General features: G+C 41.7%; 1 protein-coding gene across 2 annotated transcripts; it reads left to right on the top strand.

Moving 5' to 3' along the window:
* The first annotated feature begins 54485 nt into the window (after positions 1-54485).
* rnf214 (ring finger protein 214) lies at positions 54486-123254 on the top strand. Of its 2 annotated transcripts, XM_035432392.1 has the most exons (15): positions 54486-54760; positions 64419-64617; positions 77830-77889; positions 78165-78305; positions 78490-78623; positions 78773-78841; positions 100821-100917; positions 101791-101879; positions 109731-109818; positions 109890-109985; positions 111738-112069; positions 121629-121749; positions 121933-122061; positions 122164-122262; positions 122894-123254. In XM_035432392.1, exons 2-15 carry the CDS (start codon positions 64432-64434, stop codon positions 122954-122956), a joined length of 1704 nt encoding a protein of 567 aa, XP_035288283.1. In that variant the 5' UTR covers positions 54486-54760; positions 64419-64431; the 3' UTR covers positions 122957-123254. The 2 variants fall into 2 exon arrangements, with proteins under 2 accessions (XP_035288283.1, XP_035288284.1); XM_035432393.1 differs by lacking the exon at positions 64419-64617 and having other exon boundaries at positions 54496-54760.
* The last annotated feature ends 11181 nt before the right edge of the window (positions 123255-134435 follow it).

Below are 134435 nucleotides of genomic sequence, written 5' to 3'. Positions count from 1 at the left end.
CGAATATTCTACATGCTAGATATACTACATATTTTTGTATAGAAGAGGGTTTCGTTTTACAAAACAAAGCGCTAAATATGTACTAAACAGTGTATGAAAACAATATTTTTCATAGTAAAGTATATTTAATGGTAAATATTTTTCATGGTAACAAATTAATCAACTGTTGTATAACACTATTGTGAAGTACATACTGGCGTAAATATTGAATAGACTAGTACATTCCATAATTTTAGGGGCATGCATTTCATGCTGTGGAAGAGAAGGGTGAATCAATCTTGTTTGACCAGTTTTCATTGTTGTTATGGTAACGATGGAAGTGAATCGGCATTTTCCTTGAAAGGCAACTTGCAACACGCACTCTCCACAGCCATGAGAAATCTATACATGCAACTTGCTTTTATCAGTATATTTATTGGATTACCTTGATTGACAGCTCCCAGATCTCTGCTCAGAACACAACAGGACATATCTTTAAAACTAAATGAAATCCTTTTCAGATAATTGTTGAAATATAACATAATTGTGTATGAATAATATTATATCAAAATTGGCAGTCAACCAATATGGGGTTTTCAATGGGCGATTGTGATACTGACAGGGTGGCCAATGTCTGATATAATGCCAATATAATGATTTCTTACATGCCACTTAATTGTTCCTCTTATTTTGTTTCATAGAAACATGTTACAGTTCAGCATTTCAAGGCCAGTGGCCATCCACAGAAGAGCTGTGCATTGGCGATATGCTTCACTGCTGCCCATTTTGCTCAGTAACTGTGTACCAACCAAGCCAGAGGCACAAATTGGTGGCACACCTAGAGTCACACAGACCGCATGGAAGTAGTGTAGGAAATCACGTTTTCTTCCCCATTATGGTGAAGTTTGTTGTGACGCTAATTGCTGTACACGTTTCATCACAAGTAGGTCAGATATCAATATTGGCTATTTTTTATGGACACATGATGAGTGGTCCGTAAACTTATTTTGCACAGAGCAGGTAGCACCACAACATAAGTCCAACAGCCCCATCTAGGAGTCATTATCTCCGCCAGGCGAGAGCCTGGAGGGGATTATGCGTTTGGTCACGCGTGGGTGTGTGTTTGAGTATCTGTCCGCAGCTAATCTCGCATACTACTGGGCCGATCAGCCTAATAATTGTTGTGCATGCTGACAGCAGACCAAGGATCTGAATTCTCAGATATTTTGCAAATTGGTCAACGACAAGTATTTTATTTGAATTAAGTTCCTTCATTGCCCACTGAAATACATTGAGTGCTCACTCCTCACTCCTCCTAACTGGCCGGTAGGGGCCGCAAGTGATCAACAACTGCTTCCGTTTGTAATGAAAGACAAGTAATTTAAAATGTCGATTTCAACGTTAAAATCGCAACAAAATAATCCGCCAACTAACGGGGTACGTTAATGTTTGAATCTGTGGCAATTATTTTGTTGTTATTTTCACATTGAAATTGATATTTTACATCGCTGGTCTTTTGTAATTGTTCCTGTCAAAAGTGCCAGACTATAACGTCAACGTTAGCACTATCTAACACATCGTGGCTGATATGAATGAAATTAACTAACATTTCACCACCGCATTACTTCACTGAATTGGCGTTTTTGGGATTTTCAGTGGCACATGGTAAAAACTTGTAATATTGTATTTGTCTGGTTGCATTGATTGTGTAGCCTCTATTGTTGCATCAGCAAAGCTAACACACCTGGTGGAGATCTGCACTCTACTGAGTGCACTCTTCTAGTTTGTAATTAGTTGGATGTCAGCAAAAGGACACAACTTGTATCTAATAACACACAAACCAACTGTAAACCTGAAGTATATGTCAGTATGTTTACCCACTGTTTATTTTAGAAAGATAGATTGTCCAGTCAATAGTAAATACAAATTTACCCAGCTGGAAGATTAAGCAGATAGAAAGTGGTTAACAGTATTGTTGGACTAGAGTTTTGTATTAGTTTTATTGTGGCCAGTCAACAGGGTGTTGAGGTCTCTTTCCTGTTGGTGATTGTTATCTCAGGTTCCTAGTATACATTAGTGTTTTGGGGATCAGGACTATGATTCACTGTCTTTGTCTGAACTACCAATGTACTAATGTGCTGTAACATAGTTAAACGAATATGCAGTAAAGTCACGTTTGGTGTTGTTGGATAGCTAATATCATGAGCAGTAAGATGGTCTCACTTGTAATGCGGTTCTGTGAGTGCTTCATAAAGTTTTCAGAAAACTGTCCAAAAGTAAATGCATATGAGTATTCCACACCTTATAGCCCACAGAGCCACTATGTGAAGCTGACTTGGTTCCAGGTTCTTTATTCTATATTTGGTTAATGTACGTCCTTTTTTCTTCTTATGATTTGTACAGGGTGTTCCAGAACAAAGTGGAGGACTGGAATGTCGGGTTTTCATTGTGATGGCGACAGGGTTCTACTTCATTTCTTATTTATTTAAAAGAATATATTTTCCTAGTTAGTTACACTGTTTTTGTTTTAGAGGTATGAATTCTACCTGGTCCAAGAGTCAGACTTTGATTTAATAATGGCAAATACATACTGAAGCATTAAGATACAACATATAGAATGTGGAAAGAAAATGTCTTTTTTTAATCCCCCTACAGAGGGACATGCCTGCAATCAGGAGATGGTGGTTCTAAAAACATCTTGTGTAAAGATTGTACTTTGCATGAACTCATTTTCATTAAAAAAGCCAAGATGGAAATATCATACAGACAACTGCAGAGGGTGACTGACATCAACAGCAAAACAAAAGGCTTGCCCAGTCTTCCACAATTGTCGTTACTTCTAAACTCAGACAACAGCCACATACATTGGAAAAGAAGGGAAATGTAGTCCACCTCCAAATAGACTATATAAATTAATAACAGATGGAGTAGTAGCCTACTTCAATGATTGTTCTATTAGACACACTTAAATAGTGTATGTCCTTAACACTACACAGTTATGTTAATGTTGTTTTTCTTTTATTCTTTTAATGTGTTGCATTATCAACCGGATCCATCACATTTTTACACTTTTAAGTTTTTTTCCCCCCAAATATATCAGACTAATACATGCACGACCAAGTCACAGCTTGGACCTTTTCTTACTCAATTCTGGTGCTCTTTTTTTATCTCATAGTTGTCCAAAAAACTGTTACAGAAAATTCTGTCAGATGTAGTCTACAAAGCTGGAGACAGCGCTTTCCTCAAAGTATCTCTGTTGTACGAACAGTTGCAGAATATTGTCACCATGCCACAGTTTAGAAGAAAGGCTCACAGCCTGACTGGACAGTAAGTTATGTCCTTTACTTATCCTTTACTTAGCAATATATTTATTTACCTTTTAATGATGTTAAGCTTATTTATTATGCAAGCTGCATTTTAGACTATAATGGAATTTGTTTTCTTTATAGCATTACACTTTGGGTACTGTAAATTAACATTACTTGTATGCTATGCACTATTTATGTATACCATTAATTTAAACATTGTCTTACACTCTTAAATCCAGATCCTTCACCTGGCTCCTCTAAACTGCACTATTCTGAACTATACCATTTCATCTTCTGTTATTCCTGTTAGCTTTCACCTCAGCTATAACCTGTTTAGCCCATTTTATTTGCTGTGTTAGATCCCTTGTAGAATTTATACTACATTCCATTCTACTGCTACTTTACACCAGGCTGGCGAGTGGAGGATGGGCTCCCGACCTATAGCCGGGTTCCTCTCGAGATTTCTTCCCATTGGGGAGTTTTTTTTAATCCCCACCTTTTGAGGGTTTTTTTTACCTTATGTACTTGCTATTTGGGGGTTCAGGCTTGGTATTTTCTCTGTTTTCCCTTTTTGTTGTACTTCTTGCCTTGCTACTCTGTAAAGCGTCTTTGTGACAGTTCTCTGTAAAAAGCACTATAAAAATGAAAATGTAATTTTAAATGTGATTTCTGATTCAGTTTTCATGAAAGTGGCTGTAATTTATGGGTTTCATGAGACAACCTTGGGCCCTGGAAGTGCCCTGTTAGTTCCTCAGTAGCATCATTATATGATGACTAGTGGGCTCCAACAAGGCATGTAATAAATGGTATAGCTAAAGTGAATCATATTTGATTAATGCTTAAGTTTCAGACATAAATTTTATTTTATCAGCATCATCAAATAAAGAAAATAAATATTGAACATAACAGGAAAGAGAAGTTAATCAACATTATAAATAAAAAACATTTGTCACTCTACTTTGTAAGAAAGCTCCAGTAATTTCATGTTTGCAATATAATGCTGAACCAAACAAAATACAATGTGTTAACTTTTTATGCTGCTGGAGTAATGTGATATATCGGTGATATGAATGAGGTAATCAAAAAGTCAGATTCATTGGTTATATGGTTAAAAATCAAAAGAAATATGTAAAGGAAATCCCACATACAGTTACTCAAAAAAAGATAATTAGGCAGATTTGGAGTGCAATCATCGTTTGATGCTTTTCCTAGGTTTTACAACAACACTAACAACAATAATTTTGCCTAGCTAATTAGCTAATTGAGATGGATTGTTTCAGGGAATGGTTATTAATATTATTTCCTACTAAAACATGAATAGGAGGAGGATTCAGTTATGATACAACAATAATACATTTTATTATAGAATGTATCATACTACACTAGCATCACAAGGTATAAATCTAACATAACCAATGCTTGAAGTGCACCAGAGTGGAACTGTATGCCATACTGGGACTTCTGTGTTTTTCTCATTTCCAAGCACGTTCCTCCACAAACTAAAGTTATTGGTAGCTGAAGATTTGTATGTCTAAACAACACTTTGATATGAATTTAACGGTTCTCTGTTCTGAGACGTATAAGCTCAGAAAAAAATGCTTTTGATATGCCTACTTCTCTGGAGGGTGCTTTGGATTGGACAGATAGGTTGTAACTGACCCTAATTATTGAAACATGGTTTTGAAACTTCCTTTGCTTTCGACACACCCCTTGCTTTTGACATCCCATAGGAAAGCAAAATCCAAGAAGAGATCTCATAGTTGTTTCTTTCATTTCTCCTAGACACAAATGAGCTATTTTTAATACTAAGGTGAGACCAAAGGCTTTTCTCCTACTTCTCAAATTCAACTCAGGAGAAACAACCACATATAATCTAATTTATGTCTTACTCTGATCAAAACAAGAGATCTCTAAATGATCTTAAGTAAGTCTAATACAAGTCTCCTGAACATGGTCCCATGAGATCAGAGAAAGAGCTCAAAGAAAAACTCAGCTATGACTCCTAGGATCTCATGATTCTTCTCAAATATGTCTCAGTTTTCTCATAGTGACCTCATGAGAAACAACCGCATCTCAATTTAATATCCATTTGTTTTACTGAAGTCTCAAATTCATTCTCTCATTATCTCTTTTCTCCTAAGGGGGTTTTAGGAGCAACAATTCAGATTGAAGTGATCTCAAAAAGATGTTCAATTGAGATCTTATTACTTTCTTAAGAGTTAAAGAAAAGACTATCCTGAGCAAAAGATTTTTCCTCTGGGATGCCCTGTACTCTGGTCTCCAAAATACTGATCCTTGAGAAAACACGCCCTCGGCCTGTCATGGTTTTGGGTGGATGTATCACCACACTCGGTTCCTTTCCACTCCTGCTTCACTATTTCGAGTGTGCCACGTCAGTTTCGCTAAATGGGTCTTACGCGTGCAGATTTTGCTATGCCTGCAAGTCCTCCTGCGCTCATTGGTTAGAGGTCTGCAGGCGTGTTTAGTGCATTCGCGGTTGCACCTGTCGAACCTCACTTAAAGTCTGTGTTCACAGAGAAACAACACTTTAGTGTCACCTATACATGAGAGCCGGTACTTGTACTGAACGAACTCCGAATATCCGGGTTAGTCTCAGGAGGTATTCATTGTAGAGAGAGAGAGAGAGAGAGAGAATTGCGGGTGTAGTTTCGCCCAAGCTTGTTAGCTGACTCTAGGTCTCTTAGTTCCAGCTCCTTTGAGGGGAACTGTCACTTAATTCATCTTCGGGTACATTTGTTTTCTCTGTTTGTTCTCTATAGGTTTTCGTATACTCCTTCTCCTCAGTTCGGCATTTTCCGGTTTAGCGGATTGCCTTATTTATTTGGGATAGTCTCCCGTGGAGTGAAGCCTTTTCTTTTCTATTTTTCTCCCATATCCCTGTGTCTCTCTTCGAGACTTGGTGGTTATTCTCTTATTGGGGAATAGCTTTTTGAAACCTTGTTCTGTTGTGTCTGGTCTTCCTAATTCCCTACTCCGTCACAAGCCAACCTGAGCTGCGAAGCCCCAGAGGTAAGTATGTACTGCATACACTTGCACTGTGAGCTCACCATGTAAGTGAATGGGGAATATCAGAGTTTTGAAGGTAAAATAATACTTGCCCGATCGTCTTTGAAAAGCAGATTGTGAAAATATGTTTTTTTTTTTTTTAGGTAAATACACAATAAATAATTTGTATATCTTTTTCCCAGTATAAAGCATATGCAGTGTGCCAGAGTATCTCCTAGTATTTCCTAGATGGCCAAATTGGTTTAGTAAACATTGCATTGCCCCAAATCAGTTGAACTGGTGAATCTTAGCAAAAAATGAAATATTCCAACTTGCACTGTATTTCAAGGCATTCCAGATATTTGTGTAACAGAGAAGGGAGAAAGAACTATAGCCAGCTAATAAAAATGTTTGTGTATGGCATACGACTGCACAAATCAGTCTTTATATAATGGATAAAACAGCCGACTTTCCATAAGAAAGATCTGTAAGAAAATTAGCTGAAAATGCTGTTATTTCACAATGTTATTTCAAAGTGGCAGCTGAGGCTACCTAGTTGTTGCTGTTTTCGCTAACAAGCTAAATGATATGCAGTGAACTTCCAAAGATGGCTATGTAAGAAGGTTAACTGAAATTGTATACTATTGTAAATTATTTACTATTGTAGCCTAAATTATATTGCTAATTAGCTAATAATCTTCATGGTGTTTGATTTCCCATTTTAACTGCTGCAATATCCCATGACCGAGGTATCTACAAAATATACCCATTATTTATTTCCATGTTTCATTGTGACATTACTACCATAATGTCATATCTACCATACACACTGTAGCGGGATCCGGGGTGTTGAGTTTCAACTCCGTCCAATGAGTAATAATAAAATCAACAAGCACAAGCCAAATATAATCAACAGGGTTTTTTATTTAGGGAAATGTTCACAGGGGGGAGGGTGTTCATTCGTTGTTAACCACACTCAAGCTGTGAACCTCCCACGGTGTGATGGCTTCGGACTGCGCCAGCTCGGCGCCTAGATAATACTCCTATAATATTCCGCTCCATGTTCTTATAGAGCACCACCGACGACTAGCGGGAACTCTAGGTATTTCAAGGCTGCTCCGTTCATGCCAACGAATGGAGAAGGGTTAAATCGTATTAAGCACAATTAGCAAATGCTATTCCGATATGCAACTGGTCTGAAAAACTGAAAGTGAGTGCAGGCTATTAGAATCTTACAGTATCGTGTTTCTGATTTCCCTAGCCTGTACGACTACAAAATAATTCTTCATCTTCCTGTAACCTGAAATGAAAGTAATCATGTAGGTATGGTTATCTTTTAATACTCACAACGAAGGTCGGGGGACAAAGTATATTCACCTTTCTTGAACTGCTAAATAATTATCCAGCTAGATCAAAATTGAATAAATATTTTACAAAGGTTATTGAAACACGCCCCCCAATGGGAAAGGTGGATGTGATATGAAGGTGCACCCTCCAAACAGCCTATGACAGCTCAGACCGCTCTCTCACCCGGCCAGGTATTTTAAATCGATGACAAGGTATTTTAAATCGATGACCACTCTTCTTCTTTCTCCTTTTTCAAATTTTTCCTTTTTCATTCGTACCCAAGCCTTGGCTCATGTATATTTTTGAAGAAGTATTCAACAGTGTGAGGAGAACACCCTGCACTTCTGGCCCAGGCTGAGGCCTGTTTTTCCCACACATGCAAAATGGACACGTATATCTGTGGTAAGGGGGGCGTGGTTTGTGCGTCACAGCTGTTAGGGATTGCTAATCAGCACCGCTCTTTAAATGTAATTGTTTAACGATGTGCTGATTACCTTGACAGTGAGCCTGGGTGCTTAAAAGGCGTTCTCGGAGACAGATGGGGGCTGGTGACGGAGGACGTGCTGCACGGAGGAAGTGCGGCATAAGAAAAAAACGCTTGTTAAATATATTATCGGAAAAGCCGGGTGTTCGGCTAAAAATAAAAAGACGTGCACCATACGAACTCGTCTCTCTCTCTTTATATCCCGAGCGGTGGCACTCACCTTGCCACAATATCTTTTGCCAAAAAGATTTGCAGCAGCTACTAAGCTGGTGATTCTGTGATAATGCGCTTGCCTATGGGACCATTGAATCTTTGGATCAAATCCCACCTAAGGCTCAGGCAAATCTCAAATTCGTTATGCAAGTTAATTTGTTTACTAATAGTTACCTATTACTTTAAAACTATTGCTTTTGCAACTGTATAATCCTTGTGGGAACTTTATATTCCTGAAATCCATTATCTATTGTTTCACGTGAACTCCATATCGTATTGTTTCCTGACTACGGATGAATATCGTTCATCTCCCAGTGAGTGCATGACCGAATACAAAAAGTAGGCTATCTAAGCATCTGAAGGGATGTATGATAAATAGGTTAACCGCTGTTTTCACTTAAAGCCTCTAGGTCAGCTCTATTTACCACTTTAATTTGCTCATGTTTTTACCATGATATGGCATGCCTATGTCCTAGCCGGTTAGAAAACTCATTTCAACCAAATGTAGCTGGTCTTTCACTGAAAATATAGACTGTATTATGCCATACCATCTAAACGTTCAGTTAACCGACTAGATTTGGTTCAGTGTGAAAGTTTTCTAGCCGCCTAGGATATACAGTCAAGTCCATAAGTATTTGGACAGTGACACAATTTTCAGAATTTTGGCTCTGTACTCCACCACAATGGATTTGAAATGAAACAATCAAGACCTGATTTAAGTGTAGACTTTCAACTTTAATTTCAGGGTTTTGTCAAGTATGAACAATGTAGGAATTACGACCACTTTTATACAACCCCCCCCCCCCCCACCAATTTCAGGGGCTCAAAAGTAATTGGACAAACTAACATAATCATGAATTAAATTGTCATTTTTAATACGTGGTTGCAAATCCTTTGCAGTCAATGACTGCCTGAAGTGTTGAACCCATACTCCTCACCAGACGCTGGGTTTCTTCCTTGGTGATGCTCTGCCAGGCCTCTACTGCAGCTGTCTTCAGTTGCTGCTTGTTCTTGGGGCGTTTTGCCTTCAGCAAGTGAAATGCATTCTCAATTGGATTCAGGTCAGGTGATTGACTTGGCCATTGCAGAACATTCCACTTATTTGCCTTAAAAAAAAGTCTTGGGTTGCTTTCGCGGTATGCTTCAGGTCATTGTCCATCTGCACTGTGAAGTGCCGTCCAATGAGTTTCGAAGCTTTTGGCTGAATCTGAGCAGATAATATAGCCCTATACACATCAGAATTCATCCTGCTGCTTTTTTTTAGCAGTCACATCGTCAATAAATACAAGGGAACCAGTTCCAGTGGCAGCCATACATGCCCACACCATAACACTACCTCCACCATGCTTCACAGATGAGGTGGTATGCTTTGGATAATGAGCAGTTCCTTCCCTTCTCCATACTCTTCTCTTCCCATCATTCTGGTGCAAGTTGACCTTTGTCTCATCTGTTCATAGGATTTTGTTCCAGAACTGTACAGGCTTTTTTAGATGTTTTTTGGCAAACTCTAACCTGGTCTTCCTGTTTTTGAGGCTTACCAATGGTTTACATCTTGTGGTAAACCCTCTGTATTTACTCTGGTGAAGTCTTCTCTTGATTGTTGACTGACACAGATATGTCTACCTCCTGGAGGGTGTTCTTGATCTGGCCAACTGATGTGAATGGGTTTTTCTTCACCAGGGAAAGTATTCTTCTGTCATCCACCACAGTTTTCCATGGTCTTCCAGGCCTTTTGGTGTTCCTGAGCTCACCAGTGCGTTCTTTCTTTTTAAGAATGTACCAAATAGTTGATTTGGCCACACCTAATGTTTTTGCTATCTCTCTGATGGGTTTTTTAAAATTTTTATTTCAGCCTAATGACGGCTTGCTTCACCGACAGTGACAGCTCTTTGGACTTCATATTGAGAGTTAACAGCAACAGATTCCAAATGCAAATGCCACACTTGAAATAAATTCTAGACCTTTTATCTGCTTACTTGTAAATGAAATAATGAGGGAATAACACACACCTGGCCATGGAACAGCTGAGCAGCTAATTGTCCAATTACATTTGGTCCCTTAAAAAGGGGGGGGACCATATATAAAATTCTGTAATTCCTATACCATTCACCCATTTTGGATGTAAATACTGTAGCAGGACCAAGGGTGCTGGGTCTCAACGCCGCCAAGGATCAGTAACAAAAGTGCAGTACACAAGGGAAATGGTACTCCAAGTTTATTAGGGATTTTAACAAACTCGGGGAAAAGGGGGGGGGGGGGGGGGGGGGGGGAGTCCACAAAGCCGTTCTCATAAACTAAAGTCCGTAATCCAAAGTCCGTATTCCAAAGTCAGTTCCTCGTCCAAAAAGTGGTCGTTCCACGCGCAGGGTTGTCCGTTCGTTCCAATCAAATCCGTGTATCAAAGCCAATTTTTTTTCTCCGCTCATTCTCTCCAATGTTTTTCCCTCTCGGTGCTTCACAGCGAATTCCAGGGTTGTTCTCCTTTTAACGCTGGTGTTGCCGCTGGTTGAATGTGATGCAGGTGCGCCTGGTTAGCCCCGGAACTTCCAAGTAAGGCTCTGGGGTGGAGCCAGCGCGCCACCACGTACCTCCCCTCAATCACCACTCCCCTGTCCGTCTCCGTGCATCTGCCACAATACTTTAAAATTAAAGCTGAAGGTCTGCACTTTGAGCTCATATTCATTATTTAATTTCAACTCCAATATGCTGTGGTAGACAGCTAAAATAACAATAACTTTGTCAATGTCCAAATATTTATGGACCTGACTGTAGAAGTCTTCTAACCGGCCATATGGAAATAAAACCTGAGCTGAATTATGGTTGAATTGAGCTAACCTAGTCCTTGATATCAAAACATGTCAGCTTAGATTTCCACCCCTTTAGATGTCCACATTCCATCTTTATTCGGGCTTGTGCTTACTGGACTACCTTCTTTAAAAGCACGAGCAAATGACGGCATTAAAGAATGTCTTCATATTGCAAAGCCATTCATTGACATTTAACTAAGTAGGTGTTTATCAATATTACATAAGCAAATGAAGTTATATTCAAATTATATCAGAATTGTTAAATATATGCATTGAACATATTGAACAAAGTCACAAACGGGAAGCCATATCCATTTGATGAAGGCAGATTTATTGATTTTCTTAAAGTGATAACAGCTCACTGCTCTGGCATTTCTACTGTTTGACTACTTTTTTTCACTAGGCTACTGTAGCTAACGTTGCCTGCAAATGCTGTTTATAATTTAATGTTAGTGTCACATGCTGTGACCACCCTGGTAGGGACAGAAGAGCTGGACACAGGGAGATTTGAAATTCCGGATAAATCTGGCCTTCTATTTGGAGTAGCGAGAGAGCGTATTCAGCCACAAACAAACAGAAAAACCATCACCTGTCACCCTTGTGGGATCTGGGCAAAAACAATAAACTGAAACAACAAAAAAAATTAAACCGTGGTCGCTTTTAAACCTTTCCCGGTCAGTATGTGCTCTCTCTCGCCGTTGTGGGGGATCCCTGGTCTCAGACGCCTACTGTGGAAAGAAGCACACTTTTAAATCCTGGACTGATTCATAACATAATCCAGGTATGTGCCCACTTAACCAGTAGGTGTGGTCCTCTAATTGCCCTGAATTCCTCCTGCAAATCGAGCCCTATCACAGTTAAATAGCCTCTATTCTCTACTGAGATACAAACAATTAGAACGTTTATCTTGTCTACAACACCCCATTTAAAAACTCTTCCATTTAAAAATATGATAAACACGATCATACCTAACAGTAGTCCACGTGGAAACAGTACATTTACGCATGACATCTTAAGTGCATTAGAAACCCTTGTTCATTATCAGATGATATGATAAAATTATGAGTGCCATCTATTTTATATATTGTTCAATAAGCAAACTCATCTCAGTCATGGTTATTATGCTTTCTTAGTACAATAGTCTGTGGTTATGTCAAACTTAATTTACATGCCCATTCTGCAGAAAACATTGTTTAATTTGTGGTCATTTCTTACTACTGTTATTTTCTGATATGCAGATATTGCTGGGGAATATGCCTGTGTATGCTATTGTCCAATGTCAAGTGTCTATTTGCCACAACTGTTAGCTATACTTTTGCCAGTCAAACTGTAAGGTCAGCTAGCTAGCTGAGGAAGACAGCAAAGAGGAGTCCTAGCCTCTCATAACCTACATTTATATACATTATTGTTATCAGTTACTCATAATAAACACATTAAAAAAAGAAATATCTGAAAAAACACGTTTACAATGTACAAAAATTCTCACAAATTACTCACACATACAAAGCAATGTCTATATGTCATTAAGACTTGCAAAAGCTAGGCCTGCCCCTAAAACTACTGATATCAAAATTAGGCCAAGTTAAAAGAAACAATATTGGTTCTTAGCTGACACACGTTTAAAATGCCCAATTCCAAAGCAATGCTGCTACCCAATTTTTCCTAAATTTCCTCTGTTTTTTAATCTTACCATCTGAACACATTGTGCGGAAGGAAAATTGAGCAAAAACAAGGTCTGAATCCCTAAAAAGCAAGCAAAGTAAAAAAAAATAAAATAAAATAAAAAACACTCAAGCAGTGACAAGGACAAATGCCCTAATGGGAAGAAATCTTGGGAGGAACCTGGCTAAGGGGAAGCCGACCATCCTCCATTGCCTGGCTGGGTGTAAAATAGAGGTAGAATGGATCGTAACACATATGTTGTCAGGAATGGCGAGGGCATGGACCCAAACGCAAGTGAACTCAAAGAACAATCAAACCAGAAAAAGAGGGGATAACAAGACACAGGTGGGAACAATGATAGAATAATTAAAACCAATAATACAATTAACACAGGGAGGGAGAACAAACTGAAACACAAAACTGAAGCGCCGCCATCTGGCGGCCCAACAAGGAAAAACAAAGACAGAAACACAGAACCATGACATATGAAAGGGATCTATCACAGCAAATAGGGTTTAGCAGGTTACAGATAAGGTGTTAAACTAGCTGGTAAATTATAAAGTCCAAATGAAGGGATTTATAATATGCAGTTTAGAGGGGTGGGGTGATGCATTTGGGGCTCTAGGTTGCATCAAGGCGTGGGCTTAAACCAAGGGAGGAACAGGGCTGGAGCAGTCTATGAACTCGGGGCAAGGGACAGGGTTAGAGCAGTTTGCAAACTGTGGGTGAGGGAAGGTTAGGCACTATAGAAATTAGGAGAGTAACAATTGCAATTTTGGAGGCCATTTTTTTCGGAGTGCAATATGTAAAGCCCCATGGTGATCTGCTATGGCAGCATCTAAATCTAAAATATTTGCAGAGAGAAGTGCACATAACCATAAGAGTGATCCTGAACAGACATATGGCAGCATATCTAAAAGATTTGCAGAGAGAAGTGCACATAACCATAAGAGTGATCCTGGATGGACAATACCTCAACACCACACAGAACAGCAAACCGGTGTGTTCACATGCAGTGGCAGGGCAAAAACACAGTCTGCTCAGCTCACATAACTGCTCTATGGTCCTAATTTACCCTTACCAGATGTTATGCCTGTGTTATTTCCCTTATTTGTTTGCTATTTTCATTAGTAGTTAGGATAACACTTATTCTAGTGGTGTGGTTAAGTGAAATGGAACTGGGAACATGCCCTTGAGTTTGATTGGGTAACGACCACTGGATAGAGAGATTAAAAGAGCACAGAAGGAGATGGCGGGGTCTGTAAAACAATTTTTGGGGTTCACTGCTGCGTTGCACCTCTCTTGGGCCTACTCTGCATGCTCTCATCGCGTCCAACCGTTTTCCATTGCTTTCCCCGTTTATTAATTTTGCACAAAACCGTACTTCCAGATACAAATTTAAACAAAACTGAACTATAGTGACACAACTGGGCTGTTTGCTACTGAGCCAGTGCTTGGATCGGTCGAAGCAAAACAGATAGTGAATGGTGGTGAGTGCCCTGGGATATTTGCTTGGGTGATTTCTATCTTGCAACTGATTTCAGAAGTGGAGTTTTGAGCACTGGACTGACATGTTGGAGTTAGAGATGTTTCAGGGCTGAATTGTATGGAAAGCGATTGGTCTCAAAATGTTATTGACAAATGTGTGTATTATAATCCATAAATAAGAGACACACAACAAATGTGTTTTACTATCCCCAAACAAATATCTCTTAATTTGTGTCTTGTAAATTGTCATTTGAATGAATGTGTGCTGATTTGTTCGCACATATACATTTTTTCCCTTTAGCACAAATACCTCATTCTTTGTATACAAAAAAGAAATATATGTTTCCAATATCTGCATGTTTTGTTTTTTCAATAAGACATTCCAAAATGTAAAAACTGGCTTGTGAAGTTTGTTTGCATTTGCAAGTGACATTAAGTGACGTAGGTTTTAGGGTTCCTGTGCAATACACATGCAAGTAGCTGCAGATCCAAACAAAAACTAATGGCTGTCTTCTCCTTTTGTGGTGGTGTTTCTGCTCTACCAGTCTTTCTGGGTCATGTTCTTTCCATGCCAGGATGGAAGAGCATTAAAGGATCAGGCTGGTGGTTTTAGTTTTTAGATTATCACCTTTGAGAAACAGACAATGTAATTTGTGTGACCATAGGAATGTATCTGTTTATTCTCTACCCCCCTCCCTGTTCGGGCAGGTACGGTCACCCTGGAGGTCTTTTAAAAGGAAAGTTTTTTTTCTCCTTTGAAAGTTTATGGTTTTATTGCCTTATGGAGGAAACTCAAGCACTCAGAGACCCTGTGTGGCTACATGCCACATAAAGAGAATGTTCCTTTTGATGAAGTCTGAATGCAATCTGTGATACTGAAATCACTGGGTGAAGATCTTAATGTCTATATAGATGATGGTTGTTGAGGCATGACAGTTGAAATCTACAAGTGGAAGTGGAAGTTTCAAGTGGAAACCATTTGGTTTTGTTACATGGAAAATATTTTACCTGAAGGTGGAGATCACAACTTCTGAGACTGAACAATTATTTGTCTATACAAAAATTCACCTCTTGTTGTCAGGAGCAGTAGTAAACTTCCATGTTTCTTTCTTTGATAGCTGAGCTGGAGTACCTCCCAACATAGTCATGTTTGATGTTTTTATAAAGGGCCAAAAACCAGGAATCTGTTAATAACAATATCATAGTGCTCAGTCCTGTTTCTAACAACATAAAGCAACTTTCATTTGAAAATTTGTCAGTTTTCAGATAAGACGGTCCCTGTCTGCAACCACACCCTCACACTTCACACCTCACCAAATCAGTGCAACTAGGTTGCCCTCCTCTCTCTGAAACATGCCCCCCCAACCCCCCATAGAACCCCTTAAAAGGCAGGCTTTTTAAAATCTATTTAGTCAGAATCAGGAGGAAGAAAGTAGTTACTGAGGGGGCTTAATATCAGCCAGTAACATCTGTTGTGGTGGACATTCTAGCGTGGATATCGGCTGTTGCCATCTAAGGAATCTGAACTGTGCATGTGGGCCTGGTGTTTGGGAGTATTTGGTGTGTGCAGGTTCTGACATTTCTGTCTTACAGCTCACCTGCCATTTTTACATTTTCATCACTGGCTTTTTGGAATATTCGGTCTTTTGGTTTTTGAGCTTTGATTTGGTTTCCTATGGGACTATTTTTGGAGAAAGCTGTGGTTTGGTATTTTCTTTCATTCATTTCTTGTGTGACTAACCTGTCCATGTCGACAACATTTGTTAAGGTAGTTAGACGATTATATTAGATGTGAATATTTGATGTCATTTAATAAATGTATTCATTTTAATATGGTTGTGAGTTGTACATTTGATAAAGGTTGATCCGACTGGTTGCTCTGCCTATCAACAAATTTGACGATTTAATTAATAATTGATATCTTTGCAAATAATTAACAAATTAAATTGACAAAATGTATTTTACTTGTTGGATACGTGAGGGATTTTAATTGTTGAAAACTTGTTCAGTATTCAGAGTGCTGAACGAGAAACGAGAGTCTTAGTGGTTAATACTACTGGGTTCAGAAAATGAAACATATTTCACTTAATCCTTACTTCGTCGAAAGATGCTTCTGCCTGACTCAATTTCTGATGATCAGGAAGCCATTTGTTCAAATTGTGTGCTAAAATCATGAAATACAGCTCAGAATGTGGGACTTAAAGGAGAGATGTGAATCAACAGTTATGTCAGGGTTTTTAATAAGTGCAGTGGCAGAGACAGAAGCCATATAAATTTTAAGAAAACTAATAATTTATCTCTAAGACCTACTACTAATATCTCAGTCTTATCTGAATTCAATAGGAGGACATTTTAGGTCATATATGCCTTTACATCTTTAATACAGGACTCTCTTGGTTAAATAGTCAACTTCAACTGGTTTATGCACTATATGAAATTGTTTATCATCTGCATAGCTGTGGTAGTTTACAGCATGTCAAGTCAACTTCATTTATGAAGCACATTTAAATACTGATGTTGACCAAAGTGCTGTATAACTTCCATAAACAAAAACGGGTACAAGGGTTAACAAAACATTGCACAAAGACAATACACCTGTGACAGTTCGGGTGCTGGGACCCAGGCGCAGAGTGGGAAAAAAACACGAAACTCAAAAAGGGGAAAATTAACAAGGACTTTACTAACGGGTAAACAAACAGGGAACAAACAAGGCCACAATGGGCAAAACCACAAACTCAAAAAATAACTAAACAAAGCAGAAAACAAGAGGGACTCACAAATACAGGCAGGGCAGAACACGGTCAGGGCAGAACGCAGGCAGGCAGAGCACAAGGGTAATTCAAACAAACAGGTAGGTCAAACAAATACAAGTCAGAAACAAAACACAAACAGGTAAAAAACACAGGCAGGTACAAGGGTCTGAAACATCGGAAACAAACACAGGAACAAGAAAATGAAAAAAATCCAAAAACACCAGAACACCAAGGGATAGGCACGAACACATGGATTACGAACAAACAATCAGAACGAACCACAAACAGGTAAAAAACGCAGGCAGGTACAATGGGTTTGCAAACAGAGAGTGGAAACAAACACAAACAGGTAAAAAACGCAGGCAGGTACAATGGGTCTGAGGAAACGCAAATCGGGAACAAACACAAGCAGGCAGGAACATGTAAGTCAGGTAACAAACACAGGAACAAAGGAAATGCAGAAACTCCAAAAAACACTAGAAAGCCAAGAACAGGAACACATGAACAGAAAACAAGTCGAACTCACAAACACGGGCAGGGCAGAACATGGACAGGGTAGAACACGGAAAGGCAGAGCACAACAATCTGACATAACCACAAGGAACCAGCACCTGAGTCAAGGGAGGGTGAAACTTAAATAGACAGGGGTAACAAGACACAGGTGAACTCAAAAAACAATCAAACCAGAAGGAGGGGATAAGACACAGGTGGGAACAATGATGGGATAACGAGACAATGAAACAATCATACAATTAACAGGGGGGGAGCAGGACACAAAACAGAAGTGCCGCCATCTGGCGGCCCAACAGGGGAAACACAGACAGGAAAACAGGACCATGACAGTACCCCCCCCCCAAGGGACGGCTCCTGACGTCCCAGGAGGCCGACCCGGGGAGGGAGTCAACAGAGGGTGGGGGCTAGAGACAGGACTCAGACAGGAACAGGGACTGGACACAGAACTGGGGCAGGAACAGGACTGGACTGGACAGGACAAGACTCAGGGCTGGACTGGACAGGACAGGAACAAGACAAGAACAAGACTCGGGGCTGGACTGGGCAGGACAGGAACAAAACAAGAACAAGACTCGGGGCTGGAGGGGAACTCGGGGCTGGACGGGAACTCGGGGCTGGAAACAGGACTCAGGGCAGAAACAGGACTGGACACCGGACTCAGGGCAGAAACAGGACTGGACAGGAACAGGACGGGACTCGGGACTGGAACGGGATGCAGGACTCGGGACTGGAACGGGACGCAGGACTCGGGACTGGACTCGGACGGGGGAACAGGACTCGGGACTGGACTCGGACGGGGGAACAGGAGGACGGGGGAAAACAGAACACAGGAAAACTTGGGACAAAACTCAGGAACTAGGAAAACAGGGCGACACGGGAAGACTCAGGGCTCGCACTCGGGCGACACGGGGGAAACTCAGGGCCCGCACATCGGGCGACACGGGGGAGACTCAGGGCCCGCACATCGGGCGACACGGGGAAATTCAGGGCCCGCACTCCGGGCGACACGGGGAAATTCAGGGCCCGCACTCCGGGCGACACGGGGAAATTCAGGGCCCGCACTCGGGCGACACGGGGACTCAGGAAACCAGGGGGGACATGGACAGGGGCAAGGCAGACATACAGGACAGGACTGAGACGGGGCACGACAACACTGGACTGGGTTGGACAAGACTGAGGGGGAAACAGACTGCCAGATACTGGCACAATCGGGAGACCTACAAGGACAGACACAGGGACAAGCAGGCGGGGAGGCACACGGCGACACCGACGGACACACAAAGGGACAGGCAGACAGGGAAGGCGAGGGGGGAGCCCAACAACTGACATAGGGACTGACACACAGGCAAACAAGACAAAACACACGCAGACTGGCACACTGACAGACAGGCAGACAGGCGGGCAAACACGTTGGCCGATGGGCTGACGGCTTGGGGGGCAGACAAACAGGCCAACAAACTGGCTGACACACATACGGGTAGACCAACAGACAAACAGGCGGGCAGACAATTAGACAGGGGGGCCGGGGAACACACGGACACACGGTTGGGAGGACGAACACCAAAGGGAGAATGGACACCAGGGGGAGTGACGAGACCGGGGGAGGGACGACCACTGGGGGGAGGACGGACTCCGGGGAAGAGACGATCACTGGGGGGAGCGACGAGACCAAGGGAGGGACGACCACTGGGGGGAGGACAGACTCCGGGGAAGAGGCGACCACTGGGGGAAGCGACGACACCGGGGGAGGGGCAACCACTGGGGGAAGCGACGACACCGGGGGAGAGACGATCACTGGGGGAAGGGCGAACACTAGGGGGAGCGAGAACACTAGGGGAAGCACGAACGCCAGGGGAAGCACGAACGCCAGGGGGCAAGGTGTGGACACTAGGGGGAGCGAGGACACTAGGGAAAGAACGGACACTGGGGGGCGTGAGAACACTAGGGGAAGCACAAACGCCAGGGGAAGCACGAACGCCAGGGGAAGCACGAACGCCAGGGGGCAAGGTGTGGACACTAGGGGGAGCGAGAACACTAGGGAAAGAACGGACACTGGGGGGCGCGAGAACACTAGGGGGAGCACGAACGCCAGGGGGCAAGGAGTGGACACTAGGGAGAGCAAGAACACTAGGGGAAGAACGGACACTGGGGGGCGCGAAAACACTAGGGGGAGCACGAACGCTAGGGGGAGAACAAACGCCAGGGGGAGCACGAACGCCAGGGGGAGCACGAACGCCAGGGGGAGCACGAACGCTAGGGGGCAAGGCAGGCGGCTTAGCCTGCGGGGCGGCCAGAGCAGTCTGCGGCGGCCCCTGCGGGACAACAGATGGGACCGTTGTCCTCTCCGGGGCTCTGGACGGCTCTGGAGGCCTCTCCGGAGCTCTGGACGGCTCCGGAGGCCCCCCCGGGACTCGAGGCGGCTGCGGAGGCTCCCCTGGGGCTTGAGGCGGCTCCGGAGGCCCCCCCGGGGCTCGAGGCACAAGTACAGCCCGAAACTTGGGTGTAGCAGGCGGCCTCCGCGGAAGGGTCAGAGCAGGCGAGGCCTCCGGGGCTCGAGGCGGCTCTGGGGGCCTCTCCGGGGCTCGAGGCGGCTCTGGGGGCCTCTCCGGGGCTCGAGGCGGTTCTGGGGGCCTCTCCGGGGCTCGAGGCGGATCTGGGAGCCTCTCCGGGGCTCGAGGCGGATCTGGGAGCCTCTCCGGGGCTCGAGGCGGATCTGGGAGCCTCTCCGGGGCTCCAGGTGGCTCTGGGGGCCCCTCCGGGACTTGAGGCAGAGCAGGCCGTGATGGCCGCTCCGGGACTTGAGGCAGAGCAGGCCGTGAAGGCCGCTCCGGGACTTGAGGCAGAGCAGGCCGTGAAGGCCGCTCCGGGACTTGAGGCAGAGCAGGCCGTGAAGGCCGCTCCGGGACTTGAGGCAGAGCAGGCCGTGAAGGCCGCTCCGGGACTTGAGGCAGAGCAGGCCGTGAAGGCCGCTCCGGGACTTGAGGCAGAGCAGGCCGTGAAGGCCGCTCCGGGACTTGAGGCAGAGCAGGCCGTGAAGGCCCCTCCGGCACTCGGGGCAGAGCAGGCCGTGAAGGTCCCTCCGGCACTCGGGGCAGAGCAGGCCGTGAAGGTCCCTCCGGCACTCGGGGCAGAGCAGGCCGTGAAGGTCCCTCCGGCACTCGGGGCAGAGCAGGCCGTGAAGGTCCCTCTGGGACTTGGGGTGGAGCAGGCCGAGGGCCCTGCCATCTGGGCTGGGCAGGGGACAGGAACACAGACCACAGCTGTAGGGAACCCGGCTGGGCAGCCGGACGGGACCGGCAGGACCCCCGCGGGCCGGACCCTGGGAAGATCGCAAGCCGAGACCCCTCAAAAGGGTCAGGATCCGCCGGCTGATCAGCTGGAGGTCTGGCCGACCGGGAGGCAGCCCGACCATGGCGCCTCCGCGACCGCCCGCCCCGGGCACTGGGAGGTTCAAGCTCCCACCACCCCGATGGCATTTTAAACAAAAAAAAAAAAAAAAAAAAAAAAAACCTCTGCTGGGTCCCAAACTGGCTGGTTCCTTCTGTGACAGTTCGGGTGCTGGGACCCAGGCGCAGAGTGGGAAAAAAACACGAAACTCAAAAAGGGGAAAATTAACAAGGACTTTACTAACGGGTAAACAAACAGGGAACAAACAAGGCCACAATGGGCAAAACCACAAACTCAAAAAATAAAATTCCTGTGCAATACACATGCAAGTAGCTGCAGATCCAAACAAAAACTAATGGCTGTCTTCTCCTTTTGTGGTGGTGTTTCTGCTCTACCAGTCTTTCTGGGTCATGTTCTTTCCATGCCAGGATGGAAGAGCATTAAAGGATCAGGCTGGTGGTTTTAGTTTTTAGATTATCACCTTTGAGAAACAGACAATGTAATTTGTGTGACCATAGGAATGTATCTGTTTATTCTCTACCCCCCTCCCTGTTCGGGCAGGTACGGTCACCCTGGAGGTCTTTTAAAAGGAAAGTTTTTTTTCTCCTTTGAAAGTTTATGGTTTTATTGCCTTATGGAGGAAACTCAAGCACTCAGAGACCCTGTGTGGCTACATGCCACATAAAGAGAATGTTCCTTTTGATGAAGTCTGAATGCAATCTGTGATACTGAAATCACTGGGTGAAGATCTTAATGTCTATATAGATGATGGTTGTTGAGGCATGACAGTTGAAATCTACAAGTGGAAGTGGAAGTTTCAAGTGGAAACCATTTGGTTTTGTTACATGGAAAATATTTTACCTGAAGGTGGAGATCACAACTTCTGAGACTGAACAATTATTTGTCTATACAAAAATTCACCTCTTGTTGTCAGGAGCAGTAGTAAACTTCCATGTTTCTTTCTTTGATAGCTGAGCTGGAGTACCTCCCAACATAGTCATGTTTGATGTTTTTATAAAGGGCCAAAAACCAGGAATCTGTTAATAACAATATCATAGTGCTCAGTTTTGTTTCTAACAACATAAAGCAACTTTCATTTGAAAATTTGTCAGTTTTCAGATAAGACGGTCCCTGTCTGCAACCACACCCTCACACTTCACACCTCACCAAATCAGTGCAACTAGGTTGCCCTCCTCTCTCTGAAACATGCCCCCCCAACCCCCCATAGAACCCCTTAAAAGGCAGGCTTTTTAAAATCTATTTAGTCAGAATCAGGAGGAAGAAAGTAGTTACTGAGGGGGCTTAATATCAGCCAGTAACATCTGTTGTGGTGGACATTCTAGCGTGGATATCGGCTGTTGCCATCTAAGGAATCTGAACTGTGCATGTGGGCCTGGTGTTTGGGAGTATTTGGTGTGTGCAGGTTCTGACATTTCTGTCTTACAGCTCACCTGCCATTTTTACATTTTCATCACTGGCTTTTTGGAATATTCGGTCTTTTGGTTTTTGAGCTTTGATTTGGTTTCCTATGGGACTATTTTTGGAGAAAGCTGTGGTTTGGTATTTTCTTTCATTCATTTCTTGTGTGACTAACCTGTCCATGTCGACAACATTTGTTAAGGTAGTTAGACGATTATATTAGATGTGAATATTTGATGTCATTTAATAAATGTATTCATTTTAATATGGTTGTGAGTTGTACATTTGATAAAGGTTGATCCGACTGGTTGCTCTGCCTATCAACAAATTTGACGATTTAATTAATAATTGATATCTTTGCAAATAATTAACAAATTAAATTGACAAAATGTATTTTACTTGTTGGATACGTGAGGGATTTTAATTGTTGAAAACTTGTTCAGTATTCAGAGTGCTGAACGAGAAACGAGAGTCTTAGTGGTTAATACTACTGGGTTCAGAAAATGAAACATATTTCACTTAATCCTTACTTCGTCGAAAGATGCTTCTGCCTGACTCAATTTCTGATGATCAGGAAGCCATTTGTTCAAATTGTGTGCTAAAATCATGAAATACAGCTCAGAATGTGGGACTTAAAGGAGAGATGTGAATCAACAGTTATGTCAGGGTTTTTAATAAGTGCAGTGGCAGAGACAGAAGCCATATAAATTTTAAGAAAACTAATAATTTATCTCTAAGACCTACTACTAATATCTCAGTCTTATCTGAATTCAATAGGAGGACATTTTAGGTCATATATGCCTTTACATCTTTAATACAGGACTCTCTTGGTTAAATAGTCAACTTCAACTGGTTTATGCACTATATGAAATTGTTTATCATCTGCATAGCTGTGGTAGTTTACAGCATGTCAAGTCAACTTCATTTATGAAGCACATTTAAATACTGATGTTGACCAAAGTGCTGTATAACTTCCATAAACAAAAACGGGTACAAGGGTTAACAAAACATTGCACAAAGACAATACACCTGTGACAGTTCGGGTGCTGGGACCCAGGCGCAGAGTGGGAAAAAAACACGAAACTCAAAAAGGGGAAAATTAACAAGGACTTTACTAACGGGTAAACAAACAGGGAACAAACAAGGCCACAATGGGCAAAACCACAAACTCAAAAAATAACTAAACAAAGCAGAAAACAAGAGGGACTCACAAATACAGGCAGGGCAGAACACGGTCAGGGCAGAACGCAGGCAGGCAGAGCACAAGGGTAATTCAAACAAACAGGTAGGTCAAACAAATACAAGTCAGAAACAAAACACAAACAGGTAAAAAACACAGGCAGGTACAAGGGTCTGAAACATCGGAAACAAACACAGGAACAAGAAAATGAAAAAAATCCAAAAACACCAGAACACCAAGGGATAGGCACGAACACATGGATTACGAACAAACAATCAGAACGAACCACAAACAGGTAAAAAACGCAGGCAGGTACAATGGGTTTGCAAACAGAGAGTGGAAACAAACACAAACAGGTAAAAAACGCAGGCAGGTACAATGGGTCTGAGGAAACGCAAATCGGGAACAAACACAAGCAGGCAGGAACATGTAAGTCAGGTAACAAACACAGGAACAAAGGAAATGCAGAAACTCCAAAAAACACTAGAAAGCCAAGAACAGGAACACATGAACAGAAAACAAGTCGAACTCACAAACACGGGCAGGGCAGAACATGGACAGGGTAGAACACGGAAAGGCAGAGCACAACAATCTGACATAACCACAAGGAACCAGCACCTGAGTCAAGGGAGGGTGAAACTTAAATAGACAGGGGTAACAAGACACAGGTGAACTCAAAAAACAATCAAACCAGAAGGAGGGGATAAGACACAGGTGGGAACAATGATGGGATAACGAGACAATGAAACAATCATACAATTAACAGGGGGGGAGCAGGACACAAAACAGAAGTGCCGCCATCTGGCGGCCCAACAGGGGAAACACAGACAGGAAAACAGGACCATGACAACACCCTGATGAAGAGAATACTGGGTTTAAGGGAATTGTGTAATAATACCTCAACTTCACATGCTGATCTTGATTTACCTGACATGGTATATCTCCAAATGCAAGCCTGAACAACTGGCACAGTTGTAAGCAACACAACTGTGATTTTGACAGAATAGCTTAGCCTACTTAATACAAATGCACCAACAATGAACAATGTGAATGGCATAACTCTGACTGAGGCTATCTGACATACTGCAGTATTCACAGCCAGGATATTGAACAATATTACATTTAAAAGAACAGGACAATAAACAGTGAAAAAGCAGTTGGTTTATTTGACATTAAAAACTACAAGCATTGTTTCTCCTGAATATTTTTTTTCCATTGAGTTCAGCAGGAAAATTAATCAGGAGAAACAATGCTTGTAGTATCTGTTGCATATCTGGCAGCAGCACGGTGGTTTGAGGCTCATTTGATACCTTGGACCCTTGATGACTTAAAGCCATTTAGCCAACAAATGTGTTCCATACTATATCAGCATAATTTACAGCTGAATCAAGTCCCACCCCCCAATTCCCATAGAGATCCATTCAAATGCAAAGAGTTTTGTATCGCTTGTAGGACAACCTGAAAATAAGATATCCAGACTCTGATGATGTTGATAGGTCACAGACATCAGGAAGTCATGGCATGTAAATGATATGCAACCAAATACAAAACATGACTCTTATTTGACACTATGACACTATTTGTCTAAAAACACTGAAATGGGGGACTACATATAAAAAGTGCTGTAATTATTATGTTCCTGCTGTCACTTCACTTTCTAGTTGGTTATCTGTTTCTCTCCTGCACGATCTTTGCTTCGGTTTGTAGTGTGGGCGTGGTTTCCTCTAACTTTCTCTCCCCTCAGCTGATCATTCTCACCTGTTCTGGTCGCATTCTCACGTACTGGTTAATCACTCGCATTACATTCACCTGTTCCCTGTTTGCATTCTCACGCTCTGTTCAATTATCTCTCAATTCATTAACCTGGTTCACATAGTATATATTCTCTGTTCCCCTGCTATTCAGTGCCAGATTGTGCCTCTGTTTACAGTGCCTTTCCAGTGTTTACTCCTGTCAGTTTGTCTTGTGCTTGATCTTGCCTGTTTCCCGACCACCGTTTTCTGCCTGCCGTCTTTGCTTTGTTGATTTCCAGTTTTTGACCTTCTCCTGTTTTTTGACTTTGATTTGGCCTACTGTTTTGTACTTTTGCCCACATGGATTTTTCTGGTTTTGATCTTTTGCACAAACTGACTACGAGACTGCCTGCTGTATTGTGTGCTGTTGCATTAAACATCTCCTACGGGAGTTTCGCCACTCCGCTGTCTGAGTCTGCATTTGAATTCACCAAACTTTGACTTGTGACAGTAATTACTACATGGTGAAACCAGAATTTATAAGAATACCCTTTAGTAAAAGCTCTGAGTCTGCACTTTGACGACATGTGAATTGTTTGATTACAAACAGAGAAAATAAAATATTAAATCAGAAAAAAGCAGAAAAATGCAGGTGTTTTAATTAGAGCCCGACCGATGCCAGATTTTTGGGTCCAATGCCGATCCCGATTTTGGAGAGTCCTAGCCCACCAATTACTGATGTTATGACCGATATTATGTCAAAAAGTGCAACATTTCCAAATCAATTTGAAAAACTTTTATTGTATTAAAGTGTCTATATTTAAGAACATTTAACTTATAAGCAAACAATTAAAAATAAAAATAAACACATAACTTTTTAGATAAAAAAAATGTAAAAGATGATATTAAATTAAATATATTAACACCATCTAAGTGTGCGAAATCAAAATAACTCCACACCTTGCTTTTACTCCTTTCTTTTCCAGCCATCTATAAAAAAATGAATAAAAAAATATCAGTTTTCCAGTTTCAAACATGTATTTTTATGAATATTATTATTGTTATTAATTTGTTATTATTTCTTAGTATCTATTCTCAGTAAACTAATTATATTTTCTTATTTTATCCCTACTACATGATCTCAAAGAGTAAGACTTAGCGAGCTTCCCTGTCCATAAGAATTCGGTGGTGAAAATAACTACAATGCGCTCTGGCGCGTGACTAGATGACACTTGCTCGCAATAACGCATTAGCTATTGATACAGCCTTATTATTTCTTATTATATATTCTCAGTAAGTTAAATGAATTATATTTTCTAATTTTATTTCTACTACATGATCTCAAAGAGTAAATAAAAGGCATTATCTAGCGGAGCTAATGAGTGAATCAAGTGTAACGTTATATGAAATTAAATTGACTGGATGAAATGCGTGAAAAAAACTACAATGCGCTTTCGTGCAGGTTACCCGCACTAACTGTTGGTTGATTCACTTCTCCAACAGCAATCCTTCTCTCATGTTATCACGACAAGGCTAGATAACATGGCTTAAAATGATCGGCGTTTTTACTGTCTGGTTAGCTTGCTACAATGACGCGTGACTAGATGACACACTCGCTTGCAATAACGCGTTGGCTATTGACACAGCATCATTAGTAGCTAATATCATTATCTCAGATAAAAGAACAAATGTGTGATGCATTCAATCACCATTTTATTTTGGCTGGTTATTTATTTGAGAATACAGCGATGTCCTCTGGAAATGTAGATCCTAGCTGCATATGTGCTCACTGGCACTTCATAAAGGCTTGCTAGCCAGCTAGCTTGCTAAAGTGAACGAAATATGTTAGCTAGCTCGCTCGCTTGATAGTGATGATTGATAAACATAGTGGTCGTATAAACGCATTTAATTAAAAACTTTCACTAAATATACATACATTTATTGCGGCAATCGAATATGTGCAGACAAGTCTTGCAGTGAAGAATATTGGATGAGGCACGAGTAACAAACGTCTTATTACAGAAGTAGCGCATCAGCTGCTGCAGTTCACACTTGTATTAGAGCTCCCTCTACTGGATAATTCTAGTAAATAGAAATTTCAACGTTCGAACAGACGAGTACAGATAAATAATGTTTTGTTTTGTTTATTATACTTATTTAAAAATCGGGACACATCGGCTGCATAACTGCCGATTCCAATGTCCTCAAAAAAGTCAAATAATGGCTCTAGTTTTAATGTTGTGGCTGATCGGTGTATATCCGCACCAATCCCAGGGGAGGGAGGACTATTTGAATCTGTTTTCAGCTTTGGTATGAGAACTGCTGGGTATTCTGGATCTTTTCCTTTGATGTGGCAAAGTCTATTGTTTCGATAGTCAGGCGTTAGAATAGTATAGAATAGCAGTTTCTTGCCTTTTTAGCCATTTTCATTTGCAGGGAAGTCAGTTAGAAAACTAACTCTTTAGAGGAGACTAGTTAGCCATTTTTTTGTTGTTGTTATTGTCTTGTTTTCATCTCCTGCTTATGGTCTACAGTGTTCTCATGCACTCTGGTATGATATACACTCACCGCTCACTTCATTAGGTACACCTGTTCAACTGCAAACTGCACCCATTAACGCAAATATCTAATCAGCCAATCACGTGGCAGCAACTCAATGCATTTAGGCATGTAGACATGGTCAAGACGATCTGCTGAAGTTCAAACCAAGAATCAGAATGGGGAAGAAAGGTGATTTAAGTGACTTTGAACATGGCATGGTTGTTGGTGCCGGACCGGCTGGTTTGAGTATTTCAGAAACTGCTCATGTACCGGGATTTTCACGCACAACCATCTCTAGGGTTTACAGAGAATGGTCCGAGAAAGAGAAAATATCCAGTGAGTGGAAGTTCAATAGGCGAAAATGCCTTGTTGATGGCAGAGGTCAGAGGAGAATGGCCAGTCTGGTTCGAGCTGATAGAAAGGCAACAGTAACTCAAATAAGCACTCGTTACAACCGAGGTGTGTAGAAGAGCATCTCTGAACGCACACCACGTCGAATCTTGAAGCAGATGGGCTACAGCAGCAGAAGATCACACCGGGTGCCACTCCTGTCACCTAATGAAGTGGCCGGTGAGTATATACAGTATATATATATATATATGTATATATATAATGGTTGCTGGTGTCATATGCCCATATAAACTTATATCATCCAAACTGAATCATTGTGTCCAGGTGCTGTTTATGGTAATTTCTCACTAACTTGCTAGTTAAAGTAATAATCTCGAAGATTTTCATTAAAATAAATGTCTGTTAAGTCACTATCTATCACCAAATTAGGTAACACAATGGTGATTGAGCCTATTATTATATGAATTTATATTATTATTATTATTATAATTTATGATTAAAGAACTGGGTGTCTGTGGCGACATTCCCGGGAAAAAATCACAAGTGGCGCATAGTTAGTGATGCGTTTTCCATCACCCATCAGTGGTTGGTCCGCCAGAGAGGGTAGGTGGAGCTAACGCAACAGGCTCGCTCTTCAACTTGTGTGTGAGCGGCGTACTGTTTTTTTCCAGTGTCTGCAATAACAGAGAAAGCGGGGAGGTTATGGAACCCTAAAGTTTTTGTGTAACATGAGAGGTCATATTATTTGTTGATGTAGATTACGTATTACATTTGATGACAATGTAATGTTACTAAATTACATAGCTATTTGCACAGATAGCGCTAGCTACCGGACCATGTCAAGAAAGGCAACATTAGTTTAGACAACGTTGTGCACAGTATCCATCTCTCATATCAGGTAACATTGCGTTAGCTAGCTAGCTAATGTAAATAACACAATCTAATGTCAGCTAACAATTACAAAAAACGTTAGCTAACGCTACCGACCGGTACCGACCTCGCAAAACGTTTCTCGAATGCAATGCTACCTTGTTGCAACGTTGCAGTGTAGCTAAATAAAGGCCAGTTCAGATCCATGATTCGCAACCAGACTGGATGCAACTTGCAAAATTCCAAGACGTCTGATTTTAAACGTTCTGAAATTGCACTTTGACAAGGTGAGACTTTTGAGACCCCAGGCAATGGCTTCAGATGCTCTGCAACTAACCAGTTCACACAGCTGCAATTTTCTCTGCAACATTCTAAAACAGTTTCATCTCGTTGCGAATCATTGATCTGAACTGGCCTTAAAGTTACCGTTATTTACATTGCCATCAAGTTCATAATGATCGGAATAAAGCCGGGGTATAGGTGAAGCAGAGTCTGATTTCTGTGTAAAGATGTCAAGCCGGAGAAAACTAAATAAAAGAATACAGCAGTATGGATTAGCGTTATTATTTTATTATGCTTCCTCATATGTTTTTCAGCCTTGATGCCCTTTTTTGATGAAATCTCCTTTGTTTTTGTTTTATTCTTCTTGTTCTGATTGCTAATTTAACACCAGCTCAGCTTTATCCTCGAACAGTTTAGCTAGCGAAACCAGAAACACCAGGGGTAATATTTTGCAAGGCAGTTGTTTCAAAAATATCACACAACAATCATTCACGAAAAAGACTGTTTATTGTGCACGAGATACATAATTGCACGAGCCACAGCAAATCCCGCAAATTCTTCTCTGCAGTGTAAAGATGTTCATACCAGGCAAAAGGTGGATAAAGAACGTTTGTGGAAATTGATCATCACAAATTCTACCCCAGGTCTGCTACAGCATTTTAACCCGGCTCAGCAGTGTAAAGACAGCTTAAGTTAGCCTACTGTTAGACAATGAATGAGTATGTACATAATGTTACTTTTATAACAACCATTTTTTATTCAGTAAATAGTAACTGTTATAGTTGGTATGGCCCAGGTGCCAACTGACTGACGTCACACAGGCAACACTGATTGGATCCGGTTGGATCTATGGGAAGTGAGGTCCAAAAACACACCTGCAATTACCGCTTCTCGCCATTGGTACCGCCAAAGAGAACGAAACGGAAATCTTTGAGATTGTAACTTTAACATGTTCATTCTAACTCCCAGTTAGTGTAATGCGAGTTTTCAGAGTGGTTACATCCAGCCACAAAAATGGTCAGCAAGAGAATTCCCTCCCTTCTTCAGCCGCAGAAGGCTTATGTAGAGCCACAGGCAGGTTAAGCCAATCAGGCAATCAGCAGCTCATTAAGGTGGAGCTCCAAGTCACAGGTGGAGGAGAGAAGCACAGATCACCTACGGGGTTAGTCTAAACACCATCCATAGGGAAACGTGAAAGGAACCTCCACGTTTCCACAAAACAAAAATTTACCTATTTGCTGAAAATGAGAATTTGTATCATCTCCCACCCCTTTATACAGGTATTACTTTTCTTGTGGCCGTGTCAAAATGTGCCGTGAAGCTGTTGGAACCCTATACTTTTTGTTGCGTTTTTTCTATTTTATTAGGGGTCTAAGCAGTGTAGCCACAGGAACCCTATTGTTTTTGTTGTTTTTTACAGGGTCCAAGCAGTGAAGCTGCTGGAACCTATTGTTTGTACTTTATTAATATTGCTATTGTTGTTGTTGTTCTTAGGGATCCAAGCAGCAAAGCTGTTGAAACCATATTGTTTTTGATCTGTTTTTAATTATTAGGGGTCCAAGCAGCGAAACTTCTGGAACCCAATTGTTTTTATGTTTTATTATTAGGGGTTCAAGCACTGCAGGTTCTTGTACACCATCAATTTCACATACTTTGTCTAACAGTGGCTTAAGTTCAGGGTCAGACCTTTCTGCAACATTGTTTCTTAGTTTCCCACCCCTGGTAGACAACTCATCAGCCATGTTTGGTAGTGGTTCAAGACCTTACTTTGCCTGAGATCTGGTCACCACGGCACATGTGGCTGGCACTGAGTAAACCAAATCATCCAGAACAGGAAGATCATCACCAAAGAACCAACTACTTCTACTCTCACATTAGAAATAGGGTAACTGGTATACTGACCATGTATGCAGAAAATGGAAATGGGTTTGGTGACATTTTGCTGACTAGCATCCACATAACACGCCTTTACTGTAGACCGAGTACAGTGTCAATGATGAGGTTGTCCATTCACCTTAACAGATGCCAATTATCAGTCTTGGGTCCAACACAAAGTTCAACTTCTAATTCAGGTCTTGGTTCATAAAGCATAGTCTTGGGGTTGTTCAGTGCCGAGTGAGGACATTTGGATTAAGCACATGGGGGAACATGAAAATGGCCTTACTATAGGCGTGTTTTACCGGCCGCCAGCTTCAGACAGTTGTGTGAACTCAATGTTCTTTGGAAACATAAAACAGACTTATCAGGAAGGTAAGACAGTTATTATGGGTGACTTCAATTACCCTGCTATTAATTGGGAATTGATAAGTTATTATGGGTGACTTCAATTACCCTGCTATTAATTGGGAATTGATAACAGGACATGGAAAAAGTGAGGAACAATTTTCTGATGTTATAAATGACCTTTTTTGGCACCGTAGGTCAGTCAGACTACAAAAGGTAAATCAATTCTGGATCTGGTGCTATCTAATGATCCTGACAGAATTGGCAGCATAGAGGTATTCGAACCACTTGGGACAAGTGATTATTCTGCAGTTAGTTTTGATTTCGTCAAACTACAGGTCTGTCCGTTTAACTTGCATCACATGTAAAATACTGGAATGTATCATTAGTGGCAAGTTATAATTGTTTCTTGAAAATGACAGCATCCTAAGGGATAGCCAACTGACAAAACTGTTTTGAATATAACAAGGCTTATGATATTATCTACTTAGATTTCCAAAAGGCATTTGATAAGGTGTTGCATGAGAGACTTGTTAGTAAAATGAAGACAGTAGGAATTACAGGGTGTATTTCAGAGTGGGTTCAGAACTGGCTACAGGGCTGAACACAAAAAGTCCCACAATGATTGCTGCTGTGACCACTGCTCTTCCTCATTTATGTCCATGACCTTGACAGGGACATTGAAAGTACATTAGTCAAATTTGCAGATGATGCCAAACTGGGAGGCCCAGCTAATAGTTTGGAATCTACTAAAGTAATCCAAAAATATTTAAACAATCCAGAAGTGGGTGGAAACATGGCAAATGAAATATAGTTCTACATGTGGGAAATAAAAACATTAGTCAGAATTACTTAATGGGAGGAACAAAACTGGAATGTGCTCAATTTGAAAGACTTGGGAGTAATTTTAGATCAAAATCTTTCAGGTTCTAGGCACTGTGCTGTAGCAGTAAAAAAGGACCAACAGGATGCTGGGATATATAGCTAAATGTATTGAGTATAAATCAAAGGAAGTTATACTTATTTTATAAAGTACAGTTGTCCAACCACACTTGGAGTATTGTATGCAGTTCTGGAGACTGTACTACAAGAAAGATATAGAGGCTCTGGAAAGGGTCAAAGAAGGGCAACCAAATTGATTCCTGATATGAAAGACAAAAGCTATGAGGAAAGACTTAAGATGCACAAGATCAGATTGGCCGTTCTTAAGGAGACATCGTCAGAGTGTTAGAGTAGAGGAAAGTTCCATAAATGTAACAGTTTTTGTATTTTTTTATTTATGCATGCAGTCCTATTTCACATTCAAACCACCTTGTCCGTATGATTACTTTAGAGCTGCAGAATAATTGAAAATGCCCCATAATGTGCATAAACAGGTTTTTTTTTGCACATGCTAATGTTAATCAAGGAAGCATGTTTTCATTGATAATGTGAGACCAGCCACATCCTCAGATTATGAAGCATGGGAGAGCAGTCAATGTGTGGAATAGCCTGCCAGGTCACGTGGTAGAGGCAGAAACTCAAGATTTTCAAGACTAGGCTTGATATGGTGTTAGACACTATCTAGCCTGTAGGTAATCAGTGCACTAATTTAGTCATATAAATGGCAAGCATTGTTGGGCTGAATGGCCCGTTCTCAACGTTATGTTATGCTATTTTATGTTATTCATGAAAAAAAGCTGTACATAAAAAACAGACGCACAAGCAACTTCGTAATTTACCGTGAAGCAACCAGAAGATGACAATACAGTATGTCAACACAGCAAGCAAATTAGCTGAACCCATTTAAAATTAAACACCTAACTAACTTAAAGAGTAATTGCACTCACTGTTTCAGCCTGGCTCTGCCTACTATACAATTCAGAAAAATGAGTCCCTGGGGTGGGTGGAGTAGGTGTGTCCATCTCATTTGCATAAAGTATTCTATATGCAAATTATTTGTAACCGTAGGCTCATGAAACACGGATCAAACTGTTAAAACAAGGCTTTGCCGATTAAACAGGAAACAAGATTCAGCTCTTTCTTGCCGGCAATGTTTTCAGAAACATATTTTAGTGGACCATTTAGATGGAATATGAGAAAGTATATGAACAGTCTGCCATGTTTTCTCCAGTTTGAAAATCGTTGGGCTTAAACCAATCTAACCAATTAGGTGCTGGCAGTGTTCCATTGTAATAAAGTAAACAGATTGGATGTCTTGATTGACATCTACGTGACGTAGTTGTATCTCCAAATGGGTACTCAGATATCATGATTGGGGCTGGGCCAGAGCTGAACGCAGAAAGCATTTTTCAAATGTTAGAGGGCAGCAACAAGATGTTTTCTACCAGTTTTCAGAAGTGTTGAAATAAAGGCATGGATGAAAATGTTTCATTATGGAGTACGGCATACAAACACCTTTACAGCTAAAAAAAAGTAATGTAGGGTGTAATTACTCTAAGTCAAACATGATGAGCAAAATGTAATTTAAAAAATTAAAGGACATTTTAAAATGCAAGCATTTTAAATGCCTAAGGTCTCCCCAAAAGGGCACTGTATGTAGATGGTTTTCAACACCATCTAGTGTCCCTAATCTCCACATCTCAAGCCCCCTCCATGAACTCTCTGGGTACCAACTCTTCTACTCAGTTCTTCGTTTTCGCTAGATGGCATTCTGTAAACATATAACAGCAAAAAAGCAGGTTGTTTGTTATAGCAACTCAGAGGTGAACTCTAACAGCTGCTACATTTAAACATTTATGTGGACATCATGTTTTTTGTCACCTAGCATTCATTTTTGTCACCGCTAGAATACACTTTGAAAACTACTCTAACTTTTCAAGGACAGCTGATTTAAAAAAATGTTTAACACAAATATAAATAGAGCTTTACACTTCCGAGAGTTTTTTTTTTTTTTTTTCTCAAAAGCTATTTTTTGGAAATATTTCCCGCAAAGGTTATCACATTGCTACATTTCTTTGGGAGGTGGTAGAGGACTGAATTGCATAAGTACAAGCCTGAAATGGCTATGGTTGTCAGGCGAGGGGGCGGGAATGGACCCAAGTGCAGAGTAAAATGCCCAAAGTCAAAAATGGGGAAAACCAAAAGACTTTAATAACTGAACAGGGAACACAGGGAGCCGAACGCCTCGCAGGGCGACTAAGAAAAACACAAAGAAAATCTAACAAAACAAGGGTAAACAAAAATACAAAACTTCCAAAAAACGTGGGGAACAGGGCAGGCAGGCAGGCAGGTAGCAAAAACACACAGGTAACAGGCAGGAACAGGAACAAAGGGTACAGAAACAAAAGGATCCAGCGCCTGAGTGAGGGAGAGGGAGACTTAAATAGGAGCGACGCAGACGAGACACAGGAGGGCACAATGAGCAATCAAGCCACAGAGAGGGAGGGGAACCCGAGACAAAACGCAACTAATAATTGGATAACGAGAAACAATAAAACAATCAACTGAACACAAAACAGAGGTACCGCCATCTGGCGGCCCAACAGAGAACAACAAGGGGGAAGACAACAGAAGACAACAGAACCCTGACAATGGTAGCCGCATTGTACGTTATGTAATTGATCGTGTTACCTATAACAAGCGTGACATTTCTGGCAACTCTTGCCTACGTTTGCAAAAGGAAAGAAACTTTAAAAATCAAACACATGGCTCCATCTTCAGGAACAGTTGTCTGTTAGAGAAGTTGAGAGACAGTGACAGTACCTGGAGGAAACCCACGCGAACACAGGGAGAACATGCGAACTCTGTACATAAAGGCTCAGGCTGGATGTATGAAACATTTTGCTAAATATATATGTACAAAAGTCAGATCAATGTATGAAATATTCAGGTATGTACAGTGCCTTCAGAAAGTATTCCGACCCCTTCACTTTTTCCACATTTTGTTACGTTACAGCCTTATTCTGAAATTGATTAAATGAATTTTTATTCTCATCAATCTACACACAATACCCCATAATGACAAAGTGAAAACGGGTTTTTAAATTTTTTTGCAAATTTATTAAAATAAAAAAACTGAAATATCACATTTACATAAGTATTCAGGCCCTTTGCTCTGACACTCAAAATTGACCTCAGGAACATCCTGTTTCCAGTGATCATACTGAGATGATTCTACAACTTGATTGGAGTCCACCTGTGGTCAATTCAATTGATTAGCCATGATTTAGAAAGGCACACACCTGTCTGTACCAGGTCCCACAGTTGACAAGTGCATGTCAGAGCAAAAACCAAGCAAATGAAGTCGAAGGAATTGTCCGTAGACCTCTGAGACAGGATTGTGTCGAGCTAAAGGGGAAGGGTACAAAAAATTTTCTTCAGCATTGAAGGTCCCGAAGAACATTGTAGCCTCCATCATCTTAAATGGAAGAAGTTTGGAACCACCAGGACTCTTCCTAGAGCTGGCGGCCTGACCAAGCAGCGAAGCTGGTGGAACCCTATTGTATCTGTTAGGATTATTAGGGGTTCAAGCAGCGAAGCTGGTGGAACCCTATTGTATCTGTTTGGATTATTATTATTATTATTATTATTTTTCTCCGCTAAAAGTGTCTGAGGCTCAGCAACCATAAGTCCTAGAGCAACCAAATTTGGCAGGTGGGTTCCTATGGCCCCCCCCCACTACTCAGGCACTAAAAATCACCTATGTCGGCCAGATGGTGGCGCTATAACAAAGGGTCATGCATAAAAATCACCTATGTCCGCCATATTGTTTGCCCGCCATTTGGACTTTTTTATTAGTTGGGGTGCGGAAGAGCTGTAGCTCCAAATCTAAAGTGTTACCACATCTAGTAAACTTCTTTACGGCAAGCGACATCCATGGCGACACAAGTAATCCGACACCGTAGGGTCTAGTTTTTATCAGTGAGGGGAGGGTCGGAACGTCGGGGAAGCAATGGAAGACAGTGCCAGCCAGAGTGCATGCTAGGCTATTAAAGGTTTGTTAGTAAAAGCTTTTTGAGAGGATGAATAATTACTTTTCTTTGGCATGGATCCATTTGAAGACAGTATCGGGTGAGTTCGTTCAGTCTTTAAATCTGTCATTATGGTGAGAAATAGCTAAACCATTTTATTGGTAGGTTTTGAGTTTCTGTGCAAACGCGCGAAAAAACGCTGGTATAATAAAACAATGATGGCAATACATGTATAGTCCGCTTCGTTCCGTTGCTACCATATCAGTGTAACCGAAAATTTGCCAATGTCTAAATAAATAATACGGTAGGCTACTCTGCGCGCAGCATGCAGGTCGCGAGTTGATATTTCGTCTTTTGTTTCGTTTTTTTCTCAATGTCGTATTTATTATTTGAAATGTGTATTTATGTGTTATTATTCTATCTGTTTCTGAGGCGCTCTGAAATGTGCATTCTCTGATAAGCTGAGCAATGGATTGGAATATGTGTCTGACGCCTATTTTAGTTGCGGCGTGGAAGCGCTGCAGCTCTACATACACGCCGGACCATCTAAATGCTGTTTTATAATTTTGCGTAGTCTGCATGGTTTCCGTTGTGTGCGGCACTCACTAAGGGCCAAATCATTTGTGCCGCATATTGCACAGGTTGAGCAGGCCACGTAATTAGATTTTGTTACTGACGGTTATAGTTCAAAAGACAACACCTTCATTCATATTTCCAAACCTACTAAATACTGCACTAGTGACCACAAAAATGCTCAGCTAGATGTAACTTGTTGCAACGAAGACATTCACCTGACAAAAGCGCTTTTAGTCGCATATTTAACGTTGCCTAACGGTTTTGTGAATCAACTGTTATAACCTGTTAGTCAGAGCCGTATGCCAGTGACTTCATGTCAGCAGTCAACCAATCATCTTCCTGCAGGCACTGGTTACTAACTACCCGCTTTTAATTTCTTGAGGAGGTCTGCATCTTCAACGCGCCCGTGGTCTGCAACTGTCGCAAATGCTGCACATTGCGCACACCCCCTACACAGACCCATTTTTACGTGTACTATGCAGAAGTATAAAACAGCCTTTAGTGTTACGACATAGTAAAGGCCTTTACGCCTAGCGGCTAGGAGACATCCATGGCGATGCAGTAGATATGTTGGGTGAAGGTATATGATCATGAGGACAAAACCATTTAAAAATCACTCCATAGGGGGCGCACTTGTGCCAATGCTTGGACCCCTCCCAACGCCGCTTGCGGCTTTAATTTTTAATAAATTTGCAAAAATTTCTAAAAATTTGTTTTCGCTTTGTCCTTATGGGGTATTGTGTGTGTATTGATGAGATTAAAAATGAATTTAATCAATTTTACAATTAGGCTGTAACATAACACAATGTCGAAAAAGTGAAGGGGTCTGAATAATTTAAATGAGCTGGTAGTGAACTGACAGTGCATAGCAATGCATTCCCTGGCTACGCTAAAACACTAACAACAATTCTGCTGTGCAACGGCAAAAGGCCTTAACTTCAATTTTGGTCAAAAATGAGTTATTGTCATTTCTGGAATATTAAAGATCTGCTTTATCGTGTGGTCAAATATCTTGAGTCAATTTTGTTGTTTGATGGAGAAAATAGTGGGTTGTCTTTGCCGTAATTTCCAAAGCCCTAGAGAAGCCAAGGCAGAATCCTGTAACATCAGTTACAGTTCTTTGTCTTCGTTTCGCTGCACTCCAGAACGCTCAAATTGACTTACGGTATGCGCATCAAAGTGAAGTTACTGTTTATCGCGCAGGAGTTAGTGTTATGCCTATGAATATCTGTCATCGAAGCATTTCTGACACACACAGTAGCTTGAATAAAGTGTAAATCAAATATAGTGTTGTAGTGGTTGTTTTTACTAATGTTACATCTAGCTTTTAAGAATGGCCCATTGCTCTCGAGGGAAAATGTTGGTGGAGATGGCTTTGAAACACAGACACCAAATCAAGGTAAGAAAGATTAGGCTACAAGATAGATAGATAGACAGGCAGGCAATCTACTAAAATTAGTAAGCATAAGCTAGCGTTAACTAGCTCAGGCTAACTACTTGACAAACAAAACCAAACTGCTTCCATATGCAATCAGAATGCAAACAAAGCATTGGAAAGAAGCAATAACTAGATGGCTTGCCAGCTATAAATAATCGTAAATCATACGCAATGAATGCTTTTTTCGCATCATGCAGGCTAGTCAGTGCCAGCCTGTGACAGCCCGACACTGACAGCCAAGGAAACAGCGCGAGTGGGTTAAAGTAGGCAGTATACTTCGTACGAAGTAGAACTTTTTGAGCAAAATGAAGCAATCAGAACAACTGACGAACAAAAAGACGCGGTGTTGTGTGTTCGTATGGTGCAGTGTGCACGGCCTCCAGGGAGAACTTTTCGAAAAGTTCTTTCTTGTTCTCCGACCTCTCCCTCTCAGCTATTGGCCCATATATCACATAGTTGGTTACGTCACGGCTGAGTTCAGAGGGCTGAATTCACATGCTAATGTACGGAGAGTCAAAGCCAATCTCTCTTCTGTAGAGATGGGAATTCTGTGAGTTCCTGCATGTTTGATGAATGGTGCTACTTGTTTCAGCAAGTCATCAAAACACCTAGCACACGTTCAGAAATAAGAGAAAGTGGACCTCCTCGTCTAAACTTGCATTTGCTGAATGTACAGACAAAACTCTACATTCTCCGTCCTACTCTGATTTAGAGGGTGAACGTACCATCTTCGCCTTTTTTCTTCTTTTGCATAGCTACATAAACTAAAGCCACTTTAAACTTTTTGTTTTGTGTTGTGATCTCGCGTAGCCCTTCTCTTTATACAACCATGGCGTAGCCGCAAGACGGAGGTCTGGTTGAGATTCCAGACCCGGTTAATAGCTGCCTCGTTATTATTCATAATTATTCACGCCGCAGCGGCGTGGAGTGACTTTAAATGGTGCGGTGTTCTCACTGAGTATACCGACAACAGTGTTCGTGGACATGTTCGCCGGTAGTTCTCAATCCTGAAGTTCTTTCTTCTGAGTATACTGCCAGCTTAAGAAGGCAGTATACTTTGTACGAAGTAGAACTTTTTGAGCAAAATGAAGCAATCAGAACAACTGACGAACAAAAAGACACGGTGTTGTGTGTTCGTACGATGCAGTGTGCGACGGCCTCCAGGGAGAACCTTTCGAAAAGTTTTTTCTTGTTCTCCAACCTCTCCCTCTCAGCTATTGGCCCAAATATCACATAGTTGGTTACGTCACGGTTGAGGTCAGAGGGATGAATTCACCTGCTAATGTACGGAGAGTCAACGCCAATCTCTCTTCTGTAGAGATGGGAATTCTATGAGTTCCCGCATGTTTGATGAATGGTGCTACTCGTTTCAGAAAGTCATCAAAACGCCTAGCACACATTCGGAAATAAGAGAAAGTGGACCCCTTCGTCTAAACTCGCATTTGCCGAATGTACAGACAAAACTCTACATTCTCTGTCCTACTCTGATTTAGAAGGCGAACGTACCATCTTGGGCTTGCATAGACACATGACACACCTCCTAAGTAGCCTAATCACACACACACACACACAAGCAGTAACAATTCACAATTAAACAGATAGCCTACCTTTTCTTGTAACCTGATAAAAAAAATCCATTGCAAACAACTCTGAGAAATTAAATCCACGACATGAGTTTTGAGCATTACTCACTTCAACATGTTAAATCCATAACATGAATCGTATCCTACTCCGGAATTCATCCAATTCAATCCAAAACACGAGTTTCGTATCCTTTACTATTCGTTGCGGTAGTAAACACTGCACTATAAATTGGTTGTAAAACATTATCCTACCACATGCAAAACTATTTTGTTTGATCAATGTCATCTGTGTCTACATTTGTCATGTCAGAAAAACAATAAATCCAATTATGTTACTCCATTTACAGTCATAAATTGTCAACATGTATCCAATTAGCCAATCCAATCCCTCAACTAGACTATATACAGCTCGGAGCAGTTTTGGTAGTGTCGGTTAGTAATTAAAATAGATTGCATGCAAGATATGTTCTGTACGTGACATATATTAAAACTAACGCAGAGCGATGGATGGCTTAGAGCCAGCTGAACAAACGGAACGTTTACATTAATAATTAAACACAATAACCTTCTTGAGTGTCCTTTGCTTTAAGTTGCTTGTTAGAAAATGTGTCCTGGGTTCCAGTGCAAAGTCTGTGGAGGTTGTGGTGGAAAGGGGAAACTGGCCATCACTTCTGTTCCAAAACACCGGATTTACCGCTTGTCGCTTGCTTCTTGGGACTCGCTCTGCAGGATGCGTCGGTCGTGCGTGGCTCTCCTGGTTCTTCAAATGCCTCTAAAAATAGCGCTTAAGAGTGCCTTGCTCCACCAGCAGCCTCCAAGGATATTCGGGCCTTGCAAACTCTTCCTGACGTGTGGACTCACGCGGGAGGGAGATGGGAGAAAGGTGGGAGTCCAGGAAGAGGACAATGGGAGCGAGAGCAGAATGGGAAAGAGAGATGAGAGAGCTAGTGTTGTGTTGTTTGCGAACGATTCGTTAAAAAGAACGAATCTTTTGGGTGAACGAAGTGTACTGAATTACTTCGTGAAACGATTTGTTCGCGAACGTGTACTGGTGGTTCACTGACTGACTATCATTTGCAGTTCAGTGATTCGTTCACTGAACTTACTACGCCCGCCCAGAATCGTTTGCGAACGACAGTACACTTGCCTGAATCGTTCGCGAACGACACAACACAGTACACTTGCCCGAATCATTCGCGAACGACACAACAATAGTGTGTTCCTCTTGCTGTAGCGAAAGAGGAGTCTCTGGTGAAGAAAGTGGGTACAGTATGGAAATAGGCTATGGATAATAAATGGATAATAATCAAACATCACTATCAAGTGTGCTGTTTATTTTCAATGAAATAACAAGCCTTTTTTTAAAAACATGTCTCAAAGTAGGCTAGCCAAGGATAGTACTTTATCGACTACATTTTATGAGAAAACAATAGCCTATATCTACTTAGCCAACGTATATTAGCACTTTCTCTTTCAAGCAGCCGTTAGAACAAGTCACGGTAAATAAATCAGCATCTAGGGCTAAAACAACACATTTTGGGAAATTTAGTAAAATAAAATGGCCATATCAAACACATTCTTTCAAACTAAATTGTTTAGAATAAAATTGAAAAAAAAGAATTTTTTAAATTAAAAATAGGGAAAGAAAGTGGTTGGTTCTTTGGCTATTAAATATTCTGTGGGAAAATGCTCTGTCTATAGCCTACTTTTTAAATTGGAAAACTACATTCAATTAAAATAATGTGCTAATATATGAACCGCGGTTTGCCTGTTTTCATTTTCGGTAGGCTACTAACCGTCAGCTGTTTTTGGTACGATTTTTCGGTAGGCTACACTGGATTTTTTCACACCCCTAATCTTTATCCAACTAAATTCTCAGCTCACTGGCTTATCTTTCACAATTGACCATTCTCAGCTGTGCTCACTAGTTAGCGGGCTGAACTGCGATTCGGTGCAGAGGCAAACTAAATGGCCATTTCAAACACATTGTTTAAAACAAAATAGTTTAGAATAAAATGGAAAGGAAAACATTATTAAAAAATCGCGAAAGAAAGTGTTTGGTTCTCTGTCGAACCCCCCCCCCCCCCCCCGGTTGCCCACATCCAAGTGCCGCCCCCCACACCCACCCCCCCCCCCCCCCCCCCCCCCCCCCCCCCCCCACGTCGGGGAATGAATCTTTTGAACGAATCTTTATAGTGAACTCATTCTACTGATTCAGTCCACTGAAAATAACTGTTTTGCCCATCACTAGAGAGAGCGAAACAACAGCAAACAAAACAACCTTTTTACTGAAGGCTGCGCATTTCAAATTTACAGTAAAGGCCAATTCATGGTCCAGACGTAGCATACACGGACTCCGCTGGGGTCCGCGCGGTCAAAATGAGGAAATAGCGGACCGCAGCGGATGTCCGCGCGAAGCTCGATTTTTGTGACCGTGCGTACCTAGCGTACGCGTACCTGTGTCACACAAATCATGGCTCGGTATGAAACTGTTTCACATCGACATGCATTTCATGTGGCACCGGAAACACACGGTGATGCGGAATACACAAAATGGACATGGAGTGGACATTTGAAGAGAGACTAGCTGAAGAGGTGAGAAGGTACAGGCACCTATGCAATTCATCCCAACGGGATTATAAAGATTTTCAGAAGATCAACAATTCATGGAGAGAAATAAGCACAACGCTGGGCAAGGACGAGGCCATGTTGTTTACAGTCTAACTTCCGGCAGAAAAGGAAAACAACGCGCAAACACTGTGGGAAATGTAGGGCTTGGGTATGCGGTGGTACGACTGGAGTATGAAAGGGCGAACTTATAGACTATGTAAAAGCCTTAAGCCAGTACTGTTACAGGAGAGCTGTAGTAGGGGTATGGTTACGTGAGGTAGACATGGGCTTTGTAGTTCACTGTCTTTTGTAGGCCATGGTTCCTACAGTAGCCTTGGTATAGAATAATCAGGGGTTAAATTGAGGGTGGACGCGGGTGGACGGCGTCCACCCACCTTTGGTAAATAAATAAATAATTTTGACTGGCAGTTTTACAAATAACCATGACAATCCAGTCCATTTTTCATATGCTCCAGTCCATGTGTTCCCTCTAGCCAGTTACTCGCTCAACCAATCAAAAATCTGAAGGGAAAAAAAAGGAGGAACAGTCGTTCATACAGACAGGCGCAGGAAGAAAAATATTGTTGATTGTCTTGATTGTTTGGAAGCAGACGCGGTAGGTAATTTCATTAACATGAAATTTCATCTATGCAACATTTTAAAGAGAGATTAATAAACAGCCCCCACGAATGCCGGCTATTATTAACGGCAACTTTGATTGCTTGAGCAAAATCAGCAGGTTGCTGGTCAGCAGCTAAGCTAGGATTGAATATTTCCCACATACATAACGTTTTATTCAGCGGCGACTGGTGAGCTGAAAATTAGTGGGGCGCAAAACTTTCCTTTAAACTAATCATTGATCTCAACCTGTTTTCATTAGTAATTTTTCCTTTATTATCAAGCGTGCCAACGATCGGTCTAATCAAATGGCAAGTAGCCTAAAACACAGCGTCTTCATACCGTGCTAGGGGGATTTAATCATAAATTCAATTTATCCATTAAAAATCTGTTTTAATCACGAAGTAGTCTACACTTAACAAACAAGATACACCAGTCTGTTATCTACCATGTTAGCTTTCAGAATAACCAGCAAAAACCAAATCTGCACTTCAAAAAGAATTCTCAGCATTAATGACACACAAAACTTGAAATATTTTATATAAAAGCTTGCATCAACAGTATACATTCTTTTTTAAACATTGTTTTCCTTAATTACAATTATGTGCACAATACATTAAAGATACTATTATTTTGAGCTGAGACATTCAATGGTTTGTACCTTTTTTCACCCACCTCCCACCGGATCTCAGGGTCCACCCACCTCCCAAATCCCAATTTAACCCCTGAGAATAATAACATACCTTGTACAATGATTAAACAGTGGTTTTAGGCCTATGCCCAATTTGTTAAGATTGACATTGATGAATCAAATATTGATCAAATGTTTGTGGAAAAAACACAATGTATATTAAACATACACTCACTGGTTAGAGTGTGGATACCCGACCTGGACCCGACGGGACCCGACAGGTTCGGGTCGAGTCGGACCGAATATTTACTGTTAAAGCTCGGACTCGGTCGGGTTCGGTGTTACGGCTAGCCACAGGCAAACCACAACATAAAATGGAGTCGAACAAGAGATTCAACAATAATGATTTAATCCAGAATTAATAGACAAGTTTCACAATGTACTTGAAGATAAATACAAGTATCCACGTATCACCACGTAGCAGTACAACAATGAATTAATTAGTACAATGGTAATAAAGACTAGGTAGCAATCAAATGGGGTGATCCTCCAGGCCCATCTGTGTTGAGGACTCCAGAAGGATCACAGGGCTGTAGTATATGTACTAGAGTCTATCAGGTGCAGTCTATTTGGAACAGGTGTAGCTCATCCCACTGCCAATCACCAATTAAGCAATCTAAGAGCAGAGAGAGCGACAGAGAGAGAGAGAGGGAGAAAGACACACACCCCACATGCACCAAGAAGTAGGGGCGCACATAACACATCCCCCCTTAAAAGGTTTCCTACAAAGAGGAAGCCAAATAAGCAAAATACATGCAACCATATACTCATATACTCAGCAGTAATAACAAACAATAATTACCAAGTGGCAACAGGTAATACCAGCACCAAAAGTAATATAAAAATAATGGTGATCATGATTAAGTATTCCTAAAAGACAAATACCTTACAGGTTAAGTATTTCACACTTAAGTATGGTAATAAATATCATAACACTACGTAGTAGTCTAGGGGTAATGCACTTTAGGGCATTTACTAAAAAAAAAAAAAATCCTTCCCCCCCTCGTTTACCAACCTACCCCCGACATCGCACCTACAATATGTTAAAACGTGGTCGTGCAGGTCCGAAGTAAGGAGAGGCAAGCTGATGGTAGTCATTTTACAGATCTTAAACTAATATATTCTCCTCGCCCCCACCCCCCCCCCCCCCCCCCCCCCCCCCCCCCCCCCCCCCCCGGTCCAAATACTCACAACTTCAGACTCAACCGCCATCGTCTGCAGCCCTGGCGCCTAGGGATACAATACGTGACAGAGAGCAGGTTGAAGACAGATAGAGAGAAAGAGAGAAAGAACACTCGAAAACAGCAACACGAGGGATATAGCAATATTCTAGACTCGAGACAGGGTGTCAGCCACGACGTTGTCTTTACCACGTATGTGATGAATTTCTAAGTCGAAGGCTTGCAATACCAAAACTTCAACGCATGAGACGTTGATTAGCATTTCTCATACGGTCCAAAAACACCAAAGGATTATGGTCTGTATAGATGATAACGGGAGAGGATGAGCTGACAAACCTCAAAGTGTTGTAGGGCGAGTACCAGGGCGAGCGCCTCCTTCTCAATGGTGGAATAATTGCGTTGATGACAATTAAACTTCCGTGAAAAATAGCATATCGAATGCTCAACATCATCATGATCAACCTGGAGAAGGACAGCACCCGCTCCAAAGTCACTCGCATCCACCGCAAGCCGAAAAGGCTTCGTGAAATCAGGGGCAGACAGCACTGGAGCTCTACTCATGAGGGCTTTTACACTCTCGAACGCTTGTTGGCAGGAATCAGACCATAAAAAAATCTAATTTTGGGCTAAGAATATTTGTCAAAGGGACAACAACTGATGAAAAATTCTTACAAAAGTTCCTACAGTAACCCGCCATACCAAGGAACCCACGCAACTCCCTGCGGTTTGTCGGAACAGGGAACTGACAAATGGCCTCACACTTCGCGAGATTAATGGTGAGGGAAGCAGCAGACAGGAGATCAAAGAGGTCCTGAATCTGACAAAGATGTTCTGACCATGATGAGCTGTACACAATTACATCATCGAGGTAGGCTTCACAACCATGAAGACCTGACAAAACATGATTGACCAAACGCTGAAATGTGGCAGGTGCGTTTCGCATCCCAAAAGGCATGACTTTATACTGCAGAAAATGATTAGGCGTCACAAATGCAGAGATCTCTTTAGCACGGGCCGACAGGGGGGACTTGCCAATATCCCTTTAGTAGATCGAATTTACTAACAAATATGGCAGAACCCACTCGGTCAACACAATCATCCATCCGCAGTAGGGGATAACAATCAGGTTTGGTCACCGAATTAACACGACGATAATCAGTACAAAAACGGTAAGACCCATCGGGTTTCTTTACAAGCAGACAGGGAGAACTCCAAGCACTGGAACTCTGTTCAGCCAAATCATGCTTAAGTAAATAGTCAACCTCATTGCGCAACAGCTGCTGTTTAACAGGGTTCACCCTATACGCGTGTTGTTTAATGGGCAAGTTACATCCTACCTCTATATCATGCTCGATGACAGTGGTGCGACTGGGCACGTCTTGGAAAAGGCAGGGATACGACTCAACCAAGTGAATGATGTCGTCTCGCTCCTCACTTGACAGATGAGGTAGATTATCTGAGAGGGCAACAAGCATTTCAGAATTTGTTAAACGGCCTTCAACAACACATCGTGAGGGAACAACAACTTCCTCCGCACTCTCCTCCGAGAGTGGAGTAATTGTCCCTAGAATCCCTTCCGGGCACGAGGTAGTGACAGTTAGACAGACAGAGGAAGACGAAGGATGAGAAGGCGGAGTTGCAACATCGCCAGCAGCAGTTACCACTGAGGGATTTGAGCTAGAGTGCAGTACAGGGTCAGGAGGACTCAAAGGTTGTCTTTCATAGTAGGGCTTGAGCATGTTAACGTGACAGACCTGTGTACGCCGCCGCCTATCAGGGGTAATGATCACATAGAACGGCGGCTATCTGATCGTGACTATCACATAAGGCCCACTAAACCGAGCCTGCAGGGCCGAACCAATGATGGGCAACAAAACCAGAACTTTATCACCATATTCGAACCGTCTGCTTTCCGCGATCGTACCAGGATTTCATTTTTCCTTGTGCGATTTTCAAATTCTGCTGCGCTAACTCACAGGCTCTGTGTAGTCTGGAGCGGAACTCACTCACATAATTCAACAGGTTATGCTGAGGGCTGTCTTTTATCCAATTTTCCTTTAATAAGGTCAAAGGACCGCGTATCGTATGACCAAACACTAGATCAGCAGGACTGAAACCTAAAGACTCCTGTACTGCCTCTCTAGATGCAAAGAGCAGCCACGGAACACCTTCCTCCCAATCCTTACCCAGCTCAAGACAATAAATGCGCAACATCGATTTAAGGGTCTGATGGAACCATTCCAAGGCCCCCTGACTCTCTGGATGGTAAGCGCTGGAAACATTGTGCCTAATCTGGAGCTGCTGAAGGACCTGTGTGAATATGCGCGACATAAAATTCGAACCTTGATCACTTTGAATGATCTTTGGAAGCCTGAACAGAGAAAAACTTAGTTAGCCCACGCACAACTGTTTTAGCAGTAATGTTCCGTAAAGGAACAGCCTCGGGGAACCGAGTAGCAGCGCGCATGATTGTTAACAGATATTGGTGTCCATGTCGTGACCTAGGGAGTGGCCCTACAATGTTGATGAGGACGTGCTCAAAAGGTTCACAAATGACCGGTATCGGATAAAGTGGAGCAGGCGAAATTGTCTGGTTCGGTTTTCCAGCTACTTGACAGACATGGCAGGATTTACAAAACTGGGCTACATCCTGCTTCAACCCAGGCCAAAAGAAATGTCGGAGAATGCGACTATAGGTCTTGTTCACACCCAGATGCTCAGCTAGACCATCATGTGCCACACTCAAAATCGGTGGTCTATAACCTACAGGAATGACAATTTGGGAAACAACATCCCACTCATCTGAACTAGTGCGCAGCCTCCATTTCCTCATCAAGATGCCATCTTTCAAGTAGTAACCCTGAGTAATTACATCAATGTCCTGATCAGTATGGACGGTCTCATACAGAGAAGTAAGTGAGGGATCAGCGCTTTGAGCAGAAATTAGTGTTTCACAGGCTAAGGGCTCCTCACTGATTTTTACACTCTCCACCTCCGCCGTTGGCAATGTCACAAGAGCAGAGAACGGAGCTGTGGGAGACACAGACATGTCAGGGCACATAAGAAAAGTATGGCTCAGATCAACTTCTGTATCCTCACTCTTAACACTGGACTGTAGTTGTTTCGCCATAGAGCGAGTTAGCACACAGGTAGGAAAGACTTCTGGATACATTTGGGCACATTCATCAGGACCTTCAGGCACCAGGGGCACAGGGACAACCTCAGGTGGTATTGAAGAGTGCCCCCACACGTTTCCCTCAGCCAAATCATTACCCAGGAGGAATGTAATGCCGGGCACTGGTAGGTTTTTACGCACCCCCACAACAACACTTCCAGTGATCAGGTCAGAGATGAGATGGATCCTATGTAAAGGAACATCAACAAAACCCATCTCCAACCCTCTCACCAGTACATGCGTGCCAGTGAACGTTTTCTCAGAAAGGGGAAGCACACCATCCAACAAGAAGGACTGGTCTGCTCCCGTGTCACGGAGAATGCGCACTGGCATGTTTTCCTGCAGACCTGACAATGATACATAGCCATCCGTGATAAATGGTGCATACTCCGTTTGAGTGTCACAATGCTCATAATTACGAGTCTGAGAATCTTGATCCTTAAAAAACTCAGTGTTTGACCCGACCATGTCGAAAGGAGACTGAGAGGAAACAACCAAACCCATAGGTTTAACATCTTTCTTCCTCTTTTTAAGGATAAAACAATCTGCAATCAGATGTCCTGTCTTTTTGGAGTATTTACAGAATAAATCTGTCGTATCGGGAGTAGAACTGTTACTTTTAACAGCCACAGTAGCCTCCGCAGGACGAACCTCAGAACGGGGAAAACCCGAAAATCTGGGCTTATACTTATCATGGTGTCTCTTCTCACTAAATGTGACCTTATGAGTCAAGATAAACTCGTCAGCTAGCACAGCAGCATCAGAGAGTTTCAGTACTTTGTGCTCATGCAAATGGGTGGCTACAACATCAGGCACACAGTTTTTGAACTCCTCTATGAGGATCAGCTCACAAAGTTGATTTTTTGTTTCTACCTTTTTAGAAGTACACCACCGATCAAACAAGATCTCCTTCTCACGGGTGAAATCCACATAGGTATGTTTATTTTGTTTCTTACAGTTCCTGAAGCGCTGCCGATAGGCTTCCGGCACTAGCTCATAAGCACGCAGTATTGCACGTTTAACCAACTCATAATCCCGACTTTCATCGGATGGCAAAGAAGCATAAGTACTCTGGGCCTTCCCAGTTAACACACATTGCAACATAAGAGTCCATACGTTATTAGGCCATTTCAAAGAGGTGGCCACACGCTCAAAATGAGAGAAATACGTCTCCACGTCTTTTTCAAAAAATGGAGGTACCATTTTAATGTGTCTGCCCACATCAAAAACAGAAGGAGAGGCTGGAAGTGAGGAGTTTAGTCTCAAGGCTTCTAGGTCTAATTTTTTCGCCTCAATTTCCAGCTTTTTTGATTCAATTTCTAATTTCTTTGACTCAATATCAAGCCGTTTTAGCCTCTCCAGTCTTAACGACTCATCACTGACCCCTGTGGGTTGAAAAAGAAATTCAGTCTCAAACTCCTCCTCCTCCACCTTCTCAGCCATATTTGAAAGTTCTGGGAGAATGTTTAAATCAATGAGAATAGCCTTTACTGTAGCTTTAACGTTTTCCTTAATACGCTTCTCACCGGCAGTAATTTCAATATTATAATGGTGTGCAAGTACCAACAACTCCGCTGTCTTTAGTTAAATACTCAAGTGCCTCCTCTGAAGGAGCCTCAATAAATTAATTAACTCTGGACATGTTCAGTTAATTAAACAGACGGGTTAAACAAACGGAATGCAATGGGCACTGTCTGCAGGGGATTAACACACCACGCAAAAACAAAATGCGCAACACAGCACATAAGGAAATTAGTAACACCGTGATCACAGACGGAACCAGTGGCATTAACAAGTTCTGACACCACAGAACAACGTGACTTAAGGAATAACCTACCGTCACTCAAATCCATAAACAAAACGCCGGATCAGGCGAATGTTTACTGATAGTAGCATAGAAGTGGCAAATACTAATGACTAAAATGTAGCACGCACTAAAACACGGAAGTAGCAAACAAATTTGTCAATACAGGAGTCACAATATAGCTCACGGAAACTTTAGGTATTCAGATCAACCCCAAAGCATTAAAGAGCCAGTAATCGCCAAATGCACAGCACAACAGCAACTTGACGTAAGGGAGTTTCGCTACGAGAATTCGATTACAAGTGCGAGTTCATACAGCCACAAGAACTGCTATAATACCAAACGCAGCAATTAATGAGCTACCTTATTGAACCCCAAGTCTACCATATGCCGTAATTAGAAAAAACTACACAATTGTCCACTCTTCGTGATAACAACCAAACAAAAAATAAACAGACAGCAAGCAATAATTATCAAATGAAGTGGAGAGTATGCCACCCAAGGACAACGTAGATCTGCGTGAAATCGCTCAACCTCCTATTCAACAACATACACCTGTCTCATTTCTCTCTAGTCTTCAATAGCTCGGAGCATATTAAACGTTGAACTCGCGAGTGCAAATGGGGAACCCTCAAGAACCCACACTCCAAAACGAGCCCCCACCGGGACGCTATCAAAAACAAAAAAGATAAAACAAGAAAATGACAAACAACTTTCTAAATCGGGCGAGTACACGCAGGCCACACACTCGGATGCAAATACTCACCACCACCGAGAACCGAAGAGAGGGAGGGCAATCACATACAAGAACAGTGTGGACATGCGACTAATTCTCTAGACTAGCCTACTACCAAATACCAAATCCAAATATCCAGGGGTATAGAATAAAGACCCAGGTTTACACCCCGGACGAGCCCCCAATTATGTTACGGCTAGCCACAGGCAAACCACAACATAAAATGGAGTCGAACAAGAGATTCAACAATAATGATTTAATACAGAATTAATAGACAAGTTTCACAATGCACTTGAGGATAAATACAAGTATCCACGTATCACCACGTAGCAGTACAACAATGAATGAATTAGTACAATGGTAATAAAGACTAGGTAGCAATCAAATGGGGTGATCCTCCAGGCCCGTCTGTGTAGAGGACTCCAGAAGGATCACAGGGCTGTAGTATATGTACTAGAGTCTATCAGGTGCAGTCTATTTGGAACAGGTGTAGATCATCCCACTGCCAATCACCAATTAAGCAATCTAAGAGCAGAGAGAGAGAGAGAGAGAGAGAGAGAGGGAAAGACACGCACCCCACATGCACCAAGAAGTAGGGGCGCACATAACACCTCCCCCGTTAAAAGGATGGGCCTGGAGGATCACCCCATTTGATTGCTACCTAGTCTTTATTACCATTGTACTAATTCATTCACTGTTGTACTGCTACGTGGTGATACGTGGATACTTGTATTTATCTTCAAGTACATTGTGAAACTTGTCTATTAATTCTGAATTAAATCATTATTGTTGAATCTCTTGTTCGACCCCAATTATGTTACGGCTAGCCACAGGCAAACCACAACATAAAATGTTGCACAGCTAACGCTAGCTACCGGACCATTTCAAGAAAGACAACATTAGTTTAGACAACGTTGCGCACAGTATCCATCTCTCGTATCAGGTAACGTTGCGTTAGCTAGCTAGCAAATGTAATTAACACAATCTAATGTCGGCTAACAATTAGAAAAAAACGCTAACTAACGCTACCGACCGGTACCGACCTCGCAAACCGTCTCTCGAATGCAATGCTACCTTGTTGCAACGTTGCAGTGTAGCTAACTTAAGGCCAGTTCAGATCAATGATTCGCAACGAGACTGGGTGCAACTTGCAAAATTCCAAGACGTCTGATTGTAAACGTTATAAAACTGCACTTGGCGATTTGACAAGGACGGTCTTTTAAAACCTCAGGGCAGGCAACGGCTCTGCTACTAGCCAGTTCACACCGCTGCAATTTTCTCTGCAACATTCTAAAACCGTTTCGCCTCGTTGCGAATCATTGAACTGAACTGGCCTTAACGTTACCGTTAATTACATTGCAGTGTCTCGCGCTGTTTGTTTCCCGCTGTATGCAAATTTATTCGACCTTTGTGTGGTGTGACGTTAAGGCTGCGTGACTGGTTTGTCTACTGTGCCTTGGTAGCCAATCACGGCGAACCTGGGGTTTTGACAAAAGCAGGTTTCGCCCAGCTATCTTGGTCAGTCTACGAATTGCTGTTGAAAAGATGTCACAAATAAAGAAAAGCTCCCCGGGAGCGATTCGAAAGCAGCCAAGCCCGTCTCCGTCTCTGCTTCCTCGCGAAACCGCCACATTGGTGTCCGGAAGTGGGATTCAGTTAGCTGAAGTGGAGAAGGCGATCCGAGAGCTGGAAGAGAGACTGGGGGTACCGAGGCAGCGGAAGACCGAGGCAGCAAAGACGGCGACGGGTGCCGACCTGCAGATCTCGGTGGCGCAATGAGAGAGGGCCCCCAGACAACCTGACGGAGCCTGTGCTGTTCGACCTACGCGCCCGAGGGAAGCTAGTGCTAGCACGCCAGCCAGCGCTAGCACGCCAGCCAGCGCTAGCATGACAACCAGCACGCCAGCTAGCATGCCAGCTAGCACACAGCCGAAGCTAGCCTGGTTCAGCGGAGCAGCGCAGTGGGAGACGTACCTAGCCCAGCTGCAGCTGGCTGCCCGTCACTGCGGCTGGAGCGAGAGCCAGACGGCGACGCACCTAGCACTCGCCCTGGAGGGCCTAGCACTGCAGGTCCTGCTAGACCTCGATGCTGCCGAACAGGGCGATCTCAAGGTGCTGACGACAGCCTTGGCGGTCAATGCAGAGCAGCCGGGAGAAGCTGAACAGCCGCCGCCATGAAGGAAAAGAGAGCTGGGGGACCGTGGCTGCGGACGTGCGGCTCCACGCACGGCAGGGCTACCCGTCCCTCGACTCGGCAGGGCAGGACGAGCTCGCGCTGCACGCCTTCCTCCAGACCCTCTCCCCGGAACGGCTGCGCCAGCACGTCATCCTGACCACGCCCCGCTCCCTAGACGACGTTCTGAAGGAAGCAGAGAGAGCGGAGGACGTCCTCTGCTTGGCCCCAGGGCAGACAACCCGGCCCCGTGTCCGCGAAAGCAACTGCTACGAGGGGGAGGAGGAAGAAGTCCGCTGGGCACGCTCACCCCCAGCACGACGCAGCCGCTGCTATCGCTGCGATGAGCCAAGGCACCTGGCCCACGACTGCCCAGCACCAGCGCCAAAGCCCCGATCGCCACGGCCGGAGGGGAAACAACGCAGGTGCGGCGCTGTGAGGAAACCGCTGTCCCAAGAACCCATCCTCAATCAGGAGCAGCCTGCTGCGCCTGAAACCAGTTCGGCCCCACTCGCAAAAGCAAATATTCCATCTGCCTTCGTGAAGGCAGGAACCGAGCAAAGTCCTTCCATTACGAGAGCCGAAAGCAAATTCCAGCCCGCCCTTTTCAGGGCAGGAGAGCAGCCTGCCCTTTTCAGGGCAGAAGAGCAAACCATCCAACAGCGAGTGGGCCGACTGGGGGAGGCGGGCGGGCTATACCTGCATTGTAGGCTGGAGCACACTTAAGAAATAATTTCATTTACCAAGCTTTTATTTGAAATACTCTAGCCGGAAGTGTCCAATTATTGCCAGCAACAATTGCCAGCAACATAGACAAGTGGGGAAGAGGAGGTTGTCTGGAAGGGATAGGAAGAAGGAATCCATGATATCAAGGATGAGGTTGGGGCATACAGGACTGAATTGGACATTGAAAATTATGGGTAAATGTCTGACGTGGCTGTGTGATTACTACCAGGAATGGAAATAAGTGACCCACATTTTGGAGGAATGTCGTAAATATGTGAGGGAGTGGGAGAGGCTATGTAGTGCCCCGAGGGAACATGGCATTCAGGATTTAAAACGTGGAGGGCTGTTGAAGAAGGCATCTGGAAATGTGCTAAACAGGCATCTCTTTAGCTTCTTTAGGAAAACGGGACTAGTTAGGAGAGTGTAGGATAAGTTATTTCGGTCATAGTGTAGTTGCTTTTCTGTTTAAATTACTGATTGCTGGTTAAGGTGAGTTTGGGTATGTTTATTCTATTTGTTTATTTGTTTTCTTTCTTTGAGTAGGATGGTGTTGTTTTGCGGATAGTTATGTTTTCTTTTTTAACTTCTGTGTATTATTCATTTGGGGGGTAGTCACAGCTGTCTTTGTGTCACACTCCACCCCAGTAGGTGGCGGTAATACGCCAATGGAGGAGGAGGAGGCGGAAGAGGAAGAGGAAGAGGAAGAAGAAGAAGCAGAAGAAGAAAAATAAGAAGAAGAAGCAGAAGAAGAAAAATAAGAAGAAGAAGCAGCAGCAGCATCATTATCATCATCTTCTCGTGTGTTTCACAGCACTGTAGTCCTGCTCACGCTTCATTGTATTTTGCTGAGCTGGAATTTTCACTGTAGTAGCATTTTAGTGGCGGCTGTCTTGTTTCCATTTTTATAACTTCCGTGTGCAGTGCTTATCTTATTTAGCTAGCTGACATTGGACACGTACAATCCTTTGGCACCCATAGCCCGTGAAGTATGTAAGTATCACATTTTAAATTAACCAAGACTGCAGCTTATAGCCAGCACGAGCAAACATTTCTTTATATATACATTCTCTTGTCCATTTGTTTATCTGTTTCGCTAACGTTATCTAGATGTGTAGATAGTGCTTGACATCAGTAGTATATTGTCTACTTCGCTAACTGCTTTTAGAAGACCACTAGGTGTTTTTCAGTAGTAGGGAGGTCGAACGTTCTGCCTAATTGTAATCATAATGGGAGTTCCACGCACAAAATAAAACAAAATTGGCACCTGGGCTCACTTGAACAGGTAATTTGACAGGGTAATATACAAAATCGGAGTAGATAGAGCAGTCAGATCGTTTCAAAAGTGCACTGATAGTTCAGCGATGTTAGTTTTTACTTTAGAAATCAGGAATTATAATGCGAACGTGACTGTTTACGAGCATTTGTGCCTGTACTTAACGGGGTCATTATAAAAAATCTAAACACATTATAGGCATTATTGCTCATTTCACCACAAGAAAAACTCAGTGAAATGTTTATAATGTTAATTGGTTATTAGTTATTGATACGTTGTCATAAAATTTTTCCCGACCGTGAAGAATGCCTTTTTTACATTTTTAACAAATGTGGCTCCAGAGTAATTCTATCGTTTCCGTCGCAACACTTTCGACACAAGCGATATCGGAAGCGCTATCCTAAAATTTCTTGGAAAGTGCCTGACCCGCAATCGTAGAAATGTGTTAACACGGCGGCATAATTGCATCGAGAAATACCAGCGTTGGGAAAGAGGCTATATGTTGTAAATGCATTTAGATAAAACTTACTACACATCAAATTAAATAAATAAAAAAACATTTGTCAGTCACGCTTAATCTGTTTATAGTACCATCATAGCGAGGAGTGTTTTAAACCACATAGCGCTGCATCTCCTTAGAAAGAAAAGGGGAACTAAAAAGTGTAGGCTATATGAGAACTTTAAATATAGACCCACTAGTCAGACTTTGACAACTTTGGGACTAAACTGGCTCACGTTTTAGTTAATAAAACTCAAAAGTAACTTGAGTTTTATTAACTCAATCCAGTCAGAACTAGTGGCTTAATAGCCTACTAGTTCTGTAATTTAGTATAATTTTCTGGAGCATACATCAGTATACTTCATGTTCTAAAAGTTGTAAGTTGTCCAAGCATAATTCAGGGGTGTATCCATAGTTAGTGCATAAGAAATTGAAGTGAGCCTCAGCCATATTCTTGGATTCATGAAACTGTCTGCACAGGCAAACATGTCGTTATAGAGAAATCATTGAAAATGAATGGAAATAGTACAGCACCTTATTCCTGAACTCTCCTCAGTTTCAGAAACAACACAAATATACATCCCAGTTCAGTGCTTTGGTAACTTTATATACTAAGAGACATGAATATGTATTCATGTCTCTTAGTACATAAAGTTACCAATATGTCATTGTCTACTTCTAAATCTTTTGGAACTGCTCAGGTGTCTGAACCATTTGTACTGGTTGGGATGGATCTTGCTGGGAAACTGGCAGCAACTCCAAGAGGCAATATGTACATATGCCTCATGGTTGACCACAAAACAAAGTGGGTTTGAGGCATCCACTAAAGCCGCGTTTCCACCGCAGGAACTATACCCCGGAACTAGGAACCTTTTGAGGAACTCAGTGCGTTTCCACCGCAGGAACTAGGGTCTAAATTTAGTTCTGGGGGCTTTGTTTTACCCCCCAAAACGTTCCTGCTCGGGGGGTAGTACTTTCCGAAAGTACAGGAACCTTTTGGGTGGAGCTTGCAGCGCTGAACATTTCTGATTGGTCGAGTACTCGTAGCGTTTGTGTTGTATTTATTTTCCGCCATTACCCGCCATGTTTTGAAAATATGCAGCGGCAAACCAATTTATTTTCATAATAACTTCAAATCAAACTTGTATGTTATGCGGCGCAGTAGCCTACTTTTGGTTATAGCCTATCAACGTCTTGGAATTATAACGTGTGCTCTTCTGTTCTTTTCTTGCTTTAGTATTCGTTTTATAAAATGCTAAGCATTCGTGCTGGGACAGCATATTACGTAGGCTACCAAAACATTCAAACGGATTAATTCGGTTGCTGAATATTTTCTTCCGGATTTTCTTTGTTAGCCCGTTGTAATTGACTCAAAACGTTTGATACAGTTATGTGAGGTATGCGGTAGTTCTGCATAATTAACATTGGTGATACAGTACAAGCAAACTGGAAATCACCTTCCGCACTTTTTATCCGGGTAAAATATCAGGTTAATTCTAGTAATCTTCCCTTTAGCTTTTTCAGACTGCCGTAATTTGACTCAATTTTACTGCCATTTTTCAATTCCACGAAAAGACCAGGAAGACTATGGACTAATTTATGGTGCATGGTTTGCATCTGGAGGGCACACTTCGCTGCTCGGCTAGCAGTAACTTCGAAGGAAAGCAAACGGTGGCTGTACCACTACTAATTTACATTTTCACGCAAGTCCGAGTTTTCGTTCTATTCTTGTCATTTTGCGATTAGCCTATATGGAATTGACGACGAGAAAGTAATAAAACAGCTAATTGTTTACAACGTGTGCATGTTTTCTGCTGTTAATAAATGTGTTTGAGAGGATATATAAAAATAAATAAATACAAAAGTAACCATATATAGTCATTGTTGGTAACCCGTTGTATATAAGTGGAATAAACCCCTCCGGGCTGTCCCGGTTATTAGAAAATAATGTAGGCTACTTCGGTGGTAGTATGGGGTTACAGAAGAAATCATATGACAGATGGACCGACGACAAAGTCAGTGGGCTAATTTGCCTATTCTTCGCGGTACTTTAGACCCCGGTGGAAACGCAGACAACCATTGGCTGAAGGAACCTTTTAGTTCCTGGTAAAGTAGTTCCTGGGACTGAAAGTTCCGGGTAATTTTGGTGGAAACGCGGCTTAAAGTGATATGCCTTACCAAGCTCAGGATGTAGCATAATGCATTGTGAAATTTTTCTATAGGATTGGAGCTCTTAAAAGAATTCACACTGATAAGGAGGGGGATTTGGGAATTTGGTGCGGTCCTATTATCCTACAACTTGTATAAAGGAACTTTGACAAGATGGGCCCTATAAAGTTTTATAAGCAAAATAATATAGCATTCTTTCTTAAAGTGACGATCTCGAAGATTTCAGTTTCTTTCTCTATGGCGGTGCCAATGGCGAGAAGCGGTAATTGCAGGTGTGTTTTTGGACCTCACTTCTCATAGATCCAACCGGATCCAACCAGTGTCGCCTGTGTGACGTCAGTCAGTTGTCACACCAACTATAACACTTACTATTTACTGAATAAAAAACGGTTGTTATAAAAGTAACGTTATGTACATACTCATTCGTTGTCTAACATTAGGCTAACTCAAGATGTCTTTACACTGCCGAGCCGGGTTAAAATGCCGTAGCAAACCTGGGGCAGAATTAGTGATGATCAATTTCTGCAAACATTCTTTATCCACCGTTTGCCCAGTATGAACATCTTTACACTGCAGAGAAGAATTTGCGGGATTCGCTGTGGCTCGTGCAATTATGTATCTCGTGCACAATAAGCAGTCTTTTTCGTGAATGATTGTTGTGTGGTATTTTTGAAACAACTGCCTTGCAAAATGTTACCCCTGGTGTTTCTGGTTTTGCTAGCTAAACCGTTTGAGAATAAAGCTGAGCTGGGTGTTAAATTAGCAATCAGAACAAGAAGAATGAAACAAAAACAAAGGAGATTTCATCAAAAAGGGCATAAAGGCTGAAGGAACATGAGGAAGCGTAATAAAATAATAACAATGCTAATCCATACTGCCGTATTCTTTAATTTCGTTTTTTCCTGCATGACATCTTCAGAAATCAGACCCAGCTCTGCTCCACATACCCCGGCTTTATTCTGATCATTATAATATATTGATGAACTCGATGGCAATGTCAATAACGGTAACGTTAAGGCCAGTTCAGATCAATGATTCGCAACGAGGCAAAACGGTTTTAGAATGTTGCAGAGAAAATTGCAGCGGTGTGAACTGGCTAGTAGCAGAGCCGTTGCCTGCCCTGAGGTTTTAAAAGACCGTCCTTGTCAAATCGCCAAGTGCCGTTTTAGAACGTTTACAATCAGACGTCTTGGAATTTTGCAAGTTGCACCCAGTGTCGTTGCGAATCATTGATCTGAACTGGCCTTAAGTTAGCTACACTGCAACGTTGCAACAAGGTAGCATTGCATTCGAGAGACGGTTTGCGAGGTCGGTACCGGTCGGTAGCGTTAGTTAGCGTTTTTTTCTAATTGCTAGCCGACATTAGATTGTGTTAATTACATTAGCTAGCTAGCTAACGCAACGTTACCTGATATGAGAGATGGATACTGTGCGCAACATTGTCTAAACTAATGTTGTCTTTCTTCACATGGTCTGGTAACTAGCGTTAGCTGTGCAAATAGCTATGTAATTTAGTAAAGTTACATTGTCATTAAATGTAATACGAAATCTACATCAACAAATAATATGATCTCTCATGTTACACAAAAACTTTTTAGGGTTCCATAACTCCTCCAACCCCCCCTTTCTCTGTTATTGTAACGCATGCAGACACCGGAAAAAACAATACGCCGCTCACACACAAGTGAGTTGAAGAGCGAGCCTGTTGCGTTAGTTCCGCCTACCCTCTCTGGCGGACGAACCACTGATGGGTGATGAAACACGCGTCACTAACTGTGCGCCGCTTGTGATTTTTTCCCGGGAATGTCGCCACAGACACCAAGTTTTTTAATCATGAATTATGATAATAATAATAGTATAAATTAATATAAAAATAGGCTCAATCACCATTGTGTTACCCAATGCAGCGATAGATAGTGACTTAAAAGACATTTATTTTAATGAAAATCTTCGAGATTATTACTTTAAAATAAGAAAGTATGGTATAAAGCATTTGAGTTTTACGAATGGGTTTTTTTTGTAATTACGATGAAAAGGAGACATTCTCTATCTCTGGATTCCGAATTCCCATTAGATAGAATAGTATTCCATAGCCAGCTTAACCTGCTTTCTCCAAGATTGTGTCTACAGTATGGTAGAAAGGATTTTAGTTTTATGAATGGGTGTTTTTTTTTTATTAAGGTGAAAAAAGGGACATGAGCCGGGTCGATTCCAGTCACCAACTGCAATGGCATTTTGAAGCCAGGGGGCTTCCGTTTGAAACAGAGACATTTTGGCACATATTGCGTTTTGAGAGTACACTTCATTAAATGACGCATCCCTCAACAATACCTACCAGTAAATGTGTACAGTATAGTAGTTTTACTGTACGAATACTACAAAATATTGGTTCATGTTGTTGAAGGAAAACAGATAACCCCACCATAAATGTCGCACAGGTGATGATGTGTTTCCCTCCAACGACAGTGATTACATGCGGAGGGAAGCAGCTAATTTTTAAAATCGTATTATAGGAAACAACAGTTATATTCTGGCACATTGACAATTTATATGTTGTTATTTCATTGTACTGTAGCATTTATGAAATTATGAATGAAGAATAAACTGTTAAAATATGTTTTCTGAAAGATCGCCAAAACTGGTTTTACCTCCCTATTTTCATTTGACGTCATGCTAACTTGGCTTGTAAGCGAGTTTGCATAAAATAACAAGGAATAACATTTAGTGGGCTTAGCCTAGCAAATTTAAGGAGGAACTACAATGTTTTATGACTTTTGGGTAATTTAAACACAAATGGGTACTGTAATCACAGCCATTAAAAATGTAAGAGAACGAGTAAAATTAGTTTGAGATTAGAGACTAGCGAGCTCGCTGCATAGATATGCACATTTAACTAGACAGGCAAACACGCCTTCAGCTAACCCATTATGTGGATTATGTGGTGGTGTGTCATTCATAAACGATTTGTTCCTTTTCAACAAATCTTTTTGGAAACAAATAGAACTGACTCACCTCCATGTTGGGATTTGTTCTTTTTGTTCAGCTTTCAGTAAGTTAAATTGGGAACTTGCCATTCACTGAAGCTGCAGCTACTCCTCCTATTTAACCTTTTTCACCTTTGGGCTTGGTTGTCTGTAGTAGCCATTAGCCTACAACAGCATAATCCGCTTGAGCAGGGCGTGCTTTACTCTCTGAGCTCCTCCCGTTGGTGTGACTGAAGCAACAACAGTTCCTGAACTTAAAGCGGTGGGGATCGAATCCGGGAAGGAACTGAACATCCAATTCCTTGGGTCCTGGTACAGAACCGGAACGAGTTTAAGACTAGTCTTTGCAGCTATATGTCTTTTCCTCCCCCTAATGCCTTTGTATTGCACTAGCTTGTTATTCCGGGTACATTTGAGAAACGCTATGGGCTATGAGGAGCCTACTCTATTATTTGCATGATGTAAATAAACCATCGAAAGAGGTCATCAATGTATCATGAAGGAAACAGACACAACTCAGTTACCCAACACAAATGCAAAGCTATTTTACAGTCCATTTGATCCACTATATTACATACGCACCACTATAGCCACAGATGAATAAGAAATTGTCCCACACTACTAATTAATGTGCTTTTCTTAATAAAATGAATAGCCTATAGCTACATTATATTGTCATCAGCAACCCTTCTGTCCTTTGCAAAATGTTTACTAGGCTAACTTGTGTCACTTATTTGTGTGCTAACCGTAAACGCTACTTGAGTAAATGTCACGAAGACATCCCCATATAAGCTATAGGCCTACATTTTTTAAATCGGTGAAATGTTTCAGAAATATCTGTGAATCCCATATCTGTGAATCCCATAACAGTGACGACCTAGGGTTCCTGTAGGAATTCAACAGCACAGTCGCATTTCTTTCTCTAGGAACTAGAGTTAGAAGACGGAATGAGTCACTGCATGACTCGTTCTCGTTCACTTGGAATTGGAGTCACTGAACGAAGAGTTTGAAGTCGGAACCAGTCACTGCATGATTCTCGTTCTTGTTCTTGGGAGTCAGGATTAGAGCTGTGAAGGAATCAGTGAACTTTCTGGGAACTAATCCTTTTAGGAAACTAAGTCAAAGGATTTGTGTCCCTGAAAGGAACTAGAACGCCCACCAATATAACCTAAGCTAGTGAAGTCCAGGCAGTAAGCCTGTATTGTGTGTGTTGAGGGAAAAACATTTGAGCTGCCATTAAAGTGAATGGGGAATATAATTACATTGCATTTATTTAGCAGACACTTTTATCCAAAGCCACCATGTACAAAAAGTGCAAATCATGGTCATTAGACAACTACAAAACAGGTTCAATAAGGTACAATATTAATTTTGTACAGCTATTCATAGCCAAGAACACAGTTCAGTTCACGCAGTGAACATTATTCTGACCTAACTTATGCCAAGCCAAACTAGGGAGAAGAACAAGCTACAATATTAGGACAAATACAAAGAAGGGAGAGGTTCGAAGTGGGGCGGGGAGTTTGTTCCATCACTGGGGAGCTAGGGTGGAGAAGCTCTGTGATCTCTTTACTCGGGTGGGAGGGGGTGCAAGGCGCCCTGTGGCAGAGCAGAGTGGTCAAGCTGGTGTATAGAATCGAATCTTGTCCTGCAAGTAGATAGGGGCCGTCCTGTTGGCTGCAGTGTAAGTGAGGGTCAGGACTTTGAACGTGATCCTGGCAGTGACCGGTAGCCAGTGGAGTGACCTCAGCAGAGGAGTGACGTGGGAGAATTTGGGAAGGTTGAAGATGAGTCGGGCAGCAGCATTTTGAATCAACTGTAATGGCTGTATGACACATTACATTACATTATATTACAGGCATTTGGCAGATGCTCTTATCCACAGCGACGTACAACAAAGTGTATAACCATAACCAGAAACAAGTATGACGAAAACCCTAGAGAGAAGTACCGGTCCAAGTGCAGGGAACAACCGCATAGTTCAACTTGGACCCTGAAGGTTAAACTGTTTAACACTAACACAAACGAGAGCAGCAACAACGCAGTCTATGCAAAACACAAGCTGGCAGGCTTGCAAGTAGATAGTTGCAGTACTCAAGGCGGGAGGTCACCATAGCCTGGACAAGCAGCTAGGTGGAGTGCGTAGTCAGGAATGGTGTTGTACAGAAGGAATCTGTGGGACCGTGATTTTGCCTTTGAGGTCCAGCTGGTTGTCCAGGACCACCCCCAGCCTCTTCGCAGAGTGAGAGGCAGTCACTGTGGTGCCATCAACCGTGATTGAGAGCTCACATAGTAGGGAGGTCATGCATGGGAAAAACAGCAGCTCAGTTTTGTTGAGGTTGACCTTCAGGTGGTGGCTGGCCATCCAGGTTGAGAGGTCAGCCAGGCAGGAAGATATTTTATTATCAACCTGTGAGGCAGTGGGGGGGAAAGAGAAGAAGAGTTTTGTGTCGTCTGCATGACAATGATAGGAGAAGCCATGTGAATTAATAACTGAACAAAGAGATTTGGTGTATATGGAGAACAGCAGAGGCAGACCCCATCCAGGTGACCTGGTAGGACCTATCTGCAAGATGGGAAGCAAACTAAGACAGGGCGATCCCAGAAATGCCCATCTCAGCCAAGGTGGAGAGGAGTATTGTGTGGTTGAAAGTGTCAAATGCTGCAGACAGGTCAAGGAGGATCAGGACAGAGGAGAGGCGTGAAGCTCTTGCAGTGGCGAGTGCCTCCGTCACAGCCAGGAGGGCAGTCTCTGTTGAGTGCCCAGATCGGAAGCCAGACTGGTGAGGGTCTAGCAGGTTGTTCTGATGGAGAAAAGAGGTTAGTTGTTTAAGCACTGCTCACTCAAGGGTTTTGGACAGAAAAGGTAGAAGCGATATGGGTCAATATTTCATTACATCAGAGGGGTCTGAGGTGGGTTTCTTGAGAAGTGGGGTAACGCGAGCCACCGGAGGCAACGGAGAAATTAACAATGGAGGACAGATAGGGAAGAATCTCTCCGGATATAGATTGGAGGACTGTAGATGGGATGAGGTCAAGTGGATAGGTGGTTGTGTGATGAGAAATGATGAGTTGGAGTACATCGGAGTCCTCCAGCCTCTTGAAGGAGGTCAGTGTGGCCATGGGTTTGTCCCGGGGGGTAGGGGGGCTGACATGATGGGCAAAGAAGTTCCGGATTTTAGCCGCCTTCCCTTCAAAGGTGGCCAGAAAGTCTTCTGCGGACAGGGAAGAGGGAGATGAGGGTGGAGGAGGAATGAGGCCAGAAGAGAAGGTGGAGAATAGTTTATGTGGATCAGAGACACATGCACTGATCTTTCATTGGAAAATGAGGTTTTAGCTGATGATATCAGACTTTTGAAAGCAAAATAAAATGTCCTCGATGGTATTTTGAAACTCAATTGACAACCGTCACGTTTCATATGAAAAATTTTTTGAAAAATATGCATTATGAAATCAGTGTATTTTGGAGAATTGCTAGAGTCGCAGGACCCCAGAACACCAAAAACACTGAAATGGGGCCATATTTAAAACTTGCAGCTACTCACAAGCAGCACTGTTCTTACTTTCTGCTGATCTTTATTATAGAAATGGATCATGAAGTTGTGTGGGCATTTGTTTTAGAAGAGGACTTGACTGATTTTGACATCAGGTGATTGAAACCTTGATGTTCACAGATGTGCAGTACTATCCTGTGTAATTTTAAAATATTCTTCTTTCTCACAGTGAGTTTTCCGCAATGGAGAGCCAAGAGCAGCCATACCAGTGGCACATACCCAATCCCTGGGTCTCCACCCCCAGCTTTCAGCTCGACTCACAGAGTAACTTGTTGCCCACAACCTTGACTGCAGTGGATAAACCGTACGATATTCTGGTCCCCAGCCAGGATACTCAAAGCAAACAGCATTGGGAGCATTGTGTACAGGTATGATCAAGGAATCTACCAACAGGCAGGCAGATAAACTTGTGTATAGCAAGATATTCCGTGGGAGTTTGCCAAAAAAAACAAAAAAAACAATCTCTATATCAGGTCTTCCTGAAATATTCCCTAAAGAAACTTCCTATAAATGATTTATATATATATATATATATATATATATATATATATATATATATATATATATATATTTATATTTGCCACAAATTTGTAATTTTGGTCATAAATACTTATTCATGGACTTTTAATCAAAGTGCCCCTTTTTGGTTATCTTTGGCCTTATAGCTGAATCATCAATCAATCAATTAAACTTCATTTATATAGAAACTTTCATACAATTAAATGCATTTCTAAGTGCTTTTCATACAAATGAAAATGATTGAAAAGTAACAATATAAAACAAGAATAAAAAAGTAAATCAAAACAATGGAGATTAGTGCACTAGTGCATCATGTAAGACCCTGTAAAATTTTAAATGTGCATGGTTTTGATCTTGGCATTGTTATAATCCTGATGTGTGATGTGTTCTAAAACTTTCACCCATAATAGACCTGAGTGAACTAGGATACGCAGCATCAAGTGGATTGGGGGTACTGGCAAATGCATGCATGTAGATTATATCCATATAATCCAACACAGATAAAAATATTTTTGTACAACTTCTAATCAGGATGCCCTTATTAAGTACTGTTTGATCCTTTAGAAAAACCCAGTTTATATTCATTTTTTGTTTTTTACCAACTCTACAATATGTGTGTTAAAATGTAAATATTCATCTAAACAGATACTGTAATGCTTAAAACACTGGGTTCTCTGAATTTTGAAATCATCCATAATATAAATATTTTTAAATTGCTGTGAAGTTTCCCTTTAGATTTACTAAAGAGCCAAACTCTTGGTGTTGTATAGGTATGGGGAATGCCCTGCCAAGGCGTAAATTGGCTGGATGGCATACCTGCCATCCCAATAACACTGCCCAATTAATGTTACCATCTATGTGGAATCATTCAGGTTGCTAAAAATATGATTTTCAATATCTCATCAGTTTGCTTGACATTTTGCGGAGGTGTGGGCGGGTTTGAGGACGGAGAAGGAGACGAACACAGAGTCTAGAAGGGCCACAAAAAACCTGCATAGTATACCTTTTAGTCAAAACGGTTCACATTCACCGCTGCGCCTGTACTTAAAACTGCTTTTTAACTAGGCTACTGTAGCTACCCTACATCGCTACATTTCTAAATTAATGTTAGCTAGCCCTATACATACTCGACCAACATAGAAACATTTAGTAGGTTTGTCATGTGCACTAGCCCATTAAAAACACTTCCATTTTAAAAATATGGCATGCACTTTCATTTATTTGTCGGTCATGGTAAAGGAATGTCGATCTGGTCAACTTAAAAAAATCATACACAGCCATTCGGAACTTTTTCGAAACTGTTTTTCTTAAAACCGGAAGGTATGACGATACAGAATTTTATGAAGTTTACCAGCGGCTTGTTTGCAGCTTGATGGCAAGCTGCAGTAGATCGTATGGTATGGTAATTAGGTGGGAGTTAAAATTGTCATTTACCGTGTTATAACTTGACATTTTGGACTTGACTTAACAACTTTCTCTGAAAGAATGGATGTCTCTTAAGGATATTTAATTAAAAATTGACGTGACAAGTTTATTGCATATTGTTGAATTAATGTGTATCCATCGGGTCTGCGTTACCATTAGGGGGTGTTTGGTATGAAGAGGTTTAAAGGTAGCCTGTTATAGAAATGGAAAAATAGTGGGCTCTCAAACTTCATGAGGTCGGGATTGGTGATCTCTAATTTGGTTAATCCAAACAGCCCATGCCACAATTGCAATAAAGTGAGCCTGTGAGAAGTGCATAGATGCCTGAGATGGGGTGCTGAGGAGGCTAGTAATAAGACTTAAATGGCAGTCACTGATTCTTAACATTTGTTCACATTTGAATGCAATTTGCCTACGTTTGTGACCCAGTTACAGAGTTGAAATGGAAATAGAATTTAATGTTGTTTATCTTTAAGAAATTGTGCCGTTACAGGCCTAAACATATCCCATCCAAGGAATATTATATAGAGCTATGAGAAATTGTTAAATGGCAGTTGTGGCAACACAGCAACTGGCTTTTGGGGGAGCAATAAAGGCTGCTTCTGCACATTGGCGGAAGGAGCAAAATCCTACCTGTGTGTGCATCTTGCGCTAGTATTGACAGCGAACAGCTGTTCAGTAGCTACAGCAGCGCATATTGTGGATGAAAAAAACTGGGAAAATAGTAAAAACTGAGGGAGAGATAGAGGGTTTATACGCAGTAATGTTAACGTTAATGTTAAGCTTGTTGTTGTCTGCCTTTGATATCTAGTCATAGTTAACGTTAGCTAGCATAAAGTTGGTCCTAGACGAGCTGACAATTCTCAACCAACAATTACCCATTAAAAAGTTATCTTCATGCAAGCGACTAATCAAATATGTTTACGTTTGATCATTATATTCGGCATGAATACATTTTAATTAGATATTAGCTACTCACCTGAGCATCCGCCATGCTTCATCAGCTCCCGTCCTCTCCAAGTATGGGCCGCAAAAGGCTATTCCTTGCTGCTCACTGATTGGTTGTGAGCTCTTCTTCCTCTGATTGGCTGTAGGTACCATAACTCTGATTGGTGCATACATGTGTGGATTTTTTCCATTGCTACATGGAAAAATAGTGCCAAAATGATTTGTATTTTCGTGTGTCCACAGCTTGAGATTTGTATTTTGCAATTTGCAGTTTGAGATTTGTAAAACAGGATTTGTAGTTTTACAATGCGTAAAAAACGTGTGAGTTGTGAAACACGTATAAATAATATTGGCACTAAATTCACTCCATATGGATACATTCAATTATGATGTCTATTGAATGCCTGGTGGCGCTGTAGTGTATCTGACAAAATTTTGACCTTCAGGAGCCCAGCCCCCTTTAATTCCAGGCTTGGACTTCAGCCTTGGTCTTCGGCCTGAATTGAAGGGTGCATTATTCTGAACAAGGCAAAACTTTCAATAATATTTTACATTCATAGGTGTTCTAGGGTGTTCAGGTTTTTGGCTTGCTGGGCTTTAAATCCATGAAAATGCATGGTGTTGTTAAATGGACATGGTTGACTTGCAGCAAATCAAAATTTGAATGGTGTTGATGGCTTGAAACCATTGGGATGGCAGGTATGCCATGCCACCAAGTTACGCCTTGGCGGGGCAGCATGCCCCATACCTATACAGAACCGAGAGTTTAGCACTTTTCAGGGTTCCCCACAAAAATAATCACAACAGCCACAGACACTTAGCCCTTAAAAACATTAATTTCTGTACATTCAACAGACAGATTTCATAAATATCTTCACATGTCCACACAATAAAGCCCCAAACTAAGGGGATTTTGCATTTTCTCCTTCTTCTTCCTGCTACCTAGCCCACAAACAAAATGTCTCCCCATTGGACATTTTACCACCAATTTAACACCAGCCAATCCTTCACCTACATGAGCCAATCACATCGCATACACACGCAAAATAGACATATCTTTTTACTCTAAAATGGTCATGGTCTATGGATCATAGGGTCCCAGGTTCAAGCCCCTCCTGGAACAAGTTTCTTTAACCTGCTTTTTTCCTCACTAATAATTCTCTATTACTTCTCAATTATTTATTTTGCACCACATCTACCTAGCGTTCACGGAACGTGTACACTGCATTATGACGTACCATCTACACGTTCAGTTAACCATCTACAATATTGCCAGGCCATGTGGATTCAACGGGAGCTCTTCTATTATCACCCAAGAAATTTCCCAGTTGTAATAGCTAGTCCGTTCGTGGCTGAGTGGTAAATTTCACAGTCTACGGATCATGAAGTCACAGGTTGAAGCCCCGCCGGAAGTAAGTTTCTTAACCTCTTAAGGAACAAGCCAAATTTTGCCAATCCTTGCCCATTTAGGGGGTACCCTATTTAAAGCTTTATAACTCCAGACGTGAACACCACAGAGACTTGAAAAATGGCTTAAATGAAGCAAGACATTTGTACAATTTACAATACTAACACAGATTAGTTTATATTCATAATTTTTGAAGAAATAAAGTGCCACAAATGCAATTGTTTTGACAAAAAATCCAAAATAAATTTGTACTTTTTAAGTTTGCAATGAAATACTGCAAGATTGAATATATGCAGGAGGTTAAACTATACATGTGCTAGGTCAAAAACTTCTTGACCACAAGTTCATAAAATCTAAGGGTGGATATGTAGAACTACTATAGATGTATGAAGCAAAAACTAAGCAGTGTACCCAGCATCTCCAAATCTATCCAAAATGTCTAAATTATGCATTGCTGTAAATCATAACATATCCACGTATTTCACTACAAATCAACTGTTTTGACTCAAGAAAATCACTGTTGCATAATTTTCAAATGGGAATTACAAGCTTTCAGTCAGTACAGTGGTCTAAAATAGCTAGGTGTCCAGAAACATATCCAAAATCTCTCCAAAATTGAATAAAATGTTTTTTGTCCATTATAAAGCATATAAATGAGCCCCTTATGAGGGTTTAAGATGAAACATTGCTATCAGATTAAAAAAATAATGCAAAAACATTGTCACACAATGCGGTACAGTACCTAAATGTGTAATAATTAACTCGTGTGTATTTCTATACTCTGTACTCTCGTATGTTTTATTGTATGGGGATGAGACAACATGAAAACAATTTTCACCCGTCCACCACGTTTTGGCAATGTTCCAGCTCTGACGTCATCACTGTTGCATGCTTCACAAAAACTATTACACTTCCGTCTAACGCTTACATTACAGTGTGAAATATTTACATTATATAACACCACTAACCTATTTAAAAATACTCAATTTCAAAAAGAACGTATATAACCGAAATATTTTGAACGATAATACTTACATAGCAATGGTGAAATCTCCTCTATGTTCAGTAGATAGAGACAGAGAGACAGTATCAATTATATTGTTCTATTCGCTTCTGTTTTGCTCCAGAAAACGATGTCAGCTAGGTCTATCAGCAAACATATGGCTTAGCTATGTTCAGAAGTCCTCAATAATAATAGTATTTTCCAAGAAATTACGAAATATCCTTGAACATGTTTCGTTAGGTGCATCGTATTTGTCTGCTAACAGAGTGTGATTGCGTAAGTGAATGCTATGCTAAGAATATTTTCTGTTACGCTGACCTATAAAACGCTATTCCGAAAGCAGAATTAGACATGTTATACATCGTTAGAAAGCTTATACTCTCGCCTACCGAATAAATGAATTGTAAATCTAGTCAGACTGTACTAAAAAGGGCGACGACGCCGTAAACAACAGGTGTGGTGTTACGCACAGCTATTTTGGAAGATACCCAGGCGTCACAGATGCGCCTATATTTCCCAAACGGATTGTCCAAGACAATATATGACCACGCAGTTTCAAAAGGGACATCTCTACACGTAAAACCAACAGTAAGGTTTTATATTTATTCAATATTTAGTCCCAGATATTGACTGTAGAATGACATGGTGTCATTTTTAAAAACTTTTTCTCGTTTATTTCGTTATTCAGTGAGCAGCGTTTTCACTGCTGTATAGGCATATCTTCGGGCTATTGTCGGGTTTATCTTGTTGCTATGACGGAATACGATTTTTTAGTGGTGAAAGAATATTTTTATGAATGCCAAGATAGACAATATTGTCCATTATGTCAAGGGTGGGGGGTGTTTTTTAGATGAGACTGCAGGGAGGGGGTGTGTGTTAAATGAACGACGGGAGCGACAATGGTGGGGCTGCGAAACTCCGTTTTCGGCATAGTTGTCATGTATCGTCTACTAATGAAACGGAAACAACGCGTTTCTGTTTTCATCTCACACTTTGGTTGCAGTAGCACCGAATGTTTGAGTTTAGTAATTTAGGCACGCGGGCGTGCCCACCACTAGGGGCTGTGCGCTAAGAGGTTAAACAAGCTTTTTTGCTTGACAATTGCTCAACAATTGCACCACATCTACCCGGCGTTCAACGAACGTACATACTGCATTATGACATATCATCTGCACGTTCACTTACCCGGCTACAGTATCGCCTGGCCATATGAATTCAACCGGAGCTCAGCTGTGCTTACTGGCATGTGTTCTTCTTTAAAACCACAGACACGACTGAAAAATTTCACGCATTGAACAGCTATGTCATGGTGGTGAAGACTGGAAAACGTAAAATCGAAGGATCGAATCCCGCCTCACCCTCAGGCAAATACTTTCATATTTTACACTAACGTTTTCTTACACTTATATTTCCTTTACTAAAAGTCACTCACGGCCAGCCATATGCATTTCATGACGGCAAATGTATTGATTTTCTTAAAAAGTTACACCAGCTGACCACTGTGCCATTTCTATATTTCTTCACTTGGCTACTGTAGAAAATGTTCTTATCAGCAAATGTCACTTTTCTACATTCATGTTACCTCGCCCTGTTTTCTATCTACCCACATACAAACAATTACTTTGAATGTACTGTCTGCAACTCCCCATTAAAACATTACATTTAAAATCAGGACTCAAACATAATTATAACTACTAGTACTGAACATGACAAAAGTACTTCAGTGCAATACATTTCCTTCGCAATATCACACGTTACTTTATCCACCGCTTTAACAAGTGATTTCTTATACTGTCTGTTATATACACCGTTTGATAAGCAAGCTCATCTCGCTCATGGTTACTTCATTTACTTTCAACTATAGTCTGTGATCATGTCACAACTCACCTACATACCCATTCTGCTAAAAACATATTGTTTCAACTACTAAATTTCATAATTTATCCTAATTTCTCTCATACTATTGTTATTTTATAATTTGCAAAGATTGCTGGGACATACATGTCTGCTCCTATTCTCCACTATCAAGTGTTCCGGTTCTACTACTTCCAATTCTCATGTAAGGTCACTTATGTACCTAAGAAAAACAGCGAAGAGGACTCCTACTCACAGATAAGCGTATCAAAATACCTTCTAAACCTAACAAACACTAAAAGTGCATCTCCTCGAAATAACAGAAAACGGAGCATGACAGAAGGGTACACAAGTTGCGACCTAGGGAGCTCTAATTCTACAAGCTTGCTGATAATTTTGTCAATCAAGGCTCGTTGGATGGCCATCAAATCCGTGAGTACATACACTGGGCATATTTCAGCTGCGTTTCTGATGCGTTTATACTTACACCACCGCACCCTTTGTCACAGCCAATAGGATCAGTAACTAAAGTGACTTGTGCGTTTAGATCTACGGGAAAGACATCAGTAAATAGGGTTGTAAATTATAGTCAAAAGTGCATATTTGATAACCGTGATGCTTGTGCATTACTGCGATATGTAATGAAACAGTAGAGCTGAGACAGCGCTCTCCACCACCATCATCCAAACACTAAATGAGGGAATATCTTTTGGAAGAATGGTGTTACATCCCTCCAATAGAGTTCCAGATACTTGTAGAATCTATGCCAAGGTGCATTGAAGCTGTTCTGGTGGCTCGTGGTGGCCCAACACCTTACTAAGACACTTTATGATGGTTTTTTCTTTAATTTGTCACCCAACAACATTGTATGGCCAAAAATATTAGGCCACCTGTAGTTTTAAAATAACCTTTAGAGAAGAATTCAGTTAGTAAATGCACATTTACTGAATTACAAACCAAGTGTAAACATGTTTTTTTCCCCCATTTCTCGCAACAATAACTCTAAAAGATGAGTTTTACATAAAAATAATCTTAAGACACGACTTTCCTTAAAATAGCCTCCTTCGGCTTAATTACAATTAATTATTGGAAGTCTATCCAATCATTTTGCTAAGTGGGAGGTGAAGCGGTAATTAAATTATGTGAAATCACACGTGGCTAAACAAACATGCATTGGGGTGGTGGGTATGCCAAGTTATGGCTACTGCTTGGTGGGGCGGCATGCCCCATACCTATACAGCACCGAGAGTTTGCCACTTTTCAGGGTTCCCTACAGAAACAACCATAATGACCACAGACTCTCAGCCCTTAAAAACATACATTTCTGTACCTTCTGACCCCTTTTCAACAGACATATTTCACAAACAACAATAAAGCCCCCAATTTGGGGATTTAGCGTTTTTTTCCTTCTTCTTTTTCCTGCCACAAATGCTCAGAGCCTACAAAGAATATGTCTCCTCATTGGTATTTTTTACGTTCATCAACCAATGAAAACATCGGAGACACACACAAAATGAACATGTAGTTTTGCAGAAGTTTGCACGTTTAAAACGGTAAAACTTTTCACCTCTGACGTCTGCTTCCCTCATAGCTGACTGGCTAGTGCCTATGCCCTTGGAACATTCCGCACGACTGACCCGGGTTCAAATCCCCCCTCCAACTGAAGCAAATCTCAACCATTATGCTACCTTGCTGGCTAACAAAAAATACAACATTTAAAATATTGCTTTTACATCTGTACAATCTTTGCGGGAAACTCATTCACATTTTTGAAATCCAAATAAAATACACCCACACTTTACACAGTTCCGCTTTCTGCATTTTCAACGTGTTTAACGATAGCTACCTTGCTAACAAGACGTCAGACCTACTGTATAACATTAGTACACATACAGGCGCCTCAGAAACCGAGCTCTAACATCTCTGTTACGATTCGGTCCAGTTAGTAACGTCACCGGTCGTTTAGAAACTGCTGCAAGTTAATGATTTCACACAAGGTATGTCCACTTTCTTTAACTCAGAAACGTTTCTCGTTCATCGCTGCCCCTGTTCTCATAACTACTTCTTAACTAGGGTAGACTACTGGAGCTAGATTTAAACCTGCAACGCCACATTTCTAAATTCATGTTACCTAGCCCTATACATCCTCTACCAACATACAAATAATTAGTAGGCCTGTCGTTTGCAATAACCCATTAATAACACTTACATTTTAAATATGACATGCACTTTCATTTATTTGACATTCATGGTAAAGGAAAATGTTAGTACATGACATTGGCATTCATGGTAAAGGATTGAATCCATGCCTATATCTTTCTTTCAGAATGTAGGCTATGTGTGTTTGCATTCATTTGTGTGTATGCATGTCTGTCATAGCCTACATTTATATATGAATTACTATTATCACTCATTACAAACACAGTGCAGAAAGAAATGATCCATTTAAATGTCTTGCATGAGGCAATTTTTGTTATTAGACACTTTGATGTGACACAGAGTTTGAATGACAACATTGTGAGATGGTAGTATTAAAAAACACAGGGCCAAGCAGTGTTGGGGAAGCTACTTTGAAATTACTTCACACTGGAAGAAGTTGAACTACAGCAAAGCTACCCTAGGGAGAAATCTATTTTGGTTGACTAAAGCTACTTAGAAAAAGTAGTTCAAACTACTTTGTAAAAAAAATTTAAATTTAAATAAAATTGTATGCTGTTACAATATTAACCTTAGGTGGCAAAAAAACAGCAAGCCAACCTCAGCCTAGCCAGTCCTTCATTTGAATGATTCTGGCTAAGCTATTCATAGTATTGGATTGATTGCAGACACCTTGGTCAGCAACCACAGGTGATTGCAATCAAATAGTAGGTGATTGTCATGAAAGACCCCCTTACATTGCGCCATATTGTTTGGCGGCAAAACACATTATGAGAATAGTATGACTAGGTCAGCTAATGTTAGCTAATGTTTGCTTTATGTCTGCAAACCCGACATTAGCTGGTTAGCGACATGTTAGTTTTTGATAGAACATAATTGTTGTCAGATGAACTAACGCTACAGATTTTATTTAATTAGACTAACGATAACGTTAACTGAATTAAATCACTTGCTTGTGTGTAACATTACAATGTGGCTAACTTATCTAAACTTCGCTAAATTGGCTAGCAAAGTCAATGTTAATACACTCACCTTTATATGTGTTCTTAGATTTGTGTTTGACGTATTTGCAGTAGAGAGTGTATTTACTCTCGGCTTGCATAGCTCACAAGTAAAAACGTAGGTTTTGTTGGTGGAGCTCGTCAGTGTCATGTATTTGCTTAAGTATGGCCATGGTGATTCTTCCTCAGGCTGAGATTCGGGAGGTTTATTCATGATGACGCTGTCGCTGTGTGAGCACTGAGCAACGCCCGCCCTTTTGCACGTGCACTACACAAAGGTCAAGTGTGTGGTGGTGGCTGCCTGATTGCCTGGGCATGCCTTCACAGCGGTCAGGATGAAAGAAAAAGGGGGCGGGGCTGGTCAAAGGGGGTTCGATTACAGTAGTGAAGCAAAGGTAAAATAAAAAAACATTCCTTTCCTTTTATGGCCCAAAATTGTTTGTACTTTCAGTAGTTAACTACACAAAAAAATGGCAAAAAAGTAATTTAACTACTTGAATCACTATGCAAATATGAATGTAGTTGAACTACCCAGCAAGCTACTGCAAAATGTAGTTAAACTACTAGTTTAATTACATGTAGTTCACTATTCCCCAACATTGGGGCCAAGTGACTTGAAACAATTTAGGTAACACTGGGTAGCATTGCTTTGCAATAGCTTGTGTAATTTGTGTGAGGTAAGATATTGTATGTAATTTTGGTATAAATACTTTTCATGGCAGGCCTAGATTTTGGCTGGTTTGAATGAATGACTTGTAGATAGACTTATAGAGTGCTTTGTATGTGTGAGTAACTTGGCATTTTTGTATGTTGAAAATGTGTTTTTCATCAGATAAGATATACTCAAACAGTATCCCCAATGCTCAACAGCAGTAAATGCAAAGATCTACAACAATCTCAATTCTGTCACATTTAGGTTTGTGTAAATTCTGCCTTTGAACCCAGATTCTGTCATTCAGTCCATAATTTCAGAAAAATGGGAAATATTAGCCATTACATTTCATTACATTTATTTAGCAGATTAGGTTTGTAACAAACTTTATTTCTGTGAAGTTTTACAAGAAATGCCAGTAAAGTGCCTGAACTTGTTCACTATCTGTTATTTCATACAAATGAACCTGTGAGGAGAGCAGAATATACTATCTATATTGATAACATGGACAATGATTCACTATGGCAAAGGAGTGTTTCAGGAATGTTTTGCTCAGATTCAAAGAGGCTGTTTTAGTGGGAAAGATTACTTTTATTTGTCTCAAACTATGGGAGGAGATATGCAATCAGACTAAAACATTTATTGGCCACTATGTCAGGTCCTTCATGGACCCAACAGCTAAGAGCCTGGTAATACATTGAACTACACCCATTCAATCCAGGCGTAGTAACTGATAGAAATGTATAGACTGATATACGTTTATATTGCAATGCCATTGATTTCTTGTGCTGTTTTCTGATGCTTAATACATACCATGGTAACTCCATACAGTGTAGTCTGAAGACATTCACAAATGTACCTATAGTTTAAAAAAAAAATTTTTTTTTTACCCAGAGCTGAAATAAATATATGTATATATATGTGTGTGTGTGTGTACATGTATTAATTCCTATTGTCAGGTCGAACACAGCAGGCCTCTTAATAACAATGTAATATTGGGTGGACTATTAGAGCAATTTTGCCATATCAAATTACGTATATTGTCTCTGTCTCAATTGCCGTAATTTAAAAATTAGATATCTGACAGTGGGTACCCAGAATCTAAGACACCTTAACTATTTGTGATGTGTTCGAGCCTTCATGTGAACTTCAATTTCACAAATGTTTTCCACCAGTCTTGCATGCAGTATACATTTATTACAGGTAAAATGACAGAGTAGATGTAACAAAACATTATAGTGTACACAACAGGAAGAATATGGGAGGGCAAGGAGAAATAAGAATGACAACAGAGTTGACGGGGTGGATATTGCAATGAGTTGCTTCATGACTTCTTTCTGGATATCAAGGTACAAGGTATCCACAGTACAGAACATTTAAAAAATATATTTTAGAGATTTAAGAGAAAATTGTTTTGTTATTTTTATTTCATTATTTTTCATCAACATTTCTGAACAAACACAGCACGTCAAAGGATGCCTCAAATTTGACTTCAATTAGGAAATGTCACAAACAGGAAATAATGAAACAATATGCTGCCTACCATGTTAAGGTATTAGAAGAACATACTGTATTGGATTAGCTGTGGCTGCATGTTTTGTTATTCTTTTGCCACTGTTTGGATCTCAGTACCCTGGCTTAATCTGAAGTGTGAGGGGTATTAGTAGTTGAGGGCAGTGTACAGATGTGTCCTTCACACTACCTCAGTCTGTGTGATTCACTGACTCATTGCTTGATGCACTTTATAAAATGGATAGTTCCGGTCCTGGATACTGATTTGACAATACAGCATTCCAGCCATGTAATAGTGTTTCCAGCATTCCAGTGTAGTACATAATAGACTAACAACTATGATGTAACACACCTAACATACTCGACGCAAAAGGGAAGTTAGCTAACTAGACTGTTTATAGTTTTTTGTAATTTGATAACTAGAGTGATTGACAGAAAGGTGTCAGAAAGGTGTTGGCTACTTATCATGTTTTCATAACCAGGTATGTGAGCCTGTAATGTAACATTACTACTGTAAAGTTCAGGAGAAGTGACATTAGTTTGCAAAAATGAGTTAGCAAGCATTTTAGCTACCTAGCTAATGCTAATTCATATTATCTAGGCTATGTTCTCTCTGCTTTTGCATTACATTACATTACATTACAGGAATTTGGCAGGCTCTCTTATCCAGAGCGACGTACAACAAAGTGTATAACCGTAACCAGGAACAAGTGTGTTGAAAACCCTAGAGGGAAGTACAGTTCCAAGTTCAGGGAGCGACCGCGTAGTTTAACTTGGACCCTGTAGGTTGATCTGATCAATAGAAACAAAAGCAGCTACAAAGCAGTCTATGCAAATAATACAAGCAATAATTAAGTAGGCACGAGTGCAATAACTAAAATAAACTAAGATAAACAGCTTACCTAGCTACAAACCTAAGGATGTATTGGTGTCATTACTTACTGTGGTTTTATAAATGCAATAAGGCACTTGAGGCCATGCTATATTGTGAATACAGTCAAGGCTAAAGGCGTTGCAGGCACAAACAACACCCTTTAGCCTTGACTATATTCACAAAATGGCACGGCCTCTCATGCCTTATTGCTTTCTTCTCCCACACAGACAGATCCATGGACAGCAGAAACAGCAGTGAACACTGAAGAGAACTGGGAGTCGCTGATGGTACCGTTTGCTCTGTAATGGAACTCCACCGATGGAGCTTCACACTCAGATTGAGATACTGTTGTGATTGTATGGAACCCAGAGATATTCTCTTTGTGGTCCTTTGTTGTAGTGGCAGTTGGAGGTACTGATTCTTTGTGGGTATAGCAGTAAGGTCGATGTACTGATGCTCTCTTTGTGCTGTGGGCTTGGCAGCAGTTGAATGCATTGTCATTATATTCTGGGCACATTCACAGGACAATGCTGAATGCTCTCTCTGTATTCTGTGGGCATAGCGGCAGGTAGAGGAGAGGGGCACACAGCTGGCCCTTCAGTATGAAGCTCTGCTGAAACAGCAAGATTCTGACCAGGTGCTGCATGATAGACGGGTCAAAGTACTTGAGCTTCAGAGAGATGGCAACATTCGAGAGCAGCAGGTCAGTCACCCAGTGAGCCTCCTAGATCCCACACTACTGGCCCCTCATACTGCACTGAAATTTTTGTTTGTATGTTGAACATGTTGTGTATTTGGGTCACTAAGCCAGTTATTGGAAGGGCTGTGATCATTTGACTTGAGTGCCAGCTAGGCTTTAGGACTGAGTGACATTTCTTATTCCTTAGGCCCTAATTGACAAGATGGAGTCACTGCGCGTAAAACTCAAGCTAAATTGCAGCAAAATGACCCGAAAAAACTTCACCCTCAAGAAGCAGGAACTGACCAAAGATATGGATAAACTGGAGGAGGAGAGGAACAGGTGAGAGAGGGATGGGCCTATTGAAAGAAGAGAGGAATGGGTAAAGGACAGAAAGGAAAGCTGTAGTTGTACCAAAGAGACATGATAAAGAGGGAGATTCACTATAATTGCTTATGAGACATAAGATCTGTTGTGTTTGTGTGTGCCAGACTCTCATTGGACCTGGAGGAGTCAGAGAAAAGGCTGACAGCACTGATAGAGGAGCAGTGTCAGGAAAAGTAAGACTATGCATGGTCCCCACCAGCTGTGTCCATGTAGCACACATTCCCATCAAACTGTGTCCCCGTAGCACACATTCCCAACCATCTGTGTCCCTGTTGCACACATTCCTCACCAGATGTATTCCCTTAGCACACATTCCTTAACAGCTGTGTCCCTGTAGCACAAATTCCCCACCAGCTACTGTATATCCCTGTAGCACAAATTCCCCACCAGCTACTGTATATCTCTGTAGCACACATTCCCCACCAGCTGCTGTATATCCCTGTACCACAAATTTCCCACCACAGGGTTCGTACGGTCATGAAAAACCTGGAAAAGTCATTGAAATTTAAAATGCAATTTCCAGGCCCTGGAAAAGTTATGGAAAATAATATTTTTTGAAAAGTTTTGGAAAAGTAATGGAAATATAGCTAAAGTTGCATCAAATATAATTACTAATTAATCCAATCATAAAAATTGTATGTATAGTAATAAAACGTAAATTGGCACGTAACCTTCGCGGTATTTGGTGGTGTGAGAAGTTAATTCGGTCCGGCTCCGTCTGTTTACGGGCACGCCTCTGCTGATGTAGCAGTTAGTAAACGTAGGCCCTACTGTGCCGACAATATTCCAGGGAAGTGCAGCTTCAGTAATATATCAGGGCTCGAAATTAACTTTTTTACTTGGTAGCACTGGTGCTCCCAACTTCAAAAACCTAGGAACACCCACCGAAATGTAAGGAGCACCAACAATATATGCAATAGATTTTTTATTGGTAAAAAACGACAATATAACAGTACGGTTTACAAGTAACAGTTAAACTGTCACGCCTAAAATGAGTCGACTCTTCAAGGAATTGCGTGTTATGCATTCAAACGACAAAACGCTTCTCGTCACATTCATACCGCTAATTAAATCAACCGCCAGTAAACTGCGTCGGAGAAATTAGCTGTTTCAACCGGGTCGCTACACAAAACACTAAGTTAACGTTAATTCTTCGCTTCAACTTTTCAGCTTTCGATCGATAACGCTAATAAATTGAACATAAACTTTTGTCTTCAGGTAACATTAGTTAACGCGTTAGCTCTCTGTGTCGCGTGACAGTGGAGTGCAGCGAAAGGGAGTGATTGAAGACTAATATTAACCAATTTAAAATCAGCATTAAAGGTAAGAATGTCAAGCTCACGACTGGTTAGAAGGGTCACCGTCAGCTCACAAGGCACATACTGAGTGTACTAACTAGCGAATGTACAGAGAAAGAGACGTTCGACTAGAAAAAGAAAAAAGGTCGCACCAGAACAATTATTTGCACTGGCACAGATGCTCCCAATTATATTTCGAGGTCGCACAGATTAAATTTCGGTCGCATATGCAACCAAAATGGTCGCAATTTCAAGCCCTGTTTGAGACAAAAATGTTAAACTATTTGAATTAAAATATGAGAGAATGTAACTAAGTGTGTCTGTCTGGTGTTTATTTGTTTTAGAGAGGCACCATATGTTTCAGATGCAGACCTAATTTTACTTAGTGTTATTTATTTATTTATTGACCTTTCAGCATTATTACTGGTTCATAAAGACAGTTGTCATTAAAAACACTGAATTATTTTGCTGTTACAATACAACATCAATACTAAGTAGACAAAAAATTTTAAATATTGCAATTATCTAAACTGAGATCTAATCTCGTATCCCAAATTTAAATTTAAAATCCGCTGTCATTTAGGAGTCTGCACATATAGGGGATTGGTGATCTCCTGTATCTCTCAGTTCGACATCTTGGGATGGCCAGTTGGTTTGAATTCCTTGTCTGACGACCTGTGAGCTCCTCCCTGAGGGGGGGTAGCCAGTCACTGAAGTTGGACTTTAGCAGCTTTTTGGCAAAGCCAAGACACAGTTGAGTGCGTCTCTCTGATACAATGCACAATCCGAGAGTGCAGAGAGCCTCTGGGTACCCTGAGTACCTCTGGCCAAGTATGATTTTACAAGCCCGTTTCTGTGTGCTTTCCAGCCTTTTAGCCTGGTCTGTAGTCAGGGAACTGTGCCAGACGAGGACTGCATACTCCAGCACCGGGCGTACGTACCCTGTGTAGATGGAAACCAGTTCTGGGTCTCGGACACCAAATTTCTTCAGGCGACGCAGAGCAAAAAGCTTCCTGTTCGCTGAAGTCAGCATGTGGTCCACCTGACTGCCCCAATGCAAATTACTCTGGATGGTGACCCCCAGGACCTTGACAGTGTCACAGACTTCCAGGATGTTCTGGTCAATGGAGAGAGTCGGCAGGGCGGGTGGATGCCTCATGTGGGTGACATGTAAAACTTTACATTTCTTTGGGTTGAGTTTCATTTTGTGCTCCTCTACCCAGATATCAAGACCATTCAGGGTCTGTTGGAGGGTACAGGGTAGTTGGAGCTGTTACACTAAATAATTTTAAATTGTCCCGCTGAGATAAAGTCATTTGTTTTGGTCATGGAAATTCAGTTAAAGGTTGTGGAGAAGTCATGGAAAAGTCATTGAAAATCATTGGTGAAAAAGCGTATGAACCCTGCCACCAGCTGTGTCCCTGTAGCACACATTCCCAACTAACTATGTCCCTGTAGCACACATTCCCAACCATCAGCGTCCCTGTAGGACCCGTTCTCCACCAGCTGTGTCCATGTAGCACACATTCCCTTCAAACTGTGTCCCCGTAGCACACATTCCCAACCATCTGTGTCCCTGTTGCACATATTCCTCACCAGATGTATTCCTTTAGCACACATTCCTTAACAGCTGTGTCCCTGTAGCACACATTCCCATCAAACTGTGTCCCCGTAGCACACATTCCCAACCATCTGTGTCCCTGTTGCACACATTCCTCACCAGATGTATTCCTTTAGCACACATTCCTTAACAGCTGTGTCCCTGTAGCACAAATTCCCCACCAGCTACTGTATATCCCTGTAGCACACATTCCCCACCAGCTGCTGTATATCCATGTACCACACATTTCCCACCAGCTGTGTCCCTGTAGCACACATTCCCAACTAACTATGTCCCTGTAGCACACATTCCCAACCATCAGCGTCCCTGTAGGACCCGTTCTCCACCAGCTGTGTCCATGTAGCACACATTCCCTTCAAACTGTGTCCCCGTAGCACACATTCCCAACCATCTGTGTCCCTGTTGCACATATTCCTCACCAGATGTATTCCTTTAGCACACATTCCTTAACAGCTGTGTCCCTGTAGCACACATTCCCATCAAACTGTGTCCCCGTAGCAGACATTCCCAACCATCTGTGTCCATGTTGCACACATTCCTCACCAGATGCATTCCTTTAGCACACATTCCTTAACAGCTGTGTCCCTGTAGCACAAATTTACTACCTGCTGTGTCCCTATGGTATTCTGAGATGCTCTTCTGCATACCTCGGTGGTAACGAGTGGTTATTTTAGTTACTGTTGCCTTTCTATCCGCTCGAACCAGTCTGGCCATTCTCCTCTGACCTCTGCCATCAACAAGGCATTTTCACCCAGAGAACTACCGCTCACTGGATATTTTCTCTTTTTCATAACATTCTCTGTAAACCCTAGAGATGGTTGTGCGTGAAAATCCCAGTAGATGAACAGTTTCTGAAATTCTCAAACCAGCCGGTCTGGCACCAACAACCATGCTATGTTCAAAGTCACTTAAATCACCTTTCTTCCCCATTCTGATGCTTGGCTTGAACTTCAGCAGATTGTCTTGACCATGTCTACATGCCTAAATGCATTTAGTTGCTGCCACGTGATTGGCTGATTAGGTATTTGCGTTAACGGGTGCAGTTTGCAGTTGAACAGGTGGACCTAATGAAGTGGCTGGTGAGTGTATACGTTTTTTAATTTTTTTATTGAGTATCTTTAAATAGGTTAGTGGTGTTATATAATGTGGATATTTCACACTGTAATATAAGCGTTAGATGGTAGTGTAATAGTGATGACGTGAGAGTTGGAGCATTGCCAAAACGTGGTGGACGGTTAAATTGTTTTCATGTCGTCCCATCCCCATACAAGAAAACATACGAGAGCACAGAGTATAGAAATACACACAAGAGTTAATTATTACACATTTAGGTACTGTACCGCATTGTGTGACAATATTTTTGCATTATTTTTTTAATCTGATAGCAATGTTTCATCTTAAACCTTCATAAGGGGCTTATTTATATGCTTTATATTGGACAAAAAGCATTTTATTCAATTTTGGAGAGATTTTGGATATGTTTCTGTGATTTTCTTGAGTCAAAACAGTTGATTTGTAGTGAAATATGTGAATATGTTGTGATTTACAGCAATGCATAATTGAGATATTTTGGGTAGATTGGGAGACGCTGGGTACACTGCTTAGTTTTTGCTTCATACATCTATGGTAGTTCTACATATCCACCCTTAGACTTTATGAACTTGTGGTCAAGACGTTTTTGATCTAGCACATGTATAGTTTAACCTGCTGTATATATGCAATCTCTCAGTATTTCATTGCAAACTTAAAAAGTGCAAATTTATTTTGGATTTTTTGTCAAAACAATTGAATTTGTGGCACTTTATTTATTCCAAAATGATGAATATAAACTAATCTGCATTAGTATTTTAAATTGTACAAATGTCTTGCTTCATCTAAGCCATTTTTCAAGTCTCTGTGGTGTTCACATCTGGAGTTATAAACCTTTAAATAGGGTACCCCCTAAATGGGCAAGGATTGGCAAGATTTGGCTTGTGCGCTAAGGGGTTAATTGAATAGTTTAAACAATATGTTTTCTGCAGAATGGGTATATAAGTTAAGTTTGACATGATCATAGACTATTATGCAAAATGCATACTAACCATGACCGAGATCAGTCTGCCAATTGAATGGTAAATAAAACAGATGGCACCTGTCAATAACCATGTTCTCTGGTATAGTTGAGGCCAAAAGTTTACATGCATACATACACCTAGGCTAAAGATAACCAAAACTCAGTTTTTCACAACTGCACATTTCACAGTTATTTCAGCTGTAATTCATTATATCAGAATTTCAGTAGGTCAAAAGTTTACATACACCAAGTTGACTGTCTCTTTAAACAGTCTGCAAGATTCCAGGAATTGATGTATTGACTTTTTAGACGCTTCTGATTGGCTAATTGTCATAGTTAGGAGTTAATTGTGAGTTAATTGGCACCTGTGGCTGTATTTAAGGGCCTACTGTACCTTTATGGCCACTGCCTTTTTGCCCTTGATACCATGGGAAAATCCAAGCAACTCAGCCAAAACTTCAGGAAAAAGATTGTGGACCTCCACAAGTCCGGTTCCTCTTTAGGAGCAATTTCCAAACAACTGAAGGTTCCACGAGTATCTGTACAAACAATTGTATGCAAATATGAAAATTGTGGGACCACACAGACACTGCATCAGTTAGGAAGGAGGCACAAATTAACTCGCAGGGCTGAACAAACTTTGATTCAAAAGGTTCAACTGAACCCCAAGACAAAGGAATTGGTGACGGAGTTGGAGGCATCAGGTACCAAAGTATCTACATCCACCATTAAGATAATCCTACATTGCCATGGCCTGAAAGGAAGAAGCCCCTACTCTAAGATCGGCATAAAAAAGCCATAATGAAGTTTGTTGGTGATCACCAGGATGAGGACCTAGCCTTGTGGAGGAGTGTCCTCTGGTCGGATGAAACAAAAATTGAACTGTTTGGCCATAATGACCAGCGCTATGTATGGAGGATAAAGGGTAAGGCGTTTAATCCGGAGAACACCATCCCAACTGTGAAGCATGGGGGTGGCAGCATCATGTTGTGGGGGTGTTGTGCTGGAAAAGAGACTGGGCACTTCAGAAAATAGATGGTATCATGAGGAAGGAGGATTATCTAGAAATACTGAAGCAACACCTCAAGACATCAGCTAGGTCAACTGGGTCTTCCAGCAGTACAGTGACCCTAAGCATACCTCCAAAGTTGTAAAAAAATGGCTTAAAGACAACTATATAAGTATTGGAGTGGTCATCACAAAGCCCTGCCCTGACTGAACTTAAAAAGTGTGTCTGAGCAAGGAGGCCCACAAACCTGACTGTGTCAGGAGGAATGGGCAAATAATCCGGCAAAGTATTGTGAAAAGCTTGTGGAAGTTACGCAATTAAAAGGCAGTGCCACCAAATACTAACAAAGTGTATGTAAACTTTTGACCCACTGAAAATCTAATATAGTACATAAAAGCTGAAATAAATATGTCTTTTAGCTATTATTTTGAAATGAGCTCTTATGGAGATAAAGTAGATACCCTAATTGACTTAACACAGGAAATGACTTAACACAGGAAATGACTTAACACAGGAAATGTATGAAATGTGTGGAGTTCAGAAAAATTGAGTTTGAATGCCTTTAGCCTATGTGTATGTAAACTTTTAGCCTCAACTGTATATAAGTGTCTCAAATGCAATAAACTGTTGTACAAATGTGTTTTTTTCACATAGACTACTGCTAGTTATGAAATTGTTTGTGTGTTTTTAATGGGGTGTTGTAGACAACAGACTAATTATTTGTATGTCGGTAAATAGAGAACAGGGCTAGCTAACATTAATTTAGAAACGTGGCGCTTGCAAGTGACGTTAGCTACAGTAGCCTAGTAAAAAAAAAAGTTGTTAAACAGTAGAAACACCACAGTGGTCAGCTGTTGTAACTTTTTAAGAAAATCAATAAATCTGGCATCATGAAATGTATATGGCTCCTTGTTCGTGACTTTTGCTAAACGTACGAACATTGAACATTCCAATATAATTTGGATGTCAATATTGTATAAGGGAATAAAGTTATAAACACCTAGTTAGTTAAATGGCCATGTATGGCTTTGCAGTAAGAAGTCATTATTTAATGCTGTTGTTTGCTCATGTTTTTAAAGAAGGTAGCCCAGTAAGCACAAGCCCAAATACAGGTGGACTGTAGGCATCTAAAGAAGTGGAAATCTAGGTTGACATGTTTTGAAAAATTCAGCGTAGGTTTTACTTCCATATGTCCTGTCTATATCCTATCCGGCTAGAAAACTTTCACATTGCAACTAATGGTAGAGGAACAAATCTCCAAAAAAGGCTTTAGTTTTTGAGATACCCCTACCCGATGTAGAACAAAGCACAACCATGTTTTTTCATAACTTCAATATGTCTAGTTTTTGAAATGGATGGTTGTATAAAAATATTTTACTGCAAAATTAGTTTTTTTGGTTGATGTTTGGATCCTCCCCAAAACTGAAAATAGTGAAAATTTAGGCTTCTCCAAAAGGGACAGCGTCTGCCTTATCACACGTTTCTCTGGAAATAATGATCAGAATGTCACCAAATTTGGACTGGATGTACAGGGAGCCAGTGTAGGTTGCATACAACAGGAGTTATATGATCTCTCATTTTAGTTTTTGTTAAAACCCTGGCAGCAGTGTTCTGAATGGTCTGTAGTTTTGCAATGGCTGCTTTTGGTAAGCCAGTATATAGAGCATTACAGTAGTCAAGACGACTAGAAACAAAAGCATGAACAAGCTTTTCAGCATCTTGCTGGCAGTGTAGTGGTCTCACCTTCACTATATTGCACAAATGATAAGTTTTGGCCAACAAATTAAAATGGGCTTTAAAATTGAGGTCAGAAACTAAAATGACACCGAGGTTTCTTACTTGTGGTCGTGTCTGTCAGGCCAGATGTCCCAGTTTAGCAAAAATCCCTCCTATTTTTTGGGCCAACTAGGAGGATCTCAGTCTTATCTTCATTTAGCTTTAGGAAGTTCTTGTTCATCCATTCATTAATGGCTGACGCACAGTCAGTTAGATTAGACAGAGTATTTGGGTCATCTGACCTCACAGACACATGCAGCTGTGTGTCGTCAGCATAGCTGTGGAAGTTCACGCCATGCTAACAGATTATGGATCCCAGTGGCAGCATGTAGATTGAGAACAACAAAGGTCCTAGGACACTGCCTTGGGCCACACCATAGTCAATGTTTGTTGTTTCCGATATGTGTTCCCCGATTCTGACATGGAATTTCCTTCCAGTAATATATGATTGAAACCAGCTTAGAACTGTACCAGAGAGACCAACCCATTTCTCAAGACGGCTAAGTAAAAGATTGTGGTCAATAATGTCAAAAGTGGCGCTAAGGTCAAGGAGAATGAAAGAATATTTCCACTATCACCATTTAATCTGAGATCATTTAAAACATTGACGAGAGCTGTCTCTGTACTATGGTTTGCTCTGAAGCCAGATTGAAAATTTTCAAGAATACTATTCTCAGAAAGGTGCTTGTTTAATTGTTTAAACACTTCCTTCTCTAAAGCCTTGCTCAGGAAAGGTAGATTTTAAATGGGGCGGTAATTACTAAGCGAGGAGGGGTCTAAGTTAGGTTTTTGAGTAAAGGTTTTACAATTGCGGTCTTAAAAAGGTTTGGGAAAATGCCTGATCTTGGGAGGATTTAATAAGGAGTGTATTTAAGAATCAGAATCAGAATCGGGTTTTATTGGCCAAACATGCTTTTTTTCACATGTAAGGAATTTGACTCCAGTTCACAGTAACTCACACTGTACTTACATTCACAATGTCAACAACAAACAACAATGACAAACAACAAGAGTAGGTTTTACCTACCGTAAGCAGTAGTGAAAGTGCGTTGTGCATATACAAAGAATAAATATGTAATAAATATAAGTGTATGATTAAATTATTGCACTATGAAAATGGCTGTGGGTATGTATGACTATTTTTTGATAGACAGGTCTGGCTGGGTTAATTGTTCATGAGAGAGATGGCGTGTGGGAAGAAGCTGTTCCTGTGTCTTTTGGTTCTTCTGTGCAGTGCTCTGAAGCGCCTTCCGGAGAGGAGGAGTTCAAAGATGTGGTGGCCAGGATGCGAGGGGTCGGCAATGATCTTCCCCGCCCGCTTCCTTGCTCTGGTAGTGTAGAGATCTTGGAGTGAGGGCAGGTTTAGTCCAATCAACCTTTCTGCAGACCTGATGGTGCCCTGCAGCCGGTGTATGTCCTGTTTTGTGGCAGTGCCAAACCACACTGTTATGGCGGTAGAGAGGACAGACTCAATCACAGCTGAGTAAAACTGCACCAACTGTTCCTGAGGCAGGTTGAACCTCCTGAGCTGGCGCAGGAAGTACATTCTCTGCTGGACTTTTTTTTGTAATGGAGACAATGTTGGTCTCCCACTTCAGGTCCTGGGAGATTGTAGTTCCCAGGAATTTGAAGGTCTCCATGGCTGCCACAGTGCTGCCTTGTATGGTGAGGGGGGTCAGGATAGGAGGATGTCTCCTGAAGTCCACTGTCATCTCCACTGTCTTGAGTGTGTTGTGGCTGCACCAGAGGGCCAGCCGTTCAACCTCCCCTCTGTATGCGGACTCGGCACCATCTCGTATGAGACCAATGACGGTTGTGTCGTCCGCAAACTTCAGGAGTTTAACAGAGGAGTCCCTGAAGGTGCAGTCATTGGTGTACAGGGAGAAGAGCAGTGGGGAGAGCACGCAACCCTGCGGCGCACCTGTGCTGGTTGATTGGGTGCAGGATGTGAGTTTCCCCAACCTCACTTGCTGCTTCCTATCAGTGAGGAAGCTGGTAATCCACTGACAGGTAGAGGCAGACACAGTGAGCTGGGAGAGCTTGGAGTGGAGTAGTTCCGGGATGATCGTGTTGAACGCCGAGCTGAAGTCCAAAAACAGGATCCGTGCATAAGTCCCCGGGCAGTCCAGATGGCGGAGAATGTAGTGTAATCCCATGTTGACTGCATCGTCCACTGACCTGTTGGCCCGTAGGTTAACCCTCTGGGGTCGAGAGCTCCGCCGGCGGAGCTCGACAAGATGAAATTAACTTTCGTTTCTATTTGGATGATTAACTTCACGTGCTGTTATCATACAGACGCAACAAAAACATTGACAGAAACCTTAGAATCGCGACTTTCCAATGCGCCCATTGGCAAATAATATGAATCGTTTTAAATTTGATCAATTAGACCATGTATGCTTCGTTAAACTTTACTCATTACTATGTGAATTTCGCTCAGCAGGAAGTCCGCCCAAATTGCATTCACATGTTAACAACATTATAATTACTCCCCATAGAAGGAGACTAAAGGAGGGGCGATGCGAGATCCATGTGAGAAATGCCAAGTCTGCGAAAGCGGGATAGAATGTCAAAGTGTCGCCTAATTCACATCTTTTGAGGTGAACATTTCGCTTAATTTTGGAAAATAGTCCGTCCGGAAGCCGACACTGATGAAGAGCGGTGTCATTTCGAACAGCGAACTGATCCAGCTGAGGATCAACTTCATGCGTAAGTATATTTCTTATGATCATATTGGTAAATATGTGTACTGTATTGCAACGTATCTGTGTGTTTGTAGGGATATCCAGCAATGTGCGCGTTTGTAAATTCCCACACTACGAACGATTCGAACTATTGCATCTCAAAATTATAGGCTAGGCTCTCTGCGTCTGGTTGTGTTAGAAGTATCAGGTAGACTGTATGTTTTTCGATCATATTCGTAATAAATAGCTCATGCCTGGCGTGTAGTGGCGTGGCTAGGATTCTAAAACTGATGTCCTTGCACAATCGATATTAGCATACTCTAAGTAAGTTTGGGAAATAGCAATAAAATAACTACTTAGCTAAACAGACCTAGCCTACTTCAGATTGAGGCATTGTTATTGATGAGTTGCGCGTAGTTGAGTTGGAATATCAGTGTTTATTTAGGTAAGCTAATGTTTTTTCGTTGATAGCTTGCATTATTTGTAAATGTGTGCTGTATTACATTCTCTGTGTGTTTGTAGGAATATTCACTAATATGCGCGCTTGTAAATTCCCGCACTACGAATGATTCTCTAACCATTGCTTCACAAAATTATAGGCTGCCTCTCTACGTCTGGTTGTGTTTGTTTGGTTCTTTGTTTGTATATGATGTCACATTTCATAAATTTTGTTTTCATTAGTTAGTGGTTTGTCCCTTTTTTGTAAAGCACATTTAATTTTCACCTGTTGAAGGAAATGTGCTATATAAATAAAGTTTGATTTGATTTCACATTTCCTAACAATTTTGTTTTTATTATATTTGCAGAGATGTTGATCAGGAAACACAGCCTAGTTCACCACTAGCTAAGAGGCCAGGCAGACGTTGCAAGAGTACACCAGTCTCATCTCATCTTCCATACAGTTTATTTCAATAAATGTTCTAAAATCAAAAGATATCTATGTTTCTGTCTTCTAAATGGCTCACTGAGTCTTTGTCTTAGTGGTGGGGAGGCATGCGGCCAGGTGTGAATAGCCTACTTAGCTGGCAGGTATTCCTACCCAATGCATATTCATTACAGAGAGGCCATTTGCCCTCCCATTCTCACCTGGTGTTGAAAAATAGTAGTCACAACACTAATTTTTAGCAATTTATTTTATTTCTCATTGGATTTGCTAAAATATTTTGTCATCTTTTGATACCCAAGACATTGAAGAAAAGTCTTAGTCACAATTGTTTAGTGTTTTATTACAACATTCCTGTGCATGTTCAAAACTACTGTTTACAGTTTGTGTGATTTTAGAGCAGTTTACAATCCACACATGATTATGACCTACTTACTGCTGCCATATTGTTGTAGCTGAGTTTGTGCTGAAAACAAAGATATGAAACACTTTGGAATCACTGTATATAAAGTTGATGAAATTTACACAAATGTCAGAGCATCGCACAATCACCAGTGTGCCTCATTTTACCCTTAGACCCCAGAGGGTTAACTGCGGGGGGTCCAGCAGGGGGTCTGTGATGGCTTTCAGGTGGGCCAACACTAGCCTCTCAAAGGACTTCATGACTACAGAGGTTAGTGCAACGGGCCTGTAGTCATTTAGTCCTGTGATGCTCTGTTTTTTGGGACTGGAACTATTGTGGACTGCTTGAAGCAGGAGGGAACCACACATTGCTCCAGTGACTTAGTGAAAATCCTGGTGAAGGCAGGTGCTAGTGTTTCAGCACAGGCCTTCAAGCAGGCGGGTGAGACTGTCCGGCCGTGCTGCCTTCCTGGTTTTTTGTCTCTGGAAGAGTCTGCAGACATCCTCTTCGCAGATCTTCAGTGCAGGCAGGGTGTGAATTGGGGCGGGGGAGAGGTGTGACCATTGCCCTTTCAAAGCGACAACTGTACACGTTAAGGTCCTCAGCCAGCTGCCGAATCTCCATGGCGGAGGGGGATGACTTCCTGTAGTTGGTGATGTCCTGCAGGCCTTTCCACACTGACGCAGGGTCGTTGGCCGAAACCCTGTTTTTCAGCTTTTCAGAGTAGCTCCTCTTGGCTGCCCTGATCTCCTTTGTCAATGTGTTCCTTGCCTGGTTATACAGGGCTCTGTCCCCCTTTCTGTATGCCTCCTCCTTGGCTGTCTGAGTTTGGTGGTGAACCAGGGTTTGTCATTATTGTATCTGGTATGAGTCTTTGTGGGAATGCACATGTCCTCACAGAAACTGGCATAGGATGTTACAGTGTCAGCCAGCTCATCCAGATCAGTGGTTGCCTGTTCAAATACACTCCAGTCAGTGCAATCAAAGCCAGCTTGTAGTGTGTCCTTGGCCTTACTGGTCCATTGTTTCACTGTATTCACTACAGGCTTGACAGATTTTAGTTTCTGCCTATAGGCGGGGATAAGATGGACTAAACAGTAATCAGAGAGACCCAGGGCTGCACGCAGGAGAGCGCTATATGCACCCTTTAGTGTGGTATAACAGTGATCTAGAATGTTATTGTCTCTGGTGGGGCACTTGATGAATTGTCTGTATTTAGGCAGTTCACGGCTGATGTTTGCTCTATTAAAGTCCCCCAAAACTATAAGAACAGAGTCTGGGTGTTTTTTTTTTCTCTACGCTGATTATCTGGTCAGCCGGGCACTGTTTCGCCTCCCCCACAAACGCTTGGGGTGGAATGTAAACACCAACCAGGATTGTGGAGGAAAACTCCCGGTGTTGAAAGGAACGGTTTACAGTTTATGAATAAAGTTTCCAGTTCTGGACAACAGGATTTAATTAGCTCTGTAACAGTGATACACCAACCTTCGTTCACATAGAAGCAGATTCCGCCGCCTTGGGATTTCCCGGACAGTTCTGTGACGCGGTCCGCTCTATGGAGATGGAACCCAGGTAGCCGTAGTGCACAGTCCGGTGTAGTTTCACTGAGCCAGGTTTCCGTGAAGCACTGTGCCGCAGAGCAAGAGAGATCCTTGTTGGTTATGTTGAGTAGCAGCAACTCGTCGATCTTATTGCCCAGGGAGCAGACATTCGCCAGGTGAATACAAGGTAGAGGGATCCTAAAACCCTGCTGTCGCAGCCGGACCAGCACTCCTGCACACTTTCTCCATCTGCATTTATATATCTCTCGTAGAGAGCTGCTGCTCCACTCAGTAAGATGTTCAAACATCCGTTGAGTATGAAAAGTCAGATGGTGTGGTACATCGGATGTTCAGCAATTCTTCGGTAGTAAAAGTGGGTGGTGGGTTCGCTTAACACGGAACAAACGAACAAAAACAAAGCATGAGGGAGCACTGTACTGAGGCAGCTGATCCTGGCGCCATCTTGATAGATCATGACAGTTTATCATAAGTGCTTTTGAAAAGATAAGCTGGAATAGGGTTAAGGGAGCAGGTAGAGGGCTTCATACTGGAGACAGTTTTGCATTGTTCTTCCTTGGTGATTATGTCAAAGCTAGTCATGATACTTGGTGGAGGAGGGGTGGTTTGAAGGGGGGGGGGTCTAGTGTTTCCTTGGATGGTTTGAATGTTGAGCCTAATATTATACATTTTTTCTTTAAAGAAAGAGGCAAATTCTTCGCATTTAGTGGAGGAGGCCTGGTCTACCAAGTCTAAGGTTGAATGTGGATTTAAAATGCTATTTATGGTTGAGAATAGTATTCTGGGATTGTTTGAGTTGGCTGTGATAATGTTGGAGAAATGGGTTCGTCTCTCATCTCGCACTGCTTTATTGTATTTAGTAATAAGTTCTTTGTACATGTCATGGTGGACAGTCAATTTTTTTGAATGTGTCAGGATTATATTTCTATATTCTCATATTGGGCACCACTTATGTAGGCAAAGCGGTATAAAAATCAGTCTCATAAAATTACAGTTATCTAGACTATTCGACCATAAATGTGGAACTTCAATTAATAATCAAAATTACAAATATTAAGGATCAAATAATTAAATCAAATATTTAAGAGATAACCGGAAGGATGTAGTTCTTGGATAGGCTATTTTGACTCATTCTCACATTCCAGCAACATCAAAACAGACACGGGTTTAATACAAACAGAACATGCACAAATTAATCTAAATGGGGAATCTTCTAAATACGGGAAGGTAGGGGTGCGTGTGAGCGGTTGCGTGTGCGCACGTGTCCCTTTGTCTGTGGACGAAAGGGGGAAGGGTAAACGACGGGTGGTCACGTATGTGTGGGGTACAGTGTAACCGGCGTGGCTGAATAACTGAGCTCAGCTAGGAAGGAGTATTGCTTCCGGTAGTGCCGGAGAGTGAAGCGTAACTTCAGTTGTTAAGTAATACATGCAACCAAGCTAGTTATTCGCCTACTACCGACTATACAATGAGTGTGATGTCATTAGGGTTGTAAAGTTAGTCAGGGAGTAAGAGAGAGAAAAACCATGCATAGGATTGTTTCCTAAGATTATATCGCCAGCGCAAATTACTATAAACAACAAAATTGAAACACACAATGTCACATTAAACTCAATGCAGTCTAAGCTAAACTATTGCCTGGAAAGTTTGCTCAGTCTTACTGTCCATCCATTCATGCGGGTAGCGGCCTCCGGCGGTCGCTGTGGGGTCCTGGAGAGAACAGTCTTGGCGTTGTGAAATTGTGGAGGTTTCCAGATATGAGGCGCGCGGCGCAAACCGAATCCTTGTTCCGACCCCCGGTCGGTCGTCAGCAAGGCTCCTCCTGGAGCTCGTCGTGGTTAGTTGGCACAGTGTCGGGTGTACGCTGGTTTCCACGTGGGATGGATCAGGCTTTGGTCGCCGCAGGCGAGCTAAATCGGCAGAGCCTCGTTGCTGCGTACAGTGACTTTATCTTTCCGTTTAGATAAATCGGTGACTCCTGCGATCTTAGGCGTTCTGCAAGCCCTTTGAATTGGAGTTCTACAGTATGTGGGCACTCAAGGGACAATGGGAGGGGAAGAGAGAGGGCGAAAAGAAAGGCGAAAAAGAGGAGGCGAAAAAGAGAGTGAGTGATTACTGTCCCTAACTTTTATACCTGGTGGGGGGAGGGGGGACCCATGGAGTGTGATAAGGATCTTGAATGCGGCGTGCACTGATGATGTCATCAGATGCGCGTCAGATGCGCTGCATGTTCTTAAAGAAGGTAATTTCCATTTGGAGGGCACAGACTGACCGAGTGTACCTATGAATGTTTTCTCCGTTTGTGCTCTGCTCTTCTACATTAACTTTTCAATTTACAGATAGCGCTGGTTCGCCAAGGCATGGGTCTCACCATCGGTCTATTCTTCTCTTTTATGAGCGCAGCAGTGTCAAGCGCACCAAGAAGTTGGCTATTAAAGTGAACTACTAGGTCGTGTAGGGAGCTGGTGGAGGGGAGAGACATGGTGGCTTGACTTATGATGTCGGAAAATTTGGCAAGTGCAGAGGCATCTATATAGCATTTCTTAATTAAATTATTTACTTTTTGCTTTGTAGTGGAAATAGGCACTTCAAACAGAACACAAAAATGATCGGAGATGGCCAGGTCAGTGATAGCAGTAACATCAATGCCAATACCCTTTGATAAAACTAAGTCAAGAGTGTGGCCATGTCTGTCCGTTGGTCTCTTAACATGTTGAATAAAATCAAAGGAGTCAATGAGATTTAAATACTCTAGTCTTTGCGTTGCTCTACATATAAGTTAAAATCTCCAATAAGAATTGAATCATCGAAATTAGTACAAATATGGGATAAAAATTCTGAGAATTCAGATAGATAGAAAGCCTTTATTGTCATTGTATAGAATACAACAAAATTAGGAGCGCTACTCCTGATCAGTGCAATTAAAAGACACAGAGAAACAAAAACAAAACGACACAAAACAATCTCAGCAAACAAACAACCACAGCCAACAACACAGGTTCTAAAATAGCATCACAGGTTCTAAAATATACACAAGTTCTAAAATACATACAGGTTCTAAAATAATAAGTAAAATAAGTAAATACAATGTAATCTAGCACTGGAATAATTGTACTTGTTACACTAGGATAAATGGAATTATTGCACCAATATGAAAGTAATTATTGCACTAGAATAAATGTAATTTTGCACTAGTATGAATGTAATTATTACACTAGAATATATGTAATTATTGCACTAGTTCCAGTTGGTTTGCCCTAGAAAGACAGTCATCATATTGCACATGAGGGGTCATTCAGTGCTTGTTGGAGTTTAGTGTGCTTATGGCCAAGGGAAAGAAACTGTTCTTAAGTCTGGTGGTCCATGCTTTGATGGTCCTGTAGCACCTGCCAGAGGGCAACAGGTCAAACAGAATGTGTCCAGAATGAGAGGTCCTTTAGAATGTTTTTGGCTGTGCCTCGGCAGCGGGAGCTGGAGATGTCTTTCAGGGAGGGCAGAGGGCAGCCGATGATTTTCTGTGCGGTGTTGATGACCCTCTGAAGAGCTCTCCTGTCTGCTGCTGAGCAGCTGGCATACCGCACTGAGATACAGTACACCAGTACTCTCTCGATGGAGGAACGGTAGAAGGCCTGAGCCTTCCTGAGCACTCTCAGGAAGTGTAGTCGCTGCTGTGCCTTCTTAACAACCACAGTGGTGTTTGCAGACCAGGAGAGGTCCCTAGAGATGTGGGTTCCCAGAAATTTGATGGTGGGAACCCTTTCCACACAGTCCCCGTTGATGTAGAGTGGGGCAGGGTCTGCTCTGTGCTTCCTGGAGTCAATGATGAGTTCCTTTGTTTTTGTGGTGTTCAGTGTCAGGTTGTTTGCTGAACACCACACTGTCAATTTCTGGACCTCTTTTCTGTAGGCCGATTCGTCTCCTCCTGCGATAAGCCTGACTACAGTGGTGTCGTCCGCAAATTTTATGATGGCGTTGGTGGGGTGGGTTGGAGTGCAGTCATAGGTGTATAGAGCATAGAGTAATGGACTCAGCACACAGCCTTGTGGAGAGCCGGGACTGAGCGTGACGGTGGAGGAGAGGTGGGGGCCAAGTTTAACAATTTGTGGGCGGTTAGTGAGGAAGTCCTTTTTTCAGGTGCAGGTGGGAAGGGGGGGGTCTAAGTCAGACAGTTTGCCGACTAGTATGTCTGGGATGATTGTACTGAATGCTGAGCTAAAGTCCATGAAGAGCATCCTTACGTAGCTCCCCCGGTGTTCTAAGTGACTCAGCGCGGTGTGAAGAGCTATGGCGATGGCGTCTTCCATGGACCTATTTGCTCTGTAAGCTAACTGATGTGGGTCGAAGGTGGAAGGGAGGCTGAGTTTGATGTGCTGTGAGACCAGTCTCTCAAAACACTTTATGACTACTGATGTGAGTGCAATTGATCTGTAGTCGTTAAGATTGTCGATGGCTGGCTTTTTGGGGACAGGGATGATGATGGCTGACTTTAGGCAAGGTAGAATGATGGCTTATGTTAGGGAAAGATTAAAGATCTTAGTGAAGAGACCTGAGAGCTGGTCAGCAGATGCTTTAAGTACTTTCCCGGGTACTCCATCAGTACCAGCGGCCTTCCTCGGGTTTACCGGCCTGAGCACACGTCTCACTTTGTGTTCCTGTAGAGTGAGTATGTGGGTGCCGGAGGCTGGTGGAGGCAGCGTATCTATGTTTGGCCTTTTTACCTCATAGTTTGCAAAGAAACAGTTCAGTTTGTCAGCCAACGAGGCATCGGCATTGACAGTCACGGGGTTGCTGCCCTTGGAGGGGTTGCTGCCAGAAGTTTGCATTGTGTTTGGGAGATTGTCACAAGAAGTGCTGGAGTGTCATTTGGCCTTCGCAGTGATACAGCTACATATTCAAAGGCAGAGAAACGACCGAGGTCAACCTTGGAGCAAAGGAAATTATTTGAGAAAATAGTAGCAACACCACCCCCTCACTTATTTGGCCTTGGAGAGTGAGTGAAACTAAAATCAGGGGGGAAGCTTCGATAAGACTGGCAGAGTTAGCAGGGGACAACCAGGTCTCAGTTAAAAATATAAAATGTAGATTGCGATCAGTAATCATAACTTGGATAAAAAAAAGCTCTTGTTGGTGAGGGATCTTACATTAAAAAGAGCCATTTTAAGCTTAAAATCTTGTGAATGATCGGAAAAGGGAGTATGTTTATCTATAAAGGGTTGAGTACAGACAGGTGTAAATGTTCGCTTAATATTAACAAGGTTTTTCTGAACCATAATATTTTTTTGCGACTGCCTGTTGCGAATCCTGACAGGGATGATGAAAATGTCATTAGATGGTCCGAGCCCGGTAGAAAGCGTATCAGTGTACGAGGTGGAACCATTGTGGTAGGGACTAGGACCGGGGGAACATCAATCTCTGATGGACCGGCCAGCAGCACATAGGTGGGTAGTACTGTATGAAAAGTTTACAGACAGAATTTTAGCCCCCAGAATATTTGGATATAGACCATTATCTCTGAACAGTTGCCTGCATTCCCAGAAAAGGTTAAAATTGTCAATATAAGAGACATTATGGAAGTCGCAGGCCGAGGAGAGCCAAGTGTGCAGGGATAGTAGCCTGCTGAAACGTCTGTAACCGCGGCTGTAAGTGGGGATTGGACCAGACACGTAAATGCCACTCCCGGATTTTTTCAGAGTGTTGCATAAGTGCACAAAGTCGCACTTAAGTAGCTCGGACTGCTGATTGCAGATGTCATTGTTGCCAACATGGACAATTATTCTATCAACACTGGGCAAACTAGATAATACCTCAGGAACTTTGTCAGCAATGTCACGGACATTAGATCCAGGAAAACAGCACGTTGTTGCTGATCTTACTCTGACATGTTTAATTATTGAGTCACCTAAGATTAAGGTTGTGGGCTGACTGGCGGATTTGGATTAGGAGGATTCTGGAGCCCCGTTGGGCCTTCTGGAGTACCAGGTGAGATTTCGGCAGTGAGGGGGAAGCTGGACCCAGGCTTGAAATTCCAGCTGGCAGTATGGGCTGCTGCGCCGAACCAGGCGGAGGGTAGTCCTGCTCGTCCAGGATGGAAAATCTGTTGGTCAGCTGGAGGGCCTGAGGTGGATGGGGACCACAGGGGAGCTTCCCACTATGTTTACCCTTATGGGCAGCAGACTATGGCTCCTTCTGGCTAGGAGTGGAGCTAACCAGGGCCTTGGGATTAGCTCCCAGCTGGGTCCAGTGGTCTGCAGCCTGGGCAGCGGCAAAATCCAGACATGAGACGGTAGAGTCCAGTTCTCCGGTGGTTGTGGTGGTGATAGCGGGGCCAATGGCGATCAAAGAGTCAAGGATCTGTTCATCATCTTTGATCTGGTACAGAATGGATATTCTCTCTTCCAACTCAGAGATTTTCTGGGTGAGGCAGGGACAGCTGTCGCATTCGGATGGTGAGGTGAGTGGAGGCATGACTTAAAGGGTCCGGTGGTGGTCACTAAAGAAGGAGAAACCGCTATGGCCAGTAAAGGGAGTCGTGACAGGGGTAAATGCTACTGTCTTTGGTGTAGTAAGCAGGCAGCGACACAGGGCGAGACTTACCCGCGAGGGTTCCACATTAGGAGCCCACAGCGGAAAGTAGACTTGAGAACAGAACCAGTACACACAGGAAGTCCTACTGGGAACGAGACTTACCGGCACAGGCCCAAAGACTGGGCCTGCTGCAATGGATCAGCCTCCAGTAAGCAGGTTATATAGCTGCGGTTTCCTCCCGGTTGGTGGAAGAGCAGTTGTTCCATTGCATTCTGTTTGAAGTCAAAATGTGCCAAAATCACCAAAAGTTATTGAAAATGTTGTCCTTCTTCAGCAAGCAGTCTCACAACCAACCCCGGTCTCCCCTGCAGTCGACACTGTTAATGCAATAGCTACCCTCCTTCCATGACTTTTACAAAATATTTTGGCTTAAGATTACTGTGTTCTATAAAAAATTTAATCAGTAAAGAAATACGGGCAGCTTGTGCCATTTTCTTTGCAAAAATCCCCCACCAGACAAAAGGCAGCAGGATTTGGCACTCAGCCAAGTATGAATGTGTCGCTCTCTCCCCTAGCACGCTATTGAGCGACTGAATTACCATATATAATCACCCAAAATTCATTCATTGCAGTCATGTGATGACATTAATAAAGATTCCAGGGTGGGGATCAATAAATGTGGGCATTGTAGTTGATAGGTTCAGAACTTCGTGGAGAGAAATTGAGACTTTGATTTAACTGAATAGAGACTTTGATTTAACTGAATAGACTACATGACAACTGCTGAAATGGACAGAAACAAATTCTGTATTTTGTATTTCTTTTAACTATTTTTCTCCTGTTTTGCACATTTTAGCACTTTTCTCAGTGTGCTGGTAATATGACTAGATACAATTTTCCCTTAGGCTTAGACTATATAACAAAACACAAAATTGAAAAAAATAGTTTAAATTTCTTTCTAGAAAATGGTTTTACAGTATAGGTGTCATAATATTTATGAGATTAGGTTGCGGTGGGTGCTGAAATCAATGTGGTAATGTTGGACAGTAAGGTGTTAAAACCCATAGAAACAATTTTTTAAATGTTCTGTTTTCTCCAAAATTGGCAAGAAAGCAGAAAGAAATTGATGAAGAGTGTGATATTGTGTTATCTATTGCTTAAAGAGATATAGACAATCAGGTATGTAGTGTAGTGCTCTTTTATTAAGAAAAATGGATAGCTTGTTAAAATGTCGGGTTTGTAAACTCATAACAAGCTGAATGGAAAATTGGAAATTAATTTTTTTTTATTTTATCAGAGAATAACATCCTCCCGTCCTCCACCATTCAGTTGTTAAATAGCAGACCAGAGGAGAGACAGAAACATTTGCACATATAGATATCAACACCTGACTGTTATGGGGGTGTGAAAAAAAAATGGCAAAGATGGCCAGTATTTCTTTAAATGGTAAATGACTGCATTTTATATAGTGCTTTTATCCAAAGCGCTTTACAATTGATGCCTCTCATTCACCCATTCACACACACACTCGCACACCAACGGTGAAAGGCTGCCATGCAAGGTACCGATCAACTCATTGGGATCAATTAGGGGTTAGGTGTTTTGCTCAGGGACATTTCGACACCCCTCTTTACTGAGTCTAACTCAGTAAACTGTCTTACATTTTAAGTACTTCTGTCAGACATAGCCTAAATTATTGAGTTTGTTTGAATAAAAATATCTAAAATTTCACCGAACTCCTAAGAAATGACTCAAAAAAAATTGTATTAGTTAACTTCGAGGTATTCACTATCACAAACAAGTAGCAACTAATTCGTTTTATGGCCACCTTCATTTCCCTTATGTTTCTCAAACAACTACAGTAGTTCCTTATCAGTGTCTGCTTCAGTATTGCTGGATTAACGTTATTGACCAGTCACCTCTGGTAAAAAAGTTCAGCGCTCCTTTCATTTAAGGTCAAATATCTGCAGCTGGTGCAAAGCACACTTGCATGAGCACACAACTGCTGTAACTATTGACTAAATCTTGACTGACTTGTCTCTTGAAGTAGTGTATGATATTGTGCCTCTGAACATTTTTTAGTTTTTAAAAGGGACATCAAACTGGACTGCTGTTTTTAACCGACCTGCTGTTTTTTTCTGTCTGCAGGACTCACTTTTAACTGGTCATTTAACAAGTAAATAATTTAATAGCTTTAGGTCTAAATTTTTTGTTTTGTTTCAACAGTGCACTGACAGTTCCACAATGCTACTTTTTCACTTTTTAATTTAATTGTGTTAGTGTGTGCATGCATGTGAATGACGCTATTTCGCTGTGTGTCCTGCTGTGTGTCTTTGTATAGGCTGATGTGGGAGCGTGAGCTGGCTGAGTTGCAGAAAGAGGCAGACAGTCTGCGCAATGAGGCAGAGGAAACCAGTCAGTCTGCACTGAGTGATGAGGTCAGTCTGTGTACTGGGGTTGGCATTTTGGGGGAAAAAAAAATCACACCATGATTTTTCCTGATGTTTTGGCGATACACAACACATATCACAATATTTCTTATTCATATGTAATATTGCTTATAAACAGAATTACCATCATGTGATTAAAAACTCAAATATATATATATATAAATGTTTAAATTGAAGGAACCACATGCTCCACAGATAATGGGGCAAATGATTTCAGAAGGATGGCAATGCTAAAATGTATTAATTCTATTCATACACAGAATTTAATTTAAATTAATCCTGATACCTTGAAACCATGAATATCGCTAAATCATGATTACCATTGTATCGTCAACTTGATACCAACTCATTTACGTTCACATTCTCCTCTTCACTTAATCTCTCTGTGGCAGCCTCTCTGCACTACCTTGTCAAATAATTTCTTGTAATTGGCCCGCAGCTGCAATCTCACATCAGCTTCTTTATAATCTTTATCGGCATTTCGGTTTTAAGTGTAAAAACAATCATAGCCTTTTAACGTTGTGGAATTGCACATTCAGATCACATAGTTCAGCCGTCGTATCTTTGATCAGGCATTCACCTCCCTCCCCCTCCTCCCAAAAAAGGAAAATGGTTCATCTGTCCATGAATGAAAACATTGGACTTTTAATGCCCTTATCTGCATAACCCCCGGGAAAACACATTCCCACCTGTGTCTGTTCAGGAAGAGTTCAGATGTTAATATCAGGTACATTTTAAGGCTGTAATCCATATCTGTTTGGATTTGAGTAAATTTGTATACATTTATCTTTGTGGGTGTGGGTGTGTGTCTGTCTATGTCTGTGTCTGTGTCTGTGTCTGTGTGTGTATGTGTGCATGCAGATATCAGCCTTGGAGATGCAAAGGGAAGTGACCATCTCACAGGCGGAAGAATGGATTGCTGAGGCAGAGCAATATCTCCAAACCCTCCGGTACAGTCTGTCTGCCTGTCTGACTGCATCAATCTAACTTCCATGTCTGTTTGTCTTCGTGCGGTTTGTTCCTTCCTTGAGAAACCTTTACCTGTTAATGTTAGGAATCAGTGATTTAGATGCAGTAGGGGTTCCTCTGTATCGGTATCGTAAAGGGTTAACCATAATTTTGGCATTTTGGTTATTAAGATTACAAATATTAATGGTAACATTAAAAAAAATCATATTTTTTACAATTTTTATATTAGAGGATGGCTTCAATCAATAGATGAGCAATAATAAACTGACAACAGTGTAATATAAGTAAAATGTTCTTATACAAATAATGCATCAAAGGTACAATCAATACAATTCAAGTACAATACAATTAAAAAGACGCTTGTCCACTCAAGTCCTCCAGTATAAAGCCTAGTCCCTATGTGTATAGAGGCATGAAAAAGTATTTGCCTTTTTTTCATGTATCGCATGTATGTTGCACTGAATGGTTTCAGATCTTTAGACAAAGTGTAATATTAGAAAAAGTGTAAACACACCTCAGTAAACACAAAATACATTTTAAATATGATTTCATTTATTTAATGAATTTATTTAAAAGTTATCAAACACCCATATCACCTGTCAGGGAAATTACACTATAGCTATACACGGAGCACCGTGAAAGGACAAATGTAAACACACAAAATCACATTAATCTCAGTACAGACTAAAGTAAACTGCTATTGCCTGGCATGTATAGTCTTACAGAGATCCTGCCATGCATTTTGTCTCCCTTGGTCGTGGCTGGGTCCGGGAGAGAACAGTCTTGGCATGGAGGATTCCAGGCGAGAGGCGTGCAAGCCGAGTCCCTTTTCCATAGCAGCAGAGGCCCGTGGGAGTTCCACAGTATGTGGGAACTCAAAGGTCAGTGGCACCATGGGTGAAAGGGCAGGAAGAGAGAGGTCAATCGATTGCTGTCGCTCACTTTTATACCTCCCGCACAGGGTGTAAAAGTGAGCGACGTCAATTGCTTGACCTCTCTTTTCCTGCCCTTTCACCAAAGGTGCCTTTGAACTTTGAGATTTATAATGCTGCGCGCACAGATGATGTCATCAGATGTGCGTCTTGTTCTTACAGAGAGTAATTATTTTCATTTGGACAACACTGACAGACCGAGAGTACCCACACGCCCATGTGAAAAAGTAATTGCCCCCTTCAACTTAAGAATTGGTTGCACCACCTTTAGCAGCAATAACTGTGTTGCATGCCACGACACACCCCCTTTGCTGGACAGAAGAATTGGACACGGAGATACGAGAATCTCTGAGTTTATTCGGTAATTGAGAGAGAGTGAGAACGCGGTTACTACAAAAATACATAAAATAGCTTCGTCTTTCACCCTCACGGGATCCAGGTAAAAATAATAAAGCAACACAACAAATTTAAACAACAAAGACAAAAATAACCAAATTTACAAAATTTTTCAGTCCTTTTAGTGCTGGAACCGTCTCCTCTCTCTCAGGTTGTGTTTTCCCGGGAAGAAAGCACACTTTAAATACCTGGATTAATTATTGATGCATTCCAGGTGCGTGTGCCTACTTAACCAGTAGGCGTGGTCCTCCGATTGCCCTGAATCTCTCCCACAAACTGCAACCAAACACTTCCTATAATTTGATATCAGTCTTTTGCATTGCTGTGGAGGAATTTTAGCCCACTTCTTTGTAGAACTGCTTTAATTCAGGCAAATTGGTAGTCTTTAAACATGAACTGCTTGTTTCAGGCCCTGCCATAGCACCTCTATTGGGTTGTAAGAAGAAAAAGGAAGGTCTCTTGAAATTGATGGAAATTATTTATTAATTATTTATTTATTACGTATTCTCAATTTAGTGGAGTTAGTCTGAACCTCTCAGGACTGACATTACTTTTTTCGTACACTGTTTGTGGGAAATAGACATTTATATTCAAAATAATATGATTTTATCAGTGTCTGGCCTCCCTAAATCAACCGGGTTGCATCAATAGGGGGCCTGATGTTCCATTCCCCTAGCCAGGAAAATCTATTGTATTGCTTAATCAAGTCTCCTTGTTTTGAATTATGCCAATCAGTGGTGATGTCATTTATAGTTATAACAGCAATTGTCCTTATGATAATATGACTGAAACTATCTTGGCAGCAGGCACGGTTGATGTGCTAGTATTTGAGACTTGAGTGGATAATCTTAAAGGGTTCAAATTAGGATTTTGACTAGGCCATTCCAAAAACTTAATTTAGTTTCTTTCCAGCCATTAAGATGTGGACTTGCTTTTGTATTTTGGACCACTGTCTTGCTGCATAACCCAATTATCCTTCAGTTTCAGCTTACAGATAAATGACCAGACATTCTTTAGAATTTTCTAGTGCAGAGCAGAATTCATGGTTCCTTCATTAATGGCAAGTAATCCACTTCCTTAGGCAGCAAAGCATCCCCACACCATCGCACTACCACCACCATGTTTGACTGTCGGTATAATGGTCGTACTGTGAAATAATGGGATGCGTGTCACCCAAAAAGTTCCACTTTTGACTCATCTGTCCATAGAACGTTATCCCAAAAGGCTTGGGGATCATTCATGTGTTTTTTTTTGCTAATGTGACATGAGTATTCATGTTTTTCTTGGTTATCAGCGGTTTCCTATACTCTCCCATGAATTCAATTTTTTTGCCCAGGCTCTTTCTTATTGTGGAGTCTTGAACACCTTAGCTGAGGCTAGAGAGGCCTGCACTTCTTCAGTTTTTGTTTTGTGTTTACTTTGGTTCCCTTTGTCTAATATTACATTTTGTCTAAAGATCTGAAACGATTCAGTGTGATAAATATGCAATAATAGAGGAAATCAGGAAGGGAGCAAATACTTTTTCACAGTAATGTATATGTCAGTAGCAAAGCAGAATTGTGAGAGTAATTGAATGTGAGAGTGTGAGTGAGCATGTGTGAAAGAAAGAGGGGTGTTTGTGCACATACTTGAGAGCGCATACATGACGGTGTGTGCTTGTGCATAAGCCTACGTACGTGCACTTGTGTATATGTGTACGTGTGAAAACAGGTATGAGTGCACATGTTGGAGAACAAATGGTCATTAACCAAAATGGATAGAGGAAAGGAATGAGCCTTCTTGCCTACCCACGTTTGAGACTGTTGACCTAGTTAGGAGTCTGAGATCAGAATATCAGCTGGAGTTAGTAACAGGGCTCAAAAGCATGCAAACTATTATTTTGGACGAACAGAATTTATGTGCACGCTGACAAACGGTTTAAAATGAACCTAGCCTAATGCATTGTATTACGGAATATGAATGTCTTAATCACTTGTCAGAATATATACAAACTTCCTGAGGATTTGATATGTAGGTTTTATCCGTGTTTAGCCATCTTTACACAGAGCATAAATCCTGGTTAATTGGTGGGGCTGACCCATGTAAGAATTTCAAATAAAAATGATGGTGTTGAAGATAAAGATAACAAACCACGGAGTCAGGAGCTCCTTTTGATGTTTTACTAAAATGACCGATCGGTTGGTGCAAGTACACTCTTCAAAAATAATGAATGCAGAGTATGAGTAATTACATTTTTATTTTATTTTATTTAACCATTATTTAACCAGGAAAACCCCATTGAGATTGAAATCTCTTTTGCAAGGGGGACCTGATATGAAACACAAAGTTGCCCAACAAGACTTACACCTAACAAAATGTACAAACATCAAATAAAAATGATGGTGTTGAAGATAAAGATAACAAACCACGGAGTCAGGAGCTCCTTTTGATGTTTTACTAAAATGACTGATCGGTTGGTGCAAGTACACTCTTCAAAAATATTAGGTCATTACATTTTTTAAAATAGTTTTCATAGACAAAGAACTGTTGGTCCAGCTTATGAGATTTATTCAATCACCATGTGGAAAACTTAATTGTTGAAAACCAATCATTGGTTAAGGAGTCCAATCCAAGACTGACCATGGGGGCAAACTTGACTGAAATATAGGCACTTGATGCACTTGATTACTGCAGCTGGTGTCTATACCCTCTTTCTTACATTCCAGCAGATACATTGTATAGGTTGAAGCAGCGTACAATTAGACATATTGGCTATTAAATGTGAACATTGAGCACATAGTGAACTATTTGTATTCAGTTGACAATTACATTTTTTACAATCGCTTTATGCAAGTCAACTTTTCAGCCATGACCCATCACCCGGTATCAATGTCTGTGTAAAGATGTCAAGCCAAAATAAAGGCTAGTTAAAATAACCCAGCTGTGACTCATCTCACGACATAGGAAAAAATCCCTTCCAGGCCCGGTATTTCTTCTGTATAAAGTAAAGCCGGAGAAATGCTGGTGCATTTCCATGGTAACATTCCATCAGCTGTCAGCTGTCCACGTGAGTTACTTAGTGTCGATAGCAACAGAAACCGTTTAGTAAACATAAAATCTCTATTTTGAGGGGTAGATTAAATAGTAAGAAATAAAATGATGGCCACTGCAGAGGATAGAGGAAATAACTGGAAAGAAGTGAAGGGAATTTTTCAATATTTGTTAAAGGGAAATTATTAAACAAATTTATGGTAGAGTCTGTGATTCTAATGTTTACCAAATGAAAGACTGGAAAGACTGAAAGCTGGAGGAATAAGGTGAAAAAAACAGTATGTTACCTCAAAAATACAAATGGAACAACATACAGTTGCAAGAAAAAATTGTGTACCGTTTAGATTTGGCTGTCTTTCTGTATAATTACTCATTAAATATGTTTTGGTCTTCATCTAAGTCACAATAATAGACAAACACATTTTGCTTAAACTAATAACACAATCAATTGCACTTTTAATGTCTTTATTTAAAACATTGTCTAAACATTCACAGTTAATGTTGGATAAAGTATGTGAACCTGTGTATCTAGTAATCGGTAGGACCTCTACAGCAGTAACCTCCAACAAATGTTTCCTATAGCTGCCGATCAGACTATTCCTCCTTACAAACTGCTTCAGTCCATTGATATTTCTTGGTTTTCTGGCATGAACAGCCCTCTTCAGGTCATGCCACAACATTTCAGTTGGGTTAAGGTCCTGACTCTGACTTGGCCATTCCAAAACATTAATTTTCTTTAGTTTAAACCATTCTGTTCACTGGGTCACTGTCTTGTGGCATCACCCAACTTCTATTAAGCTTCAGCTGACAGACCACTAACCTGACATCCTTCAGTAAAAGTTATTGATACAATTTTGAATTATTTGTTCCCTCAATGATTGAAAGTTGTTCAGTCCCTGAGGCTGCAAAGCAGCCCCAAGCCATGGTGTTCCCTCCACCATGCTTCACATTTGGGATGAGGTTTTGGCGATGGTGTGCAGTGCTTTTTCCCTCCAAATATAGCATTATAGCATGAGATGTACAGCTGTGTTTTTTTTGGAGAGCCCTGGTTTCCTCTGTGGTGTCCTCCCATGAGTACCATTCTTGTTTAGTAATTTTCTTATAGTGCACACATATACAGAGGATTTAGGAAGTTAAAGAGATTTCTTCAGCTCCTTAACTGTTACCCTAGGGTTCTTTTTGACCTGCTTCAGCATTGTGCACTGCGCTCTTACCATGATCTTTGCAAGATGCCCACTCCTAGGGAGAGTAGCAACAGTCCTGAATTTCCTCCATTTGTAGATAACTTGTCTTATTGTGGATTGATGAACACCCAGGCCTTTATGCGTCTCTACAATTTTTCTTCTTTCTTCTAAAGTCCTCTGAAAATTGTATTGGTCAGGGCATAGTGCACATGAACAGATGGTGCTTGAGAAGAGCGCAATCTGTCAGTAACCAAACTCTGTACCATTTTTGTAGGGTAGGGTGCCTCCACTCCACACCTCCAATCTCATCTCATGAGTGATTGGAACACCTGACTCCAATTAGCTTTTGGGGAAGTCATTAGCCTAGAGGTTCATATACTTTTTCCAACCTAGACTGTAAAAGTTTAAATTATGCATTCCGTATTGACAAGAAGTAGTACAAATATTTGTTATTAGTTTAAGCCAATTGTGTTAGTCTATTGTTGTGACTTGGATGAAGATCAGACCGCATTTAATGAATGCAGAGTATGAGTAATTACATTTTTATTTTATTTTATTTAACCATTATTTAACCAGGAAAACCCCATTGAGATTGAAATCTCTTTTGCAAGGGGGACCTGATATGAAACACAAAGTTGCCCAACAAGACTTACACCTAACAAAATGTACAAACATCAAATGTGGAATGAGACAGAGGTGTAACAATAATTAAAAGTAGAGAAGAGGTTAAAAGCAGGAGGATACTTCAGTTACAGAGTCATGAATTGCGTGTTTAAATTCCAGAATTGAAATTAATTTATCAAGTTTAAAATTCTTTTGCAGATTGTTCCAGTTGTAAGGTGCAAAATATCTGAAACCCATCTTACCGAATTCAGAAGAGGGACGAGGGACTTTAAAGAGTATCACGTCCCTAGAGCGGAGGTGATAACTATGTGAATTTCTAATTAGCAGACAACTGAGGTAGGAAGGGAATAGACCAATTATTGTTTTGTAGATGAATATGTAGCAGTGGGTCAATCTGCACAGATGTAAAGAAGTTAACCCAGACCATTCATATAGGAGACAATGATGGGTTAAAAATTTTGCACCTGTAATGAAACGTAAAGCATTATGGTAAACCATATCCAAGGCATGTAATGCGGAAGAGGAAGCATGCATATAAAGTACATCTCCATGATCTAAAACAGGTAAAAAAAGTAGCTGTGATGAGTCTCCTCTTAACTTAGTAACTACATCAAGATTTATTCCTAAAATTGAACCCCAACTTTGTTCTCAGTTTCTTAATTAATTTATCGATATGCAATTTAAAACTAAGCTTATCATCAAGCCAGATTCCAAGGTATTTATAGCAAGAAACTCTTTCAATACACTTGCCATCAACAGTGATGATTTTCAATTTATCCAAGGATCGGGAATGAGTCCTTGAAATCGCTAGACATTTGGTTTTGTCTGCATTAAGAACCAGCTGCAGATCCAAAAGTGCAGACTGAATATAATTAAAAGCATTCTGAAGTATTTGGAAAGCTTGAACAAGGGTGGGGGTACAGCAATAACAAATCGTATCATCAGCATATAAATGGATATTACAATCAGAGTTGGTTAAAACATGCGAAAGGTTATTAATATAAATACAAAATAATACAGGACCCAGGATAGAGCCTTGAGGGACACCTTTAGTCACTACCAGAATGGAGGACTTATGGCCATCCACAAATACACATTGGGTTCTATTGGAAAGATAATTTGAAAACCAATTAACTGCATTAGACCCAAAACCAATGTCATTTAATCTACCAATTAAGATGGAGTGGTCAACTGTATCGAAAGCCTTAGAAAGGTCAAGAAAAAGGGAAGCACAGTATTGTTTATTGTCAAGGGCTTGGACTATGTCATTGATTACTACGGAGGCTGCAATGATTGTACTATGACCAGACCTGAAACCAGAAAAAGAAAAAGAAACCAGAAATATACAGAAATCCATGTAATTTCAAAGTGTTCACAAACTTGTTCTTGCAACTGTATATAGCCCATATGTTTGCTAAGGAATAATTATAGACTCAATGCCAGTTCTCCTGTGGAGTGTAATGACCAAATACCACGTAAAAGCTGATAAAAGAATTACTATGTAAATTGGCCATTATTTATTTTTTTCACAGCTCTTGATTATTAACCAGTTTATTCATTTATTATTCATTCTTAACCAGTATAGCAGTGTTGTGATGGATTTTGACATGTAGGTGTAGTTGATGTGCAGGTGTGCTGTAATAAAAAGCTTGCTATGTACCTGCAGGTTAGACACATCTCAGCAGCACTTTCAGCATAGACTGGACTGGGAGAAAAATGTCAGCATTGGCTATACCTACATGAGAAACCTGAAGGTAAGACTAGATGAGACAGATGGTCAGGGTGAGAGAGGAGAGAAGATACTGATTTTCCTTTTCTCTTTCAGGATCAGTTCAATGAGCAGTTGCAGTGTCTCCATAGAGGACAGCAGCTGGACAGTCTTTCTCCTATTTCCCTACCACCCCTACCCCAGGTCCCCACGGTGAGTGCCTGTCAGGGGAGCTGTGAATAATTGCCATTACTGAATGGTACCCGTATGTAAGTAAAAGGTACCTACACCTGTGTGTAATTTACAGGGTTCATACACTTTTTCACCAATGATTTTCAATGATTTCTCCACAACCTTTAACTGAATTTCCATGAACAAAACAAATGACTATCTCAGCGGGACGATTTAAAATTATTTATTGTAACACTAAGTAAAATTAGGTCTGCATCTGAAACATATGCTGCCTCTCTAAAACAAATAAACACCAGACAGACACACTTAGATACATTCTCTCATTTTAATTCAAATAGTTTAACATTTTTGTCAATGTCTCAAACATGGCTCGAAATTGCGACCATTTTGGTTGCATATGCGACCGAAATTTAATCTGTGCGACCTCGAAATATAATTGGGAGCATCTGTGCCAGTGCAAATAATTGTTCTGGTGCGACCTTTTTTCTTTTTCTAGTCGAACGTCTCTTTCTCTGTACATTCGCTAGTTAGTACACTCAGTATGTGCCTTGTGAGCTGACGGTGACCCTTCTAACCAGTCGTGAGCTTGACATTCTTACCTTTAATGCTGATTTTAAATTGGTTAATATTAGTCTTCAATCACTCCCTTTCGCTGCACTCCACTGTCACGCGACACAGAGAGCTAACGCGTTAACTAATGTTACCTGAAGACAAAAGTTTATGTTCAATTTATTAGCGTTATCGATCGAAAGCTGAAAAGTTGAAGCGAAGAATTACGGCATTTTTTTGAAACGTTAACTTAGTGTTTTGTGTAGCGACCCGGTTGAAACAGCTAATTTCTCCGACGCAGTTTACTGGCGGTTGATTTAATTAGCGGTATGAATGTGACGAGAAGCGTTTTGTCGTTTGAATGCATAACACGCAATTCCTTGAAGAGTCGACACATTTTAGGCGTGACAGTTTAACTGTTACTTGTAAACCGTACTGTTATATTGTCGTTTTTTACCAATAAAAAATCTATTGCATATATTGTTGGTGCTCCTTACATTTTGGTGGGTGCTCCTAACTTTTTGAAGTTGGGGCCACCAGTGCTACCAAGTAAAAAAGTTAATTTCGAGCCCTGATATATTATTGAAGCTGCACTTCCCTAGCATAGACATAGCTCAGGAGGTAAGACCGATTGTCTGGCAGTCGGAGGGTTGCCGGTTCAAACCCCGCCCTGGGCATGTCGAAGTGTCCTTGAGCAAGACACCTAACCCCTAACCCCTAACTGCTCTGGCGAATGAGAGGCATCAATTGTAAAGCGCTTTGGATAAAAGCGCTATATAAATGCAGTCCATTTACCATTTACCATATTGTCGGCACAGTAGGGCCTACGTTTACTAACTGCTACATTAGCAGAAGCGTGCCTGTTGGGCGTGCCTGTAAACAGACTGAGCCAGACCGAATTAACTTCTCACACCACCAAAATACCGCAAAGGTTACGTGCCAATTTACATTTTATTACTACGTATAATATTTTTATGATTGGATTAATTAGTAATTATATTTGATGCAACTTTAGCTATATTTCCATTACTTTTCAAAAAATATTATTTTCCATAACTTTTCCAGGGCCTGGAAATTGCATTTTAAATTTCAATGACTTTTCCAGGTTTTTCATGATCGTACGAACCCTGAATTTAATATTGCCTGTATGCTACCTGGTCATAATTGAATACAGCTTGTTTAGAAGTTACCTGTGTATTATCAGATAATTATCTGTCCTTATAGCTGGAGTTGGTTCTGGGTCCCATGACTCCCTCGTCCCGCCCCTTTGTGTCGAAGCAGATGGTTCCTCAGCTCCCTCCTGTCTCCACGACAATGTCCTTCCACCAGTACCACCGCCTTTCACCCGACTCACCTGCTAGAGTGACCCCCCAGACTGCTGCCTCCATCCCCCTGCATACCCTGTCCTCTGCCGCGGCAACTAAACAAAACCCCCCTCCCCTGCCCCCTGCTATCAGCCTTGCCCCTGCGCCCACCCCCTTTAACCCTGCCCAGCCCACTGGCAAACTGGACAAGCTGCTGGATAAACTAGGAGCTCGATTCCCAACCTGCAGCAGGTACAGCACTGCCTTTCACATATACACTCTCTATCTCTCTCTCTCCCACACACACACACACACACACACACACACACACTTGCTGGTTGTCCATCGTATCTGATGATGACCATTTTCTTTATGTCTTGGTGGCTATATAGTTTAATCATGACAAATTACTTCTCTACAGCTTCTTTACTGTCTAGAGCAATGGTGCACAAATTTTGAGTCATAACCCAAGTTCTGGTTACGGGAGATATTTATTGGTTCATGAAATCATTATGAGTAACCCCAGATTTATACCAAACATGGCATTCCTGCGGCGCTCTCGCCAGAAGTTATCTATGGAGAGAAGACGACCTGTGTATTTCCTACTGCACTCTGCTTGATGGTGCCAATTAAACAAACTGCTTATAATTGTCCTTGATGCTCTTGCTTGGCTAGCAAGTTCTTGTTTAGGCCAACAGTGCAACTATGGCTCAGCCAGCCAAACTTAGGTCATGGGGATATCTAATTGGTCATGGTATCATGTAGGCTACAGCCATAAACATGAAAAAAGTGTTACTATTCATTAATGCTATTCTCTGTATGTAGAAATAAATGCTAAATAGAAAATATAAAACTTGATAAAACACTTTTTGCATTTGACAGTGTATTTCATGTAATCATGTAAATATATGCTTTAAGGAGTGCCTTAGGCTGCAGACAGAACACAATCTGCTATTCAGTGATGAATTATTCTGGAGTCTTGGCATAACATCTATGAAGATGGTGACAAACTAAGCAAGCTGCTGGCTTGGCTTGAACAGCAGGCAGCTGCCCCCCATTTAATATCTCAGATCAAGTCGCCTACTGGAGAGGCGCTCATAGATCAATAAAATTATGAGATCAATAAAACAGTTGGTCAGTTCTACCCGTACACTCTATAGCAGGGGTGTCAAATTGAAACCTAAGGGAGCTGTAGTGTCTACGGGTTATTGTGGTTTCCTTTCAATCAGCTGCCAATTTAGGCCTTGAGAACTAGGTGTGTGGATTCATTAGCCAATCAGCGACTTAAATAAAACACTTGTGCAGAGAGCACGTAATGTTGTAAGCAATATAAGTTCCAGTGGGACTTCTTCAAAATATCTTACCCTTCCCAGTGTTACTGATGAACAAATCTCTAAACTGAATGAAGAAGGGGCTGTTGAGTAGCTCTCTTGGTAAAGGCACAGCTTACACATGGACTCGGATCAAATTTACTTGTTTTTTAGCCTTGTAAATCTTGGCTTTCACAGTGACATTGTGGATTAAATGCATGGATTTCATTTTTATATTTGTCTCCTCTTGCTGCTGTCACTTCATCCTACACTCATTCTGATTTCTTACTACTGGGCAGTAGGACAAGACAGGGATGACTTTTGTTACCCCTTCTGTTTGTGGCTGGCAGTGAAGACCTGCATAGCTCGTGCTGCATAGGCTTGAGGGTGGGGCTGGGAATGGTTTGTTACATTACATTACATTACAGGCATTTGGCAGATGCTCTTATCCAGAGCGACGTACAACAAAGTGTATAACCATAACCAGGGACAAGTATGACGAAAACCCTAGAGAGAAGTACCAGTCCAAGTGCAGGGAACAACCGCATAGTTCAACTTGGACCCTGAAGGTTAAACTGATTAACACTAACACAAATGAGAACAGCAACAACGCAGTCTATGGAAAAATACAAGCAGTAGTTAAGATAGGTGCATTAACTAAGTCACCTACGAAACAGCTACCTAGTTACAATTACAGGGAGGTAGGGAGGGATGGAGAGAGGTGCAGCCTGAAGAGGTGAGTCTTCAGTCGTTGCTTGAAATGGGTCAGTGTCTCAGCTGACGGGGAGGTCATTCCACCATCATGGGGCCAGAACAGACAGGAGACATGTTCTGGAAGCGCAGGTGCGAAGAGGGTGAGGTGCCAGGCGTCCTGAGGTAGCAGAACGGAGGGATCTGGCTGGCATGTAGGGTTTGAATATCTTGTGGAGGTATGCTGGGGCTGATCCCTTGACTGCCTGGTATGCTAGGACCAATGTTTTAATTTTGATGCAAGCTATAACAGGCAGCCAGTGGAGGGTAGTGAGCAGGGGAATGACGTGGGGTTGTCTGGGGAGGTTGAAGTTTGTGATTTACTCTCCAAAAATTTCTTCTATAACCTGAGCTTGGTCTAGAGCATCTTCGAGCGTGGCTTGGTGGGAGAGATGGACCTGTTGTTGCAACCACTCAGGTGTTAAACACCGGATGAAGGCATCCTTTGTAAGCAACAGTCTAACCTCTTCTGTGAAGGTTAAGTAACCCCTGTGAGCCAGATAACGTAGATCAGCTGCAAACATACCCAGCCTCTTGCCAGGTCTCCGGACCCTGTCATGAAGATGCTGCCGTGCGGTGGTAGTTGGGGTGCCATTGCCAACGCCATTCTAGTGCCAAGTGTAGGGCATGGGAGTCCCAGTGGACAGCTATCTGGACATCTAACAGCACTTTTTTGGCCTCCCCATATAGGGACGCCGCTAGTTGGTCCGTTTTATCCTGCTCCGTCCAGCCATTAGTCCAAGCGATCTGATTAAATTTAGCTTTAAAGGCCTCGTATGATGTTTGCCCATCATATTTGCCCACTTTCACTGTTGGACCCTGTTGATGCACTGCACCAATGTCTGGCCCAGTGGTCTGTGGGCCTAGGCCAGGACATGTCTCTGGAGCACTTTCGCCTGGTAGGGGAGTGGCCAGCTGGCGAGTTTGATTGCCAATAAAAGGGTTCCCCACTGCTAGAGAAGCTAATCCAAACAGTGGATTGCCAGTGACCGGGGGTGACGTGATGCTCGGTTGTGGGGGCTATGTCTGTATGGGGCTCCGTTATGCAGTTTGATTTGTTGTAGGCTAGCTGGGAAACTGTTGAGTGCTCATGCCTCCCAGTGCCTCTATGACATGGTGGGGTAGAGGGTTGCCAATGAGACTGACTGGGATTTCCCACCCCTGTGGTGCAGCAGTGAATGGATAATATGGGATCAGGGGCTACCCCGGAGAATAGGGTGGCATGGGGTTTGGTAACATGACGAGCCACCCTACCAGGGACCAGAGTGGCAAACAGACTGGGTGCTATTTGGGGGCTTGGGGTTGATGTTTGAGCAGGGCCAGATGAAACCGTTGCAGAAGCCTCAAGGTGAAGGCTAGGGTGGCTAACTGGGGCAGTGTTCAGATATCCCGCAGTATTGGCATTAGCTGGGATGTTACTGTAGTTAACCACGACTGTGTCCGGATTCCTGGAAAATATTGTGTGGGCTTTAATATCAGTGCATGAGGCAAGTGGTAGGACGCAATAGGAGGTGTTCCCAATGTCAAAAAACGGCAATCCTTTGTGATTAATTACAATCTTGGGATCTCTGCTAACTCTCCCTTCAGACAGATGAATTTGTCACGTCCATGTCGGGGCTTCCCCTCGATTGTATTCATTTTACTTTCTCTTCTGTTTGTTATGAATTTTTGGAGAAATGCGGGGGAAATATCCACTTTACCCACCTCCTCTGTCATTTTCTGTGCATGTTCGCTCACCATGTTTATCCTCTGTCTTTGTCGTCGACCTCAGTTTTTCTTTCTTTATTTATTTCTTTTAACACGTCTGTACACTGCCCGATTGCTCCTTTTCCTCCTGTAGTTAGCTAGTGGTGTTGAAGCGTGGGGTTTCCAATCCCGTTTTTGACTGCCAGTATAGTGCCTGCTAATAAATCCGGCACAGACATAATAAACTGTAGCTATCATTTTAATCCTTGTTAGAACATTCTAACACACGGAGGCATGGAGGTGTGCACTACCCTCTCATAAAACAAACGAAGGAACTCAAAACACAGACCCAATTTCTGTCTCTTTCCTGTTCCCCTCTAATTCTCTCAACCTTTTTTTCCCAAAAAAACCTGGCCAACCAAAAACAACACTGGGGATCTCTCTCCCGCCTGAACTACACGGACGGAGTGTAGCACAGTGGGTAAGGAACTGGACTTGTAACCGAAAGGTCGCAGGTTCGATTCCCGGGTAGGACACTGCCGTTGTACCCTTGAGCAAGGTACTTAACCGAAATTGCTTCAGTATATATCCAGCTGTATAAATGGATACAATGTAAAATGCTATGTAAAAAAGTTGTGTAAGTCGCTCTGGATAAGAGCGTCTGCTAAATGCCTGTAATGTAATGTAATGTAACTATCTAACCAATGTTACCCCACAAAAATATTCCATGTGTACCTCCCTTCACTAAGAATGAAACAGACAACACACAAGAACCAAAAGCTAAAGCTGGCTTTGTTTTCAGCGTTACGCTATTGTAGAAGCACTCTTTGGGTATTTAACCTCTTAGCGCAAAGCCCCTAATGGTCGGCACGAGATTACTGAACTCAGACATTCAGTGCTACTGCAACCAAAGCATGAGTTAAAAACAGAAACCCTTTGTTTTAGTTTCATTAGAAGACAATACATGACAACTATGCCGAATACGGAGTTCCGCATCGCCACCATTGTCGCTATGGTCGTTCATTTAACACGCAATACAGCAGTGAAGATGCTGCTCACTGAATAACTAAATAAAAGAGACAAAGTTTTAAAAAGTGATACCATGTCATTCTACAGTCAATATCTGGGACTAAATATTAAATAAATACACAACCTTACCATTAGTTTTATGCGTAGAGATGTCCCTTTTGAGGCTGAGTGGTCATATATTGTCTTGGACAATCCGTTTGTGAAATATATGTGCATTTGTGATGCCTGGGTACCTTCCAAAATAGCTGTGCGTAATACCATACGTGTCGTTTACGGCGTTGTCGTCCTTTTTAATACAGTCTGGCTTTATTTACAGTTAATTTATTCAGTAGGTGAGAGTATAAGCTTTCTAACGATGTATAACGTGTTTAATTTTGTTTTTGGAATAGCGTTTTATAGGTCAGCTTAACCGAAATTCTTATCGGATTCACTTACGCATTCACTCTGTGGTAGCAGTAAAAGACGCTGCACCTAACAAAACATTGTCAACAATTTTTTGTAATTTATTGGAAAATACCATTATTATTGAGGACTTCTGGGCATGTTTGCTGATAGACCTATCTGACATCGTTTTCTGGCGCGAAACAGAAGCGGATTGAACTGTATCATTGATTTACTATCTCTGTCTCCATCTACTGTACACAGATAAAATTCCATCATTGCTATGTAAGTATTACTTCTCAAAATATTTTGGTTATACACGTTGTTTTTGAAATTGAGTCTTTAAATAGGTTAGTGGTATTATATAATGTGGATATCTCACACTGTAATGTAAGCGTAGTTTTTGTGATGCATGCAGCAGTGATGACGACATGGACATGTTGGAACATTGCCAAAACGTGGTGGGCGGTTGAAAATTGTTTTCATATCGTCCCATCCCCATACAAGAAAACATACAAGAGTACAGAGTATAGAAATACATTCAAGAGTTAATTATTACACATTTAGGTACTGTACAGCATTGTGTGACAATATTTTTGCATTATTTTAAAATATGATATCAATGTTTCACCTTAAACCTTCATAAGGTGCTCATTTATATGCTTTACAATGGACAAAAGCATTATATTCCTTTTTGGAGAGATTATGAATGTGTTTCTGGACCCCTAGCTATTTAGACCACTGTACTGACAGAAATCTTGTAATTCCCACTTGAAAATGATGCAAAAGTGAGTTTCTTGAGTAAAAACAGTTGATTTGTTGTGAAATACATGAATTTGTTGTGATTTACAGCAATGCATAATTTAGACATTTTGGGTAGATTTGGAGATGCTGGGTACACTGCTTAGCTTTTGCTTGATACATCTTTAGTAGTTCTACATATCCACCCTTAGATTTTATGAACTTGTGATCAAGAGGTTTTTGATCCAGGACATGTATACTTTAACCTGCTGTATATATGAAATCTCCCAGTATTTCATTGCAAACTAAAAAAGAGCAAATTTTTTATTTTTTGACTAAACAATTGCCTTTGTGGCACTTTATTTCTTCCAATATAAAGTAATCTAAGCTCGTATTGTAAATGTTACAAATGTCTTGCTTGATTTAAGCCATTTTCAAAGTCTATGTGATGTTCACATCTGGAGTTATAAAGCTTTAAATAGGGTACCCCTTAAATGGGAAAGGATTGGCCAGATTTGGCATGTGCATGGGGGTTAGTATGCGAAAGGGTGTCCCCTATTGGTATTTCTAGGGATGCGTACATATTCACAGTTGCAACCCAAGTCGCAGGAAGCAAAATAGCCACTAGGAAAGTTAAGTTGGAAACCGTGAAGCGATATCAGGACAGTTTCACATTTAATCTAGGCGGGACAACCTAAAAAATTGTTTTCAGAAATCAACATGAATATTGCAATTAAAATATCACTAACTTTAAATAAATTTATTGTGAACAATAATTGTCTATATATTGAATTTTAATGTGAAATATTGGCTGTTTTTTGTGACCTTTACATGTCATCACTGAAAAGAGTAGGACCACGACAGCCACGAAAACCTACAGTTTTCCATTACATTGTTTATATTTATGGGGTTCTGAAACTGACTTAATGCCATGGCTTGTAGGCTACTGGTTGATTTTACCCTCAAACTCTCAGAATTCTGACGCAAAACCAGGTAAGTATTTTTTGCTGGAAATCCCACCTGAAGTCCCAGTTGATTGGTTAATGGTTTAAAGACTGTATACATGTCAACAGTGTCAAGCATGAGACAACATTTAGGTAGCAAATAACAATGCTGAATACTTCTGACACATTTTATGCAAAAACGGTTCTCTCAGATCAATTGCTTGTCCTCACTGACAGCTGCCAAGTGACATCCATGAGGACTTTGAAAATGCATAACTTTTAAAGATTTAATTCCGGCTTCTACTGGGACCTGCTGTTTATTGATGGTGTGACAGAAATCTTGGTGCCACTGACCATAAACAAAGTTTCACTTTGAACAAATAATGTTAAACATCAGTTTTATAGGCTAGTGCTGTTGGCTTGTGCTAGCTAGGCTATACCATATGGTCTTGTAGAATTGCAATCAATAAAGGGTAAAAACATGCACTTGCTTCGTGTAAATTTGATCATCACTGCAATGAAGTTAAGACACTCAAACCACAAGTTCTGCGAGAAATGTATTGTCGAGCTCAGATGCACACTGCTGTCTATGTTGAAAGCTTACAGTACTTACATTTTAATAGGTAACATCGTTCAATCGTCAAGAATCAATATGAAATAAATACGTTAGCGTTTGAGGTGGTCAATACACGTCTCCCCTTGTGTGGTCGATAATAGGTGTTGCAGAGCTAGCAATGTATAGAGGAGCGTATCACACTTTCACCTGAGGTAAATAGACAAGGGTTCACCCAAAGACTGTAGAAAAAAAGACAGCCATGCACAACCGTGCAGCTCAGTATTCTGTAACCTGTGCCTTGGTAGCAAGCAGCCACAGCAGGGAAACAGACAGCACATCAAATAAAGACAGAGTACAGCTTCAGTTAAAAAAAATCTGTAATGTATGAACAAATCATCGCATTTATTTTTTACTTGTTCGAACGGAAAACTGTAAGAGCCATTCCACTTGTCTGATCATAAAATGTGCTTGTCCCATACATGAATATTAAAATCACCAACTAGTAAAACCATATCAAAATCAGTACAATAGAGGCCAGTAAAACAGCAAATTCATTTACAAAACAACTATTTTCTTTAAAAGGACAATAAACAGCAAAGCATAGAACCAGTCTGTCAGATATAATTTAAAAAGCCATTATCTCATTATCTCTATCTTCCTGGCGCATCCACTGGGGTCGGCCTGCGTAGGGCCCACTGCTTCTCCATGATACACTCCTGAGTTAGCCAGGGGCTGCAAAGACACCCAGTTATTGTATGTGGCCATAGTGAGGCCTGTCAGGAGTCTTGGTGTGGGAGACTATGTACTCGCAAGGGATGGCTTACATGCAAGGCCACTTCCCGGTTCACCACAAGGACTAGCCAGCGGAAGCAAGAGGGTTGCAAACAGGTGGGAAGTACGCTCACATCTTCTCTTTAACTACACTGTTGGACAAGCAAGGATTAATTAAGAATATGTTTATTTTCTGAATCCAGTGGTTCCAACAGTCAATGCCCTTGATAAAATGTTCAGCACTCTGAACACTGAACTCAAGTGATATTGCGTGCTGGAAACCCTCACTTAACCTACATGTAAAATATATTTTATGTGATTTAATTTAATAATTTATTATTGTAAATTAAATCGCTGTATTCTTTGCTATGTCAGTCTACAGAAAACTGGTGGAATCAACCAACAAGTCAAAACAGGCTCTATACCAGGTTTTAAGATTAAATAATTGAATTCAATAAGAAGCAGTCAATTATATGAATTAATTGAAAACATACATTCTTTATTGAATGCAGGCACTATACTTCTAAATTACCCAACAGAAGACATGATACAAAACATTAAACAACTAATCTAGAAATACCAGAACATAGAGAGAGAAACGGATCAGCCAGACCTTGCCAAAGTATCACCCACTTCCAGTATAAGCGCCACAAAGAAACCAGTTAAAAACACACGACCAAGGAACCACCACCAAAATAAAAAGAGGGAAACTCTTCTTCTTCCAGGCTCCAAAACCAAATGCAACACAACACTTTTTCCTGTGGCAATCTTAAATACCTTACCCAGCATAGCTTGAGGATGCACTACATTACATTACATTACAGGCATTTAGCAGACGCTCTTATCCAGAGCGACTTGCACAACTTTTTACATAGCATCCATTTATACAGCTGGATATATATGCTGAAGCAATGCAGGTTAAGTACCTTGCTCAAGGGTACAACGGCAGTGTCCTTACCCGGGAATCGAACCTGCGACCTTTCGGTTACAAGCCCAGTTCCTTACCCACTGTGCTACACTCCGTCCTCCATGCCTGCCCTGATTGGGTGATGCCGGGTTAAGGTTTAGGAGAGAAGGGAAGGGTGGTCAGACTAATTTATGGCAAGGACTGGCCTACCTAAAGATTACATTCAAACTAAAAGTAATGGGAAGTGTTAGGCACACAGTGTCCTGTGTCATCTGGTTTGTCTCTTCGGAGGAGGTGAGACCCATAGATTGTCAGCCTAGGGTATCTTAGGGTATCAGTGGAATTTGAAATTGCCTCCATCACATTTGCTTTGATGCTTGTGATGGGGAGGCCAGGCCACATTCTTATTCACTGTTTCACTCTCTAAGGCCAAAATCTAAACACTACATATCCTACAACTCACTACTGCAACACACACATCGAAACACCCTCACACATAAACACACTCCCAGCCAGAACAGGTATAGCACTGCCTCTAATTTACTCTCTCTCTCTCTCACTCATTCACTCACACACACACACGCCCACGTACACACAAGTACTCACAGGCTTATTTACAAAAAACGATACTATGATAATGGTTCATATGAGCCAGTGTTTAAAGTGGGGATGTAATGGCAGTTTGCATTTTTGTGATGGTTCCTCTTTATGGGTTCATGGTGGTTTCTTTGGTTAGGAGCACCTTGATCTTGGTGCTGCAGCAGATAAAGACATCGCGCTCGGGCACCATGGCTGGGCTGTCTATGGAGGAGCTCACCCTGCAGGTGGCACAGAGACTGACACAGATGGAGCGACCGGTAAGGCACACTCACGCACGCATGCAAATGTGGTTAAACAGACAAGACCCACACTTGCAATAATCTGCACACTTGATAAAATGATTTACTTCATCATTCAGTCTGGGCTTCATTTAAAATATATATGTAAATATGACTCTTGCATGAATTGAGCAGATTTTCAAGTTTATATTTGTCTCTCAGCATTTGGGTCCACTCAGGCCTCCATCTGGAGCCAGGAACTTTTCTGGCGCAGCTCCCCAGCTCCAGAGAGCCCCTCTCCCCTCTCAGGGCCCAGTGGTAGCCCAGGTCTTCCAAACTCGACCTCCACAGGTACAGATTGGCAGATACTGCTGCAAAGCTCAGGTCACAATGACAATGTAGTACTACAGGTATGTTGTCTTAATACACTGTATCCTTCTCATTTTCCTCTAGGCTGTGGCTCCCAGTCTTAAAATGTGCCTGGTGTGTCAGAACCAGGTAGAGACGGGCAGTCAGCATGATGTCAGCTGCTCTCACATTGTTCACAAAGAGGTGAGAACCCTGAAACTCTGAAAGGCAATCTGCAAAAGCAAGGAAAGCAATCTGAAAAATGATCTGTAGAATAGTGAGAATGGCAGGTAAATGTGGAATTGTGGACCCAACTTGGTGACCTGCTCAATAGCTCAGTCTGTACAAAGACAAAGAATATAACGGCTGATCCTTCCAAACCATTGCACCTTCAGTTTGTAATGCTCCTTTCGGGAAAATGATTTAAAATAAGTACCAAGGGCAAAGAACTTTTTGCTTTTAATTGGTCCTTTATACCAGTGCAATGCGACTATTTAACTCAATGTAATGAATGTATTCAAATTCAGTTTTCATTCATTTATTTATTATGTCCTGCTGCTGCGACACTTTCATTTTATTTGAATAAGTCTGAATTAGTCTACTTACGTGTGATTGTGTACTGTGTATATGTATTCAGTAGTTTTATTAGTGAAACCAAAGGCTAATTTAAATTTGAAAAACTGAACACTAACCCTGAAACACCCAACTATGGCTATAAAATGTATCAAAGGTTATCTTTAGGTTGCATCCATGTTTGAGTATTAATGATACTGTAGTTTGTGATACTGATTTGATTACTTGCTGCCTGTAAACTCCTGCTTGCATTTTGTTTCAGTGCATCAGCGTTTGGCTGCAGTCCACCAAGAACAACTCCTGCCCATTCTGTCCTTCCAAATAACCAAGAAGGAAAGAAAAGATGCACAGTCATACCCCAAGTTGTTGTAATGTTTTTCTCCACACCATATTGTCAGGTTCCTGATCTCTTTTCTAAATTATGAAAGTCATCCATATTACTCATTTGAAAATTGTACTTTATAAATTAAAACATTAATGTCCTTATCTGTTTATTTTGTTAGTTTTAATTACAGTAATAATCTTACTATGCACATGTCCTTCGGCCTGTAAAACTGTCAGAAAATATTCTGTTACAATGAAAATAAAAATGTAAAATTCCTTTGAAAATGGAATCCCTTAAATTTCCTTTAAAATTGTTTGGAGTCTGATTCTACCAAGATGTAGCCAGCTTTGCATTATAGGTTAATTGTTGGCTTGAATCTCCATCCAAAGATCATCCTGATTTAACAGGAAATAACTGACATCAAAAATCTATGTAAGCATTTTATTACACCATACATGTTCTGGATCACAACGTACATTTGTATAATCAAGTTATAATAACGATGTTTGGGATAAATGGCTTCACTCATGTTTCTGATTAGTCAGGATTGTTCAGTGGCCACTAGTTAGCCACAGAAACAGGATGGCCAGGTTAGTTTGCTAAGAAGTATCTAAAAGAGACTGCAGAGTTCTGGTGAAAAAAAGTCTTGTGGACTCATGACCATGATTCAATTGTGATGGCAAGAGCGAAGCACAGATGTCAAAAGGAACTTCCCAAGATCCAAAACAGACCACCTCATGTGTAATGGTTTGGCATGTATGGCTGCCACAGGTATTGGCTCACTTGTCTTCACTAATGATGAGACTGCTGATAGCAGCAGAAAAATGAATTTTGAAGCTTATTGGATGGCGCTTCATCCTACAGCAAGATAATGATCCCAAACATTCTGCTTATGCAATAGCCAAAAACCTAGAAAATTCTTGACTGGCCAAGTCTGAATCCAGTTGAGCATGCGTTTTATATGCTGAAGAGAGAACTTAAGGCAAGTAGCCCCCCAAAACATGATATTCAGCACCTGGTGATGACTTCAACGATGAATGGCATGCAAAGGATATGCAACAAATTATTAAACATAATAATTTGGGTGGGAGGGAGTGTGAAAAAGTGCCACTAGCAGAGGATGAGGCTCAGCAACAGCAGGAACAGTATGTTGTGCCCATAATTTTCAAGGGTTACGCCATGGTACAGGCCCACAGTAGTCATCATGGATTATTGAGAGAAAGTTTAGAGAAGAGAGGAGGACTACAAAGGAGCCTGGAAAAAGTGGTCAGACCCCTTGAAAGTTATTTTTGTCTGGATTACAAATGATACTTGTACATTTTTCCAGTCATTATTTGTCTTATAAACTTGCATGCTGTAATAGTAAATTTACACAATTAGCTGTCAGCAGATATTTTGAAGAAAAATTTTATACTGAAATATGCTGCTTGAATAAGTAATCACACCACACATGAATATTTGAGCCACCTTTTTCTGCAATAACAATTTTAATTTTGTTGGGATAAAGCTTTGCACACATCATTTTGGAATTATTTTTGCCCTGTTTTTAATGGCAGATTTGCTCCAGGTATTTAGAACCTGCTTGGAGTGATACAGGTCACTTTGCCAATGTTAGCTTGAGTTTTTCTTTAACCTTTTTGAGGCGAGTGTGTTTTTAAGACTCCTCTCTGACTCCTAGCTGTACCCTTTTCCAGACTACTTTACACATAGGTGGCTTTCACTGAGTTTCAGACTGCAAATGCCCTGAGTTTGGAGAACCTGACACCTGCCTTTGTGCTCCCACGTCAGTGGATGGGAAAACTACATTGGCACCTCCATCATGGGAAGGACAGGATGAGTTAAAGAGAAAGAAAATGATAGGGAGGGAAAAGTGCAGAGTCATCTGAAACCCAGCACCATCCATCATGGGGCATGCCGAGTTTTAAAAAGCTGAAAGTCACCATCACACTGTGCTACAGCATACACACACACACACGCACACACATGCTTGCACAAGTGCATAAACACACTCACACTCTATTTGCTGAATTCCCTATTTTAGCAGATTTTTTAATTTTTCAGTGCCTTTAATGGATTCATAACTTACATGACGCGTTTTTTTGTTTTGTTTCTTCATTCATTTGTCTTTTAATTTAATAGCATTTTTGTTCTTATTTTTATTTTTATCAAGTCATTCATTTATTTCCACACAATACAACACTGCTTTTTTATTATAAGCGATCAAGTAGTAAGCCCTTTTGGATTTTTTCCAACCAGCTTTACAGATAATTTTTTTTAGTTAGTGTGGATGCCTAAGTAAACCAACCAAGAATGCAAGTTCTCTTGCATTCTTCTTCTTTCTGCCAACATTTCTGCAAGCTTCTCCTCTGACAGCTTTTGAACAAGACATGCCATTTCAACATTCCCATAAAGAATTAATGCAGAATGAAAAATAAAATGCAAAGAATGGAGACTGTTCAGCCTTGTGATGACTTGACATGTGATGCTTTTTCAGCCAATAGAATACATTGAAATAGTCCACAAGATACTATTTCAGCCAATAGGACACATAGAAAAATGAAGGGGACATTTTGTGCTTGTAAAGTGAGCTACGCAGCTGATTAATAATCACCAAATACTTTGTATGGTAATATAACAATAATATCACAACAGACAGGCATCGTACATTTATACAACAGGATTTTCAATTTCAAATTTGCATACCACAATGAAAAGTACATTTAGCTACTTGTATGGTGAGGCCAGTTGGCCAGTCGGTCGTTCAGTCTAACCTATAACTGCTCTACGTTAATATTTCCTTAATAATACTAATATAACTTAATACTGCACCCCTAACCACAAAAAATATGCCATATCTTGCATTATGTCAAAATGTTCTTTTGTTCATAATATAGGCCTATATTCCAATCCTTTAAGGAACATTCATTTGTTTTCCGTTAATATAAAGCAAATCACTTATCTCTTATCATCATGAATGGAGGTTTAGTGACACATTTTAAGCTGAAGATGAAATTTTTCCCCCTTTATTATTATTATTATTAGTAGTAGTAAACTTTACTATAGCAATTTTATTAGTGTTTATTTTTTTAATTTTTCAAATGAGAGGGGTGTGACAAGAATAACAGTTCACAAAAAGCACATTAAAAAAGTGTTTACTTATCAATGGTGATAACAAGTGACAACAGTGCAGATAGTGACAGGCTATAAACAGCATGTACAATATTTACACAGACATACCCACACACCCACAACTGAGGATTGGTATCCTGGGTGTTGCCAAAGAAAATAAAGTAACAAAACCAAACAAACCTAGCAATAACCAAAAGGTAGAGGAAGACCTACCTAGAGACATTCAAATCAATAGCCTACCTAATTACTCTAGCTAACAAACATAAATACAGAGGGTAGCAACCACTCCTAGACTAGTGTGCCTATACAGTAAAACCCATTAATCCTTTGTGCAAGTGTACAGAGGCTTCTGTCTCAGCTACCCCAATGCCTCAGCGTGGCAGACAAATGAAACAGTAACTAACAGGGAAAACAAGAGAAACAGGTGCACTACTTATGATGCACAACCAAGGATTAACACGAAGTACAAATACAGGCAACCAACGATTTACACAGTATGGGAACACTAACGGAGCAAGTAATGGCGACAACAGCAAAAATACGGGATGGCCGGCGGGTAATTTAAATCGCCGTTGTCTTTGGATTGGTGGAAGGTAGGCAGGAACCAGCAGGATGATTATGAAGGGGGGTAGGAGTTGTGAATGGCAGCGGTTTCTAGAAAGAGACTGAAAACAGCAAGAGAGCAAGAGTGAGGGAGAGACACACGCATGCACACAGGAACACACAGGGACATAACACTCCCACTCACAAGAATGAACGTAAGTTTGTTCTATATCCCCACCCATAGGATACAGGATTAATGAAATTAAATTAGTTGCCAGAGAAAAAAAAACGGAAATGCCTACACCCCAGACCCAGCTAAAATATTGTCAGCTCCTTTCTTGTGCTTAATTTATAGGTTGTAACTCTGTACAATCAATGACCAGCACATTAACTACTGGTTATGATTATACATCCTTGACAAAAATGTGAGGGGGTTATGGTCGGTGTACACCATGATGAGGGTAGAACTAGACCCAACGTACACTTAAACATCTTGTAGAGCAAGCATTAATGCTAGCGCCGCCTCCTCAGTGATAGAGTATTTCAGCTGGTGTTTATAAAACTTGCATGAGAAGTAACAAACTCAGGATTCTGCCTTTGTTTCCGTTTTTCCTTTTTTGGCCGCCAGATGGCGGAACTTCAGTTTTGTGTTTCAGCTCTTTCTCCCTCTTTGGTGTTTAATTGTATTATTGTTTTCAATTATTCAATCATTGTTTTTGTTTGTGTCTCGTTTTCCCTTCCTTCTCTGGTTTGATTGTGTTTTGAGTTCACCTGTGTCTTGTTATTTAAGTTCTTTGTTTCCCTGACTCAGGTGCTGGTTCCTTGTGTTTCCACCTGAGTGTTTCTGCTTGTGTTTCCGCCTCCGGTTTTGTCCATGTAGCCATGTATGCCCGTGTGTTTCTGCCTGTATTTTGCCCTGCCTGTGTTCTGCTGTGCATGTTTTTGAATTTCGAGGAGTTCTGTTTAATTGCCCTTTGTGGCTTCTTTGTTTGTTCCTTAGTTTGAAAGTAAAGTCTTCGTTTAAATTTACCTATTGGAGTTCTGAGTTTCTCACTCTGCATTTGGGTCCTACAACCCTGTTGCCTGACAGAAGAATCCAGCCAGTGCTGGACCCAGTGGAGTTTTTTTTTCCCCTTCCCTTTTTCCCTGTGTTTTTTGGGTTTTTTTGTTTAATATACCACCAGTGTGGAGCAAGCTGGTGGTCTCGGGTAGGCCCTCCGAGACCAGCCCTGCCGTAGGACAGGCCCCCCTGTCCAGTTAGGAGGCAGAGCTAAGACTGGTGGACATATGCTAGGGGTCGCGTACTCTGTTGGATTATGCGTCCGAGTTTAGCGCTTGGGGCACACAGAGTGGCTTGTCCATGGCCATTTTGTGCCAGTTGTTTCGGGACAGATTGAAGGACTCCCTCCACGGTGGGCTGATTAATTCTGGGCTTGCTGAGTCGTCTGACTTTGCTGCCCTCGTGGTGTCAGCTCTCCACTGGGAGGAGTATCTCCGGGGGGTCGCAGAGATGCCCCCACTGGCCAAGAAGTACTCACTGCCCAGAGTCCCGGAGCCCAAACTGCCTAGTGCCCCTCAGGATCCGCCTGCCCTGTTCCGAGTCCAGCAGGAGCTGCCTGCCCAGTCCCGAGTGCAGCAGGAGCTGCCTGCCCAGTCCTGAGTCCAGCAGGAGCGGCCTGCCCAGTTCCGAGTCCAGCAGGAGCTGCCTGCTCCGCCCCGTGTCCAGGAGAAGCCTCCTGCTTTGCCCCGCGTCCAGGAGAAGCCTCCTGCTCTGCCCCACGTCCAGGAGGGGCCGCCTGCTCAGCCCGTTGTCCCACAGGGTCCGCCGGCCCTGTCCAGAGTCCAGCAGGGGCCGCCTGCCCTGTCCAGAGTCCAGCAGGGGTCGCCTGCCCTGCCTAGTGTTCCCAAGCCCCCTAGTGTTCCCGAGCCGTCGCTGCCCAGCATCCAGGACCTTCCCCGGCCCAGGGCCCAGAGACCCCGGCCGTCCAGCAGCCCTGGAGCATTTCCACGGCCACGCCCTGGAGGGTCTTTCCTTTTGGGGACGGGGCCAGTCCGTCCCCCTAACCATTCGCCCATCAATCTACCTGCCCCATTGTCTGTTTGTCTGCCTGCCTGCCTGCCTGTCTGCCCACGTGTTTGTCGGCCTGTTTGTTGGCCTGTCTGTCTGCCCCCCAGGCCGTCGGACCGTCGGCCGGTCTGTGCCCGCCTGTCTGCCTGTCTGTCTGTGTGTTGGTCCGCCTGTCTGTTGTCATGTTTGCCCATCTGTCAGTCCTTGTGTCAGTCTCTGAGTTCACCCCTCTCCTTCCCTGTCTGTCTGTCCCTTGGAGTGTCTGTCAGTCTTGCTGTGTGTCTCCCCACCTGCTTGTCTCTCTGTCCTTTTGTTAGGCTTCCCTGTCTGTGTTAGTCCGTTCCCTGTCTGTGTGTTAGTTTCGTGTCTGCGTCAGTCCGTTTCGTGTCTGCATGTTAGTCCATTCCGTGTCCGCGTGTTAGTCCGTTCCGTGTCTGTCTGTGAGTCCAATTTAGTGTAGTGTCTGTGAGGCCAGTCCAATGTGGTGTCTGTGAGTCCAGTCCAGTGTTGTGTCTGTGAGTCCAGTCCAGTGTAGTGTCTGAGTCCCGCTCCATGTCGTGTCTTGAGTCTAGTCCAGTGTCGTATCTTGATTCCAATCCAGTGTAGTGTCTGTTTGAGTCCCGTTCCATGTTTGTTTGAGTCCAGTTCCATGTTTGCTTCAGTCCAGTTCCTTAGGTGTCTGAGTCCAGTCCGTTCCTATTCTGTCTAGTCCAGTCCGTTCCTGTCCTGTCTAGTCCAGTCCGTTCCTGTCCTGTCTAGTCCAGTCCAGTCCCGTTCCTGTCCAGTCCAGTCCAGTTCCATCCGGGTTCTGACTTGTTTTCTGTGCCCGGCCCCGTCCAGGTTCTGCCCTGTTTCTTGTGCTTGGTCCCGTCCGAGTTCTGCCGTGGTTCCTGTGCCCTGTCCCCTCCGGGTTCTGTTCCTGTGCCCGGTCCCGTCCGGGTTCCGCCCAGTTTCTGTGCCCAGTCCCGTTTGGGTTCTGCCCAGTTCCTGTGCCCGGTTTCGCCCAGTTCCTGTCCGCTCCAGTCCCGAGTCCAGTCCAGTCCTGTTTCTGTTTCTGTTCTGTTCCAGCCCCGTGTCTGTTCCTGTTTCTGTGTGTTCTGTTCCTGAGTCCAGTTCTGTTTCCTGAGTCCTGTTCCATTCCGTTTGTTCCGCCTGTATAGTCCCATCCTGTGTGTCACCCCCTCCCCAGGTCAGTCTTCTGGGACGTCAGGATGCTGTCAGGATTCTGCCTTTGTTTCTGTATTTCCTTTTTTGGCTGCCAGATGGCGGCACTTCACTTTTGTGTTTCAGTTCTTTCTCCCTCTTTGGTGTTTAATTGTATTATTGTTTTCAATTATAAAATCATTGTTTTTGTTTGTGTCTCATTTTCCCTTCCTTCTCTGGTTTGATTGTGTTTTGAGTTCACCTGTGTCTTGTTATCTTCGTGTCTATTTAAGTTTTTTGTTTCCCTGACTCGGTGCTGGTTCCTTGTGTTTCCGCCTGAGTGTTTCTGCTTGTGTTTCCGCCTCCGTTTCTGCCCGTGTATCTGCCCGTGTGTTTCTGCCTGTATTCCGCCCTGCAGGCGGCCCCACGTCCAGGAGGGGCCGCCTGCTCAGCCCGTTGTCCCACAGGGGTCGCCGACTCTGTCCAGAGTCCAGCAGGGGCCGCCTGCCCTGCCTAGTGTTCCCAAGCCCCCTAGTGTTCCCGAGCCGTCGCTGCCCAGCATCCAGGACCTTCCCCGGCCCAGGTCAGTCTTCTGGGACATCAGGATGCTGTCAGGATTCTGCCTTTGTTTCTGTATTTCCTTTTTTGGCTGCCAGATGGCGGCACTTCACTTTTGTGTTTCAGTTCTTTCTCCCTCTTTGGTGTTTAATTGTATTATTGTTTTCAATTATAAAATCATTGTTTTTGTTTGTGTCTCATTTTCCCTTCCTTCTCTGGTTTGATTGTGTTTTGAGTTCACCTGTGTCTTGTTATCTTCGTGTCTATTTAAGTTTTTTGTTTCCCTGACTCGGTGCTGGTTCCTTGTGTTTCCGCCTGAGTGTTTCTGCTTGTGTTTCCGCCTCCGTTTCTGCCCGTGTATCTGCCCGTGTGTTTCTGCCTGTATTTCGCCCTGCCTGTGTTCTGCTCTGCATGTTTTTGAATTTCAAGGAGTTCTGTTTTTTTTTTTTTGTCTGAAGATATTTTTTGAGTTTCTGATAATTGCCCTTTGTTGCTTCTTTGTTTGTTCTTTACTTTAAAAAAACTGAAGTTTGATTAAATTTACCTATTGGAGTTCTGAGTTTTTCACTCTGAATTTGGGTCCTACAACCCCGTTGCCTGACACAAACAATTCCGTCAGAACCTTCCTGCAGCAGAATAAAACCAGCTCCCAGGGCACTTGTGTCTACCTATAATTTAAACAGTAGCACAAAATCTGGGGCGGCAAGTACAGGGGTATTGCATATCAAAGCTTTCACGCTTTCGAATGCATGATGGTACTCTGATGACCAAACAAACGGCATAGCAGGGCTGAGTAGGCTAGTGAGAGGTGCAGTTACATCTGCGGAACGTGTGCAAATTAGTTAGTATATTACAATAATAATAAATAATACAAATAACACAATAACGCCCCACAATAAATAATACAATAACGCCCCCATTCACATCGACAGAGCTGAAGTGGAGAGAGTCTCCTGCTTCAAGTTCCTCGGTGTGGTCATAAATGATGACCTCACCTGGTCCAGGCAATCAGACGCAGCAGTGAAAACTGCCCAAAAGCGCCTATACTTTCTGAGGAGACTCAAGAAGTTTGGCATGTCTGCCAAAACCCTCATCAATTTCTACAGGTGCACCATTGAGAGCATTCTCACTGGCTGCATTACTGCCTGGTACGGCAGCTGCTCCACTGCTGACCGCAAAGCCCTCCAGAGGGTGGTGAAGACAGCAGAGCGCATCATTGGCTGCCACTTCCCCTCTGTGCAAGGCATCTACCACACAAGATGCCTTAGGAAAGCACAGAAAACCATAAAAGACTTCAGCCACCCAGGCTATGGTCTGTTCTCGCTGCTTCCGTCTAGTAGACGCTACCGGAGAATCCAGGCACGGACGACCAGACTCACAAACAGTCTTTTCCCCCAGGCCATCAGGCTTCTCAACCAGCAACATTAATCTCAGGGATCACATGACCTCCTATGTATGCTCCTTCACTTCCTATGTACGTTCAATGTACATTATCACAATCTTATGCACATATTCATCAGCACTCCTGCACTTTATATGTTTAATATTTAAATATTTAATACTCCTATTCTCACTGTCCATATCCCCCATCTGTACAGGCTGGTACTGCTGCTAATATTTAATATTATGTTTAATATTATGTATATTTTAGATATTTTTTGATATTTTTGCTCTTGCTTCTACATAGTTGCTGCCTGCTATGTCATAAGAATTTCTTTGCTCAGAATGACCTTGTGTTATACTGTGCACTTGACAAATAAAAACACTTTGACTTTGACTAATTAGAGTCATACAATTAATTAAATCATGATTATGAATTTCAGTATTAAAACAATAACTGAGGTGGTAGGCTCGAGTGTTTATCCAAATAATAATCAGCCCGTGGTCTGAAGCGGAACTAGGCTGTTCTGCGTGTGTCTAGTCATGTTCACCAGCACACGTGGGGCAGGGAACAAAAGCTCCTATGTTGGAGCGAACTTATGAATCAGTTTTTAGCATGTGCTGCTAAAAGCTGGCCTGGAATTCAGTGGAACGGTGTGGATAAAAGGCAACTGAAGTTAGCTACGTCTAGGTAATTTCAGCGTACCATTGAATTATAAACATACGAGTATGTTAGTGCATGAAAGATCACATGCACAGATCTCGGTTAAAAGGACGGAGGATTGTTAGCCAATATGAGCAAGAGTATATACATTAGCTATGCGGGCTAGGCGGCTATAGCTAATTAACTATAGATTTGATATATTCTAAACACAACATTACATACAATCAATGACACAATTCCTTAAAAACAACAAATAAGCAGAAGTTTCCTAAGCTAGTTAATGCCTGGATGTTTGTCAGTCTTACTGCTTTAGTGAAGATGGTTCCATATGGTACAGGCTAGTCCAAGGAAAATCTTGACTTAGGCACCTGCTGTGACTCGGTTACGCTGTAGAAAAGCTGGTTCTCCTCTTGGTTCTCTTTGTCGTGGAGCTGGAAGTTACTTTTTCTTTCCGTCACTGGAAAGTACATGTACTACATGCATTCAACTTGTTGCTATGTTGCAGAATGATAGCAAGTGTAAAGTTGTTATATGAATAGATAGATGAATAGATGAATGGATCAGCTAAAGCTAAAGCATTTACTTTTAGTTATAAACAGTTGTGGTTACCCAAGAGAGCCAGTGCATCTTTCCACGTGTTCCTTTACAGGCAGGCTTTATTTTTCTTTAGGCCTGTGTCCTTAGAGAGTGCCTTGTGCACATCTCTTCAGTTCAGCAGCAAAAATCAGAAGGGACAGGGAGAGACAAAAAGGCACATTTTACAGGCAGAAACAGGAAGTACCCAGTCCATGTGATCAGTGTCTGTGATCCTGTGATCATGACGTGAAGTCATTGCACCAAAATGGTGCCCAGTCTTTACATAATATTCTCTGCTCCATGCATTTATGCAAACATACAACTAACCATGGTATTAACTTGTTAGTGCAATCCCCTAGTAGCCATTATGCCAGTGTCCTGAGATTTCTCATCTCAGACATTCAGTGCTCCTGCAACCAAAAACTGTGTTCAAGCTTTATTAGTAGACAATTCAAGACAACTATGCGGGAGACGGAGTTTCTAAGCGCCACCATGGTCGTCCATTTACCAAGCACCCCCTCCCTGCAGCCTCATCTGCAACTACACCCCCCACCCACGACACAATGGACAATAGTGTCTTCCTGGGCATTCATGAAAACATTCTTTCACTACTAAAATTTTGTATTCTGTCATAGCAACAAGATAAAGCCAACACTAGCTGAAGGTATGCCAGTACAGCAGTGAAAAACGCTGCTCACTGAACACTGAAATAAACAAGAAGTTTTCTAAAATGATACCATGTCATTCTACAGTCAATATCTGGGACATTACTCATTTGTAATGCCTGGGTACCTTCCAAAATAGCTGTGCGTAATACCACACGTGATGATTATGGTGTTGTCACCCTTTGTAATACAATCTGGCTTGGTTGATAATTATTTTATCGAATAGGTGTCAGAAAAAGCTTTCTAACAATGCATAATATGTCTAATTTTAATTTTGGCATAGTGTTTCATAGCTCAGCGTCACCAAAGGTTTTGCCTCTCAGCCTTATGCATTCATTCTGTGGTATCGGTAAAAGACACTGCACCCGGCGAAACTTTATCGATGGTGTGGCAGGACTCGGTTTGCGGGAGGAATTCAGGGCAATTAGAGGACCACGCCTACTGGTTAAGTAGGCACACACCTGGATATTGTTACGGATTGAAAAGTATGCTTCTTTCCACAGTAGGCGTCTGAGACGGGGATCCCCCACGACGGCGAGAGAGAGCAAGTACAGACCAGAGAAAAAGGCTGAAAAGCGCTCGTATGATTTCATTTGTTTTGTCTTTATTATTTTAGTTTATTGTTTTTGCCCAGATCCCATGAGGGTGATGGGCGAAGGTTTTTTGTTTGTGTTTGTTGTTTATTACGCTTTCTCTCGCTACTCTCAATAAAACCCCGGAGATATCCGGAATTTCCGCATCTCCCTGTGTCCA

Source organism: Anguilla anguilla, chromosome 9 (assembly GCF_013347855.1).
Source record: "Anguilla anguilla isolate fAngAng1 chromosome 9, fAngAng1.pri, whole genome shotgun sequence".
NCBI lineage: Eukaryota > Metazoa > Chordata > Actinopteri > Anguilliformes > Anguillidae > Anguilla > Anguilla anguilla.
Note: the sequence above shows the minus strand (reverse complement) of the source record. Positions and strands in the feature narration are given on the sequence as shown.

Excerpts from the sequence above, each read along its gene's own strand:
- rnf214 (XM_035432392.1), top strand. The coding sequence starts at position 64,432 with ATGGAGAGCCAAGAGCAGCCATACCAGTGGCACATACCCAATCCCTGG. Across the intron at positions 121,750-121,932 it reads TGACACAGATGGAGCGACCG|CATTTGGGTCCACTCAGGCC; the intron begins GTAAGGCACACT and ends TTTGTCTCTCAG. Across the intron at positions 122,062-122,163 it reads TCCAAACTCGACCTCCACAG|GCTGTGGCTCCCAGTCTTAA; the intron begins GTACAGATTGGC and ends ATTTTCCTCTAG.